General features: G+C 35.1%; 4 protein-coding genes, 1 long non-coding RNA gene and 1 pseudogene across 28 annotated transcripts in view; 1 reads left to right on the top strand and 5 right to left on the bottom strand.

Moving 5' to 3' along the window:
• Window positions 1-991, bottom strand: part of LOC18447650 (nuclear transcription factor Y subunit B-1) — a 6,076-nt gene extending 5,085 nt beyond the window's left edge. Inside the window, exon 1 of the mRNA XM_088849039.1 lies at window positions 868-991. Within this exon, the coding sequence (XP_088705165.1) occupies window positions 868-925 (58 nt within the window). The 5' untranslated portion in view covers window positions 926-991. The remainder of the gene's footprint in view (window positions 1-867) is intronic.
• A 9,918-nt stretch (window positions 992-10,909) lies between these two features.
• Window positions 10,910-35,812, bottom strand: LOC18433909 (Protein kinase superfamily protein). The gene is made up of 18 exons (XM_088849038.1): window positions 35,747-35,812; window positions 33,354-33,962; window positions 32,306-32,449; window positions 27,828-27,953; window positions 27,494-27,581; window positions 26,416-26,509; window positions 25,892-25,985; window positions 25,612-25,666; window positions 25,342-25,433; window positions 23,329-23,499; window positions 20,381-20,437; window positions 20,152-20,235; window positions 16,468-16,552; window positions 15,965-16,026; window positions 15,782-15,856; window positions 13,408-13,512; window positions 12,041-12,182; window positions 10,910-11,198 (listed from the first exon to the last, which is right to left on the bottom strand). The coding sequence occupies exons 2-18, from the start codon at window positions 33,951-33,953 to the stop codon at window positions 11,125-11,127; spliced, it is 2,148 nt and encodes a 715-aa protein (XP_088705164.1). The 5' UTR covers window positions 33,954-33,962; window positions 35,747-35,812; the 3' UTR covers window positions 10,910-11,124.
• Window positions 35,813-63,910: 28,098 nt separating this feature from the next.
• Window positions 63,911-86,647, bottom strand: SRT1 (sirtuin 1). Of its 22 annotated transcripts, none has more exons than XR_016042163.1 (15): window positions 86,408-86,647; window positions 82,642-82,671; window positions 82,419-82,511; window positions 81,683-81,802; window positions 76,368-76,495; window positions 76,129-76,237; window positions 75,093-75,172; window positions 74,290-74,368; window positions 73,661-73,714; window positions 72,572-72,665; window positions 71,909-71,993; window positions 69,833-69,921; window positions 65,452-65,519; window positions 65,213-65,315; window positions 63,911-64,655 (listed from the first exon to the last, which is right to left on the bottom strand). XR_016042163.1 is itself a non-coding variant. In XM_088849035.1 (14 exons), exons 6-14 carry the CDS (start codon window positions 76,201-76,203, stop codon window positions 64,371-64,373), a joined length of 927 nt encoding a protein of 308 aa, XP_088705161.1. In that variant the 5' UTR covers window positions 76,204-76,237; window positions 76,314-76,495; window positions 81,683-81,802; window positions 82,419-82,511; window positions 82,642-82,671; window positions 86,408-86,647; the 3' UTR covers window positions 63,911-64,370. The 22 variants fall into 22 exon arrangements, 8 of the variants coding, with proteins under 8 accessions (XP_088705161.1, XP_088705160.1, XP_020522723.1 ...); XR_016042165.1 differs by having other exon boundaries at window positions 76,395-76,495; XR_016042164.1 differs by lacking the exon at window positions 69,833-69,921.
• A 10,318-nt stretch (window positions 86,648-96,965) lies between these two features.
• On the bottom strand, window positions 96,966-121,517 carry LOC105420636 (nudix hydrolase 2-like; annotated as a pseudogene). The gene is made up of 8 exons (XR_016042162.1): window positions 121,384-121,517; window positions 114,022-114,295; window positions 108,445-108,510; window positions 98,549-98,686; window positions 98,380-98,457; window positions 98,121-98,281; window positions 97,831-97,939; window positions 96,966-97,317 (listed from the first exon to the last, which is right to left on the bottom strand). The product of XR_016042162.1 is annotated as a nudix hydrolase 2-like (transcript).
• Window positions 121,518-122,981: 1,464 nt separating this feature from the next.
• LOC105420617 (nudix hydrolase 2) lies at window positions 122,982-135,047 on the bottom strand. Of its 2 annotated transcripts, none has more exons than XM_011624923.3 (9): window positions 134,863-135,047; window positions 130,120-130,324; window positions 128,007-128,072; window positions 125,644-125,781; window positions 125,479-125,556; window positions 125,329-125,379; window positions 124,820-124,854; window positions 124,341-124,449; window positions 122,982-123,317 (listed from the first exon to the last, which is right to left on the bottom strand). In XM_011624923.3, exons 2-9 carry the CDS (start codon window positions 130,297-130,299, stop codon window positions 123,132-123,134), a joined length of 843 nt encoding a protein of 280 aa, XP_011623225.1. In that variant the 5' UTR covers window positions 130,300-130,324; window positions 134,863-135,047; the 3' UTR covers window positions 122,982-123,131. The 2 variants fall into 2 exon arrangements, with proteins under 2 accessions (XP_011623225.1, XP_011623226.1); XM_011624924.3 differs by having other exon boundaries at window positions 130,120-130,319.
• A 4,389-nt stretch (window positions 135,048-139,436) lies between these two features.
• On the top strand, window positions 139,437-140,416 carry LOC148780241 (uncharacterized). Its single transcript, XR_016042161.1, has 2 exons — window positions 139,437-139,637; window positions 139,707-140,416. It is a non-coding gene; the product is annotated as an uncharacterized LOC148780241 (long non-coding RNA).
• Window positions 140,417-144,179: the final 3,763 nt, after the last annotated feature.

Here is a 144,179-nt window from a genome sequence, read left to right as displayed (position 1 = left end):
CCTAATAACTCGTAATCCGAGGAAAAGCCAGAGATATACATGTGGATATTCGAATTAAGCATTTTTTAATATTAAGAGACAGAAATAAAACGATTTTAAGGAACAAAAACACGCAGAAATTCAACGTTTCTTAAGAAAAAACAAAATAAAAAATATAAACAACATAAAGCTTTTGTACACAGAGGATCCTTTAAAAGAAACTCATGTAGATAGAGTAGGTAAACATTAAGCACCTGAAAACGTTACCTGAAGAGGAAATAACGGGAACTAACTGAATAAAACGTCAAAATAACAGAAAACCTTAATGATCTCATGATCTCGTTAAAAAAAGAACAGATACAAGGAATAACGTAAACATAAACTTGAGAAAAGAGCCAAAATACATCGTAGAAATATATAATGCAGAGCATTGATACAGAAAAACGGAAAGGGCCATTTCGAGCTTCGAAACACAGAGCAAAAGCCATTAAACAAGGAAGAAAAAAAAAACGTAACAAACGTGTGATGCACACGAAGAATTACATTTAGATTTACAAAAGAAGAACCCAAGAAAATATAGATAGAGAGAGATGCAAAAATGAAGAGAAGACTAAAACATAGAGATTACAGTGAAGGAATCTAAAAGAAAGAGATAAACAGTAAATGCAGAGGGAGAGAGGGAGAAAGTAAATGTAGAGTGAGAGAAGTCCTTTCAAGATGGATAGAAAAGAGAACATGGGGGGAGAGAGATTAAATGTAGAGAGAGAGAGAGTAATAAACCTAGAGAGAGAAAGAGAGAATGTAGAGAGAGAGAACACATTTGAAGCTCAAAAAAAAAGAGTGCATGGAGAGAGAGTCTAGAGAGAGAGAGAGAGAGAGAGATTTCACCTGAGGATTTGGAGAGGCGGAGGGAAGCATGCAGACCTTGGAAACCTCCACGCTCCATTTTCTCTCTCTTCACTGTCTCTCTCTCTCTCTCTAAAAGCTTTGCTGGTCTCTGAAAGCGTTACCAGTGGACCGAGGGCGGGCCCTATTTATACACCCACCACAGGGGTGGCCACCACGCGGCAGCCACCGGCTCGACCGGCGGCAGAAACGAAGAGAGTGCCCATTTGCCGGTCGCCGCGCCCCTTGCTCCACCGGTTAATGCCGGTACCGCCGGTAAAATTAGATTCTCCTCCATTTTTAGGCCCTCTTTTTCCTCGTCTTTTTGGTTTTCCTGTGTCACCCCCCTTCACAGGAAGGGCAATTAAAATCACGCTCCTCACCTTGAAATGACAAAATTACCCTTTGCTGTGTATCATTTTACGATTGTGTCCTATGGCCATAAGTTTTATTGCCGTCTAATCAGTAGATTAGATGGACGGTGGATAGAGAGGAGGAGAATGAGTGCATGACCCATCAGTTTTTTTGTTATCCCCGTCCATCCGTTTATTGGACGGTGCGAGACACTTATCACTTGAAGGATCTAGTTTTCTTAACCCTCATTTTAATATTAATTTTCTAGCCATTTTTTAAGGCTGGCCTGAGCCTGGACTTATGGCTTAAAGCCCTGGCCCGGGGGATTCTTTGTTATTCACCTCAAGCACACAAGGACCGGAAGCTTTCTATTATTATGTCATGCGCCGGGCCACGTATTACCGACGCCCAGGCCCACATGATCCATTAAATAATAAAATTATTACTCATTTCTAATTTTTTTTTTTTTTTTTTTTTGTTTTTCTAGCTGAGAAAAATCTTAGTTTCTTTTTTTTTCCTTACTATTAGTATTGACCTTTGAATTTAATAAAATAAGATATTTAATTTTTCATGCAAAAAAGTTCCTCGTGTGCTTCCGATTCTATCGGAATCTACTTGAGTCGCTGCTGGTATGAAAATCGTAAAACCTATTTTAGAGAGAGAACATTGTGCTTCCGATTCTACTCAAGGTGCCACTGAACTGTAAAAAGAGAGAGTGGTTTTGAAAGAGAGATGCCCAAGAGTGGTACATAACTATCCCCAACCAGGTCGTCTCTTGCCTCAAAACCATGGGCCTAAAAAACGTTCCTTTTGGATAAGTACTCATTCAAGATTGTGATATATTTAGGGCAGTTTTTAACCATAATTTAGAGGTGTAATTGGCCTTGCTTTAGGATAAACATGTATTAAAATTTTGCTATATTCAGGGCAGTTTGTTTACCTTATTTTGGATGTGTACTTTGCCTTTAGTTTTGAGTAATAAGTATTTTTTTTGGGATGCATGTTCAGTACTTTTAGTATTGCATTTATTTCTGATGATATGTTTCAATTTAATAAATGTGGGCCACTAATGTTCCCTTTTTTTTTTTTGGCTTTTTAACTGTTGAGTTTGTTTTCTTTGCAAGTTCATGTTCAAATGTTTTTGAGTTATATCTGCCACAAAACATACTGGATGCCATCTTTGTAAGTCCAAAATACTACTATAATTACTAGGGTTGGCCTTTCTACAATTAGTAGATTGATCGTTATCCACTGTTCATTTATTTGGACGATGCAGATTTAATAATAATTCAAGATGAATCAGAGCTTTCCAGTGCCCTGGATATTTTATCTCGTAGTTTTTTTTCTTAACTTTCTCTCCTCTCTCTAGCAATTTAGGAAAAAACTAGATTTGGACAACCAAATCTTTTCTTTCTCATGTGTTTCACCATTGTTTAGGTCTCTCAAGTCATCATCAATCACTCCATTCACTTTATTCTTAATCATATAGCTCTGGTCTCGTTGGCATGATTTTTAACTTGAATCCTTAAAAAGAGTTTTTTCTTTTTCAATTTTTTGTAGTAGGCAAAAGGTAAGGAGATGCATCCACGTTCGATTGAGGATTATCGCCTCTCCTAATTCGAGCAGTGACCCATCGGTTTCATCTGATTTTAGTAGATATCAAGTGAGCGAGATTTTTTGTTTGTATTCCACTGATGGGTTTGGTGATAGCCAAGTTGCAGTACTCATATTTTTTTTCCAAAAATTAAAGGTATTATGATAAACAAAAAATAAATTTTCTTGTGAAGCAAAAAAGTAATATCCACATAAAAGAGTCAAAGAAAACATAATTCCTATCCTTTTGAAGGTCGTCCCATTGGGGATTATGTAAAGGAACTCTAAGATAGAGATGGGTCTCTAAGAAAGAGAGACATGACCTCTAAGGGGCATGCAGTATTCTCATGGGTTTTGGGTTTGTAAGGATGGATTTTGGGTTTGTAAGGCTTCTACTTTTGAAGAGAAAATCTCTCGATTGCTCTCAAGGATATGTTTCTGGTAGCGGTATTATAGTAGAAAAGAAGGTATTGATCAATGGTGTTGCTCGTTCCGGAGAGCGATTTTAAAATGGAAGATCGGTGATGCTTTTTACTGATGTTTAAAGAGACGTATATCTCTTGCAACCCAAAGCTGTAATCTTCATTGCGATGGTGGAATTTTACTGGCCGAGGCCGTGGATGTAGCCCTATGGGGTGAACCATGTAAATCATGTGTTGTGGTGGTATGCCTTTTTATGTTTGCTTTATTTCTCGTACTCGATTTGTAGTTGTATTTATTTATTTCACATTAAACCAATCATGTACACGATCTTGGATAGGATATTGGTATTTGGGATTCTCAGTTCTGCAAGCTAAGGATTCTTTAAAACTCTACAATTGGTATCATAGCACATGGTACGTATGGGGCTAAGGTTTATATGAAAAATAAGATGAATGGCAAAGCTAGATTGGTATGTGGTTTAAGGTGAATAAATATGGACACAAATTATTTGTAAAAATTTCATATTAGCTACACGTGAAAAGAAATTAAGAAATCTATTCAATCAAGGTTGCCAACGCAATTACCTTGATTTTGCTATCAAAATGGAGATTATTGGGTTTGATGATAGCCAAATCACTATACCCATATTTTCTTCTAAAGATTAAGGGTATTATTGTAGACAGAAAATAGATTTTCTTGTGAAACAAAAAAGTGATATCCATATAAAAGAGTCAAAGAAGGCATAATGCCCTTCTTTTGAGGGTCACTCCTCTGGGGATTATGTGAAGGGATATTCAAGATGGAAATGAGTCACCAAGAGAGACAGACATGACCTCCAAAAGTGATGCGGTATTCCCATGGGTTTTAAATTGGTAAGGCTTCTACTTCTAGAGAGAGAAAATCGCTCGATTGCTCTTAAAATTATCTTTTCGGTAGCGGTATTATGGTGGAAAAGAAAGTATTGATCGACGATGTTGCTCGGTCGGGATAACGAGCTCAGATGGGAAGATCTATGATGGCTTTTACTAATATTTAGAGAGAGATATATCTCTTGTAATCTAAAACTATAATTTTCATTGTGATAGTGGATCTCTACTTGTCGAGGCTATGGTTGTAGCACTACGGATGAACCACATAAACCATGTGTTATAGTGGCCTGCATTTTTATGTTTGCTTTACTTCTTGAACTCGATTTATAGGTATTCATCTACTTTGCATTTAACGAATCATATATACAATATTGGGTGGGATCCCGATATTTGAGAATCCAAGTTTTGCAAACCAAGGGTTTCCAAGAGCCCTACAATTGGTAACAGAAAACAAGATACGTATGGGGCTATTTATATGAAGAATAAGATGAATGACGAAGCTAGATTGGTACATAGTTTAAAATAAAGAAATATTTAAACAAATTGTTTGTTAAAATTTCACAATGGATGCACGTGAGAAGAAATTAAAAAATCTATTCAATGAAAGTTGCTAAGGCAATTATAGTGATTTTGTTATCAAGGTGGAGATTATTGAGTTTGGTGATAACCAAATTACTATACTTATATTTTTTTCTAAAGATTAAAGGTATTATGAATAACAGAAAATAGACATTCCTGTGAAGCAAGAAAGCGATATCCATATAAGAGAGTCAAAGAAAGCATAATACCCATCCTTTTGAGGGTCACCCTTTTAGAGATTATGGGAAGGGATCTCCAAGATAAAGATAGTCTCCAAAAGAGAGAGACATGACGTCCAAGAGTTAGGCGGTATTCTCGTGGGTTTTGGGTTGGTAAGGCTTGTATTTCTAGAGAGAGAAAATATTTTGATTGCTCTCGAAGTTATCTTTCCGGTAGTGGTATTTTTATAGGAAAAAGGGATTGATCAACGGTATTGTTCGGTAGGAAGAGCGACTTTAGAATAGAAGATTGGTGATGGTTTTTATGATGTTGAGAGATAGGCATATCCCTTGTAACCCAAAACTGTAATCTTCATCATTATAGTGGATTTTACGGGGTGAACCACGTAAATCATATGTTGTGGTGGTTTGCATTTTTATGTGTGTTTTATTTTTCGGACTCGATTTATAGTTGTATTTATTTACTTCACATTTAGCCAATCATGTATAGATCTTAAGAAGGATCCCAGCACTTAGGGATTTCCAGTTCCGCAAGCTAGGGGTCCCCGAGAACTCTATATCCGGCACAAATTGTTCATTCTCTCTTTCTATCCATATTCTTGATACTTCATAATTTATACATTTATAAAGGAAAAAGTTTTAAATTATTATTCTTTCAACTATTTATTTACCAAATGAAAATTGTCATTTTAACAAATGAATTCCATGAGATTGAGTATCTTTAGAATCATTGGAGCCAAGGGTTGGATCTCAGAGATTAACCCCGTCTGAAATAAGGACCCGGTTTCTAAGCGGTCAAGTCCGTATATGTAGAAATGCGGATCTATTAATAAATCTATTTTTTGAAATGGATACTTGGACTTAATTTTTAAAAACATGTAATCTCTGACATGGAGATTATGAATATGAAAACATAAATAAATTTTAAAATCTAAAAAGATAATTCTAACAAGAAAACATCTGAACCGTTAGCTTCTTGTTTTTAAAGCTTTGAACTAAGAAGATAATTCTAATCATTCGGTCTAGCCGGCATGAAAATAAGTCAGGGATGTACATAGAGTGAATGGAGCGATTGATAATAGTTTAAGCAGTGTTCAGGAACTCAATCAAGCCGACTTGGGTACGGCCAAGTAGAAGTGTTTGATCCGACAAAAGCACTATGATTTGTTGCATTTTAAAGATAAAAAAATTGGGGATTTTTGTTCTATTTTTTAAAGCTTTGATAAGTACATTCCCGTTGCCGGTCATTATTCCACAAAGATAAATGGGGGATTTTTTTGCCTTATTTTTTTAAACAAAAAATATTTATTTTTCTTTTTTTGAATTTTTAATGATATCTTGGATCTTAGACATCTAAAGTTGGATCCAAAAAATTAATTGAGGGTTTCCACTTGTGCTACATAAAGAAGGTTTTGCCCGGATTTGGAGGCCCGATTGGTACCAAGAACAAAAATCTGGCTCTCGGCCTCAAAAATTTAGGTAAATCCGATTTTTATTTTTAAAATTTATACCACAGTTCAATGTTTTATTATATTACTATTTGTTCTTCCTTGTTTTATTACTGCAATTAGTTCTCTTTTTTGGCATTCTAAAAAAAACCATGTATCGGTCATTTTTTTCCCAATTTTATTGTACTGCACGACATTTTGATGAATGTAATATATTTCTGGTATTTCAGAATTGGTTTCCTTTTTATATTTTCTTTATATGAATGTATCTGCATTTAGTTTGCTATCTTTCTGTTAAAAAAGAATTATTATCTCAAAAGTAGTATTACAAAGTTTCTGATTTCTTAGATCTATAAATTTAGATAATCCATTTATTTGTAAACTTCATAATATGAAAAACATTCTGCTTTTCAGTTAAGGAACTATTTTATAGCTAAGAATATTTTGTTTGGTAGATCTATTTTTGCGAAATAGGTTAAATCTTATACATTAGTAATTTTCCAATCTATTTTTGTCTGCAAGAAATAGGTTTGTTTTATAATATCAATTACCTGTGATTTAAGGAATCATATACATATTTTGTTTTATTTTATATTCATTTACTGCAATTCATATATAAAAGGAAAAAGTTTATATAGAGCTGAGGCTCTAAACAATCAAATTAGAGCGTACCTCAAAAATTTCACTATAAGAAATTGTTTTGATGGTTAAGAATATTTTGTTTGGTAGATCTATTTTTGCGAATAAGGTTTAAATCTTATACATTAGTAATTTTCCAATCTATTTTTGTCTCCAAGAAATAGGTTTGTTTTATAATATCAATTACCTGTGATTTAAGGAATCATATACATATTTTGTTTTATTTTATATTCATTTACTGCAATTCATATATAAAAGGAAGAAGTTTATATAGAGCTGAGGCTCTAAACAATCAAATTTGAGCCTACCTCAAAAATTTCACTATAAGAAATTGTTTTGATGGCCAAATATCCTCAAATTGATAACCTCCACATCCCATGCATGGACATGAGAAATAAGTGGATTTCAAGTTTTGAAACTAGTGCACCTTGTAACATATTTTTGGACCGTCAATTTTCAAGATTTTCAAGTTTTCATATATCTACTCAATCTACATTGTTTTTTAGGCTTTAAATATTATAATTAAAGAAAAAAATATATTTTAAAGCTATCACAAATATTTCCATTATTGAACTCACATTTCTTGATACTATTTGAAGGTGTATTGTACTCTGAATTGTTTAGAAACTCGGCTTTATACAAACCTCACCTTATTTATTAATCGCTTGAAACATCAACTACCAAAAAAAAAATTGGAAAGGTGTAAAGAAAAAGGGTAGCCAAGGAGATAGAGAAAGAACATCATGCACCTGCACCCTGAAGAGAAGATGTGGGGCAGAGTATTTGGATCAATTGGAATAGTTTAGGCTGGCTGGTCTAACAAATACGCAGGAGAGATAGACGGTAGATTGATGAGATATTTGGGAGACAGGCAGGAGCTTCTAGCAGTCATGCTCCCCATGTCTATAGTACCACTAAGCATCATTCTTATCCCAACCTTCTACTGCATCCTGTTCTTCTACTACTTGCTAGCCCCAAACCCCGACATTTACCTAACAACCCAAACCTTATTCTACCCTCTATGCACTTGAACCCACTCGATAAAAAATATTTATTAATTGTACCCTCTATGCACTTGAAAAAATGTCTCTAAAATTAATATGAGACCATCCAATTTTTAAATGATGAGATCTAAATGTTAGGAAACTCCTATTCTAATCTTTTTTTTAGAATAATCATTTAGTAATTCTTGAGTGATTCCCAAAATTTCAGATTGAAAAAATATTACTAAGTAGGTCTTTTGGGGTAGAAGTAAGCTCTGCTTCCAAGGGATCACAAAATACATTCTCCTCACAAACTGTAATCCTTAATTATTAACTAAAATTTCACATCCAAGAAAATCAACCTGAAAGGGCAATAACTACAAAAAAAAAATTGTCCTTCACAGGTGATTTCTTTGTGCAAGAACAGATATATGTGCCTCTAGTGCAAGACCTAAGATACAGGTGCCCTCTCTCTCACATAATTTCGACCAATCAAAAATCCCATCCCATATGAAAGGGGATGGCAATTAACATGTTTTTGCTAGTCCCACAAAAAAATGGTGGATATTCCCTCAGGCCGCGTGCGTCATTCCCACACACATTTATATGGGACTACCAAAAGCATGGGTAGGAATAAAAAAACAAATCAATCAGCAATAAGACGTAAATAATTGTTAGCTTTTGATGATACGTTTGAAAAACTAAGAATTTATAACTTTTAAGAACTAAGAATGAACAACTTCAAAAAACTCCGGCAATTTCTGAAAGTTAGAAGTTTGAAAAGGAGGCCCAGTTCTTAATTGAAACAGTTGAGTTCCAAATATGGCAGATATAGGAAAAATAAAGGACAATTGAGCGAACCCCAATTCCGAACTCGGTTCTCTAGAGACATATGTCAAGTATGTTCTCAGTCAACATAACACATTAAGCTCTAATGGCTTCGCATCTGGCCCGTGTTTATGATGAGAATAACAAAATAATGGGTATGAATAGGAAAAGATGGACCAGATTAGCAGTCCCAAGTTCACATTTATAAAAAAAGAGTCTATACAATGAAACCGAGATCCGATTACTTATAACCATCCTATGCAAAATCTGATAGCTTTGGTGTATCATAAAGTTAAAAAAAAAAAAAAATTAGAACTTTATGCTTGGTCAATAGGATAAATGAAACCACTCAATTTCACATCCAATGGTCAAATATTAATGCTTGGTCAATGGAATAAACGAAACCACTCAATTTCACATCCAATGGTCAAATATTAATTGTGTCCAGCTTGTATCAAAGGTAAATGGTCCCATTGTATACTTTTCCTTAAAAAAACTTATTAGCTTGTTAACTTAAAAAGCTACAATTTCTCCAAACATGCCTATAGAAATGCCTAAGTACCCAATAGAAGGGATCTCCTCCTGGACCCCCTGCTTGATTTCCGAAGAAATTGTGGTCTGCCATTTTTTTTTGCTAAGTGCCCGTTTGATTCCCTGAAATTTTCAATCTTTTAGAAAAGTGTATCCTGGAATTGATATTTATTGGACTTGGCATTTCTTGGAACATGGGGTATGTATTCTATCTTTTTTCCTTATATTTTGTTAAATAGAAACTAAGAAAATGCAAATTCCAAAATATCTTTTTTTTGGAAATGCAAATTTTGGATACTCTCTCTCTAAAAATTTTAGATACTCTCTCTAAAATTTGATATAGTATCTCTTTAAAATTTTGAGATACTATCTCCCTCTAAAAAGGTAAAATCTAATATAGATTCCCTCTATAAAATTTTTGAGATAGTTTCTCTCCAAAGTTTTTTTGGCATTAATGTCTCTCTAAAATTTTAAAGAATTTTATCTCAAACTTAAAATTTGAGATAGTTTCTTTCTAAAAATTTGGAGATAGTTCTTCTCTCTATGAAATTTTAGGTACATTCTCACTCTGAAATTTTCGAGTAGTTTCTTTTCCTAAAATTTTAATATATTTTATCTCTCTAAAACTTAAAATTTGAGAGTTTCTCTATCTAAAAATTTTGAAATAGTATCTCTTTAAAAATTTCAAGTAATTTATTTAATAGAATTTCTCTCTCAAAAGTTTTAAGATATTTTTTCTCCCTAAAACTAAAAAATTGAGATAACATCTAAAAATTTTCAACTAGTTTATCTATCCAAAATTTTATACAATTTCTATCTTTAAAATTTTAGACATGATCCTCCTCCCCCACCCATGTGTGTAGGACCCAAAAATATCACCATTAAATTTGACACAGATCTATAGAAAAGTCAAAATACCACACCCCTGTGGTAACTTTTCTAAAGATCCGTATCAACTTTAATGATGATCCTTTGGAGTCCTACATACATGGATGGGAGAGGGTCTTATAAGGTCATTACTCAATTTTAATACTCTCTAAAACTTAAAATTTTGAGATAACTTCTCTAAAAGTTTTGAAATCTCTCTCTAAAAAAAATTTAGCTCTTCTATCTAAATTTTAATGTAGTTTCTTTCTCTAAAATTTTAATATACTTTCACGCTCTAAAACTTAAGATTTAAGATAGTTTCTCTATTTATTTAAGAAGCTCTCTATAAAACGTTAAATTTATGATAGTCTCTCTGTAAAAAAAAATTTCATGTAATTTCTCTAAAAACTTTCATATTACTTTCCCTCGATAAAATTTGATATAGTTTCCCTCTCTAAAATTTTAATATGAATCCATGAAAAAATAGGGTTGTTTCCATGAAATGTTGATTCCACCTGTTTCAGTGGAATTGAGATTTCTCAAATTTAGGCTTAAAATAAACATTCGGGAACCCACAGAAATCTCAATTCCAACAGAAATGTCAATTCGAACCAAACACGTCGTTCCAAAAAAAGTGACTCCTAGAATTATAAATCCAAAGAACCAAAGTGACTCCTAGAATTATAAATCCAAGGAACCAAACAGGCCCTAAAAGAGCTATCTTCTCAACCAAAACAAAGAAAAGGTTCATCTTCAAGAAGGGGAGTCCATCATTCCACTCCCCCCCACAAAATAATAAATTATTACACTAAAATAATACAAATACATACAAATTATGCATTGCCATGGCTTACATATACGCATACACAATTGTATGCATGCTTGGGCACATGCTTTCGATTACAAATATTACCCAAAGGAAACTTAAATGATGAAGGGAGCATGAAAACATGCCACGAGAAGCAACTCAAATCATCTTCTCAAATTTGTCGAGCTTTTGTACTCTTTGCATGGATCGAGCAAGCAAAGCAGCAAAGACAGCTGTGTAGCAACCAAAAGAAAAGGTCATGATCATATACCAAAAAATGGATAAAACATATCTCACATCCAGTATTGCAGAGGCGATAGTGCTCCAAAATGAATCCTAAAATAAATAGAACATTTTGGCCGCCCTAGTGATGACCATACATGGTTTTTGTACTGATGTGCTTATGGTCCCAAATGTATAGCATTTTTTGATTCCCATTAGGGGAATGATACCATTTTTTGCTCCCCTGGGGGATTTGTACTTAGAAATCTGTTGAGGGTTCCTCCCTCTTTCCCTTTCCCTTTCCAATGTACTTACTTCCTTTCCTTTTAGCAATACAATGCTTAACATTCTCAAAAAAACATCAAAAAAAAAAATTTGAAACCTAAACATTTGAATTTTGATAGGAATTTCAGCGGTACTTCAGGTTTGTAAACAGAACAAGAAGTTCTAAAACTAAACGTTTAACTTCAGGAAATTCCAGCAATTTCTGAAACTAACTGTGAAAAACAAGCCAATTGTTTACTGAAAAACTGGTATTCCAAATTTCTGCAGATATCAGAGAAAACAAAATATAATTGAGTTAATTCAGAACTCTGCTTGCCAGGTATATCTAAGTATGTTCTTAGTCAACATAGCATATAATAAAAGCAAAGATTTGCCCCAAATGCCTATTTTCATTGGGATCATGCTGATATCTTTCAACCATCAAAAGAAAGCATAGAAACCAGCATTCACAAGCATGTAAATATAAGATCATGCACATGAATGTGTGCGTTGTGTGTGTGTGTGTGTGTGAGAGAGAGAGAGAGAAAGAGAGAGAGAGAGAGAGAGAGAGAGAGATCAGAAGAGATACCAGCACCAATGAATGAACCATTTGCGAACGCTTGGCTGCCTTGGAAGGTGAGTGTCACACCCAAGTTCAACAATGTTCCACCTGCAACTGTATATATAGTGGCTGACTGCATGATTGATGCTCTTCGAGCAGCCCTTTCTGCCTGAAGAATACCATCTTGTATGTTTGTCAAATGACTTCAGCGATGAAATATATGCGTGTATGTGTGTGTGTGAGGTTCCATTCAAATGCATTCCCCTTCCAAAAATCTATCGTATGGATGGATCTAGGATCTTAAACGCATCCTCAGTGATTCTCCACTCTATATCCACAATTTTTCACCTCAAAAAATAGTGCACATATGATGATCTGCGAAGAACTAAGATGTACGAGAATGAATGGTCCAAAAACATATTTTACAATAGCATTAAGATTATAATGTTCAAAATCCATTTTTTCCAGATTTAGGATTGTGATGGTGGTCAAGATTATGGACCTGTCAAATTTTAAGTCCAAAATCCATCTCTAAGATGATTTTGGAAGGAGAAGGCATTTGAATAGGTGTGTCGGCTGATGCACAAAATCCCCATCAATATATATATATATATATATATATATATATATATATATATATATATATATATATGTGGAAAAAACTCTTCCCAACGCCTATAGGTAAAAATGAACAGTGATTTCGCCTACCTTCATCACCCTCCAAACTTCATCGCACGGTCACAGTTGTCCAGTAGTGTTTCAATCTTAATTTTCTTTCTACATATCCAAATTACTTGAAATTTGGAGCGTGTGTACATCTTAGTGAAGCGTACCTAATAAAAATATGAAAAAAATAATTTGTAAAATATAAAATGACAAAAATACCCCCAAAAATTTACAGGGGTATTTTGATCAATTTATATTTTACGAATTATTTTTTTCAGATTTTTATTAGGTGCGCCTCACTAAGATGTGCACACAGTCCAAATTTCAGATCATTCCGATTCGTAAAAAAAATAAAAATTGAAACACTACCAGACAATTGTGACCGTGCGATCAAGTTAGTGTCCTGAAACTTTATTTGTAGAGTGCCCTTGTCTTTTAGTTGAAATTTCAACTTTACCCCTTATGGAGATGACAAAAGTACCTTTTGTCTTGTAGTAATATTTACAAAATTGCTCCACAAAAGTAACTTTTTTAAAAAAATTGACTATAAAATTAATAAATCCAGCCTTCACAACTCTCTCTATCTTAAACCTTTGTAATTTGAAGGGTCGTGAAGTTAAGATTATCCCATATATATATATATATATATATATATATAGAGAGAGAGAGAGAGAGAGAGAGAGACGTACAACGAACAAACACATTGGAAATATGGTTAATACTAATACCTCAAGTACTCGTACTCGCAATTTTAGATCTCCTGCCTCAAGTTTTTTTACAAACTCATCAATGTGCTGAACTCTATATGGCATGGAAATAGTAGAGCTTCTAGCCTGTGTAAGTCAAAATTATGGGTAAATGCAGCCATGGGTTCATAAAGATGGCTAACGACATTTTATACTTCAAACCATGTAGCTTAAGAAGAATCATATGACCGACCATGATATGAACAGGAAAATAGCACAGAAGGTGCAAATATTTCAATCATGTGAAGCCGGTCAGCAAATTAAAGAGCATTCTTTGGTTCAAATTCATTGGTCAAATGCAAAAACACAGAAATGAACCAAGAAAAACGACAAGCAATACATAAGGAGTCTCTAGAAAGAAAAAGAAATAACACTGTCATTTAGAACTTACTTTAGATATTGTTCTTTTCAAAGCAGAATGTTGCATTCACTGCTCGTGAGTTACACGTGTGTTTCGCAATGTGGCATGGAACATCTCATAACATCTCATAATTATAGGACCATGTAAAACCATGTCGTGATGGGGCCTTGAAAAACCATTTTTACATCTCATATCTCATGATTATTTAAGTTATAGAGGCTGAGGAGGAGTTGGAGATGCATTTTGTTTTATTGTTCAGATGCATGCATGGGGTAAGTGCTTCAGTCTCCCAAATTGAAGCATAAGCCTACATTGGAAATTCTCAAAAAATGGTGCACCCAAGGTGGTCAGATATGTGGGATTTAATTAACAATAGCTGGAGGGAATAAACAGGGCACAGAATATTAGAAGTTGAACAAAGAGATTGGCAGCTCAAACAAAGCTTTTGGATAACAATGGCTCCCTAAAAGGTCTTTCAAGGCGAAAGTTTATGGTTGGAAGAGCTTCGTGGAGTGCATAACAGACTCAAAATCTGAAAATCATCATTGTGTCCAATACAGGTTGCGAAAGAATATTATCCAGGATGACTTTGACACTTATGATTGAGAATGGATGATGGCTGTGATTAAGCCTTGATTTGCCATGATAGAGACAATAGATAAAGTTATTTGATTGTGAGGTTCTCTCAGGGTTTTACATAAATCTTGAGAAATCATCCCTTACAGAAATACAAATTTAAAGTAATAAAAGAAAAATCATCATGAACTGAATGAATTTCAATAGAGGGTACATGGTCACATGTATAAGATCACCTCAAAGACTATCAAGGGAATTACAGTAAAAGTGATGAAGAGGAGTAAACTAATGACCAAAACTTTATTGACGTAAAAAATCAAATTGTATGGTTTCAATATAGAGATGAATAATAGCTGAATCCTTATGAGTAATGCACAAATATAATGCATAAAAATAAAGAATTGTCAAAGTATCATTATACAAAGTATACACACCATTTCAACATGCAATTCTACAGTTCTTTGATAAGATAGTTGAAGGAAATGCCTTATCCAAATCAGAAAAAGACATGATACAGATGATAGACAAATTCATAACACCCAGTGAATGATAAAACCAATCAGTGAAGAGTTAATCTCCAATTCATGAGATAATAATCATATCCTCCACATGTTGCATTATTGAGTCATATATTAGCTTTGCAGTACAACATCAACTAGAAGCAGATGCAGAAAAAGTGCACGGAAAAGCTTGATCCAATGAAATAAACAAGGAAAAATGAAGGCTAGCAAAGAAGGGGGCACAGAGACCAAAGTTATTGCAATAGAGAGGAAGGTCTATATGCATGAACCGAAAAAAATCCAAAGGATTAAGGCGTATCTATGTGTTTTCACTGTATATAAATATTTCATTCTTGAGGTAATAATAAAATAAGAAAACTAAGAACCTAACTACCTCCCCAATTAGAAGGTATCAAATCCTTACCCCTTCCTTAACCTACACTTGAATCTCTATCACCATACAAAGCAATTTTCCTTAATCTAAAAATTTTTGAGAAAGCAGCTGCATCACTCCAAACACTAAATATATTATTTTTCTAAAAAGGGGAAGGTCTTAATTCAGGAGATTTCCTATGGTTCAAAGCAGACGCAGCCCTTCAAGCACTTCATTTCTCTTTCTACATGAAATAAATCCGCATCAATATGTGTTCCTAACACAGTATCAGTGAGAAATTGATGACTTTTCTTTTCCAGTGACTTGTCATTTATGACAAGATGCATGCAATGACATTAGACTAAAGAATGAAACACTCAAAACATAAGACTCGCCAGTATCAATAAAGAAAATTCTCCGTAGATTTATCATTGATTTCGCCACTACAATTCCTACATTTTGTAAAAGCAAACAGTGGAAAGAATCCTATGCATGGAAAAGATTTGAAAAATGAAACTGAAAACATGTAGAGAATGAGTTAAGTACATCAACAGCTTGTTTTCTGAACTCCTCCACAAGATATGTTCCACTTTGACTCTTTTGTCTCTTGTCTAGCAACTCCTGTATGTTCAAGGAAAGATAGATCAATATAGAGGGGTTGTCTTTAAGATAGATTACGCCGTTGTAGTTCTAAATCAAAATTTAAAATGGAGCAAATATAAAACTGACCTGGGCATAAGGTGCTGCAATCTTTACAAAAGAGAACTCTGGATTCAACGAGTATCCAATACCTATGACAGAAAAGATCATTAAAATTTTGGACAATACCAAGGTATATGTACATCGGTCCTAAGTTGCAACTTTCTACATTGCCCTCGCAAAGAAAAAGTTAAGGTTCGAAGCACATCAAACAAGAAGTGATAGGAGTTAAAAGCAAAATAATATGTGAATCTTTGTAACCTTTTACTTTGATTTTATTGGGTAAATATGAATAAAAGCAGATCTCATGAAATCAGGAACACCATAAACACAAATACTGTCTTCTGATATCAGTTTTATGTTTTATTTTATATATCCCAATAGAATACCAAAATACAATTATGTATGTTTATTACATAGAAAATGTTAGTTTCTCTTCCCATGCTTGCACTGCAAAATCATAGAAAAGGAGCAAACAATTTCAACTTTCAGATATTGACTATCCCATCACAGTTGAAGGAAAGAGTGTGCACCTTCAAGTGTTGAAAAGGCCCTCAACAAAAATGTAAATGTTGATGGGAAGCGAAATGGCTGATCAAGGGCTATTGCAAATAAATCCTACAGAACAATGGGTTTCATCATGCCAAGCATATGTATCACACTTCTCGCTTTGAGAACCAAAAGTAGAACTGAAATGTTTCAATATTATGCATAATCTGAAAATAGAAGTGATTGGTAAAATGAGAGGCGCTTCACAAATTTATAAATAGTTACAAAAAGAACAAACTTTAATGAATAATATACAAATGATACTATTTGTAGAAAATGGCTGTTGTGCCTTAGTTTCTTGCAACAACTGTTATAATAAACACAGTAGAGAACTTACCCCTCGATCGTTACAGGAAGACAACAAATAAGTGGGCAGTTTCACTCAAGAACTAGAAGTTTCAAATAATAGAAGCATACATCTCCCAAAGCAAGCAAGCAAGCATAGTGAGCCTCACCACTGAGCCCAATTTTGAAATGAATTTAATACCATCAATCCCCAAATCAAACATTAAGAAATGGGTGATAAACAATTTCAAGGCAAAATATGTTAGCCAACTCATGGCGTCTTGCTACAGTTTGGTATCGAGGGAAATTGACTCGAGCTTGCCTCAGTCAACTCACTCACTTGGCACTTGCCTAAGTCGGCTCACTTTGACATGTGGGGCATGCCTAACTTCAATATTTTTGTAAATCGATGCTAGTGAAGTCAGTATGACCATTACAATCTAAGATGAAAACACATTATGCATTCAGATGCTTGAGGGTTCACCACTAAAAGTTACTGGTTTTTTGCCTTTTTTGAAATGTTACTGTAGTTTCATGGAGATTAGGGGTTCGTGTGTGCAGTAAATCCATCAAAGGGTTGCTAGAAAGATTATTAATAGCTTCTTCAGTCCCAAAAATCTTTGCTGAACTCAAAGTCCCCTTCTCAATACCATTGGTACAGATCAGGAAAATTTTAAGTAGGATATTAAACTTTTACTGTGTGAGGAACCGAAAGGTTAACAACCTTGAGAACTAGGGTGTTGATCTCAACCAAGAAATTGTCTTTCTGGACTCTTCAGGGACTTTAAACATGGAACTTGTTTTTCTTTGTTCTGTGGCTTGCCACCTTCTGAGGCTAGAGATACTGCCACGTTCTGTTTCTCTGAAAAGAAACAATTGATGATGCAGAACCAAAGAGTTCCCCATGATAATTTCACTGTTGCTCTATATAACCTATTGTAAAGTTCTCCTAATGGGGGGGAAGGTTTATATTCCAATCACAGAGGTGCAAGTCCCCATGAATGACGGATTCGAACATTTCTATGAAACTGGATCGAATATTGATTTAGAAAAATTAAAAAAAACAACAGGAAACACAAGAGAAGAGAATCTCTTTCTCTACAATAAAAACATTCTTTTTACACTGACCGATGTGCTTTTATAACAATCACCTTGTTTCAAGAAATTTCTCTTCCAAATAAAACGGAATCCCTTGTTTCCCTAATTGATAACCTTTTATCCATGTGCTTCCTATTAGATAATCTTCCTTTTCCCTCATCTCTTTAAAATACAAAGATAATACAAACCTCATACCTTTCCTTTCTCTAAGAGATCACCTCCTAGCCCTTGCAAAAGATAAGCCTACTAAAACAAATAGACTCTTATCACAACTCTTACTTTCATACATCTAAACCTAAAGATGACGTCCAACCTTAAAGGATAGATTCTTCCTAAAAACAAAAGCTAACAAACGACAAATTTTCCAAAAATAAAAACTATACCCTAAAAAATAGAAAGTTTTTCTTAAATATAATTCCTAAAAATTAACCCAAAATCTACCCATAACTTCAAAAAAAAAGATTAACAAAAATTAATTTATGAATCAACCATTCTTGATCTGCCCATTCTCCACTCGTTAGAGAAAACTCGAGAACGAGTTTTGAAATGTATTAAGATGAAATTTGCATTAGTCCAACAAACTTCATCATCCCAAATATAGTAAACACGATCCTGAGCCTTGTGGGCTCTTGCACTGACCAAAACAAAATGATTGTGCACTAAAACTGAGAAACCCTCGAGGAATGGGTCACTATATTACCAAGAAAGCATCTTCAAGATAAGAACTTTCAATGCAGGAACCAACTTCACCCGAACCAACTCCACCTATTGATTGTCCTTTCAGTCCATCTTTTTCTTCGTCAGATATTGGTTTGACCATGAAATATTGATCATCATCAGAAATTGGATCTCTTACAAGATCTTATCATCCTCTAAGTATATATCAAAAATTGATGGCAGATCCAAATATACAACAACCTACTGATTTTCGAATCGACCTACGCCAAAATCAACCTCATTCTCTTTCAAATCATGTAGATCAACTAAATCCCATGATTTATCCTCCCAAACATGAGGCTCCCAAAGAGGAGCACGTGCATAGAACAAGTGGTCGAAGGCAGCTTCATCATTCGCTCCAACTCTGAGTCAGACTCTGATTTATACATTCTCCATAAAAAGTTAAAAATCTTCACAATTTGGATCTATTCATGTAGATTCCTCTTTGTTTAGGGCACACTGTTGTTGTTCTCTTTTGTGCACCAGACTTGTACCTGTCACCGTCAAGTTGTTGATTTCCTTGCAGAATCATATACGGTTGGCATCTTTACGGCTAAGACCTCCACGACCAGCCATCGCAATCTCCAGCCATCTTTGAACCATGTTGATGCAGCGAAAAAAAAAAAAGCAAAAAGAAAAAAACAAACAACATGAAACACAAGACAAGATACTCTCTTTCTCTGCAATAAAACTTTTCTTTCATTCAATCAAAAAAAGCATCCTTTTTACTTTGAACGATGTGCTTTCATAACAACCACCATGCATCTAAAAATTTCCCTTCCAAAAAAAAATGCCTTCCTTCCCTAATTGATAATCTTCTATCCATGTGCTTCCCATTAGTTAATCTTCCCATTTCCCTCTTATCTCTTTAAAAATAAAAAAATAAACCTCATATCTTTCCTGTATCTGAGAGATCGCCTCCTAACCATTGTAAAAGATAAGCCTACTAAAACAAACGAACTCTTATCATGAACCTTACCTTCTTCTAAACCTAAAGATGACATCCAACCTTAAAAGATAGATACTTCGTAAAAATAATAGATAATAAAGGATAATTCCCCAAAAATAGAAACTGTACCCTAAAAAAAAAAAGCTTTTCTAAAATAAAATTCCTAAAAATTAATCCAAAACTCTACCCATAACTCTAAAAATAAAAAAAAATTTTCGATTCAACCCATTCTTGATTTCCATTAAATATTAAAATAAGCAATATTAAAAATTTATACCCAACAAATCGACTAATCTTATTTTTAAGAGAATCAACAAATACTGATAAACCACTTGTATTCCCATGCTGCCCATTGCACCATCAACAACATTAGCAGTAACAACAATACAAGGTCATGAATAACAAGCAATCATCACATGGAAGTGGCAAACCTTAATACAGAGATGCATAGATGTCGACAACAGAGCAGCCAAGAGCAGTGTTGATCCTTGAGTTCATTGTTGTCTATGTAGACCGAGCTAATATTATGGCAACTATTGAACGAAAGCCAATATTGTACCTTCGCATGAAAAATGTATCATGTGAAAAAGTTAGTGCATAACTGCAACATGTGACTAACCTCACCAATTGCAGTCAAAGTCTGCTCTTGATCTGGTGCCTGGTTCAACGAATTGTCAAGGAAAAACTGCACAGATCTCCTCACCTAGAAATTGATGGAAATTTTATGAGTCTAATCCTGATCAAGATTGTAGGATTTGACATGATAAATCAAATAAAAACTAAAAAGTATATGTACAGTTAAATGGAAATGGTAAGTGTACTTAAGAAGAAAGGGAGATTGTGCAAACCGGTGACATATCGCCAGTAGGTTGGAGTGCACCTAGATCTATGAGGCATTTGATAACCTGCAGTTGATAAGCTTGTTATTTCCCAGAGGAATACAGTTAGCAAAATGACGAATTGCCATGAAATGTTCACATTTTATCCTTATGAAGTTGTTCAGATGGATTGCTGCTCATGTATGCCCATAGGAAATTAAGAGCAGATTCCTCAACAGATGAAAGTATACATAATGTCAAATGGTTAAAATGATGAATTGCATGAAATCAATACATGGACAAGGTCTGCCTATCTGTCTGTTCCATGTGGAAGAGTTCAGTTTCACTTCAGTCACAACACATGGACAGCAGAGTTTTGGAATCAACTCAAAAAGACAAAAGACCAGCTGGGATCTCCTACTTTGGTAGGCGATCCCTTCTAGGATTTCGATTCTGTCGCATCCGGAACGGATCTCACATGGATCTCGATTTTTAAATTTTGGGATCTCGAACCCCACAAATAGGAATCCCGATATCCTTAAAGACTAAGACAACAACCAAACTAATGATTTTCTTGTTTATAGACAACTAGCAACACAACTCTTGATTGCTTGCTATCAATAATGAGATCCATACTTTAAAGAATATGCATAATCCTAGATTATCAGGTCGGTAACAAGATCCCCAAAAAGTTGGGATCAAGATCCCAAAAGGTTGAAATCTCGATCCCTAATATTTTGGTATTTCAATACCTAATATATGCATCGTATGGACAGTGTTCCCAACCATAGGGATCTTTTAGCATTTCACGATCCCTCGCTCCCAATCCCGATCCCGGTACCATTCCCGCTCCCGATCCCGGTACCATTTCCCCTCTCGATCCCAACAACTATGATTTCAATGTCCCCATCACTTTGATGCCTTTTTTGAAGGCTGTACATAATTCATAACAAAATCCTTAAACAAGAAGTCCAGTCACATTAAGGGAATTCTATAATTAATAGTAAACTTTTACTAAGAAAACAAGTTCTTGATGCTGCAAACAGTTTTCAGTCAACAACATGAAATATCGGTCATGTAAAGTTGCAAGATTCTAAAACAAAATCCTTAAACAAGAAGTCCAGTCACATTAAGGGAATTCCATAATTAATAGAAAACTTTTACTAAGAAAACAAGTTCTTGATGCTCCAAACAGTTTTCAGTCAACAACATGAAATATCGGTCATGTACAGTTGCAAGATTTTAAAAGAATGGCCTCCACACAGAGGTAGTTGGGATGACAAGTGTCACAATGTGATGTCTAGATCTCCATTTTCATCAAGTGCCAAGCTAATTTACACCCGAAAAAAAGGAAAAAAAAAGTTCCAACAAATTTAAGTCTATGATGGAAATCATATGTCCTAATCACAAGGGGGGTCCTCAGATATGGAGAGCATGGTTTGCTGACTCGAGACTTGACCTTGGCTTATGAGGGGTTGAGTCAAGATTCCTAGAATCTCAGGTATTTGACTAGTGAATAATAGAAAGACATTACCTAGAAAGTAACTCTTTATTTGCAAAAACTTCAAGAAAAGAATAGTGTAAGAAAAATATATAATAATAAGTAAAATATAGAAACAATATTCTATTACCATGTGTTATGTGATTCCCGCATACCAATGAAACCTACGGGCAAATTCTATAGGCCAGCTTTGCTTTATGGGGCAGAATGTTGGGCGGTCAAGAAACAACATACCTATATATTGAGTATAGTTGAGATGAAGATGTTGTAATGGATGAGTGGCAATGAAAAAAGGGATAGAACTCGAAATGAATACATTCGAAAGAATTTAGGTGTGGCACCAATAGGCGATAAGATGAGAGAGAGTAGATTTAGGTAGGCTGGCCACGTGCGGCGCAAACAAAGTACAACACCTGAAGGCTCAAAAAGGGTAGGGGTAGGCCCAAAAGGAGATGGTTGGAAGTAGTGAGAAAAGATATGGAGACTTATGGCCTCACAAAGAGTATGACCCATAATAGAGCAGGATTCGTGTAGCCGATCCCCATAGTTGGGAGAAGGCTCTGACAATAATGATGATGATGATGCTATTACTATGTGTTCAAGTATCAAAAATACAGTAGGCTCTCGAACACTTCTAGTTTTGTTTTTCTTGTCATAGGACCACAGAAATGCAGAGTCATAAGTGTATTGCCATCCAATCAATGGATTGACATGATGGTCAAAGGGAAAATTTTTTCAAGCGGGCTGGACCCCATTTCTACAATATGCGGTTCAGAGGTATAAAGCATCAATCTTAAAGATGGATGCAAACAGATGGTCCATCTAAAAACAATGGTACCTAACGGTCCAAATGTTTCCTTAATATAAATATTATTTCTAGTGTTAAATTATTATTTTGTTCATATTCATGATCTTCATGTAAAAGATTATATATTCTCTAAAAATTAGTATCAAATTATATTTAAAAAATGTATTAATTGCCAAGCCCACTTTTCTACAATATGCAGGCTGGCCGAGTAGAAACCATATACTGGTCAAAGAGATGGGAGCATCAGAATGCAACATGAGTGGTAGGTCTCACTTTCTCCATCACCATTGATCCATTGACTTTGATGACACCTATGAACATAGATTTTCCAAAGAATATGGATCATCGCATACTCTCCTTTGTATTTTATCTGCTAAATCAACAAACTATTCAATTGTTTAACAGACAATATCAATAACATATATTATATGCTAAATGATAATATACAAACATATACATGTTTGCGTGTGCCGGGGTGTGTTTGTGTTTGTGTAAGTGTACATGCAGGGTGTGGTATGTGTTTGTATGATTAAAGGAATGAAGAATAATGATAGTTGTACAAAATGAAGCATAATGGACATTATTCTGGAGTGATTGATCAGATTTATTTGCATTTCTATACAGCCATCCAATGACCAGATATAAATTGTTTGAGTCTGTAGGGCATACCTTGTCTGCATCTTTTTCATATATTGCATAGAAAAGTTCGAGCAATCTTGTTTGAGTAAATGATTTTAGTTCACCCATCATCCCAAAATCATAATAGATGAGAGATCCATCTTTATCAATTGCAAGATTTCCTGGATGGGGATCGGCATGAAAGAACCCAGTCTTCAATATCTGAAGCATATCAGCAAGTACTACATTAACATTGAATTAAAGGTGTGGACTCAGTATATCCATTTAAAATCGAACTTGAAAAGAGCAAGCAAATACTACCTTAATTACAACATGGAAAAACATTTTATCTCATGGTTAACATATTTTATCCAAAAAAGAAAAATATAGCAAGTGATGCACTATCTAAAACTTTGAAAATCACATTCTGTTTCACAATATTTCCAGGAAAAGTTAACAGCCAACCACCAAGAAGAACTCTAACAAAAACTTTGTAGGTAAGTTCCCCATCAAACAACAACCATTACCAAAATTTCTATGCTCAGGAAGAATTTCCTTAATAGTTGACTCAAAGACACTCAAATTAACATACCTACAGTATATTACTCTAGGACTTGCTCCAGCTGTACATTTACAAATACTAGTATTGAAATTATCTATTTCTTATGTTATCATAATAAATTATTCAATTTTCCCTTTCCACCAGCATCCTATACTCATGCACTAAATTCTATGTATTATTGAATGTATATATTGTCACAAGTACACACACAAGAATAGAGGAAATCAAAACCATGAATCATGCTAAGGCTGGCAATGAGCCAGGCAGCCCACCCAGCCTGGTCAACCCAGCCACCAGAAACTATGGCCTAGACCGCAAACTTCAGCTTAAGGGCAGGGCCAGGGCTCGGTTGACACAGCCGGAGGGCTAGGCCTAAGCCACAGCCCTGCCCGGCCCTATGCCTTCGCTTTATTTTTTCCTTTTCCTTTTTTTTTAAATCGATTAGGCCTGGCCCAGTTTGGACAATGGACCAGGACGGGCCCTAACTACCCCTGTAGGGACCAGGGCCAGGCTCTAGCCAGGGCTGGCCCGCACAGACCTGGACCAGGTCCAATCCACTGCAAGCCCTAATACAATGATAAAAATCAACCTATGATCCACCACAGAGAACAACGAGCTCAAGTTCGCCATAGTTTTCTCAAGTGGAAAATGATTCTTCTCCATAGTTCACGAAGTTTGTTTAGGGGTGGAAATGACATGTACCACACAGTTAGTATGATACATTAATCATAGTGAACAATCACATGCACAGATGAACACACAAAGAGGAAAATATACAAAAAGGAAATGGCACGGCACAATTCTTACAATATATACTAAGCAATTGATGATAGTATTGAGCCATTCTCTACTCAAGTCCCATTGTCAATACAAGCACAGCAGATGATCATCTCCCAACTGCCCATTGTTGAGAGTAGATAGTGGAGATGACATGTATCATACTATTGGCATAATAAACAGCATGGTACATGTACCATACTGTACAAGCACACACCCCATTAAGGGGCCGACTCATTCTTAGCAGGAAGCATTTGTGAAATTCGGATGCCATCTGCCAGCCTTCAAACCTCATCAAAGAAGAGTGATTTATAGTGGCAGCTTGCTTTTACATCTAAAAAAATTCCATCTCGAAAGTAGTGTATCCATAGGGTAACAACAACCAAATTTAAATAGCTGTTCTGGAAATTATAGTAAAATGAACAAATAAAGGACAAAATAATTAAATCACGAGAATCAAAGCCTGAATCAAGCTACTGCTTTCAAACCTTATCAAAGAAGAGCGATTTATAGTGGCAGCTTGCTTTTACATCTAAAAAAAATTCCATCCTGAAGGAGGTGTATCCATAGGGTAATAACAACCAAATTTAAATAGATGTTCTGGAAATTATAGTAAAATGAACAAATAAAGGACCAAGTAAAATGAACAAATAAAGGACCAATTAATGAAATCACGAGAATCAAAGCCTGAATCAAGCTAGTGGTAGAGGGAAAGAATTCTAAACCTGAATCAAGTATGCCTCTATCGCACGTGAAGCAATAACAGAATGATCATAGCCTAGAGCATCGATCTGATTCAAGTTATTTATTTTAATTCCTGCTCACAACATCAAAAAATAAGGACAAAATACATTTACAACATAGCCAGACCAAAAAAAAATTGCAACATAGCCAGACCAAACTCGAAATATGTTTTTCCTTTTGCTAAGTCAAGAACTAGAAACAATCAAAATATCAAATAAACATTCTCACAAAGGAAATAAAAAAAAGCTAACCTGGAACATACTCCAAAGTTAACACCCTTTTACCAGTATAATCCCAATATACTCGCTACAGAACAAATGAACGCCCACAATCAGTATCATGAATGCAGATCATTTGGTATTGAAAAGGTTTGTGCTAAGCATTGATCATGTTATTGGTATATAGCAGGAATAGTAACGGAAATGCCAACAGCCATAATACAAATAGCTATCATTGTCTGAAAACTTAACAGATTAACTTGACCCAACTGCATCAATAAAAGAAATAGCTCTCATTGCATGAGAAACATACAGGTATGCGAACCCACTTGACATTCCGAAAGTCACGACGAAATTTATCAGCATTCCTCCCTTCATTGACGTAATCAATTTCTTGATACAAAACCCTGGAAAATTTAGACAAACATTGGAATAGCTGGGATATCTATTCAGTGAGTAACAACAAGAGAAAAAATCACTGGAAATTTGGATGTTTATGGCAGTACGGTTATGGCAAAAGTCAAGGAGGAATAACTATAACTAAATGGAACTGTAATAAAGTAGAAACCAAGAATTGTCTGAAAACTGGAACCATGATTCAGGTTCCAGGCCGATATTCCAAAGGTTTCTGGGGACCCAAAAAGCAACATCAGAAGCATGAAAAAAAGGATTCAAATAAACAAATGCCAGAAGAACGGCACATTTCAGATCGAAATTATGGATGCTGTAGAAATTGATGCATTGACTCATTACGACATGCACTACTTGCAGCTAAAATTACAAATAGGTAATTCAACAAATGGTGGAAAAAGTCATATATAGATGCTTCATAATTACTTTGAACATTCATCATAAATACCAATCCAATCCTTTGTCGGTCCACCTAGAGTTTCACTTCTCTGAAAATACTCTGCAACCATCTTCAGATTCTCTGAAAACAGGCAAATTAAAACTGAAATTAATAAAGTGCTGAAAGAAAGCAATAATTAGATAAGCTAAAGAATTAACGAACATGTCCTTTGGTTAAATTCATATTAACACAACTAAAATCACCGTGTTCTTCATTGATTTCGTATGAGGTATCATACACACGTCACAAGCAGGAACCTGAATTGGTGGACCATCTTTTCTCACAAAGTGGCAACTAAATCTAGGAAAGTATTCTCGAGCTACTTGGACTATTCCAGATGATGTTTGACAGTTTCGTGGAATTGGTGCAGGAGTGGAACCTAATTTGCTGGTAAAAGAAACAGTTGAATTTCTCTAAGACAAAATTGGTTGAGGAGTAAGCAGAGACTGTTACTAGAGATATCATCACTAGAAAATGCAGAGTTCTTATATTGAATTTTTTAACAGGTAAGGGACTTTCAAAGTTCTTATGTAACTTAACGAATTTCAGGTCAATATCGGACTGTCTAACATTTGGATTCCAATTTTTTGCAATGTTCCCAAAATCAAATTTGGTTGGTATCCCAAGGACACCAAGAGGTTGACAAGGTCAACAGAGACGCAGATTGTGAGACCGAAATCAATTGTGATTGATACCGAATACCTCGTCATCCTTCTTAGCCGTTTTCAACAATAAAATACTTTTTGTAATGGGTCCTATACATCATTTATCAGGGATAGATTGGCAATCGTTGGTAATGGACAAGGACATTCGTGAGTTGTTGGAAAACATAATGTTTTGTGTAGATGATGTCATGCATAAAATTGTAACCTCCCAATAATTGACAAAATTCTTTACCAATTATTATCCATTCTACCCCCAATGAGTGGCATAAAAAGCCTAATGGCATCAAGTGTTAGAAAATATTAAGGTAACAGGATACTTCATAGAGGGATAGAATAACAGAACCCATATACACATCCACACACGTACCCGCAATGGGAAAACTAGACATATTCTACTCACGTAAATCGATGTCAAAAAGTTTTTTCAGACCAGGCCTCTGAATTTTTACAGCTACTCTCTCTCCATTATGCAATACAGCTCGGTGTACCTTAAACCAGCAATGCAGAAGGCATCAGTACAAACTAAAAACAGAATACCATTAAAATAAATGATGGTCATTAAAAAATTATATATCATATTTGTAGGAAATTTAACAAAAATATTATATTCATTAAATTTGCCATCTAAAAAATAGCACAATTACATCCTCTAATGAACAATGAATAATAAAGTTCTCAACTAATGGCAACTCCTTTTGGTAATATGAAATTTAGCATATTGAAGAAGCAAACACCTGACCAAGACTGGCTGCAGCTATTGGTTGATCCTCAAACTCCTTAAACATTATGTCTATTTGAACCCCAAACTCCTTCTGTATAAGATCTCTTGCTTTCCTTGGTGAAAATGCAGGCACTCGGTCCTGATTTGAACATAGACCATAAATATTAAGCTTTGCAAACATATTCAAAGTGATGTAATGGTTGAAATGCTGGATTTAGAGTTCATTCCCAGAAACTACCCAATAATGGGTTTACTAAATTAGGAGAGCATCAACAAAGTTCTAGAACACTTCATGATACCTAATGTACAATATCCCACAGTAAAATACAATCCTTCAAAGAGAAAATGCCATGCAGGTTTCAGTTGTAGATATGCCATCACAGGGTAAGAATTTAAGGTTTATGTGATCACACAGGATCATAAAGTGAGATCCAGTACGCATTTTCCAGGTTTATAAGTAGACACCATTCACTATGAACTATGGTTTAAAAAAAAAAAACAGAAGATAATTGAATACAACAACGGTTCCATGGATGGCCCAAACTTAAGAATAATCATATTCCAAACAATAAAATCAAGTTCCAAATTTCATAACAGAAAAGGTTTACACACTAGATACTGAATCAATTCACAGATATGACAAAAGATTCTACATCACTATGAGTTCTAATAAACTGGATACTGATACACATAAATTAAATGGATTTTCACATTTGATAAATTAGTAAGTGAGTAGGGAATCTCTTCGATATAGATTTCAAAGGGTGAAGCTAAAAATGATTTCACAGGTATATTAATCCACCAAGAAGAAACAGATAATTCTATCCAAACCTCTCAGGCATAATATGACATATGTGTCTTTTCTGTCAACCAATCATAAGTTCTTCCTCATACAATCAAGAAACACATTAACTTGAATACCACTTGCTCTTAAGGTAAAAAGTTGAAAAGAGATAATGCTTACAAAAGGTCACTTATTGAGTTTGAAACTACTGAAAAACAACTTGCATATATACTTACAAAAAGTCACTTCATAAAGGCACAAGCACATTCCGAGCAATCTTTCAATGCTGCAAATGGAATATTCAGCTAGAGGGGAGAATCAGGATGACAAAAGTCTATTGATTTGACAGAATTATTGTGCTTTTAGTGACAGATTGCACCTTTATAATTATGCTGTATCTTGGAGTATTTATGTCAAATTCAATTTTGTAGCCTTCATGAATGTGTGTTTCCTCAATGAATTTTTCTATATTATCCTCAAAGTTTACAATATCAGAAACTTATGCTAATTTTCCTCATTCTGGGTCTGTTTGATAGCCTTCTATTATCATGATATTTCAGGATATTGTAGAATCTAATATAATCTTAATTATAGAAATTTGTGGACCATGTTTGATAGGATCAAATCGTATCAAGGTACATCCAAATAACCATCCCATATTTCAAAAAATTCAACTGACTTAAATTTAAAAGATACTAGAAAGTATTTGAGCAACATCCTACACAGTTGACACTCTGTGTCCTCTCTCTATCTTCCTTTGCCAAGCTCTCTCAACCCCTCGTCTCTCAATTCCTCTACAACTCCCCAACCGAGCCCCTCCTCTTTCTCTCTCTAACCTAGCCGAGCCCCTCATCATCTCTTCCTCAACAAATCCCCAACAGAGCCCCTCCTCTTTCTCACTCTAACCTAGGTGAGCCCCTCATCTCTCTCTTCCTCTACAACCCAAAGCTCTCTCCACCTAAGCCCCTTCTCCCTAAATTGCAGCCCCTTTATGTTTATCTCCCTGATCTGGTTTTTTATCTCTCTCACTGAATCGGTCATCTCTTGGCTTAGGTTTATGGAGTATGCAATCTGGTACTCCTAAGAAGGGTGAAGGTAGAGAGAGAATATGAGCAGCCACAACAATAGAATCCAAATCACATATCCTGGCATATCAAACACAAAATTCTTACAGATTGAATCCATGAATTTTTGTGGGTTTTCTTCTTGAGTTTCCCCTATGAATTCTCTCATTGGTTCCTATGTTAGATTATTGTATGGCTCTCGAAATTCTATGCTAAAATTGAGGTCCAAGCTATTGTTGCTGCAGTTTTCATGGCTGCTTGGCTTCTAATCAGAGAGCTTCTTATGGGTTTTTCCCTGGAGGATCGTCATTTGAGCATTGTGCATGCACCTTGATCTTTAACTGAAAGTGGTAGAAATTGAAAAGAGAGAGACTGACTTTTCTTGTGTGGTAGTTCAATTCAAATGGTAAGAAGCCATACACTTAAAGGAGAATGGTTAAATCAATTAGAGGAGAAAGGCTACAACTCAATGGAGATTATTAATGAATCAAAGCAAAAAGCCATGGATTTCAAAAGAAATCATTTGCCTAAGAAAGGAAAATAGAAGAAACAGCCTGAGAATTTGCTTAAGAAAGTCAAATAGAAGAAACAACCTGTGATTTGAAAAACTAGAGGCGCATGAATCTCCATTGAAGCAACCCAATTTGAGATTCAAAGAAAATCAGTAACAGAGCTAGAAAGAAAAACCAAGAATAGGAAAGGAAGAAAAGAGCAATTACATTCAAAAATGGAGAAAACTGAAAGAATTTGGAGAGAGAGGATACAGGGCCAACCTCTACCTTTACAGATAAATAAACCCAAAATTAGATGATGGCGACCTCAGAAAAAAATGGAGCAAAAGAAAGAAAATAATCTTAGAGTCAATCAGGCAAAGTGCTTGCATCTGGATTTCTTTTATAAAATTCAGTCAAACATGCACATAAAAACACATATTAGGATAATATATAATTTGTATATATGAAAAGCAGGGCAATCACTTTTTTAGATTTGTTTGAAATTTGGACATTCAGATTTAGTTTTGTCAAACAGACCCTCTATAACAAAGTAGTATTATCTTTGGAAATAAGCTAACCAAACCATGACTCATAAATTAAAATCACAACATCATCATCATCATCATTACATCCTTTTCCCAAACTATTTGGGGTCAGCATAAATCATAATTACAACATGTTATTAAAATATTCATCGTTCTTTCCATTCCTCAAGTTGCTTTTATTCATATATGTTGGTTAATATTATCTAGATTTCCAATATAAAAATGTCCCATCTCATGTTTAGCATAGTTACTGCATCATACATATAATTAGAAATAAAAAAAAAAAACATGATAGTGCACTAAAAACAAAGCAAGTTCATCATTAAGATCCAATGTGCATTGTGTGCATACAAAATACTTGTTAACACAAGTTCCTCCGAGTGAAAGTGACGTAGAAGAACTTGAAGTAACATAGAAAATCAGTAATATGCACCTTGAAACAAGCAATTTTGGAGAAACCCTAAGGCTTTCTCCCACGTAGGGCTCAAGCCTTAGGCTTCTTTACAAGACAAAATCTTTCTTTTATTAAAGAAGTACACATGAATGACACTCCAGCCCATCCATGCCCTTGTTGATATTGGAAAATTATTGTTTTGGACAATATTTGTACATACAATTAACTTTTGATCAAAAGATCCTAACTTAAGTATAACTTGAAACTAAACTCCCTAACTTTAATTAAAATATCTAAAAAGTCCCTAGAATTCCTAAAAACTAAAAAAACCCTAGAATTAAACCCTAAAGCTAAAATCAAAATTCATCCTTTAAAATTGAATAGAAATTAAAAATAAGTATAATTTTTCCCTCCATCATTCTCCCATTGTTGGAGAAAACTCGTCATCGAGTTTTGAAGTGTGCTATGAATTCAGCATCAAAAACACCTTTATCAACCTTCTTTTTCATTGTTGGCTCAAATACTATTCGTGGTAAAGATAGTTCCTCAAGAAACGGATCTTGATATGTATATTGAGGAATCCATGCAAATTTATCAAATTCAATTACTCGTTAACTCCCATTGGAAATCATGTAAAGATACTCCAAACTCAATTTTCTAGCCTTTAGAGGTTTTCTCCACATCTACTTTATCACTTTCTGAAATCAGGGCCATAATTTGCAGTTGAGACAACCATAGTTCCATTGCGCTACTCTGATTCCAATGCCCTAAATTTATTGAACGCTACACCTCTTCAACATTGATAAGATCTTCAAAGGGTATGATTTGTCCACACAATTAACTTTTGACCAAAAGGTCCAAACTTAAGTATAACTTGAAACTAAACTCCCTAACTTTAAGTAAACTATCTAAAAAATCCCTAGAATTCCTAGAACTAAAAATACCCTAGAATTAAAACCCTAAAACTAAAATCAAAATATACATCTTTTAAAATTGAATAGAAATTAAAAATAAGTATAATTTTTTCCTCCATCAGAAAGGCTCAATGCAGATCCATGCTATCCTTCACAGGTGAAGAGTCCACTTAAATTTGTTCGAACTCTCACCTTATTTCTTAAAGCAAAACCTAAATTTTTAAGTAAATACAATATTACAATATTAGGTAAAGGTTCAACCAGGGAGCAATTTCAGGGTTAATTCTTAAGAATACCTGCAATTTAGCAAGTTCCTCCACAAATTCCTTGGGAAACAAATCAGACCTTGTCGATGAAAGCTGCCCCAGTTTAATAAAAGTTGGGCCCAGCTGTAATACACATTCCCTCACCCATGAAGCAGTTATCCGCCTTCTAATTTTCTGGAAACAAAAAATAACACATATGAGCATAGACATAAAATATAAATGAAAGAAGGGATTAAAAGTAAAAAGTGCTTCCCTGTCTTCTACTTTCTGGTCAATATAAGAGTAACTTGATGAACTTAAATCTTACGATATAGACAATATAAGTCACATATGGCAAAGAGAGGTTTTAGTCTTGTATTCATACAATGAAGCACCATGTCTAAGGATTATTTATCCTATAAACACCCAGTCGAATTTCATTTAGCATACTCTGTAGAGAACTCTGTAAATTTAACATGATTTTAAATTTAAAAAGTTCAAGCCAAAAGTTGTGCAGACTTGATGTTTAGAAGGAACAGGAAAATGAGTGTTTAAAAATGGCAGTTCTGACTCCTGCAATAATAATAAAGATTCAGAGGAATTTGATAAGAAATATGATCACATTTTTTATATTTTATGTGTTAAATAAGATTATCCCTAACAAATGGGACAAAAAAGCATTATAAATATTTTTGTTTCACCCCATTTGCAAAAGAAGCAAAGGAAGTTCTGAAGCTAAATTAGTAATACAAGACATGAATCAAAAAAGTATCATCAACATTATCTCCCAAACTTACTTCTCTTAATTATCACACGTTTTGATACACAAGAAACAAAAGTATCTCATGATATATTTCACAATATAAGTACACCCAATAATTTAGGGAAAAGGGCTCTCAATTTTAAACTAGTGAATTTAAAGTTTCAGTGAAGAGAATAAATGTTCCCCACAATTTACAACGCACAATCTTGAAAGGCGGATAATGCATATCTCAAAAACAAGGTGAAAGGTAGTTACAAAATCAAATGAATGGCAATTTCAGCATATCAAAGTAAGAAAACACCCCATAAAAAACAAAATCAGACTATCCAAACTTACTTGCTTTTCCTCAGAGAATCCACCAATATATGTCCATTTTGCATTGTCAAAAAGCACACGGATGCGCAAACTGATAACAAATGCCCAAATGTCCACATTTCTTTGCCAGACATTGTAGTCCTCTTTGGCCCAACTGAACCCATCATCGGGAGGGAGAACCTTCAACTCATCAATAGGTGGTAGTTCTTTCTCCTTGATAATTTGCTTTCTCTGAACAAGAGCTGTAGAAGGAACCTTTTTCACAATACTTGTCCCATTAATAACAGGCCTTGACCCATTTACTAGCTTCCTTGTGGGCTTCCTTGTGGTCACTGAAGAAATTTGATTTCTTAATACTTGTCCTACAGGAACCATACGAGATCGAGAGGCTTTTCCATTTGTCTCCAACGCACTTCCTATTTTATCAGATTCAGTTTCCGAAGGTTCAACAGAGCATCTCAATGTACTCTTAGAAGAACAGTAATTCTCTGTATATTTGTCTAATTTTGGGAAATTCGAGTATTTGGTTGATCTCCAGAAACCCATATCATCATATCTTCCATTTTTTGCGATTATGTCATTTTTTTTATAATGGCGATAAGGAGCCAGCACTGTTGCCATCAGAGCTAGCTCCAAAGGACAAATTAAGCACTATGCAAGGATCAGTACAACCAAAACGAGATGTGCCTTGTGCTTGAGCAAATGCAAGAGAAAAGAAGTCGGCTCCTGAAATTTTTGAATTTGGAGTCCATTTTAGAAACAAATTTGCAACAATAAGACCTACACTAAAACATGAATTAAGAAATAGAGACATTCATGGTTTTATGTTACAAGCTTTTATTGAAGGCAATGTTATAGGATTTGAGGAAAATGGGCAGCAACATTATATGCATATTGCACACAAGTCCTTAAAATAGGCAAGGTTATTGTGTTTCTCACTCAAAAAGGCAGAAAACCCCAGGTCATAAGTTTGGAAATATAAAGAGCTGACAATCTCAAGAATTCGAAAAATCTGGTAAGCAGTTGAATAGATAAAAGTAAAATAAAGCTGAATTCATAGAAAACGTCCAGGAATCCCAAATATGGATATCATCAAATTTTAGAAACTCCAAAGATAGAAATCTTTGAAAGCCAGCTTTCCCAACTTAATAGCTTCTCCCCTACTGAAAAGGTATCAGAACAATCTGATAGAGAAAACCCTACATTCCATAGTAAACTTCAATACCTTTTCAACTCGATAATCTACATGATAGGGAACTCTCTAAGATTGCAATATAGGTCGAAATTACAGCCTTTTTCATCAAAGAAAAAGACACCGATTTCACTAGGAGTCAGAGTAACTGGCCTTTTCCACTCAAAATAATCAAACACATTTGTATTTGTCCAAATAAGAAACAGAATTACAGATTTCTATTTAAAGTAATCATAACAAAGTAAGAATCAAAATTAAAGACCATTTCAACTCAGAATAATCAAGGTAAAATGGCTTCCGCCATCTAAGAATCAGCATTAGAGATCATTATACTCAAAATAATCCAAAGATTATGGATTTCTTCAATTAAAAAACAAAAATAGCAACTTTTTCCATCCAAAATAATCATATGGATTTCAGCAACTAAGGTTCAAACTGACACATTCCCACTCAAAATAATCAAAATGATGTGAATTTCATCAACTAAGAATCACAACTAAGTAGCAGACCTCTTCTAAAAAAACGATTTTTTAATTATTTTTATTCAATCCAAACGTTCTAGACTTCAAAAAACGATTTTATAATTATTTTAATTCAATCCAAACTTTCAAACTTAAGAATCAAAGACACTCTTTTCTTTTTTTCCTCTCACCAGAATTCTAAATTGAAAATCAAAAACCCTTTTCTTTTTTCTTAGATTCAACTACGAATTATACATTGAGATTCAGAAACATTATATTTTAGCTTGGATTCAACAGATAATTCCAAACTAAGAATCAAAAAACACTTACCCTTTTGGTTAGATTCAAATAAGAATTCTAAACGGAGAATCAAAAGAACTTTTCTTTTTGCTTTAGATTCAACAAAGATTTCCAAATTGAGAATCAAAAACATTTTCTTTTTTTTTTCTTTTGTTGCGTAGATTCAACTAAGAATCAAAAGCACTTCTCTTTTCGCTTAGATTCAAATGAAGAATTCCACATTGAGAATCAAAAGCAGTTTTCTTTTTGCTTAGATTCAGCTACGAATTCCAAATTGAGAATCGAAAACACTCCTCTCTATGCTCGAATGCAACTAAGAACTCCACATTAGGGCAAAAAAAGCAAGGATTTAAAATTGAAGCCTTCGATTCAACTAAGAATTCCAATTAAGAATTAAAAAACACTTCTCTTTTAGCTCGAATTCAAGTAAGAACTCCACATTAGGGCCAAAAAACACTTACAAACAAATGAAGAATGCAAAATTGAAGACTGCCTTTGTAAGGCTTTGGAATTGTAATGAAAAGCTCAAAATATCAATTGGTTCCACGTATATAACAAAAGAAAGAGAGAGAGTTGCAGAGTTCGCGGACACGTGGCACGTCAGAGACCAGCGAGAGAAGCCGCCCTTCAAATGGGAGGGGAGGATAGAATGTACAAAAATAAGAGAAACAATGGAAGAAATTTTTAGAGGAAAAGAACAGACAACACACAAAATAAATAAAGACAGAAAAATGAATAACGACAAGGGTGTCACTATTACTTACGACCATCTGTATGTCATAAAATTCAAGAAAATTACTTACAATCATCAAATTCCACATCCAATAGTCAAGATCTTGTATAAAAGATAAATAGTCTCCTTGTATATTTTTTCTTAGTTTTGTATTTCAACTATGATTGCGGTATAATACCACCACCGGTTTTCTCAAAAGATAATAATACCACCACCGGTTTTCTCAAAAGATAAAGTTTATAAAAGGTTGCAACATTATAATGTCAAAGTAAGGTGCCCTAAAAAATCTAGTACAAAAGAGTTAGGAAGTTGGAAAAATCTTTTAATTGATCACTTCGACCTCAAGATGTACGGCATAATGGAAAAAAAATTAAAAATCTAAAAATCGTTCATTTTGTAACAAGTTATTTAGATAGTGGTTTCGGTTTCTATGCAGTCAAGCCTGCATATGTAGAAATGTGGGCCTCTTAATAAATCTATTTTTGAGATGGATTTTCGGACTTAATTTTTAAGGGCACGTAATCTTTAACATGAAGATCATAAATATGAAAAAATAAATTAATTTTTAAGACTAAAAATAATAATTCTAGTAAGAAAACATTTGGACCGTTAGTTTCCATTGTTTTTAAATCGAACACCTACTTGCATCCATCTTTAAGATGGATGCTTTATACTTTCTGGATCCCATATGTAGAAATGCAGTCCAACCAGCATGAAACAATTTTCCTTAGATAGTCTATTTTATAGATGTGCTCAATTTGTATGTTTTTTAAAAATTTTATTTTCATAATTAGGATTAAACCTAGACTTTCAAGCCATTATAAGATCCCTATTGCCGGTTTATACAAACATCACCCTTTTGGAGACAAAAAAAAAAAAGTGAGCAAATAGTGATTCATTTTTTATATTTGATTCCTTGAGCTGAGGAGAGTCAGTTTCAACTCAATATTTCGATGAGTTTTAGTGGCAGTTTCAGCTGATTATTTCGATGAATTTGGTATATTTCGGTGAGTTTCCATGGAAATTTCAAATACTGCCATCAAATATATGTTTGCCTCTCACCATTTCAATAAGTTTGATGTAAAATATATCCGAAAGTTTCAAACAATGTTTAAAAAATCATTGATCTAGATTGAAACCGAACAATCCAAATCCTAATAAATATTGGTTCTCTCTGCAAACCCGGCTAATTCTATATGAATCTAGCCCAGGTTACCTTCCCACATTTGTTTTTTGGGAAAGGTTTCTATATTTCTCCTGCATAGAAGATCTATACTTCCCTTACCATCCAGCCATCCAATTTTGATCAAGAGAGTCACTCACCATTTGATCTTAGATAGGACATCTCAAAATATTTTATTTTTAGCTTGTTTTATACAAATTGTATGAATATGAAATTTGGTACATGTCATCTTCTTATTGGGGCGCACATGTAAAAATATTAAAAATAATTTTTCAATAAAATATAATGAATAAAATACCCCTTGAATCTTTCAAAGATATTTTGGTCATTTTATTTTATTGAAAATATTATTTTTATATTTTTTGCTAGTGTGAGTTTAATAGAGGGTTAGACTTACAAAATTTGGTGTCAAAATAGTTTATAAAAAAAAAATTAAAAATAAAATAGTATAGAGATGTGGCATTGTGATTGGGGCAATCTTAGCCCTCCATTCATAATGGACATAAGGAGAAGTATATAAGTTCTAAAAAAAATTACAAAAAACAACTTAAAATGGATTATCTATGCAACTTACCCCCACCCCAATCTTTTCTCTCACTTTTTTCCCTAAAACAACATTTCCTCGTAAAAACTCCCAAGGTAAAAAATTGTTATTTTTTGGATGGAAATGCTCTTTCCGTACAAACCAAATCAATTCGCGGATCCCAAGTAGCGTACTACCGAAGCTCGTCTTTGCACTGCTAGAGCGCATCTTTACACTACCAGAGTGTGTTTTCATAATGCCAGAGCGTTGTGGCTCAGACCTGCCTTGCCGGAGTGCACATTTAGAATGCCAGAGCTCTTGTTTATACTGCCGGAGTGCGGTCCTCCATTGCCAGAGCGTTGTGGCTCCAGAGACTTCATTGTCGGAGCACGTCTTTACACTACCGGAGCGAGTTCTCATAATGCCGGAGCGTTTGCGGCTAAGACCTGGATTGCCGGAGCACACATTCCGAATGCCGAAGCGCACGTTTGTACTGCCGGAGCGCGTGTGAAAACATGAGAGAGAAGGCCGTGTGAAAACAAACAATGGTAGTTTAGTCTTATTTTATACTAATTTTGGATTGGGGGGTTATTTGCAAGGAAAGGTTATTTGGGGGAAACAAGTGAGAGAAACGGTTCGGGTGGGGGTAAGCTGCATAGATAGTCCATTTTAGGGTGTTTTTTGTAATTTTCCCTAAGTTTTATTGTAGGGGAAGCATAGAAAGCTTGCCTTTGGTTTTTAGCTTTTGTTATATGAAAACGGTCCCACCTCCTTTTAAAAAGATTTTTTTATTACTTCATGCCTTTCTCTTCTCATGTTTTTTGAAAAATGGTTTGATTGCACTATCAAAATAAGTAAAGCCTAATACCTCACCTAATGACTATCAAAAGTTGTAATTCAAGTATTGAAAAACCTTTACATCGATCATCTCTACTTGAAAATTATAATTGTGACAAAAAAGAAGATTTCAAACTCTAAAAAGTAATGTATATTTTAACAAATTATGTAGACCGTCAGACTTTCATTGAGCCTAGGCCTTATAGAAACTTCATCCGCCTTATAGAAACTTCAAGGCCCAACTCCAACCCATCAACAAGGCAACCGGTTCATGCAAACATTGTGATACCTCTATGCCTAAGCCTCATGCAAATATTGTGGCGCCCAACACCTTTTATAAATAAACGTTCGTGTCCCAACTTCCATTCCACATCTTCGATGTGGAAATTTTTTTGTAGGTAAAAAAATGACTCCTTCTTTTTTGCTACATTTGGGGAAAATATATCATTATTATCATTTTAGCTTTTTTCCTATTTAAATGGAGCAAACATATGCAATGACAAAATAATTTTATGAGATAGTTTTATTTTTTATTTTTTTGACAATATAAGATCGTTTTAAATTAGTAGGTGTATTACCTTACAGCGGGATTAGTTTTATCTAAAATTTTCTTTATCATCCACAATCAATTTAAAAGTAAAATGGGAGCTAAAAAATGCTCCAAATTAGGGACGGATTGTCAATCATTCATTTGAGGATAATTTATCCAAATCTTTCTTTGAGTTCTATTTGTACTACATTATTAAACCATAGTTAAAGGATTGGCACGTGTCGTAAGAATAAAAAAGTATCATATATCTAGAGTGAATGTAGGGCATAAGTTAAGGATGGACATGTGTCACACGAATAAAAAAAGGACCCTAAACTTAAGTCATTTGTAATGAAGAACCATGATCGCTTTTGAAAGTGTTGGAAATTAATGAGAAAGGCTTGAGAATTCTAAGCCTTAAGCTTGTTTTTTTTGTTTTGCTTTCGAGTTCAAGAGTTAAGATGAGAGGAGAAAAAAACATTTTCTAGAGAGAAAAAATACCCTTAGGAACCCAATGCTCCCTAGAACCCCAAAGTTCCAACTCCTTTAGGATTCCTAACTCTCAATACCATATGCCCTAGAACTCATAGCTTCCATCACCTTAGAACCCCTAGTTTCCAATCCTACTCCATACACCCTACACTCTACCTTAGCTAGCCTACACCCTACCCTACACTATACACCATAGAATCCCATGCACCATAGTATCCCACACACTTTAGTCATCCCATACCTTAGTCCCCACCATATACCTAGTTTCTATATACCATAGCTCAACCCAATCCACCTAAGCTAGACACCTAGACCCTTGGACCTTAACCTTGACCCAAGACTTAGACCTCTCTTTCTCTTATATTAATGCAAAAGGACTGACGAAGGTGCATCTAGGTTCAAGCCCATTCTAGGTCTGCTCTGTCCTCTCTCTTCTCTCTCTTCTCTTATTCTTTCTCTCTTTCTCTCTTCCTTCTCTTCCTCTTTCTCTCTCTTCTTTCTCTCCTTCTCTCTCTTTCTTCTTTTCTTTTTTCTCTCTCTTTCTTCTTTTCTTTTTTCTCTCTCTTCTCTCTTCTCTCTCTCTTTACACTCGAGGCGGGTCTAAGCCCTCACTCTCCCCCTCTCTTTCTTTGCCTCTCTTCTTCTCTCTCGCTCAAGCCCTGACCCACACCTAGGGCGGCCCAGCTTCCCTCCCTCTCTTTTTTTTCTCCCCTCTCTCTCCCTCTTCTCCTTCATCTACCCCTCTTTCTCCCATGTCTCCATCCACCCATCTCTCCTCTCTTCTCCATCCTCCACCTCTCTCCCTCTCATCTTCTACATTCATCCTCTCTCTCTCTCTAAGCTTCTCCATCTGCCTCTCTCTCCCTCTCACCTCCTCCATCTACCCTTCTCCTTTTCACTTCTCCATCTGCCCCTCATCTCTCTCATCTCATATGCCCCTTTCAACTCACATGCACCCCTATCCACCCTCATCTCTCTTTTACCCCTATCTGTCATCATCTCTCTCTCATCTCCTTGTGAGCTCGAACTTGTGCCTTAGGCGTGTCCATTCCATTCCCTCTCCATTCTCTACCTCCTCTACCCTCTTATCTCCCTTTAGAGTCTGAACCCGCACCATAGGCAGGTTCATCATCATCTAGCCCATTTTTTCTCGCCTTAAACATGTTGGTTATATATTCTTTCAAGGCTTTAAAACCAAGAGTTTTACTCTCAATTGGGGTTAGAGAGAGACTAAATCTGGGTATTTGACGCATTGAGGCTTATATTTAAATACCCCGAGTATTTGAGGCATTGAAAGTAAGCATTTTGAGAGTGTGAACTCTTAAGGAGGTGTGAGGGTTACCTCTCAGATTTTTATTAGAATGCCTCATAGTTGATGTGATAAGCCAGGGCTTGGAGAATCCAATCGAGAATAATAGAACTCGAGTATTTAAAATATTATTCGCCATGCATGGAATGGTCGGCTCATAAGAATCTTGTGATTGCATATATTTGATCACACTTGCTTTTATTGGTTCATGACTATTGATTGTGTTAATGGACTATATTGATTGAGTATGCTTATGGAGCATATAATGGTTTATGCTTGTGCATGATATGAAATTAAGAAAGTTAACTTAGTTGTTGACACTTGCTCCCTTGCTTGATAAGAGTATTGCTTTTATGGTAGAGAATGGATGTTTTAAATTATTTCATTGTGTATAAAAATGAGAGAGAGAATCGTTTATAAGGCCTCAAAAGGTCAAGTGGGAGAATATTGGTTATGTGGCTTTTCAATGCCTTAAAGCCAAACGTCTTACGCTCAGTGGGAGTTAGAGAGAGACTACATTTGAGTACTTGACGTACTGGGGGCCATATTCATATACCCCGAGTATTTGAGGCATTAAGAGTATGCGTTGAGTTTGTGAACTCTCGGGGAGGTGTAAGGGTTACATCTCAATCATGACTATATTGATTAGAATGTCTCATAATTGATGTGATAAGCTAAGGCTTAAATAATCCAATTGAGAATAATAGAACCTGAATATTTAAAAGAGTATTCGTCTTATATGGAATGGTCGACTCATGGGATATGAACCTGTATCCTGACACGATACCATTTCATGATATGTACACCCACAGTCATATGGGGAAGCCACTCTTCTATAGTATTATCCGACTTAGAAGAGCTAGTGCACATGTGCTTTGAGATGACCTTTGTATTTGAGTAGGAACATGTCCTACAAGGATGCACCAGTAGTTCATTGAACATCCGGGTACGGGAAGCTCTAGCTCAGCAACTTTGATGTGTCCAATTATATGTCATTGTCATAGACTATGGAGCATAGGTTCGTTTGGTCGGCTTGAAACATCATAGAAACATCATTCGGGTTAGTCCAATGGAAGACTCTGACTAGTGTTATAAGTCTAGAGATCTCATTTATCTTTGGCCCAAATTAATTTAAAATTGATGAGAAAATATTTTATATTGATGAGAAAATGTGAGATAATGTTGACAAATAATTTTGAGAATTTTTGGGATTTTTGACAAAAAATTCAGAATTTTTAAATCATCAAAAATGAGATTTTCAAATTTGTTTGACATAAATACCAAACAAAAACATCCTACGGGGATGCCATATGGATGCCAAGTGGTCATAGGGATGCTATGTGGTACCCCCACCTCCCACTCGTGGATGACATTATGCCGACATCATATCCATGTGGGGACATATTTGTTATTAGTTTTTTTGTTGGTATTATATTATAACCTGTTATCATGTTATTTAAAATGTTATATATTGCTATGACTGAAGTTTGATTTAAACCATTTGTTTTTTTTTGCTCACATGTATCATTTTTAGCATGTGTGAAGTCATGAGATTTTGAGAATTAATTTCATTTATATTATTATCCATATATGATTTTGTGGTATATAGATATATCTTATACGGCACCACCTTAAAGGCATGACCCATGTGAAAACTTTAGTGTTATTGAAATCTTATTGGTGGTGTCATAAGATATTTTATTCACATATGTGGATGTCTCATATTACCTTTATGTCCATGTCCTTGTCTTTTATTGACTCTCACAAATTATTAAAAAATCATGGGCAAAAGTGTAAATATAAATTTGAACTTAATGGAAAATAAAACATGGAGTTAAGGTCTTTAAGGTAAAATGATTATAAACCTAGGTTTTAAGGACTGAAGGGTGTCAAAAGCTTATTAATTGATCTTGGTGAAAAGATATAGATGAGTAATTTGGACAGTGTTCACAAAATCGAACCAAAACGGTTAACTAAACATGGGGCCAGAAGCAGTTTAACCGACCTAACTGGTAACCAGCCGATTCAACCGTTTTAATTGGGCAAGTCCCAGGCGGCCAAAGAATTGTTGAAAAAAATAAAAAATATGCGAAAAAAAAATCTACTAAAATATGAAAAGCATATAAAGAATGATTAAAATAAAGCACAATCAAATGAAGTTGAAAATTAATGAAAAATGGATTTTAAAGTTGAGTATTAATCACCAAAATAATATTTAAGATTTACCATTATCTAAAAAATATTAAAAATGTATTACAAATTAAATCCTTATTTTTGGGATTTTATAGACATTTTTTTTTAATTTTTATTTTTAAGATACCGATCGATCATCAAACCGCCCGAAACCAAAACCGACAAGGGCCGATTCCGATTTAACCAGGTAGTTGCCAGCTAGATCGGGCAGTTTTTCAAACAATGGGCTTGGATAAAAGCCTCTCATGTGCCATTGATCTAAGGAATCACTGATCAATATCAAATCTATCTTTATGATCTAAGTATAAAATTAACTTATGGGATCAATTATAACCCTAACTTGAGTATTCACTTCAAAGAGAAAGAGAGAGATAGAGAGTCCCCTTGACAAAAACGTGGCCACCCATAAAACTATCTTACTCATTGAGCTTTCATTTGAAACTCTTGCATGGAGTAGTCCCTTATAAATGTGATCAAACCTACTATTGTTTCACTAAGGTATTGATTTTTCTTCTTATATTTCAATTTATACATCATTTCTATGATCAAAACTTGCTGTAATTTTAAATTTATAGTAGCTTTTTTCATCTTTTGGTCATGAAAACTTGATATTTGAATAGTCTCAAAGCAACAATGTAGTCCATACACATAATATGTGTAGACTAACTTCCTTACACCATGATCTTGAATAGTTTCGCCTTGATTTTCTTGATCTTATTTTTTTGGAATGTTACTGACGATATACAATTGGTGAGAGGTTTATTTCATCATATTTGAGCATATGAAGTAATTCATTTAGTTCATTTTTTGAATGTTGAAAAGTATGTGCGGTCCCTTATGGACCATGTGGTGTAGTTTCGTCATAACTGCCTTATTTTGTATAGTATCTCTTTCAAACGTTGAAGGGATCTTTTGATACTTGTCACTCGCATGATTTGATCCCTATTAAGTGAAATAAAAGTGATCTTTTACTTATCATTGGATTGATCTCCTTGAGTTATTATTATCACCCGTGCTTTAGATAATGAGATAAAATTAATTTCTCAAAAGGCCCTTTCGTGGCCCGGGCTCAAAGGGTTCGAACGATGGCTTCCCCCATGTATGTTCACATGTTAATTTAATGTATATACATTTATTAAGTAATTCATGATTGGTTAAATTGAGTATGTTACGTGAATATTGAGATTGTTCTTTAATCTTGCTGTATGAGCTTTAATGTTATGCTTTATTGTTTATGTGAATGGAAATATCATTGGATTATTATGATTAACATTATGATGTGTATAAGACATTGTGATAGATGATGGGGATGAAAAATGAAGATGGAATTATCTTATAATTTTGATATAATGAGGAATTGCGAGTGCAAGTCATGTAATATTTTGTAAATATATACATTGTGAGTATTTGACTATTGTATTGAGTTTAATTGTATTTTTGAGTAAGGGATTTGTAAAGGACCTATTATTTTTTATTATTCAAATATATATTAACCATGTTTGTAGGCTGGAATGTGTGTATTATGGTTTTGTATGCAGATATTCATGCATTTAAACCCATAAGTTTTAATACAATGGAAATTTTTTTAAAGATTGCATTTCTAACCCATTGGTCTTATACCACTAGCAAAACACTATCTTCTCTCTCTAAGTCATACTTCAACTTCTTATTTATTTTACTTCGTTTTTACTTCTTCATTCTTTTATTTCTCTCTTTACTCATCACTTCTTTCACCTCTTGAGCACTCAATTTGGGGTTGTCCTGAGATAGTGCCCTAGGGTTTTAACTCTCAGATTGCCACTCTAACCATCAGCTTGTACAGTGAAGTTGGGTCATAAGAGACATTGATTCTCTTACACTCGGTTACTCGGGTTGGGGTCGTCCTAAGTTATTTCTTTAGAGTTCTAACCCTTTCACTACTCTAACCACTGAGTCACACAGTAATCGGGTTGTGAGTGTTTTTCTTCTCTCTCTCTCTCTCTCTCTCTCTCACACACACACACACACACACCTCTTCTAACCATTGATCTCTTTTGGAAGCTCTTTGGTTTAGTGACATAGTTATATGCCCAATCTTGTAACTCCACTTTCGAAATCCTCCGGGTACCAAGGCTTTGAGCCTAATTGTTTTTCCTTGTCTCCAGTAATTCCTCGTAGGAGAGATTATATTGGGAGGCTGCCCAATTTTCTTTGGGTCGTCTCTTCACTTCTTTTATCTTCTTCACTTTCTTCTTCTTCTCACTTCTAAAAACCAAGTTTTCACCAACTCATTCTTGTCCTCTTCTTTCTTCTCTCTCTTACTACTGTACCCCGAAAACTAGAGCCATTTACCTATAAGAAGCACATCAAAGAGGAGTACATCATATTTGGATTTCATTAACAGCCTTTCAACAAGAGTTGAGGTGAGGTATTGGGTTTAAAGAGGGGGCCAAATTCAAATCGCGCTGATGGACAGCCGGAGGGCTTTCGTTCATTGATCTAATAGGGCAATAGCCTGAGCTTATCCTATGAACTCAAACTGTGGTGAGGTAGGTACTCGAATCCATCTCTGCATCATTTTAAAAATCATCTCATAATGGGGCATACATATCCGCATGTGACACATGAGCCGCACACACGCTCGTGAGGTCAAGCGGTTGTTCAAGAGGGGCTCAATCGAACTGGGGTCCTCGAGGGAGCACGAGCGAGGTAGATTCAAGCTTGACCAACACTATGGTTGTTACAAGAAAGTACATTGAGAAAGTGCTCGAAAGATTCAACATGAACAATGCAACACTTATCGATTCCTCACTTGGAAGTCATTTCAAGTTAAGTGCCAAGCAGAGCCTTTCAAACAAGAATGAGAAGGAAGAAATGCATAAAGTTCCCTACGCGTCAGCTATAAGAAGTTTAATGTACATCATGGTGTGCACGAGGCCAGATATCGCATACACAGTTGGTGTAGTGAGTAAATTTATCGATAATCCTATCAAAGAACACTGGGCAGCAGTCAAGTGGATACTTAGATATCTCAGAGGAACATCCAAAGTATGTTTGTGCTTTGGGGGAGGTAAACCTATGTTGCAAGGGTACACATATGCTGACATTGCTGGAGTTGTGGACTTCAGGAAGTCAATCTCAAGATATCTGTTTACTTTTGTAGAGGGAGATGTTTCATGATAGTTCAAACTGCAGAAGTGTGTGGTTCTATCGACCACATAGGCAGAGTACATTGCAGTTACTAAAGCTTGCAAGGAGATGATATGGATGAAGAGATTCCTCTAGGAGCTGAGCTTGAAACATGACAAGTACATCGTCCATTGTGACAGTCAAAGTGTTATTCACTTGAGCAAGAATGCGAGCTTCAATTCTAGAATGAAACACATTAATGTGTTTTATCATTGGATTTAGGATGTTCTAGATAATAAGTTACTGAAGTTAGAAAAGATCTATACCGGCAAAAATACATCAAATATGACGACCAAGACCTTAGCCAGAGATAAGCAAAAGCTATGCAAATGCATGGCAAGCATGGGTACCTTGTAGCACCTGATTGATCTGCAAAGGATAACTTCCCCTTGAGATTGGAGGGGGAGATTGTTGGGTGTCCCGTCCTATGGTGGGAAGGGCACTGATTGGAAATTTTTTTAGTTAAAGGAGCAGTTTGGGAAAGTTGAAAAAGGGTGAGATATTCCTCCTATCTCTTTCTAAAAGAAGGTAGAAATGGACCATCTTTTAGAAGGTTATGTGATACACTTTCCCAATATAGTTTTTATTCCATTGGTTCATATAAAAAAGGAAAAAAAAGTGGGAGAGCTTTGTCGTGAGCATTGATTTTTCTTGATGTATTCGAAAAAATACAAGGAGCTTTCTTTTGCATAGAAGAAGAAGAGAGAAAGAGAAAACATTTTCTTTTAGAAAGAAAGCCTCTATAAAAGAAAATAATCCTCTGAGAGAGAAAAACCTAAAAAAGAGATAACCTAAAGAGAGAAAGTCTCTTGAAGAAAGTAGAAAGTCCAAGAAAACTTGTTTCGAATACCATGGTAACCTTTGAGTTAATAGTGGATTTGATCTTTTCTCCCGTAAATGTAGCTTGAAAAGATGAGCCGCACACACGCTCGTGAGGTCAAGCGGTTGTTCAAGAGGGGCTCAATCGAACTGGGGTCCTCGAGGGAGCACGAGCGAGGTAGATTCAAGCTTGACCAACACTATGGTTGTTACAAGAAAGTACATTGAGAAAGTGCTCGAAAGATTCAACATGAACAATGCAACACTTATCGATTCCTCACTTGGAAGTCATTTCAAGTTAAGTGCCAAGCAGAGCCTTTCAAACAAGAATGAGAAGGAAGAAATGCATAAAGTTCCCTACGCGTCAGCTATAAGAAGTTTAATGTACATCATGGTGTGCACGAGGCCAGATATCGCATACACAGTTGGTGTAGTGAGTAAATTTATCGATAATCCTATCAAAGAACACTGGGCAGCAGTCAAGTGGATACTTAGATATCTCAGAGGAACATCCAAAGTATGTTTGTGCTTTGGGGGAGGTAAACCTATGTTGCAAGGGTACACATATGCTGACATTGCTGGAGTTGTGGACTTCAGGAAGTCAATCTCAAGATATCTGTTTACTTTTGTAGAGGGAGATGTTTCATGATAGTTCAAACTGCAGAAGTGTGTGGTTCTATCGACCACATAGGCAGAGTACATTGCAGTTACTAAAGCTTGCAAGGAGATGATATGGATGAAGAGATTCCTCTAGGAGCTGAGCTTGAAACATGACAAGTACATCGTCCATTGTGACAGTCAAAGTGTTATTCACTTGAGCAAGAATGCGAGCTTCAATTCTAGAATGAAACACATTAATGTGTTTTATCATTGGATTTAGGATGTTCTAGATAATAAGTTACTGAAGTTAGAAAAGATCTATACCGGCAAAAATACATCAAATATGACGACCAAGACCTTAGCCAGAGATAAGCAAAAGCTATGCAAATGCATGGCAAGCATGGGTACCTTGTAGCACCTGATTGATCTGCAAAGGATAACTTCCCCTTGAGATTGGAGGGGGAGATTGTTGGGTGTCCCGTCCTATGGTGGGAAGGGCACTGATTGGAAATTTTTTTAGTTAAAGGAGCAGTTTGGGAAAGTTGAAAAAGGGTGAGATATTCCTCCTATCTCTTTCTAAAAGAAGGTAGAAATGGACCATCTTTTAGGAGGTTATGTGATACACTTTCCCAATATAGTTTTTATTCCATTGGTTCATATAAAAAAGGAAAAAAAAGTGGGAGAGCTTTGTCGTGAGCATTGATTTTTCTTGATGTATTCGAAAAAATACAAGGAGCTTTCTTTTGCATAGAAGAAGAAGAGAGAAAGAGAAAACATTTTCTTTTAGAAAGAAAGCCTCTATAAAAGAAAATAATCCTCTGAGAGAGAAAAACCTAAAAAAGAGATAACCTAAAGAGAGAAAGTCTCTTGAAGAAAGTAGAAAGTCCAAGAAAACTTGTTTCGAATACCATGGTAACCTTTGAGTTAATAGTGGATTTGATCTTTTCTCCCGTAAATGTAGCTTGAAAAGATGAGCCGCACACACGCTCGTGAGGTCAAGCGGTTGTTCAAGAGGGGCTCAATCGAACTGGGGTCCTCGAGGGAGCACGAGCGAGGTAGATTCAAGCTTGACCAACACTATGGTTGTTACAAGAAAGTACATTGAGAAAGTGCTCGAAAGATTCAACATGAACAATGCAACACTTATCGATTCCTCACTTGGAAGTCATTTCAAGTTAAGTGCCAAGCAGAGCCTTTCAAACAAGAATGAGAAGGAAGAAATGCATAAAGTTCCCTACGCGTCAGCTATAAGAAGTTTAATGTACATCATGGTGTGCACGAGGCCAGATATCGCATACACAGTTGGTGTAGTGAGTAAATTTATCGATAATCCTATCAAAGAACACTGGGCAGCAGTCAAGTGGATACTTAGATATCTCAGAGGAACATCCAAAGTATGTTTGTGCTTTGGGGGAGGTAAACCTATGTTGCAAGGGTACACATATGCTGACATTGCTGGAGTTGTGGACTTCAGGAAGTCAATCTCAAGATATCTGTTTACTTTTGTAGAGGGAGATGTTTCATGATAGTTCAAACTGCAGAAGTGTGTGGTTCTATCGACCACATAGGCAGAGTACATTGCAGTTACTAAAGCTTGCAAGGAGATGATATGGATGAAGAGATTCCTCTAGGAGCTGAGCTTGAAACATGACAAGTACATCGTCCATTGTGACAGTCAAAGTGTTATTCACTTGAGCAAGAATGCGAGCTTCAATTCTAGAATGAAACACATTAATGTGTTTTATCATTGGATTTAGGATGTTCTAGATAATAAGTTACTGAAGTTAGAAAAGATCTATACCGGCAAAAATACATCAAATATGACGACCAAGACCTTAGCCAGAGATAAGCAAAAGCTATGCAAATGCATGGCAAGCATGGGTACCTTGTAGCACCTGATTGATCTGCAAAGGATAACTTCCCCTTGAGATTGGAGGGGGAGATTGTTGGGTGTCCCGTCCTATGGTGGGAAGGGCACTGATTGGAAATTTTTTTAGTTAAAGGAGCAGTTTGGGAAAGTTGAAAAAGGGTGAGATATTCCTCCTATCTCTTTCTAAAAGAAGGTAGAAATGGACCATCTTTTAGGAGGTTATGTGATACACTTTCCCAATATAGTTTTTATTCCATTGGTTCATATAAAAAAGGAAAAAAAAGTGGGAGAGCTTTGTCGTGAGCATTGATTTTTCTTGATGTATTCGAAAAAATACAAGGAGCTTTCTTTTGCATAGAAGAAGAAGAGAGAAAGAGAAAACATTTTCTTTTAGAAAGAAAGCCTCTATAAAAGAAAATAATCCTCTGAGAGAGAAAAACCTAAAAAAGAGATAACCTAAAGAGAGAAAGTCTCTTGAAGAAAGTAGAAAGTCCAAGAAAACTTGTTTCGAATACCATGGTAACCTTTGAGTTAATAGTGGATTTGATCTTTTCTCCCGTAAATGTAGCTTGAAAAGATGAACCACATAAATCTCGGTGCCAATGAATTATTTATTTCTTATTTGTTTCATTTGCATGATTTCTAACTCAACACACACATCGGTCTTTGGCATAATTTTTGTGTCCCATATATTTTTGTTTTGCTACTCGCATCCGCATTCATGCAAAAAGGGTCTAATTAGATTGGATGAGCCCAATATCCTCCGTATCCTAAAATAGATCCGTTGTTACTCACACTACCATGAAAGTTCAATTTGACCCCATTACAACAATGGCCGTTCCAAACCGCACCTTTCTAACCTTATGTTTAAAGTAAATCTCGCAAATTTGTTTGGAAATGTCTTTGGGGATATCCTTAAACCCCATAGTCGTCTGCACCCGTTGGATGGTTAATCTCAAAACAGCCAGCCTCTTATCTTAAAAACTTATGCCACATATGATTACAGAAGTACTTTTCCATTTTGAAATTGTTCTATGATCAGAAAGAAGGTAAATTTAATTTCTTGCCTTCTTTTCGCATCAAATTTTCATTAAGGTTTTAAGGTTCTTAGCTCAATGGTGAAGGCATCAGAGGCCGCACCACAATGTTCAAGTTCTGAGTGACTTCCTTGGCTAACTTATTGAGTACTGACTGAATTTAATGCAAGTAACCGTGAGATCATGTGATAATAATGATGATGATGATGATGAAATGATTGCGAGTCCGTGTTGCATGTAAAGGCTTCACCTACAAAATGGATGTCAGTAATTTGTGTAAGGCCAATATCTCAATAATCTCAGTAATCAAGTCAGTTCTAAGGGAAATTTATATAAATAGCTCCCTATGCATCCTTTTCATGAACAAGCTTCCAAGATTGGCACCCAATGCCAAAATTTATGGCCTAAAATTATCATTTCACCCTATGCCATTCTTTTTATGAAGTATGAACGAGTGTTGCAGTTTTTTTTACGGCCCTAATATGAGAGGGGAACATGTCTGTATCTCCCTCCCTAATCTCATTTTATACATGTTTTCCCTCACAGCCGTCACATCTAGATCCAGCTAAGATCTTCTACTAATGGTGAATCTTGGGTCTTGTTTGAATAATCATTTTCCATCACATTTTGTAGGTACAATTATTTTCATCACTTTCAAGGGTACATATCAATGTTTTAAATTTTCATCACTTTCAAGGGTACATATCAATGTTTTTGGATTGGCCCTCCACCTTACCTAGCCAAATTGGCGCTTGTAATACAGATGGGTTAATTCTTTAAACAAACAAATAAATATTAAACATAAAAGTATTAACAAGGGAATTTTATTAAACGATTCATAAGAGATGAGCTATTTAATATTCTATCAAATTGTAACTATTCCAACTCAAGAAAATATGGGTTTTTATAAGTATTTTTGAAATTAAATGAAATGATACGGATAAGTTATTAAATTTCATCTCTCATAGGTAATTTATAAACTTCCCTATTAAAATTACATCAAGTGGAACAGCCTCATTTTTGGATTCTACTGATATTGTCACTCAGGGTTCTAATAGAACTGGACAATTCCCACTAAGTTTGACCCATTTCTAATGGAAAATTGCTTCATGCTATGAGGATCGCATTTCTACATTTGCCGTCCCCGAAGTATAAAGCATCTATCTTAAAGGTGGATCTATCTAAAAACAATTGTAACTAACGGTTCAAATACTTTATTAATTATTATTTATAATTTTTAAATTTTATTTATTTTTCATATTCATGATCTCTATGTTAGAGATTACATGTCCTTAAAAATTAAGTCAAAAAATCCATCGTTTTTAAGAGGTGACTCATTTCTAGATAGACCAGTAGACATCATGTCCATTTCTAATTCCGTCGAAGTGTGTCACTCACCAGATCCAATCCAGATTCTCTTAACTAAATCCACAAATTTTCAGACATTGGTACAAATCATTCCTAAGATGTTTCATCTTTTTTTGGAAATTTGATTTGACAGTAAGTCATCTTTCAGGGGGTCTACTCGATCGCTTGCTTGACTGGCAAGAGATGATAAGTACGTGAGAGGACATTGAAGAACCTGTTTTCCCATTCTGTCATGTGTTTCCCTTCCTTTTCTGTATGCTTTTGGGACCACCCTGGCACATGATCGTAACGCAAATACATAAGGGTGAGGTTTATATAGAACTGAGGCTTTGAACGATCAACCACCTACAAATAGTATCAAAAAATGTGGTTTCAATACTGAAAATCTTTGTAATAGCTTTAAAATATATTTTTATTTTTAATTATGAAATTTAGAGCTTCAAAAACAGTGTTGATTGAGAAGATCTATGAAAACTTGAAAGCCTTGAAAATTGAGGGTCAAAAATTGCGTTACAAGATGCACGATTTCCAAAACTTGAAATCTATTTTTTTATGTACATGAATCTTGATATTGAGATGATTAATTTGAGGATATTTGGGCATCAAAACAACCTCTTCTAATAAATTTTTTGAATTGGGCTCTAATTTGATTGTTTAGACCTGTGCTCTATATAAACTTTTCCCATTACATAATGTCCTAGAAATCATTGCAAAATTATTTCATGGGGGCAGCATTGCATTTCTACAATACGAGGTCCAGAGGCATAAAGCAAAGATGGACACATATAGGTGGTCCATCTAAATACCATTGCAACTAACAGGCAAAATGTTTTCTTGATATAAATATTTTTTTTTTTTTTTTTTTCTTTCATAATCATGATCTCCATGTTAAAGATTATATATTCTCTAAAAATCAAGATCAAATTATATTTATTGACAGACCTGCTTTCCTACAATATGCGAGCTGGCCGCATGAAAACCGCATCCGAAATTATTTTCCTATGTCCAAACAAAAAAGGACACAGTTTCTATGAGTCAATGGACTCACATGTAGAAATGCAGGCCCCTTAATAATTAAGTTTTGACATAGAATGTGATCTTACCGTCTAGGGAATATATAGCCTTTAACATGGGGATTATTAATCTGTAAAAATAAATAAATTTTAAAAACTAGAAATGATGTTTTTTGGAGAAAATGTTTGAACAGTTGATTTTACTTTTTTTTTTGGAGGAGTATTATTTATGGGACCCGTTTTGGTGGATGGTGTAGATCTCCAAGCTCGCATAGTAATAGGTGCAGGATTGGATGCACCAAACAATTTTCCCTAAGAAAAATTCTTCAAGGCAGATGTGAATTGCACCAATGTTTTGAGCTTCATTTAGTTTGTCCTTTTTTTTGTTTGTTTTCTTCTGTCTCTCTATCTCTCGAAAATACTTATGTTTAGAATGAGCAAAGATGACTTGAAATAAACGCATTCTTTTTAAGATATAGTTTAAGTATATTGAGAAAAGGCTCTGGTGATGATGATGTGCTTAAGTTTGTTTTGACAGTTGTGAGCATGGCCACATAAATCTGTTTCCTTTTCTTATTACAATACACAGGTTTTTCCTTGTTGTTTTCTTTCCATGGCCAAATGGTGACTTAGGTATGTTCATTTTTATTTGATACCTATTTAATAAAGAAAAAATTGATTTGGAGCTCAAAATTTTTTTAAATTTATTCTCAAGATCAGTTGAACAGAATGACAGAACATGATACTTGTAGCCAACCTCTAAATAATTAGGAAAAGGCTCTGATGATAATTAAATGATCAATCGAGATACTTCAAAAAAATCAGTCCATAAGAACCCCAAGTTTTGCCTGTAGCTGCCAAATGTACAATTTGATCCCGCAGGACCACCATACACTCACTTATTTCTCATCCTTTGATGGACCCCATGTGCAGGCATGGACCTCCCAATTTACAAACGCCCCTAGCATGTTTCGCATGCAATGTAGGTTCCTTGCGTTTGTACAACCCAAATCGTCCTTGCATTCACGTGCGTTTTTTTGTAGGCCAGCGGGTGCTCAAAACCTTGTACTTTGTCAAAAGAAAAAGCTACGTCCCCTTTCAATGAATTGGACTGATTCATAAGAACTTTTGAGTACTATTATGTGACTTTATATCACATACCACAGCATTCATTGATTCATACGAACTTTGACTACGTATATATCACGTACCACAGCATATGAGTGCAAAGTCCAATAAATAACTAAGGGCAATAATTCCATGCAACTTGTATAGTAATACGATGCAACAACATTAACAAACCATCTTATGGCCATTTGTTTGATTCAAATTTTGAAATATATATTTTTTTTATTTTAATAAACAATCACAAAAAAAAAGAAAAAATTGAAAACACAATCTAAAAAGTATTTTTTTAGTCCAATTAACATAGGCCGTTCATTTTGGTGAGATGCTTAGATCTAGGCCTTAGAAGGATTTTTTCATTTTCAATTTTTTTTGGATGGTTTTATTATCATTAGATGAACAATATTAAAAAAAAAAAAAAAAATGATTTTGAGTTTATAAAGGTTAAGATCTTGAAATTCACAAAATGAATGGTCTAGATTCGTTTTTGGAGGAGACTCATTTTGACCATATCTAGGGATCGAATTAAACTTTTTTGTGGGAGGGGGGGATTGATTATTGAGATGAAGAAAGTCTGTGTGCAAAATTTGGAGTCATACAAATATTACAAGCATAGTTTTCTAAAAGTGTCGTTGCATTATACTATAATACAACCGTTGCATTGGATCATTGCTCAATAACTAATGCTTTCATGTGATTATTGAGGTCCCCATTGTTACTTTTTTGTTTTTTTTTTTTTCAACATAGGTCCCCATCGCTACTGTGGTCATCTTGCAACTTTGGTTGTGTTTATTCAGTGTACAATAATAGATGGTAACTAACACATGGAATGTGTAGACATATATAGAAACCAGAGATTGAGGTTCCTATCTTGTATATTACAAAGTATTAAAGTTTCTTATATTGAGTTTATTATTTGTTGGGATTACTATATGTAGTAGGATTTGTTTATTAGAAGGCAATATTTGTAACTTTATAAACATCTTATAAGTTACAGTAATCCCTATGAATGAAATATTGGTTTACCCTTTGTAGATATAGACGCTATAGTAAAATCATGTACATGTTGTGTTGGTCTATTTTCCTGTCTTCTCTTCTTTATTTCTCTAATTGCAACTTCAACATGGTATCAGAGCAGGCTGATCTATCACTAATGATCCATTGATGGCCGAAGCTATGTTGCTCTTGCTCCCCAAGCAGCTGTTGAGGCATACCTAGTTGAGCCCTTTGAAGCTACGTTTTTGCTCCTTCTCTCTAAGCTAGGTTTTTTTGTCGTTGTAAACTATTTGCATACAATAAGGTCATTGCAACCCCTTTGCATACCCAAAAGCCCAAACTGTTTGCAACGCTATTTGCTAATGGTTTGGAACATGTTGCTTTTTCAAGATCCTCTTCTTAAAGAAACTAAAAGGTCTTGGAGTACGGACTTGAGTGGGTTCCTTGCTTTTTCATTGTTTGCCTTGGTGACTTTGTGAAGAAGATTGTTGGGTACAATTTGTGGTGCGGGTTCAACCAAGGTCGACATTGTGAAGCAATTTGCAAACAGCAAGTGACCTCAACATCCAGACCCTTTGGCTTGCAACAATAAGTTGTATTCATATTGGCAATTTCTAGAGAGAGAAATTGTAATTCTCATTGGGATCTTCGGTTGGTTTTGATTGAGATGTCTTCTATTCTATAATTGCCCTTCTATCAATTATGCCAGTCTTATGGTTCTTGTTATCTCTTTGTAATGGGAAATTCAGAAAATAACTCCAACATGAAACTTGTTATTGTTCTTTTGAATGGACTTAATTATCTTGCTTGATCAAAAACTTTTTCTCGTTCTTTTTTGGGAAAATCTTGAGGTAGAGGCCCTAACAATTATCGTGATGCTGGAAGGAATCGTAGTAATAGTTAGGTTCAAACGGCAACTATTCAAACTCATCATTATAACTGTGATCATTATGAGCAACTAAGTAACAACATTGGTTCTTCCTCTACACAGGATCTTCTTCTTCATTATCTGACACCAATAACCCTTATGCTTCTATGTTCTTCTGTGACACTTTTTTTTGGATAATAGACATAGGGGCTTCAGATCATATAACTGGTATCTTATAGTATCTATCTAACCTAAAAAATAATAAAAATATGAACTCTGTTTCTATTGCTAATGGTTCATTGATTCCTGTCTATGTTGTTGGTAAGACTAATTTCTTCTCAAAGTCTCATAACTTTGAAGTTCTATTTATGCCATCATTTTCCTCTAACTTGATGTCTGTTAATAAAATTACTCAGAACATGAATTGTAATGTTTTTTTTTTTTTTCCAACTCTGTGACTTTCTAAGATCGAGCCACGAGACGATTGGTGAAGGAAGATTGTCTCATGGGCTATATTTATTTAATCTGGAGAATAAGATTTTAGTTGTCAGTCAAGATAATTTCGATATTAATAAATTGTAGCATTGGAGATTTGGACACTCTCAGATAAAGAATTAAAAATTTTAATGACATCTCTATCTTTAAACTATTATTCTTGTGAAGTCTGTAAATTTCGTAAAACAGACAAGACTTCATTTTTAGTCTTCAATGCATGTTTCCAAAGAACCATTTTATTTGATACATTCTGATGTGTGGGGACTATCCCCAGATGATTCTTATGTCGGCTTTAAATATTTTGTTACTTTTATTAATGATTAGTCTGATACTACTTAGGTATATTTATTGAAATAAAAAACATAAGTTTTTCTTTATTCAAAGAATTTTCCAAACTGATTTGCACTCAATACAATGGCAATATTAGAATTCTATGGACTGATAATGGCACAAAGTATGTGAAAAAAGATTTTTCTGAGCATTTATTGAATCTTGGTATTATACGTCACACATTGTGTGTTGAAACACCTTAGCATAATAGAGTTGCTGAAAGGAAAAATAGACACATTTTGGAAGCCACAAGGTTTTTAATATTTCAGATGCATGTTTCAAAAATTTATTGGTTTGAAGCTATTTTAACTGCTTGCTACTTGATTAATAGACTTCCAAGTAAAATTCTTAATGATAAATCTCCCATTGAAATTTCGAAACATAAAAAAATTGATTAATCTCATTTGCGAGTATTTGGATGCGTGTCGTATGTTAACGTGGTTGGGTACAATTGAGATAAACTTGATAAACGTTCCAATAGATGTATTTTTCTTGGATACTTATCTACTAAAAAGGGATGTAAAAGTTATGATCACACTACCAGAAAAATGAATATTTTCATAAATATTCAATTTGTTGAAATAGAGTCATATTTCCATGACCCATTTGAGAGTAGTTTAGAAAATAGGACTCACGGGGAGTGTTCAAGAGGTCGTTTGCTCTTGCCTCATATTAGTACTAGTGATGCGTTCAATACCCTCGTAATAAATCATGATGATCTAGACAAAGTTGAAGAAAGTCATGATGATCAATCCAAAGTTGAATATACCTCTGAAACTCATCAAACTGGTTTAAAAGAAGAAGGCTTTGTAGTGGCCCCACTTGATCCCCCCTTACGCAGGCCTTCTCATATCTCTCAATCTTCCTCTAGACTTCTAGATTTTTATATTTATTATGCAGTTTTTCATCCTATTCAAAATCATATTTCATATGAAAATATCTCTCTTGACTATTTTACTTTCTTAAGTTCTATTTCTAATAATTCTGAGACAACTAATTTTCAAGATGCCATTTCTCAAATTGTGTAGAAGAAGATACGAAAAAGGAACTTCAAGCACTTGATAAGAACTATACTTGGGACATTGTCAAGTTACCTAAAGGAAAGAAATCAATTGGTTCTAGATGGGTTTTTAAAATCAAACATAATAGTCATAGGTCTGTTGAGAGACATAAGGCCAAGTTGGTTGCCAAATTATGTATCCAAACTTATGAAGTCGACTATAAAGAGACTTTTGCACCAGTTACCAAGATGAATAATGTTCGTATCTTTTTGTCTATTGCAGTTAATTGTGAGTGGTCTTTGCATAAGATGGATGTTAAAAATGCCTTCTTACATGGTGACATTGAAGAAAAAGTCTGTATAGGACTTCCTCCATGTCTTTCTAAAGAAAATGATAAAGGTCTTGTATGAAAATTAAAGAAATATTTGTATGGACTTAAACAATTACCTCGCGTATAGTATACCAAACTCAGTTCAACCTTGACAAGTGTCAGGTTTCTTAAAGTTCAGCTAATTCTTTGATGTTCACAAAAATGAGAACTTCAGGTACAACAATTGTACTTATGTTGACGATATTATTATTATAAGTAAAGATAAAGAAAACATCATGAAGCTTAAAAATTATCCTCATAAGAAATTTAACATCAAGGATCTTGGTCAACTAAATTATTTTCTCGATATTGAAGTAGCATATTTAAAAAAGGGACTATTCCTTTCTTAAAGGAAATATGTATTAAATCTGTTAAAAGAAACTGAGAAACTGAGAGTCAAACTCGTTGACACTCTTGTTGATATTAATTACAAGTTTAATTCAACAAATGGAAATCATCTTGAAGGTGTAAGCCATTTTCAGAGACTTGTAGGAAAATTGATTTATTTTGACTGTGATATGCAGTTAGTCTTGTGAGTCAATTTATGTATACTCCTAGAGCATGTTATGTAGATGTTGAAAACGAAATATAATCCACGAGACGAGAGAAGAAAACCAATACAAAAGAAAGAGACAATCAACCGCAACGTGCTTACATCTACGGGAGATAAGAGTTTCTTTATTGATAATGGAGAATAGGGTTACAATAGCTATCTTCCTCACACATCTTTATTCTCTCTGATTATAAAGCAACCTTAACCCTAAAAAAAACCCCCCATCGCAACAATATATATCAAGTTCCAGATAGATTGTACAAATTATCAAAATACCCTTATACGGATATATATCGAATCTCATGTATGAATAGATCCGAAATTTTTCTTTGGGGCGTACCACCCAGAAACCCTCTCAGGGGCCAAGTCAACCAAGTCTCCCAAAACCTGACACTCCTCCGAGCCTCAAGCCCTTTGGCCCTCCGAAGTTGTTCTTTTGACTCTACCTTGACAAATCTATTTCGTCATAATACAAGACATCAATCCTCAACAGTAGAAGTAGTCAATAGGATTATCAAATATCTTAAGTTGTCACCTGACAGATGTGTTTGATTGAAACTGAATGTTCACACTAATATTATTGGTTATTCTGATGTTGACTGAGCAGGTAGTCCAATTAATAAGAGGTCCACTACGGGCTATTGTACATTGGATGGCAGATACTTAGTTACTTGAAAAAATAAGAAACAAAATGTAGTTGCTCGATCCAGTATAGATGCCGAATATAGAGCTATGGCTTCAACTACAAGTAAATTGATATAGCTAAGTAGCTAAAATACTTACTTTGATATATAGGGTTCCCAACGGTCAATCCAATGGAGATATTTTGTGATAATCGAGCAGCTATGCATATAACCTCTAATATAGTTTTTCATGAAAAAACCAAACACATAGAAGTTGATTGTTACTTTATGATAGACCAACTAGCAGACATGTTTACCCAAGCTATTGCAAAGACAAAGTTCAATCAGATATTGTCCAAGTTGGGCTCTATTGATATGTACGCATCAACTTAGAGGGGAGTGTAGACAGTTATAAAGTCCAAATATTGAGTTTTCTATCTTGTATATTGCAAGATATCAAATCTTCCTATATTGAGTTTCCTATTTTGTGGGATTACTATTGTAATAAGATTTGTTTCTTAAAAGGTAAGAGTTGTCACTCTATAAATCTCTTATAAACCAAAGTAATCTTTATGAATGAAATATTAGTTTACCCTCCGTGGATATATGCACCATTGCCAAACCACGTACATGTTGTATTGGTCTATTTTCCTTTCTTATCGTCTATTTTTCTCTAATTGCAACTTCATCAGAATGCATGACAACTTGGAAAATGGATGGTAACTTGGGCAAACAAGGATAGAATGATAGAGATTGAGAAGCAGGGATATCATCATAGCATTTTCACAATTAATTGGCATCAGTTCAATTAATTTAAATTAAATTTATTATTATTTATTCACAATAATTTTTGTCAAGTCTCTAGTAACTCAAAAATATTATGTTAAAATTCGGAGTTAAAATTTTAAAAAATAAGTAAAAATTCTTTAAAAACTAATTTTAGGTTTTAAAAAAATTATATGTATTGCATTATAGTTTAAAGTTATTTTTATTGAAAATACATCAATACTGAGAGCTTGTCTCATGTTTGAGTGTTTGTTATCCATTACATTCATTTTGTAATCAAATGAAATTTAAAATGCAACTCAATGCAATAAAATGATCTCTCTAACTCAAATTTATAGTAAAAAAAAATATATATATATAATAATTTTGGCCCTTTTGATTTAATAGAGATAAAACAGAAGTATGGCCCACACAAATAAATAAAATCTAATGTATAATAATTAGTATGGACAAAAATATAGCAATTAGAAATATGAACTTAATATCATGTTTCAATGAAATTAGATAAACAAGTAAATAAATCCGTACTCGTGATGAGGAATAATGGATAAAGCAACTTGAAAATAGATTCTGAAATAGGTACATGGACTAAGGGTGTCATGAGGTAATGTTTTTTTTTCCTTTTAAAATATCATGTGAGCTATTATTATTATTTTCTTTTAAAATATCTCATAAACTAGTATTATTTTTTATTTTTTAAATATCATATGAGCTAGTATTAAATTTTTTTCTTTTCTTTTTAAAAATCTCATCCCACATTTTTCTTGGGTGATGTTTATTCACCCAAATACAATGAAATATTAGAGAGAAAGGGGGGAGAAATTATTTCAAATCGGACAATTATGTGAACAAAGGCGTGTATAAAAGTGGCGTGACCCAACTTGCATGTTACAAGGTGCCATGCGTGAGACGGCGTGCGTAAGCGTCATTTTGGATAGTGGCCGATAATGATGACCCCATAATTGGATAGTGGCCGACAATGATGGCCCCATAATTTTGAATTAAAAAAAAAAAAAATAATCGTATAGTACCCTTCTTTAGGACCCCTAAATACTTCAAAGGATCACTAATAAATTTGACATGGATTTTAAAAAAAGTTGAGTCTCAAACATATGTGATAAATTTTCTAGAAAAACTAAACGCTTCGCATTTGCAAATTGAAAGGTGAGGGCAATAATGGTGAGCCGACCTTTTTTAATTAGAAAGCTGTAAATTAAAAATTGAAAAACGTGAACATGTGCACCGGTTGACAAATGTTGAAACCGTGAGGCTTGACCCGAGAGGATCAAGGGGCAAAACAGTAAGTTCTTGATGTACTGCGGGAACCAGATTGTATAGAACGATTTTTTATTTGGATCGAGTGATTCTGATCTATATCGACGTTGTTTCAAACACTTATCTCAAAGATGAAATTAGCATTACCCTATGTATATTTACTAGTCTCAATATTTATTAATATCAATAGAAATTTATTATTTACTACTATCAATAGAAATTTATTATTTGAATCATATTTATAGGGGTGGAAGGTGCCGGTTCGGCCCGGCCCTAAAAAACTATGGCTTGAGCCAACCAAGAAAGACACGGCCCAGCCTGGCCCTTATTTTTTTTCATCTTTTTTACATTATTTTCTTTTAATTTTACCTGGTGCAGCCTAGTCTGACCTAGTTTTGATAGGCCCAGGGCCGGGCCCTCAGGGGAATTGGGCCAGGTCTCAAGCTAGGGACGGTCCATTGCCAGCCCTACATATTTACTAATCTCAATAGAAATTTATTCCATAGTAAATAATTTATTACTTTAATATATTGAAGTATTAGAATTATCCAAAAAACCTCCGGACAAATGCAATAATAAAAATTACCACCTCTATTCAATAAGAGATTGAACATTTATTCGGCATTGATCGTTGTAAGAGATTGAAAAGGCGCTAGTAGATATTCAAGAATTGGGCTTGGGTCAAGACGTTAGAAGCTGGGTTTTCATAGCAGAGCCTCTCAACTTCCATTCTTATAACCTAATTAAAAAATATATATATATCTCCATGGACTTCTTGATAATACCTATTAAAAGTAATTTGGTTTTAAGGAAGAGATGAGCATTACTCTATTTATATTCAAGTTTATAGTACATAGTGATACTATCATCTTTCCCACTGAGTCAAAATAAATACTCTTTTAACCCTCTCCTTTAAAGAACTTTCTGGTTGATTATTCACTGCATGTAAAATATCCAGACTTAGAATAGTTACATATAGATCTATTTGGATTAGAAAATGAGATGTCTACGATATAAACATGTAGAATGTACTAAATCCTCATTGAATTTGATTTTTCCATCCAGATATTAGGTTAAGAAAAAAAAGTCCAATGGTGTGAAGAGTTCTTAATGTTAGTTGAGTTCTATAATATTCTTAATAACGATAAGTATCACTAAGATTGGGATAAGTAATTATCACTAAGATTGAGAGAAGTAATTACACGTGTAAAATGAGAAATAATTGGCTAAAAAAATGGAAGATGAATAGAATTCAATATTAAAACATTTAAGAAAATAAAAACAAGCACAAAATAAACAAAAACTAACTAAATGTAAAGGACGCCAAAAGAGGATAACATGGAAAAAAACATACCAAAGCCTAAGTGGTAGATATATTAAAAGGGGCAAGGTTTACGTAAAGTATCAGCTTTAAATAATCAAAGTAAAGCACATTTTAAAATTCTACGAAAAAAAATATAGTATTTAGTTTTGGTGCCAAAAATACCTTATGATGACTTGAAAAACTACCGCTGCTATCAAATTTTAAAGATCCAAAAATGGTATTGGTCAAGCAAATCTGTAAATACTAGAAAATCTTGTGAATGAACAATTTAGATGTCACAAGATGTATCATTTTTAAGGTGTGGTTTGTATAATAAGATCCCCACTTGAACCATGCAAGTATGGCTTGCATCTAATCTTCACCAGCAAATGTAGTTTCAATGTTAAAAACCTCATGATAACTTGATAAATCTATGTTCAAGCCTAAATATGAAATTTAAATTTAAAAAATAACACAAATTGAATAGACTTACAAATACTTAAAAATATGAAAAATTGATAGTCTAGTTAACTTTGTACAATACATACTATTTTCAAGCCTTGAAATTCATTTTTTTTTATAAATCCACACATCTCTTAGTCAAGATAACTATTGAAAGGTTCTCAAACTTCAAAAATCTCTTTTCTACTAGATTTTTGAGGTGCTACTTAATTTTACAATATAAAGTAGCAACCTTACATAAGCTTTTTTTCCTTAATTTTAAAACTTAAAATCTGATTTCTCTTTTTTTTTTTTCCACATCCATAACTCAAGATGTTCAATTAGAGGGCTTTACCGTATCAAAACATTCTTGGGTGGGCCTTTGAGGCACACGTTACTTCTATAATATAAGGTCAAGTTTGATAACTTGCAAATATTTTTTCCTATATAAAATGAAATAAGCAATAATATAAATGGAAAGAACTCCGATGCAAACAAAAAGAAAAAGATATACTCACTAAAATGAAAAGGATGATATACTATGATATCGTTTAGTTTTTATACAAGGTCACAATCACTCCTAGCCAAGATGGCTTAGGGTAAGTCACAAAGTTCTAGAGTTTTTTTAAAAAAACTTCAAGTCTAGTCAATAACATTCACACAACTGCTCGATTTAAAATCTGAAGGACAAGATTGATTGGCCCCCTTGTGCTAAAAGAAAATGGTTTTTGTATACTTTTCCAAAGACAACATAGAAAGAGAACACTCAAAATCTTGTAGAGGGATAAAACTAAACAAGCCAAGCCCCAATTTATGCTATATCACTTAATTCAAACACTTTCAAGGTTCCATGATTTCATCCCATTAAACTAAGGTGAAATACACACAAGACAAAAGCTAGGGTAAATTACTTACATTTAACCACCACAGGGATGGAAACCATTTAAACTATGGTAAATTACTAACAACTATGGTGCCCGCCTTGTCTATTGATATCATTCATAAATTTTGCAGGAGTAATTTACAGGCAAAGATATATCCTTTCTAATACTTTAATGGGCATGAGACTTGAGTGTAGTAGGACAAAATTCACTCAGCCTGCACCCCACCTGACCTAAGCCACTTAATTTTATCTACATCAGGCAAGAACTCATAAGCATCAACAAAACACCTCCAAACCCACCAAAAAGGGAGAGAGCAAAAATACCTCCACCCACAAGAGAGAGAGAGGGAGAGAGAGAGAGATCAAGATTCCTCTTTCACTCTCTTAGGGGATGGCCCATGCCTGATCTTATCCATGTGGGACCGTTTCATCCACATGTTCCCATTGCTTTGAGGGACCTCAGCAATAAGGAGTTCATTGTGCCTAACGAGGCTTGTGACTATTCCATAAACAGTTGTGGCCTTGGATTGAGTTGCGATTGTCCTCTCTACTGCTGCAAACTGTCCGCAACATGATTCATTGAATGCGGTGTCTTTTAGATTTTGCACCACCACCTCTTTCCCATTGTTGAAGGTCTCATGTGAAATCTGCAATGTATCATAAGCTTATAGAAATAAATGTCATGATTTTGCCTTTTTCTTAGACAAATTGAAGGAAAGGAAGATTTTGAGTTGATTTGTATGCGGTAATATGGTTCTCATGCACTCACATAGATGCATTGGGGTTGGAATTTGCCAAGGGCAACGAAAGAGTAACAAGTTATGGTGTGTCCATGCATACTATTATTTTGGGTAAGGCAGTGGAGATTTGGGCCCCTACCCGTTTTTCAAGTGTCCAAGTATACTATGCAATAAGGGATCAAGGAAGTGATACACACAAACTCCAGACAACAAGAAATGACAACGCTATCCATCAATGAGTTAAGCTTCAATGGAGTAAGATATAAAGAGACCCAGTAAAGAATCCACCATCTGTTCTCAATGATGAACGGTGATGATTGTGTGCCTTGACGAATGTCCCGGTGAACCCCACTACAATTAATCTCTACCATAGAACGAACAGCGGATGCCCCATTGGAGTTCCAAATACAATAATCCATGTGATAATAGTGGCCCATTAGAACACCACAACTCTTTTAAGTTACCTGGAAATTGACCGGACACTCAATTTTGATAGAAGAACAGCCACAGCCATCACCAAAGTTCATTATTATCAGCATTTTGAACGGTCTGCTCCTCAATGTTTCCCTACAAAACCAAATGAAAAGAGAAATTGATCATTGAACTGCATGATGGTACAAGCACAGACACACTCTAAGCACAAGCACAGTAGAGCTTCATCTTTGCAACATAAACTGAAAAATCTAGCATTACTGCAAGATACCTCATTAGCTTAAATGGTTGCTTGTGTAAAATGGCAGTTTTCAGATCTGGCCTTTCAGGAAAGCAAACCTAAGGAGCAAATGAAGATTCAAACATAGTCAGTGATACATACTGATAATTTAATCACAATGTATGAACAGAAGCCATCTATGAAATATCAAGTTAAAGCGACTGCCTACACAAACTGATTAATAAACCAGAGACTTGTAGAAATTTCATCTCCTCAGAATAAAAAATAACATACAAAACATATAGACAAGGTTGACTGCTGATACCAGTGATAGCAAAAGAGTGAAAACTTAATCTGGTTGGATTGGAATAGTCCAATCCGACCTGGAATCGGGTAATTGGACCAGTGACTGCCCCCCTGTTTGCTATTATAGCCCAATAAACTGTAGAAAAACTGGGTGATTTTCTCCTTAAAATCAGGAACCAAGCTATTTTTCAAAAGATGCCTCATTTCCCCCTAGGGCAATATTGGACCCCAGAAAGACTTTTTTCCACCATTTGATTGACCTCTCTCGTTTGAACCCTTTTTTTACTCAAAAAAATCTGGAACCAACCGTTTTGATAGATTACATCTTTTTCTTTATCGATGCCCCAATTTTGAGAAATCAAAAGTTCTAAAATTCCAAATTCAAACGACTGAAAAAATCTTTTGAATTATACAAATGCTTGATTCAACCGATTCAAAATCGTTTGAATTTTTAATGGCAAATCATTTGAATAAAATTCGTTTGAATTATGTTATCAGCAAATGCTTCATTCAAATGTTCCAAAATCTTCTTAACTCTTTCAAACTATAACTAATCTTTACTGAGAACTTGATTTAAAAAGATCTCTTTTCCTGCCTACAATCAAGGATTTAGGAGTTTTTCTAAACTCTCTCTCCTGGAATCATCCTCGGCTTCAATCTCTATGCTTTGGACTCTTTTTGTTCCATCATTTCAAGCCAGGTCACCTGAAATTGGTGATCCAACACTGATTTCCAAGGGACCAAGTCATCCATTGAGTCCGGTTTTCCGGAGACTGGTTATAACTCAATTTATCAGGACAGGAGAGTGGCGGCTTTGTCTTCTTGTTAAGGTGCAGGAAGATACCATACCTAGCTGCATACAAGCACTTACTGGCCTTAAAGAGAATCTTTCCAGAGAATTTTGCTCAAAATGGAATTTTACAACAAACTTCTTGTGCACATACTCCTCAACAGAATGGGGTGGATGCAAGGAAAAATCAATATTTACTTAAAATAGCCTGCACTCTGCTGATTAATATGCATCTTCCAACTGTTTACCGGAGAGATACCTTGCTGACCACATGCCATTTTAATTAATTATGCGCCTTCTTCAGTTTCGAATAGAAAAACACAACACTTTGTTCTCTTTTCTGATACTCCATGGTTTGTTATTCCTCCACATGTGTTTGGGTGTGTTTGTTGTGTTCATGTGCTGGGTATTAGTAATGAAAAGTTAGATCCTCGAGCTGTCAAGTGTGCTTTTCTGGTGACAGTACTCCTTAATTTTCAAACAAGAGCGACATATTTGATGGAAACTTATTTTATCCTGGTCCAAAAGAAGCCTCACAGTCCTCATCGCCTCACAGTCCTCATCTTCTATAGTTCCTCTTGTTAGTCATGTTGATACTTCTTCACCTCAGGTACCTGAACCTGCTAAACCTATTACTTCTACATCATGATGATGTCCCTCAAGAGCAGCACATAAAAGTTTACACGAGAAGGCAAGTGCAGGATGGACACCCTCAACTGACTCAATCATCAACCTTGCCTATATACCCACTTCCTATTTTTGACTCACATTCTATGTCTGGTGATGATAATGAACTCTCACCATCTATAAAAGTATAAGGTTATGTCCTCAACATCCCATTGCCCATTTTGTTACTTTTGCAAATTTGTCTCCATCCCAACAAAGTTTTTCTTTGGCTATTTCATCCATTTCTATTCCTAAGTCTTATCAAGAAGCATTTTCTCTTACTAGGAGGTAGAAAGCAATGAAAGAGGAAATGCATGCACTCAACTTGAATGATACATGGGAGCTCATGGAGTTACCAGCTGGAAAAAGGACTGTTGGGTGTCACAAGGTTTATGTGGTAAAAATCAGCTTGATGGCATTGTTGAGAGATTAAAAGCCAAGTTGTTAGCCAATGGATACACCCAAACCTTTGCTGTTGATTACTCTTAAACGTTTGCGCCTATTGCTAAACTTAGTTCAGTTTGAGTAGTTACATTTGTAGCAGCGAACAAGGGCCGGCCACTATGGCAGGTTGATGTGAAGAATGCCTTCCTCAATGGTGATTTACAAGAGGAGGTAGCTATGGAGTAATCGCCTGGATTTCTTGCCCAAGCAGAGTCAGATAACATACGTAAGTTGAAGAAAGCCATTTAAGGTCTGAAGCAATCCCCATGAGTATGGTTTGAGATATTTAGTTAAATTGTGGTGGCAAAGGGATTTGGACACAGCCATGCAAATTATCATCCTCATCATCCAAGCCTTATCCCTACTATGTGAGTCGACTACATGAATCTTGTCGCGTCATTCTTCTCTATCAAGGGTCAAACCCACAGTCAGACTATAAGTCACCATATCTCTTCTCACTATTTTCATACATGTCCTTTTGGGCCTTCCCCTTAGCCTTTAGGGCCTTCAAGTTAAACCAAATCGCCCCTACTAATTAGATTTTTATTAGATCTACGTTGTACATGGCCAGCCCACTCAAGTCTACGTTTCCCTCATCTTACCCTTATCAGAGCCACCCTCAGGTTCCCTCGGATGTATTCATTCCAAATTCTATCTTGTCTTGTCTTGCCACTCAAAAAATCTCAACATCCTCATCTTAGCTACACTCATCCTATGAATATGTTGTTTCTTGACTCCCCCAACATTCCATCCAAAAAAGCATTGTCAGTGTTACAGTCGTCTTATAGAACTTCCCTTACAGTTTCATTGTTATAAGGCGATCACATAAAACTTCATATGCAAATCTCTACTTTGCCCACCCAGATCTAATTCTATGCGGGTCATCTTCCTCAATCTCTCCATTCTCCTGGATTATCGACTCCATACAAATCATTTAGTGTTTATTTGGAAACAAACCTCAAGGATAATTGTCTTAATTGTTTATGTTGATGGTATTGTCAATACAGACAATGATTGGGTAAGTTCAATCATCCGACATACAGTCTAGCACAAGTTATTGTACATTTATTGGTGAAAAATCTAATTACATGGAAAAGTAAGAAACAAAATGTTGTGGCTAAATCTAGTGCAAAGGCTGAATATAGGCAATAGCACATACCACATGCGAATTGATGTGGCTGAAGACACTGATGCAAAAGACGGGGTTTAGTATTGCTAAGCCTATGAAAATGGATTGTAATAATAAAGTTGCAACTTATATTAGTAGTCATCCAGTGTTTCATGAGAGAACTGAACATATTGAAGAAGATTGTCACTTCATTGTGAGAGAAGGTTACTAGTAAGCAGGTGTCTATTCCTATGGATCAATTTCGCAGACATCTTCACCTAAGCCCATGACTGTAATTCGCTCCAAACAATTAGCTCCAAGCAAGCAATGGGTGCCATTTATGCACAGCTTGAGGGGAAGTGCTAAAAGTCCTTTCTATCTTTTAAGTTAACAGAATCTATATGTCCTATGTCCAGTTTGTATGGACAGTATTCCCATTTCCCTAATTTTATTAATGTAAAAGAGATTTGAATAGTTACTCAAGACCTATTGGACTCTCATGTCACTCTCTCTTCCGTTCCTGCTTTTCTTTTCCTCTCTCTCTTCCCCTTCTCTAATAGGTGATATAAGCTTTTTCCTACTATCAAATAGGGTCATCCATACATGAGTTTATCTACAGCTAATTACCTAGGTTATGAAGAGAATGGCTAGTGAAGTCAGGGAAAATCCTCAGGACTGAATGCCCAATGGCTGGTAAATATGAGTAGTAACAAACTTTTCTTTCTTGAGGCACTAACAGAAAAAATGTGAGACAGCAGCTTCTGATCACTTATGGACATGGTGGGTTTGCATTAAGGAAGAGAGGGATCATGATCAAGAAAACTGGTCAAGTCAGCTTTTTAATGTTTTCTCCTTCTAATGCAAGAAATATTGTATATCAAAAGATGAAATTCTTAGGAGTTCTAGGACTCTAAGGGAGACAAAATATATAAAAATCGAATCACTTATTACAAAACTAGTAACAAGAGTATATGAAATACAGGAGCTGGACTCAATATATGAATTCAAGAGCAATTTTAAGTGACGAAAATTTTCTCACATGATGAAAATTTGCTCAGCGAATTCATAAAATAGATTCTCAGAAATATTAAATGAAAAGAGAGTACAATCAGCATTACCATAACTGATTTGAGAAATGGCAGTGGAGCCCTAAGTCCATGTATACTAGAAATTCTGAGGGTCCATTTTACATATGTTTTTCCAGTTCCTGCATGACAAAACAGCGTGAATCCATTTGTTATATCATGAAATATTCTGCCATGATAACTACAATAAAGAAACAACATGAGCAATTTTGGGCCACTCTTATATTTTTGTCACATCATTTATCTGATTAATAATAGGAAAAACCACTTTATATGCCCCCTATATTCTTTTCTAAGTGGAGGCATCACTACTTTACCGAGTCAATCTTCCTGGGCCATCCTCATTACGCCAACTTCTCTGTTTTCTTCACCAAAATGAACTCGAGATAAAGAGTATATACTCTAGTGTATCGCTCCTACCTACCCTTCATATGCCGATTTTCAGGTGCACTCATAGTATTTTCACTCAGGCGATCTTGTATAGTTGACACCCTATTAAAAAAAAGAAGAAGCCCATGACCGTTCCTCGGAATGTTTTATTTTTTTCTGATAAGCGAGCTGTCCCTTGGGGGTTTCTCCAACATTTCCCAATCTTGTAAAACAAAAATAGCATGCTCGCCCTTGTCCTACCACATCAAAAGTTTCTGCTCTTCAAACTTGCCATGTTTCTTTTCCGATAAATTAACCTTTATATTTCTCAACTAAGATTGTACAGTTTGTTTGCAGTGTATTAACTACAAAAATGATGTAAGACTTGCACAGAAAATGGGAATCTGCAACTCAGACCAGAGAAAGGTCTGAAGCACAATTGACAAACAAATCTGCAGGGAGCACCCTCCGCTATAAAAAACATGTGCTTCTCTCCAGGTGTATGTAACAGACACCAGCATAGGTCAAAAATTTGAATTAAACAAATCTTTTAATCTCCAAGGGCAATGGATAACTCTTTGGCCCAGGCAATGATGTTGTCTGAATCACATTCAAGTAGCATCACCCCGCAGCAGTCTCTTTGGATACCTGCCAGGGCCAGGTTCCCCATATAACCAACATCAAAACTTAGTGTGACTGCACCTTGAAGTGGAAAGGGGTTGGGTGATGACACTATGATATGTTTCCAGAGAGGAACCATGTCGGCCGACAAGTAGCAGCTGATATCTTTGCGGGAAAAGGCCGGGGAAATCATATCAAGCTATCATTAGCATGATTCTTTCATTCATATTACAAATATGCTCCACATTAAGCTTCCTTGACTAGCACATATCAAGCTAAATGCAACTGTTTCTATATGCACATAACACATGGGTCGCAAAAACATGTGTGAATAATTATGTTTATCAATATATATAGCATCTATAATATATGCTCATATTTATCAACCTATGTACCATCAATATATCATAGGATGAAGTACCATAGTGAATGTTGTTTGCAGATGACATAAATTTGATTAATGAGACTAGAGATGACGTTAACACAAAGTTAGAACTTTGGAGGGATGCTTTAGAGAAAAAAAATCTTAAAATTAGCCGAACTAAGACAAAACATATGGAATGCAAGTTAGTAATAATAGGAGAAGAAACGAGGAATTAATTAAGATTGATGGCCAAGAAGCACCATAAAGAGATTATTTTCGATATCTTAGCTTGTTAATCCATGAGAATGAAGAGATTGATGAGAATGTCACACATAGAATAAGAGCTGAGACGACAAAGTGGAGATGTGCTTCCGGAGTCTAACATGAACATCGCATATCAATGAAACTGATTGGGAAGTTCCACAGGCGATGGAATGTTAGGTGGCCAAGAAATAACATATTCGTAGAATGAGTGCAGCTGACATGAGGAAGTTAAGATGGATGAGTGGCAAGACAAGAAATGATAGAATTCGAAATAAATACATTAGAAAGAACTTAGAGGTGGCTCCAATAGGCAATAAGATGAGGAAAAATAAATTTAGATAGTCTAACCATGTACAACATCGACTTAAAACAACATATATTGGGAAGGGCGATTTGGTTCAAGTGGAAGGCTCTAAAAGGAAAATAGAAGGACTTAAAGGACATAGATGGAAGTAATGGGAAGAGATATGGTAACCTATAGTTTGACTTACGGCGTGGCCCTTGATAGAGCAAAATGGCAGATCCAAATAGTTGGGATAAAGCTGAGATGATAATGATGATGAATATATGTAGCATCTGCAGTGTCAAATATGAATTTACGAGTCAGTGTGTTGAAGGTGCTTGTATCCTACACATAATAAGAAGCTGCATAAAGTGAGGAAGCAAGTTTGCTTAATTATAAATATAAACAAAAAAAACACAAACAAATCTTAACGGGAAGTCTACTGCTAAAACAATATAATACATAAGAGATCTTTTTGAACATAAATAGATCAACTTTAGAAGAGAGTTTGAGAGACACACTAAGAGTTGAGAAGAAAATAAAATGAAAAAGACCAATTTGAAGGATGAACTTTCATCAAAACAAGACATTCCAAACACTTCCATCATACTTGGGAAGATTATGTTCATTAAGTTGTTTGAATAACAGAAAACTTTTGAACAAAGTTATTCTTGGCAATGACTATATTTGCACAGGTGGTGGTTTCTGTTTCAAACTCAGTTTATCATTGCATCTGTATACAAATTCACGATATGGCGCTCGTCACTTGTAATAGCATCAAGGACATGAGCACATATAGGGCAGATTCTTATAAGACTTATCAAAAGAGAACATTTGAAAAATGAAAAAAATAAAGGCAGGATGACTTTACTTTTTGGTGTATAAGATAAACTCAGTTGAATGAGATCCACACGGACATATGGAGGAATGCTGAGGCTTAGAAAGTTCATAACACCCGCAATAACCTGCTCTGGCTCAAGTTAATGATATCTTAAAGAAAACAAAGAACCAAAAACCAATAATCACAACAGCATGGGGATGGAAGTTAGAACTCAAAAACATTCCCAGCTACCACCACTAGTTAGAACTCAAAAGCATTTCAAACTAACACCACATTGAAATCAATCATACCTTAAAAACTAAAAATAGCCTTGAGCTACAGTGATAAGATGTGCAGATTCAGATGCAATAGGATGCAATATACCAGTTAATCACCAGTTTCAAAGATCAAACTCAAACAACTTATATTCCAATGAAACCTAAGACTTGAGATATACTTAAAAACGAAGGTAGACCATATCACAGCTCCAATGATAGCATGCTACTAAATGAAAGGTGATTGTAAATACACCATATTCAGTTAACAAAATCAGTTTTCATGCATAATGCCAAACCAAACTATAAGAATCCAAAAGGAAAATCTTCCAGCCGAAGGAATTAGGAACCATGTCAATGACCGAATGTAAATGAACTCGGTTTATGTTGGAGCCAATTCCGACTAGAACAGGGAAATCAAGTACACTGCGGTTGACAGTACTAGAATTTATTTTTATAATTCAAACTTAAAATTTGAGAAAAACTAAAAGAATATAATTTCCAAAATATTGTAGCTACCCAAACATGCAGTTCGAGCAATTAATTATTTCCATTCACCTCAGATTAAAACTGTAAACATTTTGTGTGGGTATTTGATCTTTGACGAAATTTGAGTTATAATTCCATGAGATACTTATAAAGCAATTTACAGTTATGCTAGTGACCTTTTCATTAGCTCCTATTATATACAAAGAATAAAAGCACTTAGATTAATATTTTCTTTCTAAGCAAAACTAGTAGTCCCCCTTGCTCTACAAGAAGGTCCCGATAATATCATTAGTATGTAATATTTCAGTGCTATTGGATAACCCATATAACAAAACACAAATCAGTATCTAGAATCAAAACAAAGAACTGTCAATACCTTATCTACTTTACCATGGATCACCAAAGCCGCTTTCTTGTCCTTTGGGGTTGGCTGCAAAAAAAAAAACAGCTCATCTAATGACTTTGCAATAGCAAAATACAATTGTCAATTAACTCTAGAAAAATGGAATCCTGCATGGCATGAGAGAAATAAAGTGAATAGTCAGGATACAACACTAGGAACAACTCGAACCACCATGGGATGCAGAATGAATAGATTGGAAAAAGAAAACTTTTTCTCGAGGTCCATGCATCTAACTTAGGACTATGTTTTTGGCAGGGTCCATTTCCATCTAACTTTTTTGTTATCTTTTTTATCAGTCACAATATCCAATGTCCAACTAACTAGGAGTTTTCTGTTGATGCACTTGGTACATAAAACAAATAAAGCACAAATGTAATTTGATCTGAACTCGTAGCATCATAGATTACCCAAAAAGAAATCCCTTTAACAGGTACCAATCAGAAATGACAGAGAAACACACTTTACTCCTATAAAGAACTATCCAACTTTCGATCTAGAAAAGTTACATTAGACACCACCCGGAAAAGTTTGTACAGTTGACTGTTATTGCCTCACAGGACACTTTGCGTAAAGTACAACCATTATGAGAATCGATGGAATACCTGAAGGTTTACAATAACGAATTTCCCCCCAAAACGGGTACATTTTAGTGGTAAGTTGCATGCAGGAGTAATCTGTAAACTGCAGGTGGAAAGCAAGGAACCCTATGTCATGAACATATCCATGGGAAGTTCACCAAAGTGGCATTAGTTACTCATTCTAAGCATTATAAACCGCAAAAGAGCGAATAGGCCAAATAAAAAGAAACAGTTTGGGGCCATAGCATCAAAACAATAGTCTCAAGCTCTCATTGAATGAATCCAAATTGCAGTTTTTTCCCCCTTTGGAATCAAAGATGGCAGGCTAAGTACAAGAAGATACGAATATATCCCTTTACTACCACCCAGAACCTCTCGACAATTACAAACATCACACAAACTCGTTTCTTTGTTTGCCAGAAAGTTCGGTGGTTAGTCTCCCGTTAATGGGGTCACAAATATTAAGCATGCTAGAGAAAACAAATCCACACATTGTGGGAACTAACATATACCACAGACACTAGTAGAAAAGCCGCAAACCCTATTTGAGATCTGCCAAAGAAACAATAAGTCAATAACATAAGCTACCAAGCCCAAGATTTTCCAACTTCTATATCTGAAAAGTGAACATGTCAGAACACATGAAATTGGAAAATAATCTAGTGCAGTATCCTAACAAGACTAGGCCCAATAACAAACCCTCTCCTCCCACTCTCAGTCACTCCCTCCCTGTCCCCCTCCCATGATATATAGGATTTAGATTATAGCATAACTTCCAACAAGACTATGGTTTTGAAAGAACTTCTGTGAAATGGGAGCTACATTACCTCGTTCCCAAGCACAATATAACATCTGCCATTTTACAATGCTTTTCTGCAGGGTCCATCTCCTTCGGAGGCAAGGCATCCTGGGGGGAAAGGGACGTTTAAAACACCACATTTACTAGACCTCAAGCTATAGTTTATTCTAAGTTAAATCTGCATTGCTTTCTCCAATCAAGAATACCATGCAAGCACAAATCCAACACGCTGGATGAGTGTGAAAATCATTTCAACTGTCAATGGTGCCCTAGACATGATTTTTTCTGATGAATGAAAATTTGTAACAAACAAACTTCTTGTTGGAAACTTATCACTTAAAAGACCCTTGATTTGCACAACTGGATAGTTCTAGGGAGAAATCCAGCCAGTCCTACCTTGGTGAAAACCAATCAAACTGGACTTGTTCAACTCGACTGCGTCACCCTGACTTCTTCTAGTCACGTCCTTTTGAAAAGAATAGGCTTTCGAAAAACTAAGTCACGAAATAGTGCTTGTATTTTGTTTCAAACAAAATTTCCTCGAGACCAATTTTATTTGTAGACTCAGATTTTGGTGACTTATAGATTCATCAAATGGTGAAGGCACTAACAAATCACAAGAACCCCAATCAGCTACGGGTTTCCAAGATGAGAACTTGGAGGAGAACTTTCAAGATAGTGTAGTACATGCATCTTTTTAATATGAGAATTAATATCAATATCCTGGCATTCCAACTCTCATATAAGCAGCTCAATCCTCTCACAAGGTCCCATGACAAGAGAAAGTACATCATAATCTCATTAATTGCGGTATAGACAGTCCATTGGGGTCAAAGCCATTAAATTGAATGGTGGATGTGATGATAGAAAGCACAGGGACATGGCCATTGGTGAGTCCTGTTCTGTCTAAAATGCGGTCCCATATTTCACTAGATGGTGAAAAACCCAAATTGATTATGTCTATCTCAGTCCATTTGATTATAACATACTTTTCAAACATTTCCATGAATAAAACTCTATAATATAAGCCACTGTTCTTATTATGTTGATATAAATATAAGTACCTCCCAATCAAGAACGGTGTCCTTGAGTTTTAACCCACATTTAACATCAGAGCAGCGTCGCGAAGTCTCCTTCATTCCAATAGTTTCCACTTCAAAGTCTCGCACATATCTTCAGGTGCAAAGCACATCACATGTTAAAACGATGAACATGTAACTACATGAAACACAAAGGCAATTTGCAGTACCATATACACAGATAGCCAATAGAATATCACAGAACATATGCCTCAGAATTGTACGAGAAGCTTGTGAATGGTTTGCCATACTCTGCTCCACATGATGGGCAAAGCTCCCGGAATGAATTCCCATGGAGTTCAGCAAGTTTCTCCCTTGGAATCCCAGATCGAAGGTGGAGATTATCAATATTCTGCAAGGATATAAAACCAACTAAGAACCAAATATCTTGATTTCACAACTGAAGAACCATATATGCAGAAGGTCACGCTTTCAGAACATGAATGCAAAACTCGGCAACTCACCAAAAGAAAAAAAGGTATACACATAACTTAAAAATGGGTATTCAACCACTTATTTCAGTCAAGGCCGTCAGTTTTACCAACTTAAAATGGGTCTAAAAGTCGACTGTGATTATCTCAGTCGATTGTGATTATCTCAGCTTTGCGAACGGAGTTTTTCATTTCCCTTTGTTTTATGTATTTCAAAATTACTATTGCTACCACTTTCATAGATTATGTATTTCAAAATTACTACCACTTTCATAGATTTTTTTAACTTTTTGTTCCAGAAATTCCTCTTACCTCTATCAAACCGTATGTATTCTCCCAAACTAAACCCTAGATCCTCAACTCCTAATTTTTCTCTCAAGCAAGTCTTACAAGCTAGAAAGCATGACTCTCTCCTCCTAATTTTTCTCTCAAGCAAATCCTACAAGCTAGAAAGCATGACTCACTCCCTCCCTTAAAATCAACAGTTAAAATCAAAGTCAGGAGTTGAAATCAAGAGTTTCTCTTTTGCTCTTACTCTCTTTCTGTCTCATGGTTATCAGATGGGCTGCATCAAAGGCATATGGCAGAATAGTCGGGCTAGCAAGGGTGTCTGCCTAGGTGGCACATTGCTCGTATATGTGAACACATCACACAATGTGATGCACCTGCAGATGCAGACCCTGCCTCTGTATGGAAATAATGCACAAGCAGCATTAAAAAAATCATTTTGCCCCCTGAAAAGGCAGGGGTATAGTTTGGTGTAACACCCTCCAAAACCCTTAGAACCAATACTCCTTGGTTCTAAGGGGGATTAAAATGAAAACTCGAAAATTAATTTTTCAAAAAAAAAAAATCGGAGTTTCCACATATTTTTTGGCAAAACGAGTTGGTTGTGCTATCTACTGAATTATCAAGCTCTAAAGGATTTCAAAGGGCAAGGAGATTAAACCACATAAACTAATTCTCTTTCAATTTTGGGTTTGAGAGAAACCAAAATCAAGTTTTCTATATAAGTTTCACTGCCTAATAGAATTTTTTTTTAACAATATCTTCACCTTCTTCAATAAACAAAAATTCCCATTGAAATATGTGAAACTGCCTTAACCAGGGATCAGAATAGTATTTATTGCATACTTTGTGGAAACACCTATACTGAGGAGACTTACTGGCAAAGGGAACATCTTGCTAATATTCAAGGAATGTAAAGGCATGCCCTAGTGTGATCGAGACTGATAAATATAGGTGGTGTTGTAGAAATATAGTAAAATTGGTTGTGTTCGGTACAAGAGACCGCACCAGAAGGGGCCGATGGATGCATTTTTGCACCCCGGTCATCATTGATGTGTAGAGGACAAAAGGAAGAAAACTAAACAAACACAATTGAAAACTGATGCAAAAAGGAAGAAAGGAATAGGATTACCAAGAATGTTGCAATGGTTTCACCAAGCCAAGATTCCATTAAATGTACTGCCCTTTTATAACTTCCATGCTATGATTTAGGTAATTGAACAATTTTGGCCAGGACCCAAAGGTCCTAAATTTCATGAGCTTAGGGAACCCCTATTGAAAAATGCAGTGAAGGACATTACAGCCCTTTTCAGCAACTAAAAAAATAGTAGCAAAAAAACATGTTTTCTCAGTTACCACATTTTCCCCTGTCTGGAGAAATGGGGAAAAGCGTGAAATGCGGAGCCCCGCATTTCCCTATGTTTCCATGCTTTTCCCCAATTTTGGGGAAAACTCTAGCAAACCCCAAGGGATGTGCTGCCGATTTCTCAGAAATTTGGGGAAATGCAAGAGCCCCCCCTCGTCCGCCTTTTATTTCTCTAACCTCACAATCTCTCTCAATCCTTCTTTGCCCAAGCTCTAGCCCGAGCTTTCTAAGGTTTTCACAGATAGGTGACCAAACAAGGGTTTCCAGCTTCCATCGCGAGTTTTCTACTTCTACCTTTTTCTCAGGCTTCCAGTTTCTCAGAGATTCTCCAGGAAAAACAACTTTCCCAATTACCAAACAGGGCCTAAGAAGATTTTTCATTTCTCATATAAATTCATGGGCGAAGTATGGGGTCATAATAGTTGAGATGGATGGTCTTATGAAGGACCTGTTTAACTGCTAATTATTTGGTCATTTGTCCCTTAAGGACCTTTTTCTTGAAGTTTGTTAATGCATCAGGCCATTCAAATACTGCAAATTGCTCGTTCAAATTGTTGGGTTACATTATTGATGAGGTTGGGAAAGAGCCTGTAATAAAATTACTGCAAACAATGTTGTAGCCAGGCATCTAAGGATATAAAAGAGAAAGCATATGTTCTTGACTCCTTGTGCATCGCATTCTCTAGACTCTATGACATGGTTAGTTTCCTAAGGGTAAAGGACAATTCACAAAGCCATGGGAATCATTGGTTTCATTCATAACCATAGATCAATCCTAAACCCAATGAAGGAGCTCACAAATGAGAGAGAAATAGTGAGATTAGTAATTACTAGATTTGCCACAACATATTTCGCTTTCTGAAGTACATGCAAGCATAAAGATCCTCTTAAGGACAATGCTCACTTCTTAAAGGTGAGCTAAAATTAAGTAGGCTAAGCATCTAGATGGAAGAATTGTGTCAAATTCATCTTTTGGGGGTACACTCCACTTTACATTAGACATTTCTCATCCTTTGGTGAAAGTATTAAGGTCAGTTGATGGTGACGCGAAGCACGCCATAAGCTACATACATGAGACAATGATGAGAGCGAAAGAAGAGACCAAGTTGGTTCTTAAGGAAGATAAAAGCAAATACAAGCCTATGTTTGAGTTTGTAATAGGAGATTGAGATATTTTATGATTATAGCAAATTGGATTATTTTGTTGGGCTCACCCAATTAGAGCCCTCTCACACGAGTACGGATGCGCGCAGAGGAACGCGGATATATGGGACACAAAAATGCCAAAGTTGATGTGTGTGTGTATGAACGGGTAAAACATGCAAATTAAGACAAATAAGAAATAAAACATACCAACACCGAGATTTTACGTAGTTAAGCTTGAATCCACTATTAACTCAACAGTTACAATAGCCTTCCAAGAAAAAAAACTATCTAGGGCTCACTGATTTCTTCTAAAGACTTATCTCTCTAGGTTCTCTTCTCTAAGGTTTTTTTCTCTCTCAGAGACTTCTTTTCTTTCTAGAGGCTTTCTCTCTCTATAAAAGAAAAGGTTCTCTCTCTCTCTCTTTCTTCTCTTCTCTCTCTACAAAGAAAAAGCTTAAGAAGAGGATCAATGGCTCTCTTTCATCTTCTTCTTTTCTCTAAGAAGAAGAGTAACTTTCTCATTCTTCTTCTTCTCTCTTAGAGAAGGATAGCTCTCTCTTTTTCTTCTCTCTCAAAGAAGGATAACTTTGTCTCTCTCTTCTTCTCTCTCAGAGAAGGATAATTTTCTTTCTTCTTCTCTCTAAGAGAAGGCCTCTCTTCATCATCTCTCTAAAAGAAGGCTCTATGTATCTCTGATACACCAAGAGAGGTACGCCCAAAGGAATGGCCCAAGAGAGATACATGCCCAAATAAATGGCCCAAGAGAGTTGCACGCCCAAAGCAATAGCCCAAGAGAGTTGGCTATGGTTAAAACACCAAGAGAAAACACAACCCACCCACGCGAGGGCCTTTTATGGTGTGTTATCTCTCCCTAGGATAGAGAGAGGTGGAATCTTTGAACACCTTATTTATCCTTATCTCATCTCATGTGGAGACCACATGAGGATATCACTTTAGAGGAAAGCTTTCAACCTCCTCACGTTTTTACCTTTGCATGGGCCAATGGGATAAGACCATTATAGAAAGAATATCCCATAACCCCCTAAAAGGTGGGTCATCTCCATCCCCTTTTATGGTGTGTTATCTCTCTCTAGGATAGATAGAGGTGGAATCTTTGACCACCTTATTTATCCTTATCTCATCTTAAGTGGGAACCACATGAGGATATCGCTTTAAAGGAAAGCATTCAACCTCCGCAAGTTTTTACCTTTGCATGGGCCAATGGGATAAGATCATTATGGAAAGAATATCCCATAACCTCCTAAAAGGTAGCTCATCTCTATCCTTTTTTTCAGTAGGAGTAGCTCATCTTTATCCCATATCAATCAAGTGAGACTTCCCATATTCCATGGGATTATGACTTGGTCAACAAGTCATCTTTTCCTCTTTCCAAAAATTGCCCTTTCCTAGTTACACAATTTCCATTGGTGTCCCTCCCTCATGGGATGGGACGCCCAACAGATTTGGCCCTAGGCTCAAAGGTCCTACATTCTTAAAACATTCTTGATTGAGGCAATTGGACAATCTAGCCCCAGGCTCAAGGTCCTACATTCTTAGATGTTCATGGGATAGTGATCCCTGACAAAATCACAAAAGTATACAAGATGAAACACAAAGTAATGGGTTAATCAAATTTAGATGTGTATTGCAAGACCATGGACAATATACCACTGATCTAGGTGTCTAAAATTGTATGAATTACATATATTAGATGCTCTTGGGATGGTGACCCCAAACAAAGTCACAAAAGTGTACACGATGAATCCAAAGTAATGGGTTGATCAAATTTAAGTGTGCATTGCCAGACTTTGGATAAGAGAGCACCAAACTAGGTATCTAAAATTGTATGAATATATGTCATTTCCACACGAAAATAATAACAAGGACATAGTTCCACACCCACACATATATATTATATTATTGGGTAACCCAGAGATGCACATACACCATTTTTTTTTCCTTTTTGAATGTTAACTTGCGATAGGTGGATTGGAAATCTTGAGGTCACAGTGTAGTGCCCACCTACCCCAATCACCATGCCAAGAGCCCCATTTCCCACATACACACTATCATTAACTGATTATTTTTAAGCATCAAACATTTATAATCATTTCAACAGAAACTGTCAAGGATAAATTCCAAGCATTCTTGTTTAACCAAGTACTATTCATTGAAAGACATTAGAAGTTGGATGCAAGGTATAAACTTTCCAACCTCCAGCTAATATACAGCACTAAATTTAACTCTGAAATGACTTGTTAAAAAATGGCCGAACTTTATATTCCATATAAAGGCAGGAGTATCATACCTGACTAATTACAAACTTCAAGATACCAGCCCTCTCCAACTCTACCAAAGCCATATGTGTCAAACTGGGTATAGCCCGATCAAAGGGTAGTGATGTGTCAGGAATAACCTTTCCCTCACGCTGCAAAGAACATTCTCAACCAATGAATCTCAGTGCTAAGCTCCAGCCTTCATTTACTCAAAAGCAGTTCACATAATATCTGCAAAGATTAATGCGATTCATAGAAATCTTTTTGTGACGATTATTCTCAAGATTCAGCAATAAGTATGTGCAGCTAGTAGAACTAGAATGGGGCATATGACGTGATCGAGGTGACAAATTTCAATCAAACAATGCATATGGAGTGTTTATGAAGTGTCAAGGGTAAAACACTATCAACTAGAATGCTTCACATCTCCAAAAGTCACTAATACGAATTTAAAAAGAATGACCAATTTGAAGTTTCACAAACCATCCAGCATTACAAAGAAAAAAAAAAGGCAAAAATATTGCACAATCAAGCATCAGATTTTTAGGCAGAATGCGCTTCATCATTTGATTTGAAATTTGAAATTTGAAATTTGAAAAGCATCCACTTTGGAGTAGGTATTTTATTTATTAGAGATACTTTTTTTGTTGAGGGCTTGGGTTAGGGGGGTTGGGTGCAGCTTGGAAAAATTTCACCACTGGGGCACATTTGATGCCTGAAATCAACAAATAAATGACCCAAGTGTCATAGACCGCTAAGGCAACTAACCTGAAGAGTCCAAATGCCCTTTGGACCACGGAAGTCAGGTATACCACAAGACGTTGAAATTCCAGCACCAGTGAATACCACCAAATGCTTACTCTGCATACAATGATAAAGATGACTCGGGTAGGGGAAAGAACATTATAGAGAAAATATTAGAGTGAATATGCAATTTCATCTGAAATATATTTGCACATGAGCCCATTGTAGTTTCTCTAGAAAAGCCAACCTTCCGTATCATCATGGCAAGCTCCTCAATCTGCCATTGAAAAAGCAAACAAGCAATGATAAGTTAATCAGCGACAAAAATGTTTTCCTAATATCATATCTGATTATAAAATAAACTTGACGTGAAGACATTTTAAAAAAAAATAAACTTGATTTGATGAGTTTCAATCCAATCTCTACACAATGCTAAAATGTAATTTATGAAAATCGAAACAGCCGAATACTTTTCAAACGCATAGTTAGACACCATTGATTTCCATGTAGAAGAGTAACTCAAAAATCAGAAAACACAAGAGGACAACTGAAAGAAAATTAACTTTTGGTTTTCTGATAGCAGGAGATCACAGATTTCCCATTCATGTTCCTCCAATTTTTGGAGAAAGTTGAGCTTCAAGCTACAAAGCACAAATGCGGTCATGCACTTGGATATCTCATCATTTATTTTGCATTTTGTCATTCCAAGTTCAAAGTATGAACGGGACATAGAGAACTTGCTTTCACGCATCAATGCACAACAGATTCACAAGTATATTGGAGCAATCTAAAAGCATTTGAGGTGAAATGGAGGAATTGCCTTAATCACTACAATAAATCAATTGATCAAGAAACTTGTTGCAAAAGCCTTCTTTTTTCTTTTTGAAAATTCACAATATTTCATTGCCAAGATACTTCACTTTGGTTTAGAGAATCATTTTTTTCCCATGATATAGCACATAACACTTTGTAACAAACAAAGTGAAATATGCCCTTTTTATTGTTAAGGCTCGGACGATGACGATGATTGATATCTCATTATAAATCCACTCAATCGTTGTCCCCTTTTATTTATTTATCAAAAATGAATCAGTCACTTTAGCCAACCAATTAATCAATATACATCCCTTCTTTAAAGAAGGAGGGTAATACAAAAATGATTGCCAAAAAGAATCTAAGTTCAAATGTAAGCGCAAATTAATTTATCAAAGTAATTAAGTACATAAACCACCCCAGATTTGACATAAGAAGCATTTTCTTGAATCCACATGATATGTCGTATTGTATAAAAAAGAGGTCCACCTTGCCATATAGGCACCACCTAGGAGCAAGGCAGGCGCTTACACGCCTCGCCTAAACTTAGGTGGCCTTCCTAGGCAACCAAGATCTGGACAGGCTCCTACGTGCACGTGGTGGGCGACAGCCAAGGTCCAGCCTCAGTTGCCAATGGACTTTTCTAATCTCATTTTTGAGAGGGAAAAAAAGAAGAAGAGTTGAAGATTTTTTAATTTGAAAAGATCCACGAACTTCAAGAAATCTACTTTGGTTTTCTTCAATATGATTTGTTGTGAACTATCAAGAGTGGTCACAAGAGGTAATTTGGATGTTTCGGTGTTTGATATTCATCTAAAACATTGAGGTTAAAAGATTAGGCAATAGGTTAGTCAAATATCTCTGTATTAAAGTTAACAACTTAAATATATATATATATATATATATATATATATATATATATATATATATATATATATATATATATATATATATATATATATAGGCAAATATCCTGTGAGCCAGTGGGCTCACAAGAAAAAATGAGCCCAACGGCCCAGATTGAATCTGGGCCGATTTGACAATTATGAATGCTCGATAGTGTTTGAATTTTAATTTTTTTTCTACATATTCAAATAACTTGAAATTTTAGACGTGTGTTCATCAAAAGTAGGTGAATCTTCGAAAAATATAAAAAAAATATTTTACATGAAAAAAATTTACCAAAATACCCCCATAAAGTGTTGGGGGTATTTTGGTCAATTGTTTTTTTGTGGATTATTATTTTTATATATTTTTATTAGATGCCGCTTGATGAGAAGAACACATACCTAAAATTTCAAGTGATTTGAATTTGTAGAAAAAAATTAAATTTTAAACACTATCGGGCATCCGTGATCGTTAGATCGGCCCAGATTCAATTTGGGCCGTTGGGCTCATTTTTTATTGTGAACCCACTGGCTCACAGGATCATTTATATATATATATATATATATATATATATATGTGTGTGTGTGTGTGTATGTATTTGAGAATCTTTCATTAGTCAAATATCTCTATATTTGAGGATCTTTCATTTTTTTGAAATGTCTCGTTCAGGTTCTTGTGAGAAGGGGATTCGAGTTGATAATATGGTTATCATAGTTTCAAAAACAGGTCCGCCCAGCACTAGGCATCACCTAAGCCAGGACGAACCAACTAGGCAAGTTGGCCCTAGGCGTGCACCTAGGACCCCGCCTAGGTGGGCGCCAAGGACTGTACTTGTCTAGGTGCAAAAATATCAATCGGCATTTTTGTTGTTTTTTGTGTGGATTATAAAAAATGCATGAATATGCATTTTTATACAAAATCTGAACCTAAAATAGGATCCTGGACACCCCTGGCCCCCTTTTGAACCTAGACTGCCCAGATCCCTTGGCACCTACCTACGCACTAGACTGCCTAGACCCCCCGGCTGCCTAAGGGCCGCTCAGCATATTTTGAAACACCGATGGTTATTGTGCAAATGAAAATGATCGAAACAAAGGTCGGTCCATTCAATGATCAAGAGACAAATAGGGGTATTAGGGGGGATGTTCCCACATAAGCATGTTCTAGCAAATATTAGGAAGGAGATAATTGAATATTTGGATGCTGAAAAAAGAACAAGCGGCAAGGGACACAAGCATGTCGGAGTACAGGCCATGTAATGTATTTGGTGATAACGAGGATGATGACAAAGAGGAAACTGAAGTGAGTTTCTCTTGAGGTACTAAAAGAGAATGGGGTCTATGGATGTCTTTTTCCGCCCACCTTGAGGCCATGGTAGAGAAAGGGAAGAAGCAAGTTACAACTGAAAATTGGTTTAAGAAGGAAGACTGTGCTCAAGTATCTCAGTATATTACCCGCTGGATGTATCAGACAGGCATTGCTTTCAATGGTGCTCGCCTAAAGAGCTTTCATACTATGTTAGAAGCAATTTGGTAATATGGGGTGGGGCTAAAAGCCAAAACCCCTTCCATATGAGCTTAGGGAAGCCATTGCTACTTAACAATATACAACGAACAAAAGAATACCTCAAGATCCACAGGAATGTATGAATGCAAAAAGGGATTTCAATCATTAAAGACTAAGAGGAGTGGAGTGTGACGAATTTTACTGGGAGATGTCCTTTAGGGAAAGTGTTTTGGTGGTCTATTGATGAAAAATATATGTTTTCTCTGGTTGAAGAGGGTATTCAACAACGTTTTGCATAAAATTACATATTACTTTGAAGAATCAATTAGTAAAAGGGTTTATGTTCTTCTAAACCTGTTATCATAACCACCCTCATTCCACCCGCAAACAAAACACCTTCAGGAAAAAATAATAAATGAAGAAGAAGTAGCGGCAACTCGAGAAAAATGAAGAGCTAAAAAGTAAAAAGACAAACTCAAAGATATATTGAGAGAGAGAGAGAGAGTGAGCTGAAACAAGAGGAATAAAACAGGGCGAGAGAGAGAGAGAGAGCGCGCTCAAATAAGAGACAGCACGGGAGAAAGCTGAAATAAGAGGAGGGAGAGAGAGCTGATATGAGCGAGAGAGATAATAAGCATAAATAAGAGAGAGCTCTGAAAGAAGAGAGAAGAAGCTCAAATGAGAGAGAAACAAAACAAGCGGCAAGCGGAACGAGAGAGGGAGAGGGCAAGGTGAAAGAAGAGAGAGAAACAGAGCAAGCGGAATGAGAGAGAGAGAGAGAGCGAGAGAGAGAGGCTTGTTGCTACCTTGCTTTCCAAAAGATTGGGTGGATCAAAAATCTCAGACATTCCAACACTTCCCACATCTTCCCTGTAAGAAAGCTTCTCCGCATAACCCAAAGACATAACTTCCCTTTTTCGGAAGCTTCCCCACCACAAAAAAACAACACAGCCGAGGAGCACACTGATACGCTCCAAAACAGAGACACCACCTTCTTTACTTCTCTCTCTAAAGACCACCACTTTTCTTCCCCCTCTCCCTCTCTAAAGAGACCGCCTTCTATTCTTCCCTCTCCATATAACTCCCTACATCTGAGAACATGACCCTCAGGAGAGAGGGACACAAGGGCTGTCTCCTTGTCGATAGGGACCCTAGCACATTGAGAAACTCTAGAGTCTAGGGTACCCTACGTTTTAACAACGTCTTTCTCCATCTCATTCAGTAATAAATATTTTTATGGAAAGTGTTTTGATAGGGGAAAACCTTTCCCTATTCGGGCTAGCTTTATATCATTTTCCTGCAACATCAACTTGTATACTTCTCTTTATCCAACCCTCCATTCTGAATGGAGGGTTGAGATTGCCCCAATCACAATATCACATCTCTACACCATTCTATTTTAATTGTATAAACTATTTTAATACCAAATTTTGTACCTCCAATCTTCTATTAAACTCGTACTAGCGAAAAATATTTAAAACTAATAAAATAAAATGACCAAAATACTTTTGAAAGTTTCAAAAGGTGTTTTGGTCATTATATTTTATCGAAAAATTATTTTTAATATATTTTTATATGTGCGCCTTAATGAGAAGATGACACGTACCAAATTTCATATTTATACAATTTATATAAAAAAACTAAAAATAAAATACTTTGAGATGTCGGATCTAAGATCAAACGGTGAGCGACTCTCTTGATCAAAATTGGACAGCTGAATGATAAAGAAAGTATAGATCTTCCATGATGTAGAAAAAGTATAGAAACATTTACCTACTCTAGAATTCACCATATTAATGGTGATTTTAGAAAAGTCTACTCTCAAACTTGTAAGTTGCCCTTAAAACAATTACAAGTACATGTACCTATTATTTGGACTCACCCCAGCATTTTAGTAAATATCTCTTCTATAGGTGTAGGTGTATTAGTAAAATAGAGATAGCCTTTTAAGAGAAAACCCTTATTCTTAGAGAGAAGATGAACCAAATGCTATTGAAGAAATCACATATCCTAAGAAACCTTAGTTCTTAGAAGAACTTTGTAACTATCATTTTAATAGGTAGAAAATCTATCTTTTTCTCTCATACATGTAGTTTAAAAAGGTGAACCACGTAAATATTGGTGCGAATAAGTTATTAAATTTCATTTGTTTTACTGCATGTTTCTTCACTCATACACACACTCACATCCTTTTGGTATATTTTGTATTTTATAAATCTGGATTTCGCACATTTTGGTATATGTTGTTTATTCCATAAATTTAGCTCATCACCATTCATGTAAGAGGAGTTGAGTGGTGCACCCAACAGTCCCTACATATAGGAACTTGATCTTGTGAGCCAATTTGCGTACAAGGCATTATACAACCCAGTTTTAAGAATCTGGATGGCCCATTTTTCATTGGCAGCATGGAGGCATTTTTTACATTTTAATCTGTATATGATTTTTGGCATTTTTTTTCTTTTGTGTGTAGGTCTCATGCACCTCTCCACAAAATTTTAGCTAAAAAAGATTTATAATAAAAAAAAAAAGAAGTGGCAGTGCACACCAGCGACTAAATATGAATCTAGAGAGGAGAGTGTAGGGTGGGTTGCCCTAGGCATCATGGGGAAAAGACAGGGAGTTATTGAAGAGGAGAAGTTATATTCATTTAATTTGGCCCTCTATAATCCATCTGCACAAGAAGATGAAGAGAGAAGGGTGAGCGTTCGTTTCGAGCAACTACCAATAACACATAACCAGAGAGTTGGGATTGATCATGCGAGCCCCTTGGTCAAATATCTCAGTTGTTTGACAGCTTCAATTGGATGAAGGAAAGAAGAAACTCATTCATTTTGTTCTTGTCTTGAAAAATTCAAAGTGAAGCACTTTTATGCTCCAACCAATAAACCATCCCTTAACGTCTCTGTGTTAAAACTCTGTCCATACTTGATTTATTTCACATTGGGATCCCTATTGATCTACGGCTTTTGTATTACTAGTTTCTTGCTCTATTTGTGCATGACACCTATGTACTGGTGTGTTGTTGCATTAGAAGTCTTTCTTTGGGCTGCTTATAACTTGTTCTTCATTTTAGGAAAAATTATGTCCTTACCATAAAATAGAGAATTATGCAGAGGTTCTAATTTTTGCAATTTGAAACAAAGGTCCATTCGGTTTTTTCTCCAATTTTGCACCGACGTTCTAATCATTGGAATGCTTTTTTTTTTTTTTGGAAAAGTGTATCGAACGGTCAGAGGTTTGGATTCTCAAACCTCTCAACTTCTGTGAAGATTGTGGGAGCCAAGCGCTCCAAGGTCTGAAAATTCGGATTGGTCTCCAAAGATCGCTCTGAAGTTACAAAACTCGAACCGCTTGACTTGCATGAACATTGTGCAAACTTAGCGGTCCAAGGTTCCATACCTCAAACAAGTATATGGACTATGGCTTGCACAATGTTCATGCAAGCCAACATCGAGGTCTCAAATCTCGGACCAAGCCCTACCCTTCAAAAAGATTTAAACAATAAGATAAAAAACATGGTCCGATGTTTAAAACATTGGATCGAAGAGCAACTCGAAAAAAATAGAAAAAAGGTAGGAACTTTGCATAATTATCATGTTTAAATTTGAGAGAGTATAAGATGGGACCATTTACTTTTGACACAAGTATGTCACGCTTATTTTTAGCCATCAAATGTGAAATCAAATAGCAATGGGTGTGTCATTCTTTATGCACAATGCTCGATGAAATTTTTGTCAAACTTTGTGTATTGTTCTTAGTCTCAAAATTTCAAATCAAATGGTTAAAAATGATTGTGACCTTCTTGTACCAAAAATAAATATTCTCATATTATGCATTCCTTTTAAATGTAATACGAACGTAAAATCTCCTTTATTTTATAAAAACTCCACCTTTTACCGAGATAATCCATAGCATGTTTAGGCCAATTTGTTGTTCAAAAAGACTAGATTACCAATATAAAGAGGCTTAAACAGATTACTCCACAAAACAGCAACTATAAGGGCAAGTTCTCCTTTAACACCAAGACAATGCATAGAATGTCTGGAAACAAAGGTTTGTGTGTGACATATATTTTTAGGAGCATGTATACTATGCTCCCTCAAGAGCATGTTATAGATTACTCCCTCGGTGACAAGACATACTTGAAAGGTTTTTTTTATTTTTTCCTCAATATGGAATTTTAAAAATCATTTAAGAATCACCAGATAATTATTTTCAAAATAAAAACATTGAATTCTGAGTTTGTAACACTTAGATACATTGAATTCTGAGTTTGTAACACTTAGATACATTGAATTCTGAGTTTGTAACACTTAGATTTTACCCACCAAAAATTGGATAGTCTCTATTCAATCTTGATACGTTATTTTTTTCAAGTGCATAGAGAGCACAATTTACAAATTTTATTTATTGAGGTTAGTCCATGGGTTGAGGAGCTTGCATCCCCAAATTTGGGGTCCTACAATTATTCCTAGATTGGGTTTTAACATAGGGAGTCAATGGATAATATACTCTCCTGGAGTATGAAATCTTTTGGCTATTCTTGTTTCAAAAAAAATGTGACGGTCACATCAAATTTATTTGGGACAAAACTATTTATTTTCATTATGAAATTTGCTAAGGGTGTCAACTGACCAAAGATAACTGAATTACTTAAGGGCAAAAGTTTATTTATGGATGCTACCTTATAATGCAAAATTACGGATGCCCCTCAAAAATCCATCGGAAAAGGTAGTTTTAATGTTGAAAAACCCTTTGATTGATCATCTCGACATCGAGATGTATGACTATGAAAAATAAAAAGATTTTAAGTCTCAAAAATAGCTTATTTTACAACATATTATCTACACCGTATATTTTCAAGATTTTCATATGTTATAGATCTACTTGATTTTGACCATTTTTGAAATTTAAAATTTTATAATTAGATATAAAAATAGATTTTGACATAATCCTAATAATATTTTACATAAAAATTATATACCATGATAAAATTTGAAGGGCACCGTACCTCTACACCTACGGAGGCACACTCATGTTTTGATTTTGAGTGTGTATATTATACTTCAAAAGGAGTACAATGTACATTTATTCTGTCAGTCAGTATACCTACTTGTGAGGATTTTTCAATCTGAAATTTTGGGAACCACGTAAAAAATCATTAGATGGTTATTCTCAAAAGGAAAAAATTTGAATTTTGAGATTTCTAAAATTTAAATCTTGTCCTCTAAAAATTGGACGGTCTCTATTCAATATTGAGATATTGCCTATTTTAAGTATAGAGAGGACGCAATTATAAAATTTCTTTTATTGAGGTACATCTAAGAGTTAAAGGTTACATCAGCAAAATTTGGGGTCCTAGATAGGTAAGGAAATGGACATTGTACTCCCAAAGGCGCATACTATCTTTTCGGTTTTATTTTGCCCTCTGTGCTTTTGAGTAGAAGAAAGGCCTCCTCTCTTTTTGATTCTCCACTCACTTTTGTTCAAAATGAATTCTGCGTCCAATCGTCTTAATTTAAGTTTAAACCTATGTAGTATTTCTTCGTCCGAGTTTATTTTGAGATTTTTGTAGAAAACAAATTAATTCGGTAGATGCTTCTCTTAGCAAGCAAATCAAAGAAGAGATACAACACTTATAAGAGTATATAAACGTCTAAAATTTATTGAATACAATTATAAAATACTCTATAATATATATATATATATATATATATATATATATATATATATATGAAAAACCTTAAAAACAGTAAAGTGTTGCACTGTTTTGCCACCCCCACGGACTTGTTATGTCTGTAGGGGTTCATTGAACAGACCCACAGTGAACGATGCGCCGACCGTTGCGGTTTGCATGAATTTTTTACCATCATAGACCTATTAAATTAATGTTTGAAAACTTGCCTTGGGCTCAAAGTCACTCAGACCTGATAGGGTGCCTCATCAAGACCTAAGAATCAACTAAATCTCGCTAGTTCCCGAGATTACTGTATTCACTTTTCATTGAGTTGTTTAAACTTCTACCAATCCCAACATATGTTCTCCACTCTTTTTGTTATAGGATTGTATACTAATAAGACTCTATTTATAGCACAAAAAGGCCACACTCATCTATAGCCATTAGATGTGAAATATAACAGGTTGGATGTGACACAAAGTTCAATTTTTTTTTTTTTTTTTTGAACTTTGAGCCTAATCAATAGAATAAAAACAACCACTCAATTTTACATCCAATAGTCAATGTCATTTGTAACTTCCATGTACCAAATTTAAATACTTTTATTATATACATTTATTTTATTTATTTATTTATTTATTTTTGGCATCCAATTTCCAACTTATATTCTCCCCCTTCCTCTTTTTATGTGTTTTGGCATCCAAATCTCCTATATTCTTCCACTCCTTTCGCACGTGGAACTTGGCTCCATTTTTGCAATGAAAGAGTAGAATGTTTTCAGTTTATGGAGATCAAAGCTTCCCATGCCAAAAGCAAGGTAGCATTATCAAAAGCATGATTAAAAGTCTGTGAATGAATAAAATTACATGATTTAAAGCCATGCAAATCATACAATGTACAAATATTATAATTCAAAGCCATGCATATCATACCAATGTACAGAGCATGAAATATGTTATTTTTACGCAAAAGGGGAGATTAGGTTTGGGGCATAATTACAATAAAATGTGGTACCCATATTTGGGAAAGTTGTTTTCTTACAAAATAAGTATCTAAGAATGACATCTGGCCTATTAGCTTAGTTTGGGAAAGTTGTTTTCTTACAAAATAAGTATCTAAGAATGACATCTGGCCTATTAGTTTAGTTGGTTAAAGAGTTGTATAATAACACCAAGGTCGACATCTGACCTATTAGCTTAGTTGGTTATAGCGTTGTATAATATCCGTGGATTGCTTTTTGGCTAGTATGCATGCCTCAGCAGTCTCACGTCCATGGTTTGAATCAGTCTCATGTCCATGGTTTGAATCCCGCCATACATGATCTTATGATTTTAGGACTTGGGCATGGGGTCTAATTGGCTTTTTGGCTAGTGTTCATGACTTGGGCATGGGTCTAATTGGCTTTTTGGCTAGTATGCATGGGTCTAATTGGCTTGTTGGCTAGTATGCATGACCCAGCAGTCTCACGTCCATGGTTTGAATCAATCGCACGTCCATAGATTGGCTTTTTGGCTAGTATTGGCTTTTTGGCTAGTATGCATGCCTCAACAATCTCACATCCATGGTTTGAATCAATCTCATGTCCATGGTTTGAATCCTGCCAGACATGATCTTATTATTTTAGGAATTGGGTTTGGGCTTTTTTTTTTTTTGGCTATTATGCATGCCTCAGCAATCTCATGTCCACAGTTTGAATCCTGCCAGACATGATCATATTATTTTAGAGTTGACATCGAGTAATCCTATGCCTCAAGTTCGATTTCCATCACTAAACTACCAAAAAAAAAAAATATCTAAGAATGAGTAAGAAGTAATAAGCTCTCCTTATCATCATCATCATCATTTTAGCTTTTTCCCAATTAAAGCTACATGAATCCTGATTCTCCATTCTACTATATTAAAGATCATATCCTCATTAGGCCATAAGTCCCTATATCTTTTTAGAATACTTCCAACCATTTCCTTTGAGGTCTACCCCTTGTCCTTTCCAGTCCTTTCACTTAAACTAATTCACATCTCCTAACAAGTGATGTACTTGGTCGGTGTCACACTTGGCCCACCAACCTAAATCTACTCTCTCTCATTTTATTGCCTATTGATGCCATGCCTAAATTCTCTTGTAAGTTTTTCAAGATTCATGATGGGTCAAGGAAAAATTTAAGGTCATCACCCTTCTTGGACCAAGCTCTCCTTATATAATATCAATCAAGTGGGACAATCACTATGTCAATCCATTTATATCAGATTATGTTCAAATCAAATTCTTTGAAAATGGAATACAAATGGCTAAAGTTAAGTTATCTTGCCTAATGATATCTTTTAATAAAGGGCCATTATTAGCTGAAGCCAAATGTTCTACCTTTCCCTTTGGCTATGAAATATAATAACCAATGCTTCAAAAAACAATTTTTTGATTTAGAAAATAAATCATGCTCTTTAAATATGTTTTATTAAACAACAAACCTTTTTGGTTGAAAAGTATGAGTTTTGAATTTGCTAACTACCTCTGTGACTTTATATCTAAAGAATGATTTGATAAATGCTAATTACCTCAATTATTGTCTTATACATAATCTACAAGGATCCTTGTCCTCAAAATGCATGCTCAGACAACAATGTAGCTTCAAAAGAAAAATCGAAGCCATAAAACAAAGAATATAAAAATTCCTGCAATAGAATACCTAACTTTTCAGATACCTACCATGGAACTAGTTTCCATTTTAGCAGCAGTGTTTTGAAAAACAACGATTCGGATCTGGAATGCTAATACCCATCCGATTCTATCATTTTATTAAGGGTGTGATTTGTATATGGTTTCAATCCTAACAATCAAAACAAGGTACACCTCGGAATATCGCCAAAAGATGTAGAACAGGCGGTGAAAAGCCTTATGATGGCTTGAAAATCTAGTTTCCAAATATGGTGCAGATCAAGCAAAATTATAAACACTTAAAAATCTTGAAAATAGTTGAAATAAATAGCCCAGATATTATGTTATGAGGTAGACCATTTTTATGACTGGAATCCCCTTCTTCATATCCATAAATCCCAAGGTGTAAAGATCATTTGGAAAGTTTTCTAGCATCGGAGCAATCTTTTCGGTAGGTTTTTGAGGTGCAACTTATTTCTATAGCATGAAGTTGACACATTATGTAAATTTTTCCCTTCTACTAATTCATTTTCCCATTTTTTACCAATTTATCCAATTTGAATCATCAGTGGATCCGAGATCAGTGAGTGGGAGATCCACCGCACTAATCCATTTTTTAGTAAATACTATTCCGAATAGGAATAGTAGTGCCCAAGGCTCAAAAAGCTTATTTAAAAAGGACTAAAAAAACTGCTTAGTTTTCTCTAAAATCTTTTTCTCTATAGCCCAAGTCCACTAGAATTATCCTCTAGGTCTTCACCTTTAAAGCATTTGCTTAAGAAAAGTAAGCCCCAGGTAAATTACTAATTATTCGAGTTCAAACATACAATATGCTTTTGCTGATGAGTTTTACATTGTCCAAGAATTCTTGTTGACAGATTTAATGTGAGAAACGCTGGTGCAGAGCCGTGACCTTTTAAAGCACCGACTCAAATCTCATTGGAAATTGCTATTCGTGCATTGGAAAAATATTAAGTTGTTCATTTTGACTTCAACAATTATGACTCTTTATAAAAATAAACTTCAAGCTGTAAAAATAGTATATATTTGTTGAATTGAGCCATCGATTTTCAAGTGCTCATATAGATCCATTGGATTTTAGTCTTTTTTTTATCTTTAACTTTAATAATCAGGGGGTTTCAAACACCAAATTGGATTTTTTAATAGGGTTTGAGGTACAACATTACTTTTTATTGTAAGGGCAAGCTTTCTATGTTTTTCCTACAGCATGGAAGTTCTATCCTCCCCCTTATCCAAGTGTCCATTCTGAATGGAGGGTTAAGATTGTCTCAATCACAATGTCACGTCTCTACACTATTTTATTTTTAATTTTTTTTTCTATAAACTATTTTGACACCAAATTTTAGACATCCATTCCTCTATTAAACTCACACTAGCAAAAAATATAATAAAAAATATTTTCAATAAAATAAAATAATCAAAATACCCCTAAAAGATTTAAGGGGTATTTTAGTCATTATATTTTATCAAAAAATTATTTTGAATATTTTTTATAGGTGCAACCCAATGAGAAGATGGCACGTACCAAATTTTATATTCATACAATTTGTTTAAAAAAGCTAAAAATAAAATACTTTGAGACGTCGGATCTAAGATCAAATGGTGAGTGACTCTCTTGATCAAAATTGAATGGCTGGATGGTAAGGAGAGAATGGAACTTCTATGATGTAGGGGAAGAATAGAATTTCAAAGCCTAGGTCTCAACATAAGGCTTGAGCTTTCAACATAGAAGAGGGGGCAGCACTTGAGTATAGGCTCGAAACTTCATGGGAACTTGAGACAAAGAAAATTAGGTTAAAAAAAATCGATTCCGAAACCATACTTTTCAGGAGGTTCTGAATTGTAAATTTTATGTGAACTTCTCTGGTTTGGGGAATAACCATTCATTTGATAAATTTCAAGATCTAGACCTTTATAAATTCAAAATAAATTTGTTTTTGTTTGACATTGTTTATCCTATCATAACAAAACCATCTAAAAAATTTGAAAAGAAAAAAATATTTTTAAAATATAGAACTAATGATCTCACCAAAATGGACAACTTATATTAGTTATGCTAAAAACAGATTTTCTAAAGTGTGTTTTCAAATTTTATTTTATTTTGTTATTGTTCATTAGAATGAAAAATATGTATATTTAAAAATTGAGGTAAAACAAATGGTTTTAACATAGTTTTTTAAAAATTGCTTCATTATATTACTATAAAACCATTGCATGAAATCACTCCCCATTAGGATGTCATTTCCACTAATTGGCAATGGGGCAATCCAAAGCTGTCCTAGGCCAAGCTGGGGCCCTAGAGGGCTGGCCTAGGCCCAATCTAGCCTAGATCAGGCCTAGCCCAAAAACCCAACTCTTGGGCTTGGAGGCCTATAGCCTGGTCCTGTTAAAGCTGCCTGGGTCAACAAATATTATTATTTTTTATTTTTAAATGCATAAAAAAGGCTGTGCAAGGCTAGGCTAGGACGGGCCAAGACCCCTAGCCCATGCCTAAACACAGAGGCCAGCTTATAAACCCTAGCCTGGCCCACGGGCCAAAACTCAAGGAAGAGCTGTTTTGGGCTGGGCTAGGCCACCAAGCCCGTTGCCCGTTGTCCAAAATTTTAGTGCATCCATAGCTGCCCAGTTTCACATCAATCACGACCGTCTTGTAACCGACGCAAACAATTTTATTCTTGCCCCAATACGACAGACTCTTCTAGCTATGACCATCTATTCCACTTCTTCCCCTTGGAGGACAGACATGCCATGTTATGCTCCAGCTGGAATGGAGGTACACGACTTTTTGGATATGGCTACCAGGACGCCCCAATAGCAACACGTAAAACTCATATCCTTTTGGAGCCAAGAGGTTGCAACCCTCTGTTGCCCCCTTTCTTTCCCTCATGAAAGGAAAATAACTTTCAGATTCTAGAAGCATAAATACCAAGCCAAAATATAAAACTGAAACCTCAATTATTCTCTCTATAGGCTTTGAAAGGCATCTTGAAGCCTTTTACAGTGCCAACAGGGCTGAGAAAGCACAGAGATATGATATAATTAAGAATATATACAGTGGGACCACATGAATTTTGCATATAGAAAACAATGAAACCTAGATAAAAGCAATCGGCAGAGAAAAAGAATAAAGAGTAAAAAGAGACCACTTAAGGAGATTTTCAATCTGAGCTGGAGGGCCCATTCAAGTCTCTACTGTTAAAATACAAGAAACTCTGTTCGACTGATAAGCTGGGGGATTTTGGACAATGACGTGAAAACCCTCGATACCCCTTATCTATCCTTGCTATGCAGATATCGATAATCTTCCTGAGGGATTCATGTGACTGGATAAAGGGTTGAGCAGCATATTCACCAATAGGCATCCACTGAGAAAACAAAGGATCAAATATCAGTTACTGACAGTTTAACACAGACGTGAGAGAGAGAAAGACAGAGTTGTGTGTTTGATAGTGATTGAATTATTGTTTGTAGTGTGTGGTTGTGTTTTTCATTTTCTATTTTACTTCTCTTGATTTCATCTTATTTTTTTCAAATTTATTATACCATATATGGTGAAATCAATTTGCATAGGCGAGTTGGTTTCAAGATGTTAGATTTGTTGTAGTGGGGGTTCACCGCAACAATGTGTAATCGAAAAAGTCTTGATTCCCAGCAGTAGAGAAACATGTATACGAGCGTGTAAGCATTAAAAGAGCGAGAGAAATACTTGGGACATATGTAAAATAATAATTTAACAAATAGAAAGTGAGAAAATATATGGAGGTATATTGTTACGTATTGCATGTGGATGTATGCACATAGGTAACACATTAACTATGTGTATGCATTTCCATGCCCACGTGCACATAAATGCATGCACGATTAGCATGTATCCATACCTGAGCGTCTTCGATCTCGGCTTCTTGTTTCACAATATCATGTGTCAAGGGGTGCAACATGCATGTGAAGAACAGATCCGACTTCCCAAAGAAGATCTCATGAGTGTGCCTACAGAATTAAAATATCATGATAAGCTCCATATATGAAGAAATGAGGTAGCCTTAAGTGTCAAGCCTAGGGAACAACACTATTTTTTTGTTCAGAAAATGTGTATGTTCAATGATGCAATGTTTAACCATGGACAAAAGAGGTTGGGGTGGAGTAAAGATTTGAGGAAGAGAGAGAAAACCTGAACCCAAGAACTTCCACAAACTCTGTCGATCTGTGATGACATAAAGACAACTTTAAAATAAAGGAAAGCTAGTAGATATTATGTAACAAACAGAACATGTTGCTTACCCCTGTCTCTTCTTTCACTTCTCTAATGGCCCCTAAAAAAATATCCTCACCCTACAAAGGAGATCAGGCATAAAAATAGTGATGAAAGCAGCAAGAACTCATTGATCAAATGGAAACTTATTCGATTCCAGATCTAGAGAGAGAAATACCGCATCAACAATGCCCGTAGGAAATTTCCATACACCAGTCCCTTGTAATATTCCAGTCTTTTCCTGGACTACCAGCACCTAACATACATGGCCATGCAGAGAGAAGCAAAGTCACTAATAGGTGTGCACAAATGTGTGTGTGAGAGAGTGAGAGAGAGGGAAAGAGAACCTCTCTTTTATCATTCATTACAAAAGCACCAATTCCAATCCGGTGTGTGGCATTGACAGGGATGGTATGAGGGGTGTCAGGAATCCAGTTTACAAGCATTAGATATGTTGCCTCTGTATGGTGATACCAAAAGCCCTCCTGCAAGGCATTAGACTGTAGTTTCAAGAAATATTTTCAATATAGAAAAATATTGACAAGGGGTCATCAAACAAGGGAATTATCTTAAAAATCCCTCAGAAAATCGAGCCTTTGAATTAAAACCTCCTCCTTATTCAAATCAAGTAGCCATTAAATTTCAAAGGCTACCTTCCATACAGCTTCCCAACCCTTCTACATATTTCTCTCAATAACGATTATTGAAAAGACCTTCATCCTCTCAACATCCAAACATCTATTCCCTTGATTTATTTTAGTTGAGTTTATCTTTATCCAATGTACAAAAATTCGGCTGCTAGACCACCTAGGCCTGTTTCCCAAACCGCCTAGGCATGGCCTAGGCACCGGGGGGGGTGGATGGCAACCTAAGCGGCCTATTTCTCACGCCTAGGCCAGGGGCTCCAGGCGAACTTGTTTAAGGTGGGTGCCTAGGTGGGTCTAAGTGCCCACCTGGTGCTTACTCAATTTTTTTTCTTTTACTTGGTGAGAGAGAACTAGGTCTACGGAGAGAGATTTTTTATTTTTTGTACTTCTATTCATTTATTTTAGATAGAAAAAATATTTGTTTTCAGTAGAAGTATCATTTCTTTAATTTTTGTTTATTAAAAAAGTAAAGTACCTGGCACAATCCTTTAAAAAAGTAAAAGTATCCTTTTTTTTATTTAGTAAACACCTTTCTTTAATTTTTAGAAGAGAGAGAGCACATTTCTTAAAAAAGCACACATGGCACATTTACACTAACACATGCATATAGCCATGATATTAATATTACTTTTTTATACAACTGCACTTTGTCTGGCATTAGTATTAATTTTTTATACAAATAAAAAACATAAAAGGAAGAGAATGCCCCCCCACCCCCCTCCCCCCTCCCCCCCCCCCCACCACAGCACCACAATAAAAATATCTAACAACTCTTCTCCTTGTATCTCTCTTCTCTCTCCTTGACTTCAACACTCTCTTGCCTTGCACTTCTATTCTCTCTCTCTCTATATATATATATATATAGAGAGAGAGAGAGAACGATAGAGAGAGAAAGGTTTTTATGCTTCCTCTACAGCATAGAAGTTTTATCCTCTCCCTACCATCCAGCCGTCCAATTTTGATCAAGAGAGCCACTTACCATTTGATCTTAGATCTGACGTCTCAAAGTATTTTATTTTATTTTTTTTATACATATTGTATGAATATGAAATTTAGTACGTGCCATCTTCTCATTGGGGCGCACCTATAAAAAATATTAAAAATAATTTTTCGATTAAATATAATGACCAAAATACCCTTTGAAACTTTTCAGGGGTATTTTGATCATTTTATTTTATTGAAAATATTTTTTTTATATTTTTTGCTAGTGCCACTTGAATAGAGGAATGGACGTCCAAAATTTGGTGTCAAAATAGTTTATAGAAAAAAAATTAAAAATAAAATAGTGTAGAGACATGACATTGTGATTGGGGCAATCTTAGCCCTCCATTCAAAATGGACGGTTGGATAAAGGGGAGGATAGAACTTCTATGTTGTAGGGGAAGTATAGAAAGCTTGCCCATATATATATACGGTAGAAAGGCGAGAATTGGTTTGAGAACACAAGGCAAGGCTTTTGGCTGCCACCCATTGACCTTTTTGCCAAAGGTGCGGCCAATGGGTAGATTTTTGAGCCCATCCAACGTCACCAATATAGGAGGGAGAAAGCTAGGAAAATTACCGTGATTGTTGATTTCTTTATTGCGGAAGTTTTACATGTGGTACCACCAACATATAAAGCATATCTGACCATTATTCTCAATTATCTGAGCTGATTGAATGGTTTGGATGGCTTCAGTCACAATGTCACAAGTTAGCCCTTGTGCGGCAGATATCGATCCAGCAGCTCAGAGTATTTTATTTTCATTTGTTATTTTATATATTGCTCTAAATTTGGGGTGCGCACATATCTAACAGGGGAGCACATGATAAAAATAATAAAAAAGAATTTCTAGCTAGGAAAAATGACCAGAATACCCTTAGAACTGCAAGGGCTTTTTGGTCACTCATTTTTATCAGAAATAATTTTTTATTTTTGCTAGGTGTGCTCCAATGAGATGATGTCATGCCTTGAAATGATGTTTGATGAAGATGGGGGAGTGATGAGCCCCGTAATGGGGTTTTTGGTGAGGGAAGAGAGGTTGGGAGAATGCAGAGAACAGATATTTGGAAGGCATGTGGTTATCTATGGATTTGTGTGGGATTTCCTTACCCTGGGCCCCGGGGGGTTGTGGGGGAGTGGGAGAGAGAGAGGGGATGGAGAATACAACAGGGTAGAGAGGAAGAGAGAAGAGAGAGAGGAAGAGAGAAGAAGAGAGAGAGGAAGAGTAAAGGTTAAAATTACAGAGGTGGGACGAGGGAGAGCATGATCTCTAGGAAACAAAGGGAACGATCCCCATCGTTCATTCAAGTTAAAAGAAATAAATGGTGGGAAATTCCAGAGGAAATATTGCTAAGGAACACTATATTGTTTTTGAGATTTTTCCACAGACACACACATGCTCCGAGGAGCATAATATATATACATTAACTCCCCTGGGCAAAAGAACTACTTGCAAGGACTTTTTTGTTCAGAAATTTTGGGATCCGCCTAGGAATCAATCACTAAATAACAAAAACAATTGAGTTTTGAGTGCTTCAACACTTATATCTTGCCCTCCAAAAATTGGACAGTCCCTGTTCAATCTTGGGACGTTAATTTCATCAAGCACATAGAATGTGCGATTTTAATTTTTCTGTTTTTTAGGTTGATCACTAGGTTCAGAGATTACATCCCCAAGATTTGCGGTCCAAATTACATTTTACTTGAGGAAGCAAATGGACAGTATGCTCCTGCTAGTGCAACATTTCTATACACACACATGTAACAATATGAGTAGCATGGTTGATTGAGAAATCAAAATTCCAGTGATGCCACATGGATGTACTGCTGCACAACATATTCAAGAACCTGATGCACATAATGTTTATATAAGAATATGAATCCAACAAAGTTATAGTGCGAAACTAGCAAGTATTTGACTGTGGTATAAATAATAGGGTTCTGAACTACAGGTTTGATATGCTTAAGTCTTCCTTATTTTTAAGGTTAAAAAAAAAAAATGTTTTATAATAAATAAAAGTTAAAAACAATATTGTCTAACAAGATTCTTTTGGGAAAGAATCTGACAAATGCTGAGAAGAATCCAAATGTGTTGGATTCCACATACCCGCATGTTTCAAGAAATCTCTATCCAGGATTGTTTGGAATGTAGAATCCAGTTGTGACCATGTTGTATCACAACCTAATTCAAAGTTTTTGGAAAACGGGTGCAGAGCCTAGGGTGAAGAATTTATGCAATACTAGTGGAATCCACATGCTCTGCACGTGATTTGAATTCTTGTAAAGTAAAAGGTTTTTAATAAGGGTGTGGTTTACATAAGGTTGCAACCATAAACAATCAAAGTAAGGTGCACCATCAAATTTTATCATAAGATGTAATTTTGGCAAACAATCAACGTAAGGCGCATTATCAAATTTTATCATAAGAGGTAATTTTGGCAAAAAAAATTCATAGGATGTGCTGAAAATTTATTTTCCATCTCTAAATATAAACTTTTGAAAATTTACTTTCCATCTCTAAATATAAACGTTTAGACTAAAAATTCGGTTAACATCAAGTAGATCTATAAATACATGAAAATATTGAAAACGGACTATCCAGATAATATGTTACTCGCCTAACTTGCGTTATTATTTAAAAGAAGTATTAATCTTCAGTAAACCACTGTTTCAATCTGTGCAAAGCATTATTTTTGTGGTGCCACTGTGTTGTGCTACGTACTCAACTTGTGTGAAATTCATTTTAAAGAAGTTAACATGAATATACAATTTATTTAAACTGGACATATTCGCAGATGACATAGATTGATGAGACCCAAAACGGTGTCAACACAAAGTTTGAAATTTGGAGGGATGCTCTAGAATTCCAAAGTTTTAAAATTAGTCGGACTAAGAGTGTATATGGAGGGCAAATTTAGTAATAATAGGAGTAGAGATGATGAAGTAGTTAAGATTGACAGTCATGAAGTACAAAAAAAACCGCACTTTTGATATCTTGGGTCGATAATCCAAGAAAATAGAGAGATCGAAGAAGATGTCGTACACAGAATTAGAGCCAGGTGGGCGAAGTGAATATGTGCAATTGGAATTTTATGTGATCGCCGCATACCAATGAGGCTGAAGGGCAAGTGCTTTAGGACAGCGGTGAGATCAGCTTTGCTCTATGGGGCAGAATGCTGGGCGGACAAAAAACAACATACTCGTAGAATGAGTGTAGCGGAGATGAAGATGTTGAGATGAATGAGTGGTATGACAAGAAGGGATAGAATTCGCAAAAATCTATTTGAGAGAATTTAGGCAGGGCGCCAATAGGAGATAAAATGAGAGAGAGTAGATCTAAGTGGGCTAGCCATGTGTGGCGCCGAATAAATACAGCACCTGTTAGGAGATGCGAATTAGTTCAAGTGGAAGAATTGAAAAGGGTAAGGGGTAGGCCCAAAAGGATGTGGTTGGAAGTAATCCGAGAAGATATGAGGACTTATGGCCTCACTGAGGATATGGTCTTTAATGAGCAGATTGGAGAACCAGAATTCCAGTTAATTGGGACAAGGCTAATATGATGATGCTGATGAAAGAGATATGTTCATTGAATTACCTAAAAATTATAAACTGGAAGTTCTTTATAATGATAGTGCTAGATTATTATATTGTAGGTTTGGTTCTAATTAATCTTGTAGTAAAGGTTAACTTTATCAAAAAATAAAAAAACAAAAACTTGTAGTAGTGCAATGTGTCATTTTATGTTGGCACTATGTTATGTTACCTGCTTAACTTATGTATTTCAAATAAATCAATATGAATGAAGAATTTATTTAAAATAGATCTATTGTTTCATTATATATTTGAAAGAGGCATGAGCATTACAAATTGACACGGGGGCTTAATGTTTTAATTGCATAGAAGAAAAAAAATATAAGTGTTTTAGTTAAAATATATTGTACGTTTTTTTGTAATTAATGTTATATTTTTTAAGTCAATTAGAAATTTTTAAAAACCTTCTAATTTATTATATAACCTAGAAATGTGCTACGCATGAGCCTAAAAACCTCTCTCTTCTCTTTTTCTCCATTTTCTTTTGTCTTTCTACTTTCTTATTTCTATTTCTTCAAAGGTGAAACCTCAATGAATCGACCTATGAGTTTCTTTTTATTTCTCTCTTTCTCTTTGTTTTTTTATTTCATCTCTCTCTTTTCAATTTTCTTAAAATTACTCCGAAAGGCTACCATTTTAGAGAGAGCACTTATAGGTAAAATTTTAAACTTTACTTATGTGTGTAGAAAATGAATAAAATAATAATATACTTTGCATGTGTATAGAAAAATTAATAACCTTTTCAATAGTTGAGCCAAGAGAAAGCAATATTATGTAGTTTTTCCTACTTGGATATAACATAGTCGCCTACCCTAAGTTAAGTTTATAAGGTGTTAGAGGTGATCAAATTATATTGCTAAAACATTAGGAATAGGAAGAATTACAGAAGCCCATACCTAAATTCTCATCTCTCTCCCTCTCTCTCTCTCTTTGCTTTAAACACCCCATCCTCCTCTCCCTCAAAAGTGCAAACTTCAATTCTCTCTTTAAATTGCTACCCTCTGTTTTTCCTGTTAAACCCATTGTTTTTCTATTAAACCTATATTTTCTCTCTCTCTAAGTAAAATTATTTTCTTTGACAAAAATGGTATACTTTTCAATGAAATCTATTAGTGTCCTCAAATCTCTCTCTTCTCTCTCTCTCTCTCTCTCTATATATATATATATATATATATATATATATATATATATATATGGGATTACCTACAAAAAGACCAATTACCTTTTACACAAAGAGGTCACAATCATTCTTGTCCCTTAGATTTCAAAATGGGTGGTTGTAAGAATATCATTGCTTAGACACAAAGATCCAAAAAAAAAAAATCTCAGACTTCGTGATACACCCCAAACCATCCAATTTGACATCTAATGAGGGAGAATAGTTGACCGTATAAAAGGTAAATAGTCTCTTTGTAGACAATCCCTATATATATATATATAAATCTTTGATTTATCATTTTAATATATTTATAAATCTGAGAATTATTTTTTGACCTAGGTAATTTTTATTGATACAAAAATGTAAGATTTAATGTCTCATGTTTTGAGTAAAAGGTTGATTTTTCATCCAAAATAAACTATCTTGCATTATTGATTATTCAAATTTTGCATTATAAATTATAAGTTATCATTATCAATTTAAAATCACTTACATTTATTAATAAAAAAAATTGACTATTTAAAACTACAATTGTAAAATATAATTATTCAAAATATAATTTATATTTTAAATTTTTTTCACCTGATGCGAATAATTGTAGCTTTTTAAACAACTATTAGGAAACACTATAAATGTAAATTTACTAAATTGGATGTGATTTTCTATTTTATAATATAAATTTTTTATTAGATAATCAAGGACTCAATTATCATTTTCTTTAAAGATGTTGATCATTTTGTAAAAGTTCTAATGTAGTTATTGTTTCTTTTGCCGCATAATATAATGGAAAAAGTTTATATAAGGGTAAGGCCCTAAACAATCAAATTAGGGTGCACCTCAAAAATTCATTAGAAAAGGTTGCTTTGATACTGAAAAACCCTCGATTCGATCATCTTGACCTCAAGACCTATGGACATGAGAAAAAATAGATTTCAAGTCTTGGAAATGATGTATCTTGCATTGAATTACCTAGACCGTGTTCATAGATCTACTCAATCTACAATATTTTTTAACTTATAATTAGAGATGAAAATAAATTTCAGGCCATCATAAAGATTTCTAATTTAGAAACAACATATTTCGGTACTATTTGAAGGTGTGCCCTACTTTGATTGTTTAGGCCTCGGCCTTATACAAATCACACCCTACCATAATAGCCTTTTGGTTTGGGAAATTTGTATAACATAATCTGTTGGGAGGCTAATATGCAATTACTCTATCAAAACTGATTAAGTATTTTTGCGATCGAATATTTAGAAATCCATTTTTAATCACAAATAAATGCTTTCAATTCAAAAAATTAAAGTTTCCATATTCTGAAAATTATATATATGTTTTCAATTGAAATAGAATATTCCCAACGGAACACAAATAGTAGTATGTGATAGATACTGTCATAGATACTTTACCACCTTGTCAATGATTGTGTAGAGTGTAGTAAACCTTATTTGTAGAAATAAGGTTGGAATCTCATACAAACCGCACCCTTATTAAAATATCGCTTTTAAATTTATCAAACACCAAAATTAGAAAATTTTAGAAGTTTTATTGAAATGAAATTAGTAGTCTTGGAATATTGGAATTTATGTGAAATAATAAGTCTTGGGACTTGCAAATCGGAATAAATGGCATTTTGAGAAGAAAAAAAGAAAGACAGGATAGAATATGATCTATGCATAAAATTTGAAAATGTTAAGCAAATTATTTAAATACTATCAAAATAAAAAGATAATATTAACATTAATTTCCTAGGATTTTATATATAATAAATAATTTAGTTTATTATATATTTAAATTTCTACTTAATAGTAAACTAAGTTTGCCTTTTATATGAAAATATTTACCTTTAAATAAAATACTGATGTATTTATTAAAACTTATATTTATTAAAACTTCAAAATAGATTTGATGTTTCATTGTCCAACTCAAATTTCTATTTTATAAAGTATTTATTTCAAATAATTTATGAAATTAGAAATAATGACATATTTTATAAATAATTTTATAAGTTCATAGGACTATATGGTATTTCAGCTAAATATAGGGACAAGTTGGAACTAAACAAAAAAAGCACTCTAGTGGGATGACATTTGATGACGTCCTCCCTATTTAATGCTTGGAAGTTTACTTTGCAATGTGGTTCCTGGAGATCATATTGTATATTTATGTCTTGAGGTAAAAGGCATGCTTAGTAGCATTTTTAATCTAAAATTCATAAATCTCCAATTAAAATGAATATTTTAAAATGAAAATTGCAATTTAAATTTTTAGTAAAACTTTTACATGATGGATCATGTAGCCAATGGACCATAAAATACTTGTATGTTATAATTTTATTAGTTATTATTCTTGACCTAAGCTTTTAGGTTGCCCACTTTATAAAATTGTTCAAGCTTTCTTGATGGCACGTGGCCACGAAACATGTAGCTTCCATCTAAACCTAACTTTTCCCTCTTTATTCTCCATCCGAACCTACCTCTAAGTCTGAACCTAACTCACCTAACTATTAAGTCTTAGATGAATTTCCTAGTCATGAACCTCCTCGCGTTTTATATATAGAAGATACGAGGTGCTACTTGGCTGTTCTCCTTTATTTCGAGTCATATCAACCACAAGATGATCAGCACAGAGAATCTCCATAACCTATACGCTAAGTTCAGCATTGATGGGGTATTGGAATCCACTATGGTTCTGGCATAATCCATACTATATCAAAGGACTGTAAACTAACAGTGAACAGTTTCAAAAAAAAAGGACTGTAAATTAAGGTTCATACTTGTATAACAACATGGTAATGTATAAAAACTAAAAAGGTGATGTATTGTTTTTTCTTCTTATTTGCTCATGATGCTGCGATTGCGTATAGGTAGTCCTAATGTGTCAGGTGGTTCAATGTAAGGACTTTGTCTACTATTGCCAACTATCTGAAGTCCAAACATTTGTATTTTTGGCTAGGCCATATTGCTTTAACCTAAAGATTTTAAGAAGAATCCAATAAAATAGGATGCTTCTTTTTTCCCTTTTTTTTAGTTATTTATTTTTTAATGATATGAAAGGGAGTGATGGTTCAGAGCCTATGAGAAACTACCTAGTACACAGTATTCTTAGCAGAAAGGTATACCATTGATAATGCCATGGTCTATGAGAAAAAAATGTTTCATTGAGGCCATCATCATCTAATGAGATGAAGAATGGTGATAGATAGCGATTGAGACACACCATAGGAGTCATGTCCTACTCTCGAGGGCCCGCTCTCTTTTCATCACCATCCATCATTTCATGAGATGGGGGTGGACTCAAAGGACTAAGGTTTTCAACAGTCCAGTATGTTATCATATAATTTTCCTCTGTCTTAATGGAATACATGAGGCATGCCTTTCCTACCTTTAGTGTTTTGATTTTGCTGGTCTATGAAATGGTAGCATTTTTAGTGATATATGTTAGGAATGCCTTCTCTCCTCATGCATTCCTTGTTTCATGCCTTCGAAAACTACATTCCCCAAAAATGCATTCTTTTCCAAAGGTATCTTTCTTCTTATGATTTACTTTCATTATGAATTATTTATTTTTATCATTATTTATTAAAAGCACTAAACACTAAGTTCTAATTTTGAGGTATAGTTTTGCTTTAAACCAAAGCTATATACCCCATTAAATCCCAACATTCTCCAAAAACACCCCAATCAGCAGAAAGCAAAAGCATGAAATAATCACAACCATCCATAAAAGACTAGAGTTCATACAAAAGCATCCAATGCATGTAATAAAAATGGAATACACATAGAACAGGAACAAATAAGTGCTTGAAAATATTTGTAAAGTAATATTTCAGCTTTTTAAGTAACCACACTCCAAATGACATACCTGAACTGCAGCATGAACAAGATGTGATTGTTCAATAGGTAATTTCATCCGAACTTCTTTCTTACCCTGTAAAACAAGATTGGAGAAGTTGGTCGAGCAGAAACTATTAAAAAATGCTAGAAAAGATGTTGATGCATCAAAATATATTATACAATGGAGAGATCTGGCGGTAGTAAAACAATCAGTAAAAAGCCCAAATTTAATATAATATGTCACCACCAGAGTAACAGCTCCAAATCAATGTTTAGGAAGTCGCCTCAGCCAAGGTACTCAGCCCTTTGCCAAGGTGAGTAACTTGGCAGAGTCCGAGTGGACTCAGCCTATAAACCCAAGAAAATTGTGAAAAAAAAAACACAAGTAAAAAAAAAAAAGTTAAAAAAAGTTAAAAATCAGAGAAAATCAGAAGAGATAATAGAGAGCATGAAAATACTAAAGATAAAAACAATCTATCAAAGATGGATTATTGAATAACTTGATTTTAAACTTAACTATTTCAGAAAAATTAAAAAGGACAAAAAATATAAAAGTTCCCAAATCATCTTAGAAACTTTCAAAATCATCTAAAAACATATTGCTGATTAACATATTGCTGTTTTCTATGCTTTTCTGTGTTTTTTAACATTGTTTTGTATTTTTTTGGAGGTTTTTGTGGGATGGTGAGTTGGGTACCCAACTCGCCTTGCCACTAGCATGAGGCCGCGTCACTCACCCTAGTCCTAGTGGGCTTGGGTGAGTCCAAAAATGCTGCTGCAAATCATTATCAGAAGTACTTGGACACACTGTTGCCACACCTTCAGAGACCACCCTAGATGAAAGTTATCAAAATCAATGGCTTTGGAAACAAAATCCCAAGAATAAGAGTCAATTGTCTAAATATCATTACAACAATTCCCACCACCAACCTTTTCTTTGATAAGTATCTACCACTACCAAATTAAAGTCATTGGATCTTTCATTGCATCAACCTCCTTTAAATCATTCAGCCATGGGCTCCTGGACTAATAAAAAAGTATCCCATTGGGTTCGGGAGGCTCTTCCTAGATGTACTCACATATAGAGGGAGACTCAGCCTACTAGCCACTTCCTCTAGCTTGATCTCAGTTGCTCTGATCCCCAAGATCAGCTCTTTCCCAACTTTACTCTCTGTGTCAATATTAATTTCTAGCACTTAGTAACCAATATTTATGTAATCAACCTGAAGAATGGAAGTATAACAGAACATTTGAGTTTGAAACAAGATGGAGGTAACATACCAGAGGACTACCAGGCTCCACCTCCACATGGTATGGTGGATTCCACCATATTCAGGGACCAGTACTGCTAGATTAAAATATAAATATAGAAGTCGAACAATTTCCATAGCCTGCTCATATGGTAAAAGGTATATAAACCAAGGAATATATGAGCATGTGTACCTACATGCATACATTTATTTATATATATCTTTGTGTATGTGTGCACAAGGGAAAAGACCATGTGCAGGACAGCTCTTCATGGACTATCATGGGAGTTAATTCAAACACAAACAATTGGTCTTCACGTATTTCAGGATAGAAATTTAATTTGCCTATGCTATCAAGGTGCAGTCCATATATTTTTTTAAAATCTAAAAAATCATAACAAATATAATAATATATAGAAAAAAACATAGATGTGATTTATGTGATTGTAGATATTTTATTTTATGCAATTCCATAACAAATATAATAATAGCCTGATAAAGAGCTATAGAGTTTGTTGCAAATCTTTCATACAATTAACATGTAAAACAAAGCAATATATTCTATCTCAATTACCCAAACTTCCAAACTTCACATAAACATCCAAAATTCCATATTCTAAATTTCAAACTCCAAAGAGACAACTACCAAAAGTTTATGAAGACAATAAAAAAACAAAAGATAATCAACTCTCAAGAAATAATCCAAATAACCAAAAACAAATTTTCTAAAAAGATAACCAAAAGAATCTCTTCTTTTCAGAAACTTTAGATTCCAATAATTATCCAACTACTCTTTTTTTTTAGTCTTTTAATCATCAAAGAACCATCAAAATTAGTTTTATATACCCCCTGAACCCCCAATAACTCCTCCCCCCCCCCGGGCCCTTTTTCTTTTCGTTTGGTGGTTACCTTGCCCACACTCATGTGCCAACTTTTAGCCCACAAGCGTGGCTGCATGTGTAGGCGCATAGCCATGGGGCCTCTTGAAAAGTATAAGCTAGATGCCCCAGATTGAAGCATAAGAGACAAAATGGAGGATGTTGAACTCAATTTGCCCCAAATTTTAGTGCGAATTCATTCTTTTTTATTATGAGAAGCTAGATGTGACCTAAATGTGTGCAACATTTAGGGTGCCCCTACTTTTCTAAAAAAAAAAAGTGATTTTATTAGCACAAGAATCTAGGCCATTTTTCTCTCTCCTCCTATCGTGGCCGTCAATCATGTATTGTGTTATAGGCCAATCAGCTTATTTAATCTCTCTCTCTCGCTCTCTCTCTCTCCATTTATATATTTACATAGGGAAATGATTTCATGTAACATCCTCATCATCATCATTTTAGCATTTTCCCAATTATTGGGGCCGGCTACATCAATCCATTCTTCTCTATTAAAAGCTATATCCTCAGTGAGGCCATAAGTCTTCATATCTTTTCGGACTACTTCCAACCACATCCTTTTGGGCCTATCTCTTGCCCTTTTCAGTCCTTCCACTTGAACTAACTCACACCTCCTAACAGGTGTTGTACTTGGTCAGCACCACACATGACCAACCCGTCTAAGTCTATTCTCTCATATTTTATCGCCTATTGGTACCACGCCTAAATTCTCTCGAATATATTCATTTCGAATTCTATCCGTTCTTGTATTTCTACTCATCCATCTCAACACCGTCATTTCAGTTACACTCATTTTATACGTATATTGTTTTTTGTCCGCCCAACATTCCACCCCATAGAGCAAAGCTGTTCTCACCATTGTCCTATAGAACTTGCCCTTCAGCCTCATTGGTATATGGTGATCACATAAAATTCCAGTTGTACATCTCCACTTCGCCCACCCAACTTTGATTTTGTGTGAAACATCTTCCTCAATCTCACCATTTTCTTGGATTATCAACCCAAGATATGGAAAGTGCAGTCTTTTTTATACTTTCTGGCTGTCAATCTTGACTACTTCCTCGTCTTTACACCTATTATTGCTAAACTTACACTCCAGATACTTTGTCTTAGATCGACTAATTTTAAAACTTTTGGATTCTAGAGCATCCCTCCAAAGTTCTAACTTTGTGTTGATGCCATTTCGGCTCTCTTCAATCAAAACTGTGTCATCTGCGAACAACATGCACCACAGTACCTCATCCTGTAAGTGCCTAGTCCAGTCGTCTATAACTAAGAAAAAGAAATATGAGCTCAATGTTGACCCTTGATGTAGACCTATTGTCATTGAAAACTCACTCATCTCTCTACTAGTTGTTCGTATACTAGTTAGCGCTCCATCGTACATATATCCCACCAAGTCGATGTAGTGTTTAGAGACACCTTTCTTTTCCAACACCCACCAAATCAAATCTCAAGGCACTCTAGCATAAGCTTTCTCTAGGTCACTAAAGACCATGAGGAGGTCGTTTCCCTTCGCTCTAAACTTCTCAATCAATTTTCTAAGTAGGAAAATAGCTTCAGTTGTTGACCGTCCTTGCATAAAACCAAATTGGTTTTCAGATACACTCGTTTCATGTCTTAGTTGTTGCTCAATGATTCTTTCCCAGAGCTTCATAGTATGGCTCATAAGCTTGATCCCTCGATAGTTTGCATAATTCTGTATGTCTCATTTGTTCTTGTAAATAGGTACCACAATACTTTTCCTCTATTCGTCTGATATTTTTTTTATTCTCAACACCTTGTTGAACAACTTCACCAGCCAGTCAATGCTAATTTCCCCATGCAATTTCAAACCTCTATCAAGGTACCATCTGGTCCTAAAGCCTTTCCGATCTTTATCTTTTTCAAAATTTCTTTCACTTACGACATCCTAATCCTCAAATGTATCTATGACCTCCACTGTCACTTGTACCAACAGTCCTTTCTACCACTATGTTCCCATTGTGTTCGTCATTTAATTTTTGAAAATAAACTCTGCACCTTTCGTTGACCTCATCATCCTTCATGAAGACCATTTAATTCTCACTCTTAATGCATTTAATATGGTTTAGATCCCTACACTTTTTCTCTCTTATTTTTGCTAATTTGAAGATATCTTTTTCACCTTTTCTTGCTCCCAGTTTATTGTATAGATTATCAAATGCCTTAAAGTTTAGTTTTACTTACTATCTGTTTAGCATTTTTCTTGGTATTTTTTAAATGAAAAAAGTTTATATAAGGATGCTACCTTATAATGTAGAACTACGGATGCCCCTCAAAACTCCATCGGAAAAGGTAGTTTTAATGTTGAAAAACCCTTTGATTGATCATCTCGACATCAAGATGTATGACTATGAAAAATAAAAAGATTTAAAGTCTCAGAAATAGTGCATTTTACAACATATTATCTACACCGTCCATTTTCAAGATTTTCATATGTTTATAGATCTACTTAATTTTAACCATTTTTGAAATTTAAAATTTTATAATTAGATATAAAAATAGATTTGAGATAATCCTAAGAACATTTTACATCAAAATTATATACCATGATAACATTTGAAGGTGCACCTTACCTCTACACCTACGGATGCATCCGTATGCAAACTGCACCCTTCTTAAATACTGTTCATATGCAACAGCTTCATAATAATTTAATAAATACACTCCTTTAAAACGCTGTCTATACCCCTAAATTTGGCAAAGACACTCGCTTTATCCCAATGACCAAATCACATAAAGAAGGGAAAAAAAAATTTAGAAAAGGTTCAAATTAATCTCACTCCAACAATGAACATAATTTGTTCGTTTTGGTGGACAATAGATTTAGGCCTTTAAGAATTACAACTCAACTTAAGAAAGAATTCGATCATTTGATGATGATAAGGCTATCTACCAGGTTTGAGATCAAAGAAATCGCCCAAGGCCCAAATCTAACCATCCCATCAAATGAATGGCCTACAATTATTGTGTTAAAAAAACCACATTTTTAGTGTGCGGTTTTGAGATTTTATTTCTTTAATATTGTTCAACGAGATGAAATAGTATATGTTTCAAAATTGGGGTCAAACAAATGCCCCTAACATGACTTTTGAAGGTGGATTTCCATTCCATTACTATAAAACAATTTTATGAAATTACTAATTCGCTTGCATTATTTGAATCTTGTTTTATTTTATATATCAGATAGGGCTGAAAATTTTGAGAGTTAGCGAAAATGGCTGAGAATTTTGAGAGTTTGAGAAACTAGAAAAATATTTATTAAAAACAAAATGGCCAAAATAACCATGAATGTTGCAGGGGATTTTTTGTCATTTTTTTTTAGAATTATTTTTTTATATATTTTTCACGTGCATGAGGGCGAGAAATATACACACTCAAAATCTTAGCTGAATCCAATGGCTAAACCAACTTAAGAGTCAGTGAACAAGAGATTACCAAGTGCCTCCATTTGGATAGCGATGCTCTCAGCGAGCGAACAAAGGCTCCAACATCCATAGTTGCTTCCAAATGAACAATAACACCTCCATAGGAATCCTCCATCCATTTGAGTAGTTCAGCTTCATATTCCTCTCCATCAAATGGTAATTGACTGGTGACGAGTGATGGGTTTTTAGAGCTTGACATTGCGTAGATCACAAGGATCTCACCTCAAAATTGGAAAGAACTGGAGCCGAATAACTTACAAGGAATGCATCAGCATCCACAAGTACTGAAGTTCAAAAGAAAATTATACAAGGTAAGAAATATCAAAAAAATATTATAGCATTTTAACAACCTTTTGCTATCAAACAGACTTAAATATAGTAGCAATAAACAAAAGACAAAGGCAAAAGACTGCACACAAAAAGAAAAATTCTACTAAAACTTTTTGTAACAAGGTTTAGGAAACGATATCATATTGCGATGACTTCTATTTCAAAGAAATTTTTGTCTTGATAACTTATAATCATCGAGAGGATGATATCATCTTGTAATGGAAATGGCCATTATACCAAACATTTCATACATAAAAAAGGGGAAAAAAATATAAAAGAAAGGAGAATTCCCGTTAAGATGCTATATTGAATGCTTTCATTGTTGTTTTATCTTTTCTTTTTTCTTTGTTTTCCTTTTCGAAATGTATAAAATTCACTGCTGTTGAAGTCCAAACAGCCTATATAATAGAGTAATGGCTGAATCCATAAATAATAATAATAATGATGATAATGATAATGATAATAATAATGATGATGATGGTGATAACAATAATAATGGCAATAATAATAGTAAATAGCAATAATACTAATAATATTGGGGTCTTTCAATGCTTTTTAAGGGTATATACATATTGAAGTTATTTCATGCAACTGTTTTATAGTGAGATAATGAGCCACACCATCAAAAATTATGTTTGGAGCACTTGTTTAACCCTGATTTTTAACATACAGTAAATTCATTATGATGAAGAATCTCCAAAAACAAAATTTGAAAATGCACAACAAAAATTGTGGTGTTTTTTTAAATCCAATGCATATAGGTCGTCCATTTGATGGGATGATTATATCTAAGCCTTAGAGGGATTCTCTTTTTATCTCAATTTTTGTAGATGACCTTAAAAACATTATATATATATATATATATATATATATATATATATATAAGAAGATACTACAAAATGCCTATAGGTGAAAATGAACAGTAATTTCGCCTACCCTCATCACCGCCCAAAGTTCATCACACGGTTACGATTATCCGGTAGTATTTCATTTTTCATTTTTTTTCTACAAATCGGAATGACCTCAAATTTGGAGCTTGTGTTCATAAAAAATATCCTGAAATTTTGAGGGTATTTTGGTCAATTTATATTTTACAAATTATTTTTTTTATATTTTTATTAAGTGCGCCTAGATGAGAAGAATGAAAGCCTAAAATTTCAAGTGACTTGTATGTGTAGAAAAAAAATGAAAATTCAAATACAAAATGAGATTGTAACCGTCAGATCAGCCCAGATTGAATCTGAGCCATTGGCTGAATCAAGTATATTAGTCAGACATTATCTCTGTAATAACTTAAACCCTTCTTTTGGCATAAAAACCAGAGAATGGTTTGAAATGATATTGCTTGAAACAGGTTCAGTTACTATAGCACACTATTACCAGAAAAATTCGGGAATAATATCATATTCAAATTACAGATACGAAAAGTTCTACATTTCAGTGAATGGGGTTCAGACCCTTCAAGGGCAAAGAGATTAATATCCCCTGAATTCCCAAATATGCATTTTAGATACTCCGAATATATTGAAGCCTGACACAAAATCCTTACTGTTCAGAACCAATACTATTCTCATACCTGGTTCTTACAATTCAAACTCCCAATTACAAACCCATTCCCAAACTGGTTCAAGGACTGGTTCATGGTATGGGGTTCCAGAACCCAAATAATGCCTGCAGCCTTACAAACATCTGAAGACAAGTTCATAGAATTTAATGGGAGCAATCCCAATGTGCATTATCATACGTATTTTGTAGCATTATACCATAGATATTAAAATGGCAATATGCTATATCTCCCAATATAACAAATAATTATCAATATATATCATGCTTAGGAAAGCAAATCTGAATAAAATGGTGGGACGTCTTCGTACAATATAAAACTCCAATTTACATACCCGAGGAGCAATAAACCATAAAGTTGACTAAGTTATGGCCATGTTAATCTTTCGTACTATCCACCATTACTGTAAAACCATGTTGTTGCCAACATAACCTACGTTGTGCAATCACAGTTTCCTCCAATACGGCCTTTACTTTTAGTAAAAGCACACTAGATAGCTCAGGGGCAGTAGGGGGTTTAAAACCTTTGCCATGATTTGCAATGGCATTGCATGGCATCCCTAAACCTGCTTGAAGCGGCTACATTGAATGGAATCGTATTGTTGACAAACATTTTCAATATAAGCTGACATGCAAAATCACGAGAAGTCCTAACTAACGTTTTCGCACTCATTTGTTGTTCTTCTCTATGATCACAGCTATTTGTGTGAGAATCCATTAATAAGCAAGGAGGCAGAGGGTGTGTAGAAGGCCCATTACCAACACAGCAACCTTTGGACAACCCACTATTGGTACTAGCACCACCAGCACATTCCACGACTACGAACACGTTTCTTCAGGGATCCCAAACGCATTGATGAATGATGAATTGTGACCCATCTGTCTCCCATATTGTTCGGAGAAATATTCTTCTTCAGTATGATATTCAACATCACCCTCATCACTATTTTTTTCTAATACATCCCTTTCTTGATGATCTGGGCATTCAGTTCGTCCCTTAGTCAACCATTTATCAAGGATTGTCTTCGCCAGCACCATCACATCTCAAGGTGCATTTTTGGCACTTTGCGATGTCCTTTCGTGCTGCCAAGTGTTTCTTCATTCTTGTGATCCCTGCAGTGGTTGTCTTCCCACAATGGTTGCACTTAAGCCTACCGCCATCAATTCGAGTGTAGAACTGGTCCTCTTTCCTACCTCCACATCCTGGTCTAGAAATGTATGAGTTTAAATTTTATAAGTCGATTTTATGGTATGAAAGGAATTCCTTATATGAAAAATATTTAGGCTTAAATCTGACACTGTTGTATTACCACAAAACTGCAAGTTATAACAATCATTACAGTCCATTTTGCTCTGCCAGAAACTGAATTGAACAAAATTTACAACTTTTATTTCCTACTATGGTAAACATTTCAGCTGAAATCTCACTGAATTGTGTGTTGTGTTAACACAAGAGCTGGAATAGACAACAATCACTACAGTCCATTTTGTGTGGCCGAAAAAAACCAAATTTTGGTCAAAACCGAACAAAATTCACAATTTTCCTTTCTTTTATGCAAAATATTCCGTCCATAATCTCATTCGATCTTGTCGTAGCATTCAATCTTGTCGTAGCATCAAAAAATTCCTAATCTGTACAGCCATTACATGCCATTTTACCTCACTAAAACCGATGTTGGTTGTTTGGGGTCTCACCACGATTGACTATACATCACGGTGTACATAAACTCCCTTATAATTGGGATCAAATTTAGGGAATCTGGAGGCATGAGATGCGCTCACTTTCTTCGAAGTGTTAAACGGCCCCGTCTTGGTAAAATTCCGAGGTGCAAATGGGTCCCGGCGAGTACAGTCCAAGAATACAGTAAAATCATAATATAATTCCTAGGTCCCTGAGTTGCACACTCATGAGACCCGTACAAAACCACAGTCTCAAAAATATTGATATGTCTTTCCAATCGGTATGATACCACATACATCAATTGGAAACAAACATATCTCACTAAAAAAGTCTTCTCTAATTAGTATAATACAATTATTGATTAGTATTGCAGACTTCTCTCTCACTATAAAAATCATCATCCAATTGGTATAATACAAACATCAATTAGGATGGCAAATTTCTCTCTCACTATAAAAATCATCATCGAATCGGGTATACTACAAATGTTGATTAGAATGGCAAACTTCTTTCTCTCGCTATAAATATTTATCATCCAATCGGTATACTATAGTAAAACATCAATTCGAAACAAAAGTAGATATATGATCATCTCGCGCCATAAATAACTCATTAAATTTAACAATACTTGTTACCTGAAATTTACGCGAAGTTAGTGCTTCACTATCTCTTACTTGAGAGAGTATGAGCCTTATGAGACAGAGAAAGCTTTTGTTCACAAGAGAGCAGGGTAGAGAGAGAGAGAGTGAAAACGCAAAACGTGAGAGAGAGCTCACTGCTTCCTGTTATCAACAATAAGCTCATGAGATTTTATTTAACATGTAGAAAGAGAGAAGTCTCTCGTACCTCTTAGAGAGAGCGAGGGAGAAACAGTTCACTATAAGGCTTCCTGTTAGCACAAAGTCCCCTTACTCTTAACTAAGCCCGTAAAGGGCCTTTTTTATTACTAGTGAGAAAGTCTCTTTATTACGAGAGAGAGAGAGAGAGCTCTTGTTATTAACACCTCGTGAGAAGGTGTTAAAAAAATAAGAAAATCGGTCTATAAAGTGACCACGTAAAAAGGTGGTTACACCTCATTAAAGAAAAAGACGGTGGACCTAAGGTCCACCCAAATAAAAATGGACCATCCAATTTCTTTAAAATAATTGGGGTTATTTTGAAACACTTTTTCAACAAAAGCCCAACAATCCCTCACCTGTTGCAAAACAACAAGATATCTCTCCAAACATATCATAAAAGACAAATGCACAAGTGAAGATGTCTTATAGACTTGAACCTCCACTTAGGGTTATGTGGAACGCTTACCAAAACAGTGAGTAGACACACATCGAACTATGTCCTTATTGATAGGCCTCCCACATACCACACATTCTCTTTAAAAAACTCTGGTTTTCTAAAAGGCTTACGCATTTAAAGGTCTTTCATTAATCCTGGTTTTCATAAGCACTCTAGGGGATGCCTAATTCCCATAGGAAGTGGCCTCCAGTTCCACACTCATATAGGTGAATCCATGGAAGATGTCCTGCAATGTGATACCCTAGCCTAGGCCTTACATCATCTAGGCAAATGGCATTATTAAGCGTGAAGCTCAACCAGAAATATTGTGGTACCCACATTCATCAGACATCACAGAATCGACTTGTTTTTCCCTTTGAACCTTGGACTTGGGATCTCTTTATCTTAGGTAGGATTCCCATCGCCCTGTGGCATAAAACATTTGGGTTCAATCCCATCCCTCTAGCTTTCTTCCCGACTTGGTGCCTTGCAAGGTCTTTAATTAATATTTTACCAAGTCCTGGGTATTATTACTCCATCTCAAGCATAAGTCTCAATTGATTGTGCATCAAGTGAGTATATTTCGATTTTTTAGAATGAATCCCTAACCTTTTGTTTGGTATACATTAGCTCCACAGTCACACTATATGAGACTGCATGCATGGGCCTTGAACAGGTGGTACGTCTACCATCAAGTCTTTAGCCACTTAGCCTCCTCACTATGGGTTCCAAGGCAATATTCTCCATTACAAGTCTACCTCTTGGAATCTACAAAAAAATACACCCCCACCGCAAGTGGAGATACATCTGATAGTCATAGATTCATTAGAATCCATGAAGCATCGTTGTACCTCTTATTACAACGAATCACCCACATTATGTAGGTCATGATCTATAGTTCCTTTAAAAAATTTTAGGACCCTACATACCGTTTCCCAATGCTCTTAACCTGATTTACTGGTATATCCATGGAGTTGACCCACAGCAGAGGGTAACCATAAATCTTATATAAAACATGCCTACAGTGGCATAAATCGACATAATATCTTCGGATTTTGGGGGCAACATACAAATTTAAAAAACTAGGACCTCACAAGATGTCAATTTAAATCAAATGTCCCTTTGCCAATTATCTTGCCAGAGATGAGGTAGTCCTTTTATGGAACAACGTCACCCCCACCATTTCTATAGGTCCCAAAAGCAAGCTTAAATTTTGAAAACAAGTCCGGTGGCACTTCAGTCCACCCCCTACTACACAAACATCAGAGATCATAACAAACCATATCCGTCACTCACTTAAGGCTATGGCCTTTACTTCTTTTGAAGAACAACCATAAAATCAATAAATACATGGCAAGCAGATAGACACCAGGGGTCTGTGAATTACACACCTTCCAATTTTCTAAGAAATTGGAACCTCTGCTACCATCTTAAATGATGTGCATCACCAAAACTGGTCTGGCCTTTCGCAATCCTGGTTCTTATAGTTTAACTAGCAATCGATAGACATCTCCAGAAATAACCAAGTTTAAGACTTCAAAATTGTTGGTTGTTTGGGGTCCCATCGCAGTTGACTATACATCACGGTGGACACAAACTCCCATTTATCTGGGACCAAATTTAGGGGGATCTTGAGGTACGAGATGCTCTCACTTTCTTTGGAAGTGTTAAACGCCTCCATATCGATAAAATATTGAGGTGTAAAGGGTCCCGTCAAGTACACTCCTAGGATAAAACCAGATCGAAATACAATTCCTGAGTCCTTGAATTGTACTCTCTTCAGACCCGTACAAAACCATAGTTTCAAAAATACTGATACGTCTTTCCAATAAGTATGATACCAAAGATCAATTGGAAACAAACATCAAGTATGATAAGCCTCTCTTATCTCTTAGAGCGAGAGTTAACAGGAAGCCCTTTACTCTTAACTAAGCCCGTAAAGGGCCTTTTTTTTTATCACCAGTGAGAGAGAGACAGTTTCCTCATAACGCGAGAAAAATAAGAAGAGCAGACTAAGTACGTAAAGGGCCTTTTTTTATCACTAGTGACAGGACAGTCTCCTCATAACGAGAGAAAAATAAGAAGGACAGTCCATAAGATGACCACATAAAAAGGTGTTTTTGAGAGAAAAATAAGAAAAGCAGTCCATAAGGTGACGACATAAAAAGGTCTGATTATCGCTCATTAAAGAACAAGATGGTGGACCTATGGACCATCCAAATATTTTTAAAAAATTAGGTTGAAAGACCTTTTCAACAAAAAGTTAACCATCTCGCCAAATCGAACAAATTTGAAAGCTAAAAGACACACACAAAGTAAAACCTGTGAGCTCTGCAACATAATTTAGGAATAAATTTGATTCCAAAGAAAAACCTAGATTTATTGCAGAGTTTCAAGCCCTAGTTAACATCATTTGATCAATGCATAAAACACAAATATAAAGAAGGAAAAAATAATCAGCGAAAATCCAAATTCATATGGTTCATAAATTTCCACCAAAAATAAATGAAAAGGATCAACTACCTCTTAGAAATGGAAAGATGAAGCGATGAGCTATTGCGATTTGTTAGCAGAGATGTTTTGGTTGCAGAAGGAGCACAAATTACTCCATTTGTATACCTTGAAAAGCCTCCGCTTGCTAAGGAGCACATAGTACAGCGAGGGGCCCTACATTTCTAGTTCCAGATATTGTTTGACTGATAAAATAACACTTATTACCCATAGACCAGAGACTATGAAGTACAGTATAGACCGGTGTTTTAATAGCACTTATGACACATAGACAAGAGACTATGAAGTACAGTATAGACAGGTGTTTTAAAACACTGATATATGTAATCCGGATTGCCGATTATGAACAAATTTGGACATAATCGGTTCAAGGATGGTACAAACCCCTTCAATCCCCCTTAAAACGTCTTCATTTTTATTTTGTGATCTTATCTAATATTTTCTTAAGCCTCAAATTCCCACCCTATTGACCCCTACTCTAATTTTTATTTATTTTTATTTTTAATATTTTCTTGAATCACTTATACAGACCAATCCAGATCACTTGCGATACCTACAGGAGAGTGATCCACCCCAATGATCTGTGTTTTGGAACACTGGTGTAGTAGGCTAATGGATATTAGATTTGGCCAAGACCCCGTGCCCATGCCCTGAGGCAAATTATACAAGCCCTAGCCTGGCCCTTGGACCAAAGCTCAAGCAAGGGTTGTTTTGGGCTGGGCTGGGCCACCAAGCGTGTTGCTACCCCTACCCCACATCCAAAACAATGTCATGGGACTCAACCTAGGCCATTCAGACTTGGCCAAGAAATTCAGCTTCTTCCTATGGGCGAAGCGAGTTTTGAACGAGGAGGTTGTATATCATGTTTTTTTTAGTTTAATTGTATTAATACCTGAAATCAAAACCTAATGTGCTAGAAAGCTTTTTTGGTTACTACTACCACATAAAGTTCAACCTTTTGAATCCTGTAATATACAACTTTTTATAGTACTTCACAAAAATTATGTTTTCGAGTTTTGAAAAAAAATAACCCCCTAACAAAATCCTCTTGTAAAAAGATCCATTTATGCAAAAAGCACTAACCAACACACCAATCTACTATTTAATGATAAAGGCAGCACTCATACCACATATAATTGTTTTTTATCTTAATTTTCTCTAAAAAACAAAAAATTGAGCTCGACTTGGAAGAGTTACTCACCTCGGCCATAGGCCTAATAGTTTTGGCCACTAGTCCCAAATTCAATGCGGTCAATAATACATCCCTAAGGGGCTATCACTTGGTGTGACGGTAAAAAACTCAGGTAGCAAACGCAAGAGCACAGTCACTTTGTACACAAGCCAAAGGTTATGACCGTTTCTAACCCACCCCTTCCGAGACCTTGCTTAGATGGAACCAGCTCCGGGTTACGGCCATTTTTTCTAATAGTACATCCCTAGCTGCCCAGTTTCACATTTGACAGATAGGGCCGGCTGTCCCGTAACCAATGCAAACAAAACAAAGTTATTGTATTCTTTCTCTAATACAATAGGCTCTACTAGCCATGACCATCGTTCTAACCAGCCGGTTTTTACTACACTTATCTGGAAGCCTTTTAAAGCGCCAACAATGCTGACAAAGCACAGAGATATCATATAATTAAGAGTTTATAGGGTGGGACGACCACCTGAATTTTGCATATACAACACAATGAAACCTAGATAAAGGCAACTGGCAAACAACAAGAATAAAAAGTAAACAGAGATCAGTAAGGGGACTTTCAATATGAGCTCGAGGGCCCACTCAAGTCCCTACTGTTAAAATACAAGAAACTTCGTTGGGCAATATATGGTGAAAAGCCTCGATAGCCCTTGTCCATCCTTGCTATGCAGATATCGGCAACCTTCCTGAAGGATTCATGCGACTGGATATAGGGTTGAGCAGCATACTCATCAATTGGCATCCACTGAGAAAACAAAAACAAAGGATTGAACAAATATCAGTTACAGTTTACAAAGGATTGAACAAATATCAGTTATGGTTTAATACACAGGTGAGTGAGATAGAGTACTTGAGAGAGAGAGTGTGTGTGACTAAATACGTGTGAACATCAAGGGTGATTTTGGATCACAAACCCAACATCTACATGCATATATACTTTCACAACCCAAACATGTTCTCCCTCTCGACCATTGGAAAATTATGTTCGTACTGTTTTATTTGACCGTTATTACATGATGGTCCAAAAATAAATATCGGAGGTCCACGTCCTGCCAATTTTTCATTGTTTTTTCCAAGTTTGCCCCAGCGGACCGTAAATTAAATTCATATTTTGTAATTTTATGATGACCTCAAACCTTCAAAAATTGAGGTCTAAATGCGATCCAATGTTAGAAACATAGGACCGCCTTAGACCGTAAAAAAAATGACGCTGTAAAAAACACAGACCGGGGGGGCAAATTTGTCTAAAAATAAATTTTTTTGAGGTGCCCGTCCTTCCGAGTAATAGCAGCCTATTTTGGGCCCTTTCGTTATAACAGTTTAAAAAATCAGTACGGAAGTAAATTTTCCTAAATTTGAAGATACAAATGTTCACACACATACTCTCTCTCTATGCGACTGCTGCTCCATGGCTCTCTCTCTCTCACTAACATATTAAATTTGTTGTGGGGGTACACCGCAAAACTGTGTAATCGGAGAAAGTCTCGGTTCCCAGCAGCAAAGAAACTTGTATATGAGCAATACATGGGACATTTGTAAGAAACAATAACAATAATTTTACAAATAGAAAGTGAGAAATATATGGAGGTATATTGTTATGTATGCAAGTGGATGTATGTGCATACATTTGTGTGCACCATCTTGTGATACCCGAGTGTGCACACATCTGCATGTAATGCATACTTAATGAGGTTGCATGATAACTACGTGTATGCATCTCCATGCCCACGTGCACATAAATGCATACACCGTGAGCATGTATCCATACCTGAGCGTGTGCGATCTCGGCATCTTGTTTCACAATATCATGTGTCAAGGGGTGCAACATGCATACGAAGAGCAAATCTGACTTCCCAAAGAAGGCCTCATGAGCTTGCCTACAGAATTTAAATATCATGATAAGCTCATATATGAATAAATGAGGTAGCCTTAACAAGTTTCGTTCATATAAAAAAAATTCTCTCATGCGGTCAAGTGGGGGAAATATTTTCATACCAATTGATCTTAGTGCATCTTTTCAATCAATTAACCACTAATTGATGTAAAAACAATCACACACTTGACCATATGAGAAAATTCTTTCATGTAGAAAACATTTTCACACGAACCAAATGTGCCGTAAGTGTCAATCCTAGAGAACCAATACTATTTTTTTGTTTTAAGAATGCATATCTTCAAATATGCAAAGCTTAATCATGGACAAAAGAGGTTGGGGCGGAGCTAAGGTTTGGGGACGAGAGAGAAAACCTGAACCCAAGAACTTCCACAAACTCCGTGTTGATCTGCGATGACATAAAGACAACTTTAAAAGAAAGGAAAGCTAGGAGATATTGAGTATGGTTTGTATAGAGCTAAGGCTCTAAACAATCAAAGTACAGTACACCTTCAAATAGTGTCGAGAAATGTGGTTTTAATACTGAAAATATTTGTGATAGCCTTAAAATATATTCTCATATCTAATTATAAAAATTAAAGCTTAAAAAATAGTGTAGACCGAGCAAATCCATGAAAACTTGAAAATCTTGAAAATTGAGGGTCCAAAAATACACAAGATGCACTATTTCCAAAACTTGAAATCCAATTTTTTCTCATGTCCATGCATCTTGAGGTCGAGATGATCATGAGGATATTTGAGCATCAAAACAACCTCTTCTAGTGAAATTTTTGAGGTGCGCTCCAATTTGATTGTTTAGAGCCTCGCACTAATATAAACGTTTTCTGTAGATATTAAGTAATAAACAGAACATGTTGCTTACCCCTGTCTCTTCTTTCACTTCTCTAACGACCCCAACAGAAATATCTTCACCCTACAAAGGAGATCAGGAATAAAAAACAGTGATAAAAGCAGCAAGACCTCATTGATCAAATGGAAAATTATATGATTTCAGATCTAGAGAGAGGAATACCGCATCAACAACACCCGTAGGAAATTTCCATACGCCACTCCCCTGGAATTTTCCAGACTTTTCCTGGACTACCAGAACCTAACAGACATGGACATCCAGAGAGAAGCAAAGTCACCATTAGGTGTGCACAAATGTATATGTATGAGAGAGAGAGGGAGAGAGAACCTCTCTTTTATCATTCATTACAAAAGCAGTGATTCCAACACGGTGTGAGGCATTGACAGGAAAGGTATGAGCGGTGTTAGGAATCCAGTGTACAAGCATTAGATAGGTTGGCTCTGCATGGTGATACCAAAAGCCCTCCTGCAAGGCATTAGACGGTGGTTTCAAAGAATTCTTGGAGCATCTACAGCATAGAAATATTTCCAATATAGAAAAATATTGACAAGGGGTCATAAGAAAAGGGAAATTATCTTAAAAAGGCCTCCAAAAATCCAGGCTGCCAATTAAAACCTCCCTCTTATTCATATCAAGGAGCCGTTAAACTTCAAAGGCCACATTCCATACAGCTTCCCAACCCTTCTACATATTTCTCAATAACAACCATTGAAAAAGACCTTCATCCTCTCAACATCCAAACATCTATTCCCTTGATTTATTGTACAAAAATTTGGCCGCCGACCGCCTAGGCAGCCTGTTTTTCAAGCCGTCTAGGCATGGCCTAGTGGCAGGGGAAGGGGGGATCGAGGTCCAGGCAGACTTGTTTAAGGCAGGCGCTTAAGCGGGTCTAGGTCCCCGTTTGGCAATCTAGGCAGCCTGTTTCTCACACCGCCTAAGCGGGGAGGTCAGGAGGACTTGTTTAAGGCAGGTGCTTAGGCGGGTCTGGGTGCCTACATCAAGTTTTTTTCTTTTATTTAGTGAAAGAGAATTAGGTTTACAGAGGGATTTTTTACTTTTTGTACTTCTATTCATTTATTTTAGAGAGAAAATATTGTCTTTTAATATCAGTATCCTTTCTCTAATTTTTGTTTATTAAAAACTAAGTACCTGACACGGTTCTTAAAAAGTAAAAGTATCCTTTTTCTTTTAATTAGTAAAATACCTTTCTTTAATTTTTAGAAGAGAGAGAAAGGGTACATTTCTTTAAAAAGCACACATGTGGCACATTTATACTAACACATGCACCTAGCCATGATATTAATAATTGCTTTTTTATACAACTCCACATTGTGTGGCAATAAGATATTAATTTTTATATAAATCAAAACCATAAAAGGGAGAGAAGGCGCCCCCATGATATTAATCTTAAAAATTGATTAAGATATTAAATTTTTGCAAGAGGTGTGGCCAATGGATAGAATTTTGAGCTCATCCAACACGACCAACATAGGAGGGAGAAAGCTAGGAAAGCAGCATCACATAACAAAGAAAATATGGGACTAACAGCTGGCAATAATACAGGAGGGAAAAAAAACTTTTTCTTAAGAAGTCTGCAACACAAAAGAGAAACAAATAAGGACGCTTTCCTCCAGTGGTTCTCTGCAGATCACCCGACCACCAAAAATTGAGCCCAAATATTAGTAGGAACACAGCTGATTGAGGCATAAGAAGATATAGAATAAACCCTGTTTAATTAGAGAAACTTCAACATCTATTATGGCATGTTTAGTTCACATGAAAATGTTTTCTAGGACTTAGAAATTGGATTTTTAATTTTCTTTAAGATTATTCTTGCCTTTTTTAGTTGTAGAGATTTAAGGGGTAGAATTAAAAGTTTAGTTTTTTCTATTTTATTTTTTTGAAGACGGATATGGATGGGGAATAGCATGGTTAAGTTGGTTAGGATTTAAATTTGTTTTTTATAGATAAGGGAGAGATAGAGTTTAATTTTATTTATTTATTTATTATTCTTTTTAGTTTGTATTTAAAAGGAAGAGGTTCATTCTTTGTAGAGAGTAATTGGATAATAAAGAAAAAGTTTGATCTTGTGCAAAGATCTTGAGGTGGACTCCCTTGTAGGCCTAGAGAGAGGGTATAACCTCTCAAACCTTCAATTTTTTTTTTATTTCTGGTTTATTATTTTTTCACTGCATCAATTTTGTTGGTCTATGAAAAATGTTAACATTATCAAAAAAAAAAATGTTGGTCTATGAAATGATAGCACTTCTAGTGATATAAGTTAGGAATGCCTTCTCTCCTCATGCATCCCTTGTTTCATGCCTACAAAAATTACATTCCCCAAAACTGCAACTTTTTCCAAAGATATCTTTCTTTTTACGATTTACTTTCCACCATGATTTATTTATTTATTATTATTTATTAACAGAAATGAACACCAAATTCTATTTTTGAGGTATGGTTTTGCTTTAAACTAAAGCTACATACCCCACTAAATCCCAACATTCTTCAAAAACAACAGATCAGCAGAAAGCAAAAAGCATGCAATAATCACAACCATCCATAAAAGACTAGGAGTTCATACAAAAGCATCCAATGCATATAATAAAAATGGAATACACATAGAACACGAACAAATAAGTGCTCGTAATATTTCAGCTTTTTAAGTAACCACACTCTAAATGACATACCTGAACTGCAGCATCAACAAGATGTGATTGTTCAATAAGTAATTTCATCCAAACTCCTTTCTTACCCTGTAAAACAAGATTGGAGAAGTTGGTCGGGAAGAAATCATTAAAAAATGCTAAAAAAGATGTGGATGCATCAAATATATTATGCAATGGAGAGATCATCAGGTGATAGTAAAACAATCAGTAAAAAGCCCAAGTTTAATATAATATGTTACCACCAGAGTAAAAGCTCCAAATCAATGTTTAGGAAGTCACCTCGGCCAAGGTGACTTGAACTCGACCTATAACCCCAAGAAAATTGTAAAAAAAAAGAGAAAAAGTTAAAAAAAGTTAAAAATTAGAGAAGGTTAAAAAAAGAGCTAATAGAGTAATAGAGCTAAAGGGTAATAGAGTTTGTTGCTAATCTTTATTTAATACATGTAAAGCAATATATTCTATCTCAATTATCCAAAATTCCAGACTTCGCATAAACATCTAAAATTCCAAAATCTAAATTTCAAATTCCAAAGAGATAACTACCAAAAGTTTATGAAGACATTAAAAAATAAAAAATAATCAACTCTCAAGATATAATCCAAATATCCAAATACAAATTTTCTACAAAGATGACCAAAAAGAATCTCTTACTCCTTTTTCAGAAACTCTATATTCCAGTAATTATCTACATAAAAAAAAATTTGTCTTTTAATCATCAAAGAACCACCAAAATTGGTTTTATATACCCCTGAACCAACACCCCCCGCGCTTTTCTTTTGTTTGGGGGAGTTACCTTTTTGCCCACACTCATGGGGCAACTTTTTGCCCACAAGCATGGGCTGCATATGCGGGAGCATAGCCATGGGAGGAATCAACAATTACATCTAATGCCGTTTTCTAATTTCACACAAAGGAATACATTAATGTATTTCAATGATATTAAGGGCAACTTACTATCCAAAATTTGGGAGTAGATTTTTCTAACATCACCATATATATAAAGAGGGAGTGAATCAATGGGCCTACCTGCCTCTTGAAAAGTATAAGCCAGACCCCCAAGATCGAACCATAGGAGACAAAATGTAGAATGGTGGAACTCCTTTTGCCCAAATTTTTTGCGTGGATTTGTTCTTTTTTATTGTGAGAAGCTAGATGTGACCTAAATGTGCATAACATTTAGGGTGCATAGGACCCCTACTTTTTTCAAAAACCTAATTTTATTAGTGCAAGAATCTAGGTCATTTCTCTTTCTCCTCCTATCATGGTAGCCGAGCATGTATCATGTTATAAACCAATCAGCTTATTTAATCTCTCTCTCTCTCTCTCTCTCCATTTGCATATATGCAAAGGGAAGTGATTTCATGCAACAGTTTCATAACAATATAATAAATACGCTCCTTTAAAACACTGTCTATGGCCCCAAATTTTGCACAGACACTGTCTTTATCCCAATGATCATATCTCATAAAGAAGGTAGAAAAATTGAACTAGCATCCTAGAAAAGATTCAAATTAATCTCACTCCAACAATGAACATAAGTTATTAATTTTGGTGGAAAATAGATTTAGGCCTTTAAGAATTCCAACTCAACTTAAAAGAGAATATGATCATCTGACGATGATAAGGTTATCTACCACGTTTGAGATCAAAGAAATCCCCCAAGGCCCAAATCTAACCGACCCATCAAATGAATGGCCTACATTTATTGTGTTAACAAAACCGCATTTTTAGTGTGGTTTTGAAATTTTATTTCTTTAATATTGTTCAATGAGATGAAAATAGTATATGTTTCAAAGTTGCCCTAACACGATTTCTGAAGTTGGATTTTCATTCCAATACTATGAATTTTTTTTATGAAATCACTAATTCGCTTGCACTATTTGAATCTTATCTTATTTTATAAATCAGATCAGGCTGAAAATTCTGAGAGTTTGAGAAAATATAAAAAAAAAATATTAAAAATAAAATGACCAAAATACCCTTCATTGTTGCAAGGGATTTTTTGTCATTTTATATTTTAGAATTATCTTTTTATATATTTTTCTGGTGCCTGAGGGCAAGAAATATGCACACCCAAAATCTTAACTGAATCCAATGGGTTAACCTACTTAAGAGTTAATGAACAAGAGATTACCAAGTGCCTCCATTTGGATAGTGATGCTTTCAGCGAACAAACAAAGGCTCCAACATCCATAGTTGCTTCCAAGTTAACAATAACACCACCATAGGAATCCTCCTTCCATTTGAGTAGTTCAGCCTCATATTCCTCTCCATCAAGACTGGTTACCAGTGATGGGTTTGTAGAGCTTGACATTGCACAGATTCACAATGGATCTAGCCTTAAAATTCAAACGAACTAGTTACAAAATGAACTACACCTTCAAAAACTATGTTTGGAGAACTTGTTTGACGATAATGTTTAACATACACTCAATACACTGTGATAAACGACCTCAAAAAAACAAAATTTGAAAACACACAGCAAAAATCTTTTTTTTTTTTTTTTTAATCTAATAGATATAGGCCATCCATTTGATGGGATGATTAGATCTAGGCCTTAGAGGGATTGTCTTTTTTATCTCAATTCTGAATTCTTCAAAGCCTAGATCTCAATGTCCACCAAATGGACGGGCTGGACACAATTGTTGGAAGAGTGCAAGTATAAAATTTTGGATCATACAAATGTGACGAACATGGTTATTTAAAAGAGCAGTTTCCTGAAGATTACTTTGAATTTGACCAGCTCCGTATGGATCCTTGTCACCCAGATTACCTTATACAATTAGGCTTGGGAGCCGAGACGTAGTGAAAATTGTACGATGTTATGCGATTGCACGTTTGGTTCATGTGAAATAATTTTCTGGAGAACATTTTCGTATGAAAAAATTCTCTCATGTGGTCAAGTGTGGGAATATTTTTATATCAATTAGTTGCCTATTGGTGTGAAAAGATGCACTAAGACCAATTGGTATAAAAAATTCCTACACTTAACCACATGAGAGAATTTTTGTCATGTGAAAATGTTTTCTAGAAAACAATTTCATGCAAACCAAACGTGCATTAACTAAAGAAGAGTAACATTTTTCACTCAATACCATCATGCTCCTCTAGGGTGAGTTGGTTCTCTATCCCTTCTTCCAAACATTGAAGATCATCTGATAACATTGGTTCCTCATCATTGCCTGCAATCCATTCTATTAGTGGATCATCTACAAGCATGCTTCAACACTTGTAGGGTCTGTACGACAACGTTTAGGCCTTTCAGGCTTTTGTTGTTGTGAGTTATATTGGACAAAAGCAAGGTCATTCAACTTCTTTGCAGCCAAATGATTCATTCGGTTTGCATGTACTTGGTCAAATGTACTCCAATTTCGCTTGCAACCTGAAGATGTAGTTGTTTGACTCAAAATTCAAATTGCTAGGTTTCAGAGTTCAGCCAACTCAATACCATAAGCGCTCCACCAATCAACTACGAAAAAAAACTAAAAGGTTGATTTAGTTTTTTGACAACTATATACACACTGCTGTTAATTAATGCATGTCATTTCCTCCTATTTTACTCGATGGTTTGAACTAATAATATGGATTTAGGTGATATGCAGCACCATGTATATCAGAGTGAAGCTGATTTCTCCACCTACTGTCAATGATCTTGCACACATTTGTGGACCGATGACCCTTTTTATCAAAGCCTTGGCAGTGCACATAGCATCAAAGATGTAACCTATTGTGGGTTTGTCTGAGTCAACCAATTGCAAGACCTTTAATAACTACCATTGCTCTTGCATTAAATGCTGTCTTCCAAAAGCTATCACTCATCACTAACTTTTGGACATTCTTCCCCTTATCAGTCTTTGAGTAACTACAGTTTTTCCACTCAGGGTTGAGAACTAGTTTTTGAAAAACATCACCTGCTCAACCAAAACCTGAATGGCAATGAAACTAAACCCAAAACAAGTGATCGATGGGTGCACGATGTCTCCCCCATTAGAGTGTTCCCTAAATTTCGTGAGTACCCAAGCATGGTTATAGACAAACTTAAGAATTTTCATTCCATAACCAATACCTCTTTAACCCAATCAAATTCTTCTAAATCTTGATGAATAAGATCGATGACATGCGCTGCACATGTTACACAGTATATATGGCCATAATCTTCTGCCCATCTTCTCTGAGCAAATTTGAATGCAGCTCATGGATCCCTAACTCTCAGAACAAAGTTCTTTGCTCCTACATAATCCTACATAATCGATAACCTGCCTAAACAAATTAAAAATATAGTCCCCAGTCATGCAATTATCGTCGATATCTATGCTCTTCATAAATTTTGTTCCTATAGTTTTCAAAATTTCCTCGGTTATTACACTCCATAAGATAAACAAGCTCTATGAAATTTGTACAATATAAACTCCAATTTACATACCTGAGGAACAATAAAACATAAAGTTGACTAAAATATGGCCAGTGTTTCAAAAAGCGCTAGGCGGCACCTAGACGGTCGAGGGGGTCCAGGCTGCCCAACGCTTTGGTGGGCACCTAGAACCTGGGCGGTCCAGTAGAAATCTTTTTTTTTTTTTTGGATTTTCTCTCTCTAAAATAGCCTCTAATGGGTTTTAGGTTTCAAATGAACCTAAAACCCATAATTTTTAACAAATGACCCAAAAATACCCTCAAGGAGCCCCATTTCTGCACCTAGGCAGGGCGCAGGCCATGGGCGGTCGCTGGAGCGACCGCCTAGGTGGGTTCAGGCAAGCGCCTAGGCAGGTTCCCAGGCGCCTAGGCGGGTTCCCTAGCGCCTAGGCAGGCGCCCAAGGATATCCGCCTAATTTGGCTGCCTAGGCCTGAGCGATACGCCCAGGCCCTCTGGACCGCCTAGGTGGCCACCCAGGCGCAAGGCGGTCCACTTTTTAAAACACTGGATATGGCCATGTTAATCTTTCCTACCATCCACCATTACTGTACAACCATGTTGTTGCCAACATAAACTACGTTGTGAAATCATAGTTTCCTCCAATACGGCCTTCTCTTTTCGTAAAAGCACACCAAATAGCTCATTGGTAGTAGGGGTTTTAAACCTTTGCCATGATTTGCAATGGCATTCATAGCATCCCTAAACGTGCTCGAAGAGGCTACTTGAATGGAATCGCATTGTCGACAAACATTTTCAATATAAACTCACATGCAAAATCACAAGAAGTCCAAGCTAAAGTTTTTGTAATCATTTGTTGTTCTTCTCGACGATCACTGCTATTTGTGCGAGAATCCATTAATAAGAAAGGAGGAAAAGGGTGCGTAGATGGCCCATTACCAACACGGCTACCTTAGGACAACCCACCATTGGTACTAGCACCACCAGACTTCCACGACTACGAACACTTTTCTTTAGGGATCCCGAATGCATTGATGAATGAGAATTGTGACCCATCTGTTTCCCATATTGTTTGGGGACATATTCTTCTTCAGTATGATATTCATCATCATCCTCGTCACTATTTTTTCTAATACATCCCTTTCTTGATGGTCTGGGCATTTAGCTTGTTCCGTAGCCAACCATTTATCAAGGACTGTCTTCACCAGCACTATCAAATCTCTAGGCACTTTGCGATGTCCTTTCGTGCTGCCAAGTGTTTCTTCATTCTTGTGATCCCTGCAGTGGTTGTCTTCCCACAATAGTGTCCCTTACGCCTACTGCCATCAATTCGAGTGCAGTACTTGTAGAATTGGGCCTCTTTCCTACCTTCACTCATCCTGGTCTTGAAATGTAAGAGTTTAAATTTTATATGTCGATTTTCTGGTGTTAAAGGATTCCCTTATATGCCAGATATTTAGGCCTAAATCTTACTTTGTTGTTATCACAAAACTTCCAGTTACAACAATCATTACAGTCCAATTTGTTCTACCAGAAACTGAATTGAACAAAATTTAGAACTTTTATTTCCTACTATGGTAAGCATTTCAGCTGAAATCTCACTGAATTGTGTGTTGTGTTAACACAAGAGCTGGAATATACAACAATCACTACAGTAAAAAAAAAAACAAATTTTGGTCAAAAGCCAACAAAATTCAAACTTTCCTTTCTTATATGCTAAATATTCTGTTCATAATCTCATTGGATCTTGTCATAGCATCAAAAAATTCCTAACCTGTACAACCATTACATACCATTTTACTTCACTAAAACCTCTGTTTGTTATTTGGAATTTGACTGTGGTTGACTCTACATCACGGTGGACATAAATTCCATATAACTGGGACAAAATTTAGGGGATCTGGAGGTACGAGATGTCCGCACTTTCTTTGAAATGCTAAACGCCTCCGTCTCGATAAATTTTCAAGGTGCAAATGGGTCCCAATGAGTATACTCCCGGGATATAGCCAAATCATAATACAATTCCTGAGCCCTGAGTTGCACACTCATCAGCCCCATACAAAACCACAGTCTCGAAAATACTGATATGCATTTCCAATCGGTATGATACCACAAACATTAATTGAAAATAAACATATCTCTCACTACAAAAATCATCATCCGATCGGTATAATACAAACATCGATTAGGATGGCAAACTTCTCTCTCTCACTACAAAAATCATCATTCAATGGGTATATTTCAAATATCGATTAGGATTGCAAACTTATCTCTCACTACAAAAATATCATCTAATCAGTATAATAGGATTGCAAACTTATCTCTCACTATAAAAATATCATCCAATCAGTATAACACCGATTAGAAAAACAAACTTCTCTCCCTCTCGCGATAAAAAATTATCATCCAATCAGTATAGAACAATAAAACATCGATTGAGAACAGAAGCAGAGATATATGATCATCTCGTGCCATAAATAACTCATTAAATTTAAGAATACCTATTACCTGAAACTCGCACGAGGCTAGTGCTTGACTCTCGTACTTGAGAGAGATTACGAGGTTGAATTCACAAGAGAGAGAATGCAAAACGTGAGAGTGAGTATTTGTGGTGCGTGGGGTGAGTAGTTGAGAGAGAAATTAGAGGATGTGATGTATGCAACTCTTTTTCTTTTCTGTTGCGAGTTTCAAAACTACATGTTGTTGAATATCTTCCCATTTTTCTGTTGCGAGTTTTAAAACTACGTGTTGTTGAATATCTTGCCATTTTTCTGGGTAAATAATATCTTCTTAATTCATTTTCACATTATAGTCATGAAGGACCATCAACCGTTTTACCTAATCTTTGCACCACATTTCGTTTCTTGACCTTTATGCCAACCTCAGATACTTCATGTGGCATTTTTTGTTGGTACTTTAATACCCTCTTCGCACATCTTGTAAGTTTTATATCTTTTAATATTTTATTCAGCGCAAAAAAAAAGGTATCGAAATTCTTACATTACCTACCCCTTGATGGTTCCCATTTTGAGTGGTAATGGGGTTTCATTTTTGCCAATTTCCTTGTCAATTTGGTACTTTGCAATTTCTATTTACATCAAATAATGAATTCTCTGTGATGCGTTTTTTTTTTTAATATCCGTTGGGGTTGGGGTTCCCAACTCGCTAGGTAACCAAAAATAGCCTCTCTTTTTTTTTATATTATAAAATACAAAATATGGAAAATAACATTATAGATATCTAAAAAGCATCAAAATCATTTAATTTAAAAATATTTTTTTAGATGATTTTGATGCTTTTTAGATAAGAGAAAGCTTTTTATGTTCTCCCTACAACATAGAAGTTCTATCCTCCCCTTACCATCCAGCCCTCCATTTTTTATCGAGAGAGCCACACACCGTTTGATCTTAAATCCGATCTCTCAAAGTATTTTATTTTTAGTTTTTTTAATATAAATTTTCTGAATATGAAATTTGGTACGTACGATCTTCTCATTGGGACGCACCTATAAAAAAATATTGACAATAATTCTTAGATAAAAAATAATGACCAAAATACCCCTTAAAATTTTCAGAGGTATTTTGGTCATTTTATTTTATTACAAATATTTTTTTTATATTTTTTCGTTAGTGCGAGTTTAATAGAGGAATGGACGTCCCAAATTTGGTATCAAAATAGTTTATAGAAAAAATTAAAAATAAAATAGTGTAGAAACGTGACATTGTGATTGGGGCAATCTTAGCCCTCCATTAAAAAATGGACGGTTGGATAAGAGGGAGGATAGAACTTTTATGTTGTAGGGGGACATAGAAAGCCTTCCCTTTAGATAATTTGGCAACTTCCTGACTTTTTTTTCTCATTTTAATTTTTCTAGATATTCAAGGTATAAATCAAAATTTTCAATAATCTTTTTTTCATACTCTACTTTCATCTTCTCTAGTATTCTAATGATATTCTATTACATTTTCAATGTTTTTCTAATTTTTAAACTTTTTTACAAAGTTTTTTAATTGTTCTTTTTTACTTGGTATTATTTGTGGGGGTTTATAAATTGGCTGAGTCCACTCAGACTCTCTGAATTACTCACCAAATACCTTAGGTTAGGTGAGCTCTAAAACCTCGGGTGGCATATTTTGGCTATTTACTTTTTGTATTTCATTAATGCTATTTGAATATTTGCAATTACAAGTGTACTGCAGAAAATAACACCAAATAATTAGAATCATTTTCAAATTCAGCAGGATTTTTAGGATTAAATAAAATTAATATTATCATAGAGCCAAACCCAAATTAAATTGCCAAAGGATTTGCCAAATTCCACGTATATAAACAATAAATTTTTTTTTTTTTTTTAAAAGGTATTTTACACCATTAAGGAAGAAAGCCCCTAAGTTGAGACATGACAAGAGATGATTCAAAGCCTGGAAGGAAAGTAATCCCCTTTTCATCTTGGGGCTTGCCAGTGGAGTTTGGAGAGGGGAGGGGTGTGTTATATAAAGGGAATTTATTGAAATACGAATAAATATTGTACTTATCTTTTTAATTTTAAAATACTTGTCAATATAAACATAAGGTAGAATGGTTGCAAAAGGGTAAAATGTTAAAAAACTGTGTTTCTGCATAAGGTTATGACCTTAAACAATCAAAGTAAAGTGCACTTCTAAATTTTGTTATGAGATGTAGTTTTGGTGTCACATTTTTTTTGGCATTGTATACGAATCTATTTTTATCTCTAATTATAAAATTTTAAGCTCCAAAAATGGTTCAGAAGCAAATCTATAAATGTATGAAAATTTTGAATATGGGCTGCCCAGAAAATGTATTGTAAAATGTGTTATTTTTAAAACTCAAAAATCTCTTTTTTTCTTCATGTCTAAACATCCGGATATCGAGATGTTCAATTAGGTGTTTTTCCAACATCAAAACAACTTTTTCAAATGATTTTCGAGGTGCACCTAAATTCTTGTCAACTTTATATAAACTTTTACCAACATGAAATAGTTGATAAGTTAGATATATTTTAATGATTTTTCATTCATATATTTACAAAAACCAGGCTAGAGAGAGACAATAGAGACAGAGGGGAAGCCCATGTAGAGGGGAAGCTCATGTGATAAGAGAAGAGAGCTCTGAGCTATATCCCAATCACTCAAAATTGGAGGAGAAGAAATGTTAACCCTAAAGCATTCATATGGTCAAGTCTAAGTTTGTTTTGTGGAAGATCGTGATTTAATGATATAATCTGATTTTTTTTATTTTTTGTTTGATGCTATCAGACATGCTTACCGGCTTATCCGATAATAAAAATTTTAACTTCCATAATATCTTCAAGGAAGGTTTTGACATTTACCTGAGTCCACTCGGACTAGGCTGGGTTACTTGGCTTTCTCTACAAGTTCCTCCAAGTTACCGAGTACTTTGGAACACAAAAAAATAAAAAAATCTAAAATTATATAAAAATATTGAATTGATGTATAGTATTTTTATATGTAATTTGGAGGTGTTTGAGAGACTTTTTTTTTGTCTTATTCGCTATTTTTGTATTTTATTCTGGTTTTTTAAAAATAGCCCTAATAATAAATAAGATTTTTCTAAATCCATGATTTATGTATTTTTTTAAGTTTTTTGTTTTTTGGGTTTTTAGTTGTCCATTACTAATTTCATTATATTTGTGAACATTTTTCTATTTTCTTTTTAAGGGCTTTTGAGCCCAGTCAGGCTTGAGTGTACTTGCCCGAGTCTCGATAAATTGTCGTGAAATATGAGGATATTTGGGGGTTATCAATATGTTCAATTCTGGTGGAAAAGAATTCCAAATTTTAACGAAAATTTATGCAATAATTGAGGATTTTTTCTTTGAGAGGGCTTTCTATGACCCTAACCATATATATGGTATATGTGACCCCTGGTCTCAACTATCACATTTGAGTAGATTGTGGAGATGGCTTGAGTCACAATGTCACAAGCCAGGTCTTAACCTTGAGATCTTAATAGGACACGACTCCTAGTTTTTTATTTTTTATTTTTATTTTATAAAACATATGGAAGCAAAATTTGGAGAATGAATAGATTTGCCGGGGATGCCCATGATAAAAATAACAAACAAATATTTCTATGATGAAAAATTACTAGAATACTCTTGAAAATTATAGAGGCATTTTGGTCATTTATTTTTATTTTTTTATGTTCGACCTAATTTTATGATGAGAAATCCAAAATTACATAAAAAAAATGTGGTATAGAGACAAATAAATAAATAAAATTGTGTTTGGCGTGACATCATGGTATGAACAACCGTAGCTATTTGATTTGGATTAAATGGCTAAGAAATGAGGTCACAAATCACTTGTATGTTGTTGGGGTGACATAAAAACATTGCCCTTTTGCCTTCATCTTTTAGGGGGGATTGTGCGAGTGGCATTTTTTGGTTTGGGATGATCTCTCTTTTTCACTCTCTCTCTAAATTGCATTAAATTTTCAAAATTCCCCATGAAAAACGTACACAAAATGTGATCTCATGAACACAAGCTACATAAAAAGCAGGTCTTTAACAAATGCCCCCATAACCTCCTTTCTAGGGGAATGAGATGAAGGCGAGACCGGTCAATCTCTCCTCTTCTCAATGCATTTATGACCAAAACTTCAACCCAATTAACTAAGGGAAATGACCATAACTTCAAATCAATTAAGTATTCGGGTTACGTTTTTCAACCGAATTTTAATTCAAATTCCTCCAATGTCATAAATCCGTTTTTCCAACGCTTACCTCCAAATCCTCTCCTCTCTCTCTCTCTTCCAATGTCATAAATCCATTCTTCCAAAACGCTTACCTCCAAATCCTCTCTCTTTCTCTCCATTCTCTCTCTTCTCTTGTTTCTTCTCTCTTCTCTTTTTTTTCTTTTTTCTCACTTCTTCTATCATCTCTCTCTACCTCTTCATGTTTCGTCTCTCCTCTCTTTTTTTTTTGGCTTTTCTCTCTCTTCTTCTATCTTCTCTCTACCTCTCTCTCTCTTCTCTCTTCTTTGTTCTCTCTCTCCATGCTGCCACCTTAAATCATATCCATTACGCGTCACCTTCATCCTTGTGAATCTTCTTCAGACTCTCTCTCTCTCTCTGTCTCTTGAAGGACATGTAGTAGGCCTTTTCACCTGTTACCTTTCCTCTTCTCGAAAGCCATAGGAGGTGACTCTCCCTTTGACACATCGCCATCTTCTTTCTTAAATCACTCTAAGAAGGTCTTTCTCCACTTACTACCCTCTCCTCTCCTCCCAAGCCATTAAGAGGTACTCTCTCTCTCTTTCAAACACAGTCACACACATCTTCATCAATCACAATTTCGTCTCCAATTTCAGGTTTTCAATGACGGCAAACAAGTTAGTCTCAACAATTTTAGCTACTCTCTGGCTTTCAATTCTCGGGATCGCCTACTGCGAGATGCTTGACAAGGTCGGCACTAATATGACTGCCGCGAACCCATGTTGGAATTGTGATCCATGTGAGTTTCCATGTCCTTTCTATGCTCCACCACCTCCAACCCTTTATCCAATACCACCACCACCACCACCACCCCTTGCATCAATACCACCACCACCACCTCCTCCTCCTCCTCATCTGCCTTCTCCTCCCTCATATGAATGCCCTCCTTATCCTTATCAACCACCACCTTATGAACCATGTTGCAACATCTCTGCTCCAAACCCTTATATCACAAACCCTATTCCTCCCTTCTATAATTACTCATCATCACCTGAATTGCCTTTGGCATTCAACACGTTCAAGTTTCTCTCATCTTTATTATTTGTCTTTCTACTCTTTCTAGACCTTTGAGGAAGTGAAAAGAAGTGCTAACGCTTTGTGGTTTTTTTAGAACTTTGCTGAATAATGTACAAGTTGAGAGTAGAGGATTCTTATTGCAATATCTCTCTCTCAATAATGCACAAGTTGAAGTGAAAAGAAGTGCAATGTTTAGGGTTTTGTTAGACCATTATTTAGAGAAATTTGGTCAATAATGTACAAGTTGTTTGTGAATTACATTGCAAAATATTCTCTCTCTCTCCCCAAATATTCCTTAATGGGATGATGTATTGTTTAAAATTTTGGTTAGAATTCTTTTCATTGGTGTTTCCATAACTAAATTTGATGAGCATTGCAGTTCTCAGATGCTTCCCATAATAATTTCATACGAATTAAAGTTATTCCATTCATTCTTCTTAATCACTAAGTCTCCTCTAAAGCTAAGAAAATCCCCAAAAACTAAAAAGTTCTGAGGGGAGGTGACATTGTTTTAATATTCCTTCTTGTTCTTCTTCTTTTTTTTCTTTTTATTTATTTAATTCTTTTTATATAATTTAGACTTAGTTGATTTGAGGCAATCATTCTCAAATTGTGCTAAAAGAAATTGTTTCTTAAAAAAAAAAAACAGTATCCTTCAAATCAGGGATTTATAGCATTCTATATATCGGGTGGCCTTTTCTTAAATTAACATTTTTATGGTTTTTTTTTTTAGTGAGAAGGGTGGCACATGAGAGTGGACATATGGAGGTGAGTTTCAACTCCTTTCCAAAATTGGGTTCATGAGCTGCTTTAAGGTTATAGGGTCTTGCTTTTGGCATATGCCCAAATGGCTCAAGTTATGTTTTTAATACTTTATTTATTTGTCAAGTGTCATTTAGATGGGCCATTTTATTAAAATTTCAGGATTCTAATTTAGAACAAGAGCAGCTTGAGTATTTTAAAATACATAGTTTTTACGAGTCGCTCATATGTAGATACATGTCTCCTCTTTGCAATCTATTTTTGAGATACTTTTGATTTTAATTTTAGGTATATATAATCTCTGATTTAGAGATCATAAATATGTAAAAAATAATAATTTTTAAAAAGTAAAAATAATATTTTTGAAAAAAAATTAAGCGGTTGATTTTACCTTTTTTTAAGAATACTCTACATCTATCTTAAAGATAGATGTGTGATATCTCAGGGATACAAATGTAGTTATATGTCCCCCAACATACATAAACTACTACTATTTTTAAAAACAAGTTTCGTGGAAGAACCTAAGTGGAACATAGGAAAAGGTTTATATAAGGTTGACATAAGGTGCACCTCTAAAATCTTTCGAAAGAGACTGTTTTGATGTTCTAATTGATCATCTCAGCATCAAGATGAATAGATATGGAAAAAAATTGATTTCAAGTAGTTCATCTTGCGATGCATCTTCTAGACCGTCATTTTTAAGATTTTCATGCGTTATAGAACTGCTTGATTTAAACTATTTTTGGAGTTTAAAATTTTATAAATTAGAGATAACAATATTTTCTTGGACCATCCTAAAAACTTTTGATACCAAAATTGCTTCTCGTACAAAGTTTGAAGGTTGCAACCTTATGCAAACCACACCCATGAAAATACTCCTATAAATTAGAGATAAAAATAGATTCAATTATTAGCACTGAAGGATGATACTCAAGGTCGGTTTGATATATGGAAAGTAAATGCTCTCTATAAATTAGAAGTTCTTCTTTGCTGGGAAGAAAAACTATCTCGAAAGAAATTATGGGTGTATGGGTTTGATACCTACTAGAATGTTAAAGAAGTTCTAGATACCTTCGTTTGACAACGTGTTGGAATATTACGAAATTTTGAGTATCTATGTTTGAGTAAATCTATACATGCAATATTTAAATATTATAAATAAAAATATTTAGGTATAATTATTTAAAATGCTATTTAAATATTATTAAAATATTATATATTAAATATTATTTTTATACTAAATATAAAATAGTAGATATTATATATTTATATAAACAGATTATATTACATAAATATATATAATATACAATACAAATATATATTAATAGTTTAAATATAAATATATAATATATAGCATAATATAATGTATTTTATATTTATATTTATTATGAATTATTAATAATGCATAATACATAATATAATAAAATATATAATATTATATGAGTAATAATATATATATATATATATATATATATATATTATCCAAATATAAAATAACAATATAAATATAGAGGCCAATTTGGGCTTTTGAGGATACGGTTCGAGGAAGAAGGCCTCTTTGAGTGCCAAGTTCTTATTTTAAGTTCCATCATTTTAAATGAACTCAGTAAGGAAGTTCAGGGGAAACTTCTTTACTATATAAGTTCCGTGCATCAAACGCAGAAGTTGTACAGTAATGGGGAAGGTTAAGATTTATTGTGACCAACGGTCTCATTATATACTTTTCCTGGAAATAAATCCAAAAGATATTTCAGTTTTGCTGGAGTAGAAGGTCCATTTACTCAGACAAAAATCTCATATGGACCCCAAATTTTGGGGATATAATCACTTAAATCCATATCGTAACCTAAATAAGAAAAGGAAAATCTTTTCATGCGGGTTGGACCGTATTTCTACATATGCGGTGTAGTCCATATAAAAACAATTGAAACTAATGGTCCAAATGTTTTCTTAATAAAATTATTACTTTTAGTTTTTAAAATTTATTTATTTTTCATATTCATGATAGATTACATATCCTTAAAAATTAAGTCCAAAAATCTATCTAAAAAATAGATTGATTAAGGGGCCCGCATTTCTACATGTGTGGCCTTGGCCCGCATGCTAACCGCGACCATACAAAAAAAGAAAAATATCTCCAAACACCCAGTTTTTATGTTTCATTTATCAACAAACCTAAGTCTTCAAAATATATCTGGTGGCATAGAGATCCCATGTATTATATCTTCTAACCCCCTTGACCAACTTTATCCATTTTGACCCTATATTTTTAGCACATACAAATGTTAAAAAACACATATCTTTCTAAACCCCCTTCTCTGTTCTCATGTTTCTCCCCAAACTTCTCTCTCTTTTTCTCTCTCCCAGTGATTTTCCTCAAACATTTCTCTCTATATACACGTCTTTTCCCCAAATCTCTCTCCTGACTACCAATATTTGAAAAAAAAATTATGCCATGGCAGAAACATGAGAAGGGGGGAGATAGGGGGGTTTAAAAAGATGTCTTTTTAACATTTGTTTGGACTAAAATTATATAGTCAAAGTGGGTAAGGTTGGTCCAGAGAGTTAGAACTGGAAATATCATTCCAGAGTTTTATGTGATTGTCACATACCAATGAAACTGAAAGGAAATTTTATAGGATGGCTCTAAGGCTCATTATGCATTATGGGATGGAATGTTGGGCTGTTAAGAAATAATATATTCATAGAATGAGTGTATAGCTATCATGAAGATGTTGAGATAAATGAGTGTCAAGACAAAAAGGTATATAATTCATAATGAATACATCTGAGGGAACTTGGGGTGGCTCCAATAGGTAATAAGATGAGGGAAAGTGGACTTAGATTGGCTAACTATATGTAGCATCGACTTAGAACAACATCAGTTAGGATGGCCGATTTAGTTCAACTGAAAGACTCTAGGAAAAGAGATATGGTGACTTATGGTCTAATTGAAAATATGCCCATCAATAGAGTAGAATGGCATAACTAAATTCATGTAGTATACTCCAAAAAACTGGGATAAGGTTTAGATGATGATGATGATGATGTTTGTAAGAGGGGGCGGTGGTCGATGGAGTGTGAGGCTTGTTGGATATGGTGATATCCAAAATCACTCAAATAAGGAAATCCCATAGTATGTTGGATTGGGATTGATATTGATAAGGTTCCTAAAGAAAATAAAAATCCAAAAAAATTAGGACTCTTGGTTATTTTTTTTGGTTTTGAAATATATATAATATTTATGGGAAGTTTCCTATTTAGTCTGAATTCCTAACCTTCTACCTATG

The sequence above is a fragment of the Amborella trichopoda genome, chromosome 10 (genome assembly GCF_054954075.1).
Source record: "Amborella trichopoda isolate Santa Cruz 75 chromosome 10, AtrichopodaSantaCruz75HAP2 v2.0, whole genome shotgun sequence".
NCBI classification, from domain to species: Eukaryota; Viridiplantae; Streptophyta; class Magnoliopsida; order Amborellales; family Amborellaceae; genus Amborella; species Amborella trichopoda.
Note: the sequence above shows the minus strand (reverse complement) of the source record. Positions and strands in the feature narration are given on the sequence as shown.

Excerpts from the sequence above, each read along its gene's own strand:
- SRT1 (XM_020667064.2), bottom strand. The coding sequence starts at position 86,506 with ATGTCTTTGGGTTATGCGGAGAAGCTTTCTTACAGGGAAGATGTGGGA. Across the intron at positions 76,238-76,367 it reads AAACCATTCACAAGCTTCTC|ATATGTGCGAGACTTTGAAG; the intron begins GTACAATTCTGA and ends TTGCACCTGAAG. Across the intron at positions 65,316-65,451 it reads CAACCATTTAAGCTAATGAG|GGAAACATTGAGGAGCAGAC; the intron begins GTATCTTGCAGT and ends TTGGTTTTGTAG.
- LOC105420617 (XM_011624923.3), bottom strand. The coding sequence starts at position 130,299 with ATGTCAAGCTCTACAAACCCATCACTGGTAACCAGTCTTGATGGAGAG. Across the intron at positions 128,073-130,119 it reads TATCCAAATGGAGGCACTTG|GGTAAGAAAGGAGTTTGGAT; the intron begins GTAATCTCTTGT and ends CTTGTTTTACAG. Across the intron at positions 125,557-125,643 it reads TAATGAATGATAAAAGAGAG|GTTCTGGTAGTCCAGGAAAA; the intron begins GTTCTCTCTCCC and ends CATGTCTGTTAG.
- LOC18433909 (XM_088849038.1), bottom strand. The coding sequence starts at position 33,953 with ATGGCAACAGTGCTGGCTCCTTATCGCCATTATAAAAAAAATGACATA. Across the intron at positions 25,986-26,415 it reads ATTTATGATGAATGTTCAAA|GGTTTTGTATCAAGAAATTG; the intron begins GTAATTATGAAG and ends TAAATTTTCCAG. Across the intron at positions 23,500-25,341 it reads TAGAGGCATACTTGATTCAG|ATATTGAAGACTGGGTTCTT; the intron begins GTTTAGAATTCT and ends GATATGCTTCAG.